The sequence below is a fragment of the Bos grunniens genome, chromosome 13 (assembly GCF_055505025.1).
Source record: "Bos grunniens cultivar Pamir isolate PY7600 chromosome 13, Bosgru_T2T1.0, whole genome shotgun sequence".
NCBI classification, from domain to species: domain Eukaryota; kingdom Metazoa; phylum Chordata; class Mammalia; order Artiodactyla; family Bovidae; genus Bos; species Bos grunniens.
In genome coordinates, this window is record NC_141177.1 from 20,919,238 (window position 1) to 21,061,922 (window position 142,685).

At 46.0% G+C, this 142,685-nt stretch overlaps 4 protein-coding genes and 1 pseudogene across 7 annotated transcripts; all 5 read right to left on the reverse strand.

The window, feature by feature from the left end:
• Positions 1 to 12,873: 12,873 nt before the first annotated feature.
• Positions 12,874 to 13,332, reverse strand: LOC147360394 (large ribosomal subunit protein eL33 pseudogene; annotated as a pseudogene). Its single transcript, XR_015138651.1, has one exon. The product of XR_015138651.1 is annotated as a large ribosomal subunit protein eL33 pseudogene (transcript).
• A 178-nt stretch (positions 13,333 to 13,510) lies between these two features.
• On the reverse strand, positions 13,511 to 57,453 carry LOC147360395 (short palate, lung and nasal epithelium carcinoma-associated protein 2A-like). The gene is made up of 7 exons (XM_086335176.1): positions 57,306 to 57,453; positions 54,569 to 54,713; positions 50,454 to 50,558; positions 22,690 to 22,842; positions 20,302 to 20,383; positions 14,577 to 14,681; positions 13,511 to 13,564 (listed from the first exon to the last, which is right to left on the reverse strand). Exons 1-7 carry the CDS (start codon positions 57,451 to 57,453, stop codon positions 13,511 to 13,513), a joined length of 792 nt encoding a protein of 263 aa, XP_086191302.1.
• LOC147360396 (short palate, lung and nasal epithelium carcinoma-associated protein 2A-like) lies at positions 17,456 to 78,955 on the reverse strand. 3 transcript variants are annotated; one of them, XM_086330891.1, is made up of 9 exons: positions 78,927 to 78,955; positions 77,974 to 78,118; positions 76,598 to 76,760; positions 75,244 to 75,351; positions 73,896 to 74,045; positions 71,718 to 71,811; positions 70,649 to 70,712; positions 69,714 to 69,792; positions 68,940 to 69,122 (listed from the first exon to the last, which is right to left on the reverse strand). In XM_086330891.1, the coding sequence occupies exons 2-8, from the start codon at positions 78,110 to 78,112 to the stop codon at positions 69,755 to 69,757; spliced, it is 756 nt and encodes a 251-aa protein (XP_086187017.1). In that variant the 5' UTR covers positions 78,113 to 78,118; positions 78,927 to 78,955; the 3' UTR covers positions 68,940 to 69,122; positions 69,714 to 69,754. The 3 variants fall into 3 exon arrangements, with proteins under 3 accessions (XP_086187020.1, XP_086187017.1, XP_086187019.1); XM_086330893.1 differs by having other exon boundaries at positions 78,198 to 78,955; XM_086330894.1 differs by lacking the exon at positions 68,940 to 69,122 and adding an exon at positions 17,456 to 17,634 and having other exon boundaries at positions 77,974 to 78,955.
• Positions 78,956 to 98,816: 19,861 nt separating this feature from the next.
• LOC147360397 (short palate, lung and nasal epithelium carcinoma-associated protein 2A) lies at positions 98,817 to 109,383 on the reverse strand. The gene is made up of 9 exons (XM_086330895.1): positions 109,355 to 109,383; positions 108,411 to 108,571; positions 106,516 to 106,648; positions 105,146 to 105,250; positions 104,025 to 104,177; positions 101,587 to 101,668; positions 100,452 to 100,515; positions 99,570 to 99,644; positions 98,817 to 99,002 (listed from the first exon to the last, which is right to left on the reverse strand). Exons 2-8 carry the CDS (start codon positions 108,556 to 108,558, stop codon positions 99,610 to 99,612), a joined length of 720 nt encoding a protein of 239 aa, XP_086187021.1. The 5' UTR covers positions 108,559 to 108,571; positions 109,355 to 109,383; the 3' UTR covers positions 98,817 to 99,002; positions 99,570 to 99,609.
• Positions 109,384 to 130,380: 20,997 nt separating this feature from the next.
• On the reverse strand, positions 130,381 to 140,123 carry LOC147360398 (short palate, lung and nasal epithelium carcinoma-associated protein 2A). The gene is made up of 8 exons (XM_086330896.1): positions 139,969 to 140,123; positions 138,074 to 138,206; positions 136,704 to 136,808; positions 135,584 to 135,736; positions 133,148 to 133,229; positions 132,012 to 132,075; positions 131,130 to 131,204; positions 130,381 to 130,562 (listed from the first exon to the last, which is right to left on the reverse strand). The coding sequence occupies exons 1-7, from the start codon at positions 140,114 to 140,116 to the stop codon at positions 131,170 to 131,172; spliced, it is 720 nt and encodes a 239-aa protein (XP_086187022.1). The 5' UTR covers positions 140,117 to 140,123; the 3' UTR covers positions 130,381 to 130,562; positions 131,130 to 131,169.
• Positions 140,124 to 142,685: the final 2,562 nt, after the last annotated feature.

Genomic DNA, 142,685 nt, shown 5'->3' on the forward strand with positions numbered 1-142,685 from the left:
GCAAGCTGTTACCACCCTTTCTCTAGGGCTTTCCTCTCATGTGGGTCCCAAGACCCTGTCCTGGCTCTAGAATGCTCCAAGCATCTCTGTGGCATCTGATAAGGCCGTCCACTCTCTGATAAGTTGGTGAGGGTCCCATCATTAGAGATGCTTGGTAATTTGACCAGATGATTGCTAATGTCCTGTGTGACTTGATGTGACTGTGAGCCATGATTTGAAATTTCCTTGGTCTTTCGTTTGAAGATCATTGTGGCACATTTGTATGACTCTTGCTCCCAGCTTTCTTTTCTCCCTGAGTCTCGCTGCCCCATGGGGATATGGTTCCCTCAGGCTTCCTGCCTCTTTCCTTTTCTCACTATCCTATCTTCCCAAGACCCACATCCACCTGGCCATGGTCTCCTGGAGTCACACTGGTTGGTGCTGGGTAGTTTCTCATCATGGACCACATCCAGGACAAAGTCAGTTTCTTTTTTGTCTTCTGGGGGCAGCAATGAGTGGCAATCATTAGCCAAAATGCCCATCTCCTAGTAGGGGCAGGTGAGTGCCAGGGCCTGGGCTTGGCACCGCAGGTCAACTTTCCCAACTGGTGCTCAGGACAACTCTGTGAGGAGGTTCAGAAAGCCCCATTTTCTGGTGAGGAAAGAGGTTTATGGAAGGGAGGTGACTGGCCAAGATCTCACAAGGAAAGGGCCCAGCATTTGGGTCCCCAGGGAAGGACATTTCACTCAGATCACCTTGAGGCCAGCTGGTAGGGCAAGAGAGTCCTTGGACTTGAATACCCTGTTTATTCCTTGACCTCTGCTGTCTGAGTTGGTTGTAATGCCTGGTGCATTGGTCCCCTGTCAACCCAGAACATCCGGTCCGGGAAGTGCAAACGCATGCCCACTTGGCATTAGGTTGGGAGCACCCGCTAGTCACCCAGGGTCGTCTCTTCCATTTGCCAACCTGCATCTCAGTAGAAACCTGGAACCCTGTCCTGGATATGAGAGCAGCCAGGAGAATGTAGGGGTATGTCCAGAGGTTTTGGGAGTTAGATTTCCTCACCCTGACTGTGGTCCTACCATCAAAGCACAGGGCAGGTGTCCAAGCTTAAGCCTGGGTCATGGAGAACCCTATCCAGCAGAGCCTTGGGCCTGTCAGCAGATCACCCTCCCAGACTGTCTGTGTCCAGTTCTGCAAATATCTGAGGCCCTTCTTCCCCTGGTTTTGGGCACAGAGCTGAGGGCTGTGCAGAAACCTTGTGCAGAGAATTGTCTCTACTCAGGACACAGCCAAGGGGACTGAGTGTGATATAGTGAGCTCAGACCTGGTGTTGGCCCCAGGCTTCAGCTGGTAAAATAGGTAATCAACCTGTGGTTGGATCCTGGTGGCAAATGGAAATTAAAATGGTACTGAGGTGCTGGTGATCATACCCTGGCTCCAGTGCTGGGCCAGCTGAGTTTGAATCCTCTCCTCCTGTTACTGGCTGTGCAGCCTGGGCAAGGAGCTTCATCTCCCTGAGCCTCAGGTCCCCTGTGTGTGAAATGGGACTAAAGATGGGATTCTCCTCCAGGTGTGTGGTGAGGATGTGGTGGGATAATGTGTATGAAGGGCGAGCTTGAAGTAGGTCCCTGATATGCAGTAACACCAATGATGAAATGATGATGTCAGTTGCTCCTGTTGTCTGGCCACTTCACTCCCCTCCGGTCTATACGTGGTCCCACCCCAGAGGGTTATGGAGAAGACTAGAGAAGATAAAGCACTCAATATGCTTAATGCTTAAGCAACGGCTACTGCATTTCTTACTTTTGTGTGCAGTAGAAACTGAAAGAGATAAAATGGGCTCAGGCATCCATAGACCAATGTCCACAAGTCCTGGCTCCCTTGGGTGATGCTGTACAGCCCTGACAGGTGTGCGTCCTTGTGTGCTTCCTCATAAGCCTATTTCCCTTCTAGGGCTGAGTTAGTGAAGACAGTACCATGGTCTCAAACATGATCTGATCGAATATAGGGATTCGATGCAACTTTCTGGTAAGAAGTTCTCTCAGGCAGCTCCTGAACTTGGGGGGAAGGATTGATGAGTGATGTCTGACACGACTGAAGCGACTTAGCAGCAGCAGCAGCAGCAGCCACAAGTTCAGGAGGGGAGAGTGGAGGCACTGCGTGTGCGCCACTGTGGGACCAGGTCATATTCAAGAGGCCCTTTAGCCAGCGATGGGCACAGCAACACCACACAGTCATGGACAGTGGGACTCTGGGGCCTGCCTGGTGCTGGGAGAAGGAAATGGAGACCCTTATCTAGATTCCAGTCTTGGCCAGTAAATAACCTGCTTTGTGACTCTGAGTAACATGTTCATTTTCTTCCAAGGTCTCCATTGCCTCTAACTGCAAAATGAACAGAGGTTCCCTGCTAGATGGCTGACTCCTCAGGGCTCTGAGAGGTGGTCAGCAACATCTAAGGGATATTTGCTACATTCCCACCTGCCCAGGCACCCTACACTCTTGCTTTGAGCATGGATCCCATCAGCTCCTTGGGCACAATGATAACCGCCCCCTCTCTGAAGCCATAAGGGCCAAAACCACAGGCTTCATGCCCAGACCCTGACACAGAGAGGATTTTCAAAAAATATTTTTTAGAGCTTGCATAAGCATTTCTAATGCTGATTAATTAAAATGTACCCATCCAATAATCCATGTGTTTTATATGTAACAGTACAATAAGCTTGCTCTTAGGTCATCCTTGGGTGTACATCCCAGAAGATTTCCTTGTTGGTGTGACAGCAGGTAAATGTCATAACCTCTCTGAGCCCTGTTTTTTTCCTTTCAACCATGAAAATAAGCACTAGAATATCCTCTACCTTAGGAAGAGCTGCTGGGGGCACTAAATGAGGAAATGTCAGTAGAGAGCCCAACCCAGTCCTGGCTGAGGAAGGTGCTCCATGAATAACAGAGGTCATCGTAATTACTATTACTGCAGTACATAGTAGTGAGTGGTGACCTAAGGCAGCATTCAGGAGCCCTGGAAAATAGGGAGGGAGACAAGGGGCAGTGTGTGCAGTTCTTGAAAGTATGATGAGGCTGTAAGCAAAGCAGAGTGCTCCCACTTACTAGCCTTATGATCTTTCCCTCTTCAGTCAGTTCAGTTCAGTCGCTCAGTCGTGCCTGACTCTTTGTGACCCCATGAATCGCAGCACACCAGGCCTCCCTGTCCATCACCAACTTCTGGAGTTCACTCAGATTCACGTCCATCGAGTCAGTGATGCCATCCAACCATCTCATCCTCTGTCGTCCCCTTCTCCTCCTGCCCCCAATCCCTCCCAGCATCAGAGTCTTTTCCAATGAGTCAACTCTTTGCACGATGTGGCCAAAGTACTGGAGTTTCGGCTTTAGCATCATTCCTTCCAAAGAAATCCCAGGGCTGATCTCCTTCAGAATGGACTGGTTGGATCTCCTTGCAATCCAAGGGACTCTCAAGAGTCTTCTCCAACACCACAGTTCAAAAGCATCAGTTCTTCGGCACTCAGCGTTCTTCACAGTCCAACTCTCACATCCATACATGACCACTGGAAAAACCATAGCCTTGACTAGATGGGCCTTTGTTGGCAAAGTAATGTCTCTGATTTTCAATATGCTATCTAGGTTGGTCATAACTTTCCTTCCAAGGAGTAAGTGTCTTTTAATTTCATGGCTGCAATCACCATCTGCAGTGATTTTGGAGCCCCAAAAAATAAAGTCTGACACTGTTTCCACTGTTTCCCCATCTATTTCCCATGAAGTGATGGGACCGGATGCCATGATCTTCGTTTTCTGAATGTTGAGTTTTAAGCCAACTTTTTCACTCTCCTCTTTCACGTTCATCAAGAGGCTTTTTAGTTCCTCTTCACTTTCTGCCATAAGGGTGGTGTCATCTGCATATCTGAGGTTATTGATATTTCTCCTGGTGATATTGATTCCAGCTTGTGCTTCTTCCAGCCCAGTGTTTCTCATGATGTACTCTGCATATAAGTTAAATAAGCAGGGTGACAATATACAGCCTTGACGTACTCTTTTTCCTATTTGGAACCAGTCTGTTGTTCCATGTCCAGTTCTAACTGTTGCGTCCTGACCTGCATACAAATTTCTCAAGAGGCAGGTCAGGTGGTCTGGTATTCCCACCTCTTTCAGAATTTTCCACAGTTTATTGTTATCCACACAGTCAAAGGCTTTGGCATAGTCAAAGAAAGTCATAGTCTTTCCCTCTTAGAGACTCAGTTTACTCACCTGTGAATAGGGCAAATGGGTGTACTACACCACTGAACTGGTCTGAGGGGTACACAGTTAACATGCATAAATCTGGACACGCGGTCCCTAAAGATTAGCTCTCTTCCTCATCCACCGGAGAGGGAGCCCCACTAGGCAGGGATCTCGTCTGTTTTGTTCCCTGACATGTCCCCTGTGTCATAACAATGCCTTGTGATCGTAGCTGATGAACACATGCTCCCTGATGTGTTGTTGTCACTGTTATTATAACACACAGATCGGGGACCCTGCCCATGGGTGACCCTGAGGGAGAGTACATTGCTCTGTCTCCAAGTACTTTCTGTGCACGTCTGCCTCTCCCCAGACATGGGGCGCTTCTGCTGCATTAAAACCCACCACCCCCCTTCTCTCTGGCCCCACAGGCGACCACAGGTGTGTGTAGTGGCTAATGGTGTGGGGCGGGCTGGCCCAAGATTTCTCTCCTACGTATGTTGCTCCAGCTGGTGGGAATGTAGCAAGTAGCCCCCAGACATTCCTGACCACCTCTCAAAACACCAAGGGGTCAGCTGTGTAGCAGGAGGCCTCTATTCATTTTGCAGTTAGAGGAAATGGAGACCCTGGAGAAAATGAACGTCTTCCTCAGAGTCACAAAACAGGTTATAAACTGAGCCAAGCCTGGAACCCAGATCAGGGTCCCTCCTCCACCCCACAGCACTAGGCAGGTCCCAGAGTCCCAACCTCTGTAAATATATGGTGTCCATGCCCCCATCACTGGCTGGAGGGGCCATTAGAGATGACCTTGTCCTGATATGGTGAACATGCAGTCATTCCACTCTCCCTTCCTGAACTTGGGGCAGACATCACTAATCAATCCAGCCCTCCAAGCCCAGGAGTGCCTGGGAGGGCTTCTCTGCAGAAAGCTCCATCCAGTCCCTACAATTAATGAGGTGTACTTGTACTTGACATCATATTTATTGGAATCTCTAACATGGTCCTGACAGGAAGCTGAGGCTTAGTGAGGAACTGTACCTTGCAAAGCTTATACACCAGTCACCAGGGAACCAGAATTTATAGACACAGGTGTACCGGAGTCTGAGCCCATCTAGGTCACGTGGTCTTTATAGTGCACAAAATAAGAAATCTGGTTTCCATTGATTAAGGATAAAGCATATTGGATGCTTGATCTCCCTTCATCCTCTCCATAACCCTGTGCAGTGGGGTCATGTACAGATGGGACACCTGAGGTGGAGGGGAGTGAAGTGACCGGACACCAGCAATAATTATAACATCATCATCACTGTTGTAACCATGTATTAGGAGCCTACACACATCATCCCTCCACATCCTCAAGGCACACCTGGGAGGAGACTCCCATACTTAGTCTCATTTTGCATACTAGGGACCTGAGGTTCAGGGGGATGCAGTCCCTAGTCCAGGCCATAAGCCAGCAACAGGAAAAGAGGATTAGGAAGCAGTCTGCCCGAATCCAGAACTGAGGTCTGACCACCATCCCCTTGGTACACTTTTAATCTCCATTTTGCCACGGGGATCCAGATACCAGGTTGTTAACCCATTTACAATGAGGCAGCAGAAACCTGGGGCCAACTCCAGGTCTGAGTTCATTACATCACTCTCCACCCCCTCGGTTGCAGTCTTGAGGTGAGAATAAGTCTCTCCACAAGATTTTCCTCACATCCCTCAGCTCTGTGCCCACAACCAGGGGAAGAGGGACCTCAGACAGTGTGGAGGGTGGTCTGTTGATGGATCCAAGGCTCTGCTGGATGTGGTCCTTCATGTCCCAGCACCAGGCTTGGGCACCTGGGCTGCTACCTTCTCCCTACTCTGTGCTCTGATGGTGGGACCATAGTTACGGTGAGGAAGGCTAGCTCCTCAAGCCTCTAGCCCTACTTGTACTTTGTCCTAGCTGAGTTCATCAGGTTCCTACTGAGATGCAGGTGGGGGACTGGTGAAGCTGGACACAGGTGACCCAGAGGTCTCTGCTGGTGCTATAAGCGTGATGCCAAGTGAGCACCCATCTGGGCTTCCTGGACCAAGTGTTCCGGATTGACATGGGCCCAATGCACCAGGTGTAACAACCAACTCAAACAGCAGATGTCGAGGAATAACATATTCAAGTCCAAGGACTCTCCTGCCCCACTAGCTGGCCTCAATGTGACCTGACTTTTCCTGCGGACGCAAATGCTGGTTTTCTGTACTTGTGAGACCTAGGACAGTCACCTCCCTTCCCTTAACTTCAGTATCCTCAACTGGAAAGTGAGGTTTGCCACGCCTACTAGGTGGGTTGACGTGAGCACCAATGGAGAGAGTGCACCTGCAGTGCCAAGGCGTTTGCCTGGGCCACAGTCTCCCTAGACTTTTCAGCCAAGAGGTGAAAATGATGACCTCTAAGCTCTCCTGTGGCTTTGATATTTGTTGTTCCCAGTGTGGTTGTGTGACCCTTGAGTAGGCATCAGATTGGAAGAGGAAGACATGGTCTACAAATGTGTTGCTAGTTTTGGATCCAGGTATCCGCTGCCCTGATTGCCCATACCTTGCTCTTTCTGAAATCTCAATGGAAGGAATGCAACGGACCACACTGGACATGCAAAAATGGCCTTTCATTGCTGGGGGTGGAGGGTGATGAGCATAGGGTGTCCTGACTGTGAGGAGTATCTGAGAGGTGTTCTTTGACTGGGTTCAGTTGTCACTCCTAGGGGATGGTGGCAGCACGGACGGTCCTAGAGGGAGACGGTACAGAGATTCAGTCAAGTTCCTGGGAACCAACCTGGAAGACGACCCCGATGTGAGGCACAGAGAGCCTGGGGCCCTTACTGGCTCCTATGTTCATGAGGCACAGCTGCAGGAGTGTTTCCCCCCAAACCCTGCGAGCTCTGAGGATCAGGGAGGGACTGGCATCTGTGATTTGGGGTCTTTCTCTGGCACCTGGCACTGAGCCCTCCTCACACCCTTACCTTAGCAACAATGGCTAATGTGAAAAGAATGACCAAGGACCTTGATGAGTCATGGTTTGGGGCTCAGCGTTTGATCAGGTTCATGGATCAGACTGAGACACAGGTCATGTCACTATCCATGACCAGTGTCAGAGCTCAGTCAACAATGGAGTCAAAGCTCAGTCTGACTGTTTTAGGCTTAGTCAGTGAGCAGAATCAAGTGCAGTCTGGGTGTGTGATTAAGGGTCAAGACTCGGTCTGTGACCGAAATCAGGGCTCAGTCTGCTACTAGAGACAGAAGAGGAGCCAAGCTATGCTGCTTATCCACAGGCCCCTGTGTGTGTTTCTGGAGGGTCTCATCCTCCGTCAGCCCAGGGCTCAAAGCCTGGCCTTTACCAGCAGGTAGGCATCACAGAGGTTTTCCTCAACTGTTCTATGGATTTTCCAGTTAGAGTTTATAAACTTCCTCTCAAGGAACAAACAGCAGTTCTCAGGCTCCAGCACTGAAAGCTGAATAGAAGTCAGACACCAGTGGCTGAAACTCTCCAGTGGGTCAGACTTGACAGCCATGGGACCTCTTGCATGTCACTTGATCTCTCTGAGCCTCAGTTAGTTCATCTGTAAAATGGGTGTGATAACACTACCCATCCCCACAGGATCATTGCCAGGAGCCAATGAGAGAGTATATGAGAAGAACAGAGCAATCGCCCAAGGAACTGGGTCTGTGGCTATTTTCTAGAACTGCCTCCAGGACCCTAACATTGTTACTCACCCCATTTTGTTGGCCCCAGCCTTGTCAGCCTCAGTCTTTCCAGAGACCCAGGTCAAGGAGAGTCTCCAGGAGCTGGAGGTCAAACCACAGCTCCTCATAAGAAGGGAAAGAGAAGGGGCCATGTTTATTAACAATGCCTACTGGATACCACGCTCTTTCTGCTTTGTTTTTAAATCCACTCATCAGCTTGGCAGTGTTTATAATCTCCTTTCACTTGGGAAGAACCCGAGGCTCAGAGAGGTGGAGCCAGTTGACCCCGAACTCACAGTTGCTAAGAGAATACCCAGGATTTGAGCCCAGATCAGGCCCGTCCTCTTCGTCACATCATTCTGGGCAGCAGGTTCTGCCAGTGTGACAAGGGAGCAGAGTAGAAGCTCTCAGAGACTCACAGAGGCCATCAGGCTGCAAGGGCCCCTCTGGCCACAATTTTCTGACTTGCTCACAAGGACTTGCTCACAATTTTCTGACTTGCTCACAAGGGTCTGCAGCTTCTCCAGGATCCCCTGACCAGACCTGCTGGTGCTGCAGGCTAGAGTGTGGTGCCCTCTCCTGTAAGGCTGCAAAGGGAGTCCCCTCACTACTTTCCCAGGCTGTGACTTAGCCTTGTGGTTCCTAACATAATCCACATCCAGGCTTTCAAAGTAACTGTGGACTCATGGGCACAGCTGAGGGTCACAAGGAGCCAGGGCAAGAGAGTGACACAGAGAGAAAAACGCAGAGAGGGAAGGAAGGAAACAGTTGAGCAGCTGAGGAGGGAGAGGAGAGACAGAGAAGGAAGACGACTGATTAGTACCTGCTGTGAGCATCCTGTTTGCCACCCACAGAGATACTCAGTACTGCGGCCTCAGAACTTCTGGCCATTAGGATTCTAGAACAGTGGAAGCCTAGAAGGTCCAAATCTGAGAGCCAGAGGTCACTAGGACCCTAAAACCTCAGACTACTAGAATCCTAGAACCTTAAAGAATCTAGACTTTTAACATTCCAGAACACTATTCCCTTAGAAACCTTGACCTCTTGAGCCTGAAACTTTATAGAGTGAAATGGGGCCCTGGGAACCATAGAGAAGTGTTTTTGTGCTTTTCACAGTTTTGTGTGTCTACAGTTACCCGAAGGTGCTGTTAAAATGCAAATTAGCAAGCAGGTCTGGGGTAGGACCTAAGAGTCTGCATTTCTAATGAGTGTCCATGGAAGGTCAGTGCTGCTGGTCTGAGGAACACACTTTGAGCAGTGACTCAAGTTCAGTAAATCACAGAACAACATGGAGGACTTTTTAAAATATAAATCCAGATTCCCAGCCTCCTTCCAGAATGACTAATACAGAATATTTGGAATTTGGGGCACATGGTACATATGGTTTTCTTATATGATACATGTGAATCTGAACTATGATGTGTATAGTTTTTGTATTTAAATGAATTAAAATTGTGTTGAATGAAGGAATATGAGTAAAAATCCTACTGCCAGTCCGTGGTTATGGTAAATGTTTCAAGTGTGGGACCATTGATTTCAGCTAATGTCAGGCCCCTGCTCATCTCCCAGGCCAGGCTGAGTGAAGGGGGGCAGGGAGCAACTGACTGTCCCAAGGAAGATGGCCCCTCAGAAAGGAAGGTCCCTAAGAGTACAGCCCAGCCAGGAAAAGTCACCCCTCCCCCCACCAGGCCTGGCTCTGCACCCCCAGGAGTGGACAATTCACCTCGTGGTGCATTACCAGGGACAACAGCTCATTCACGAGGTTGACTGCAAAGTCCACAACCCCACTGAGCAGTCCAATGCCCCTGGATAAGAAAGGAAACTGATAAAGGTCGGTGATCTCCCTGGTGCTATAGGCTAGGCAGGGTCTAGCGGGGCCCAGGCATTTGGACTCACATGCCAGTCTTTCCAAGTGCTGGCCAATCTTTTACTTTGCAGTTCTGTAGGCAAACCTATGGTCAGATCGCTTGTTGAGGCAGGATGCTCTGACCTCTGCTCGTGGCTCAGCCTTGTTGCTTGCCAAGGCCAATCTGCTCCATCCTTCAGCTTCCGGACCATTTCTCCGCTTCCAGCCAGGAGCAGGATCAGCCTTTCTCCTTCCATCCTCTTCCCTGGACTAAACATGTTCTTTCAAGCACACAGTTTAAGATGTAGATTTGGTGGGTTACTGAAGATCAGCAGTTTAAATGGAGAGGATTCAGTTTTCAAATCTCATTTTTCAAATTTCCCAGTGGGTGGATGATGATTTGGGGACACTCTGCAGGACCTGATCTACCCAGCACGGTGAGAGAGATGCCGTGTTGATCATTCCTGCATTCTTCCACCACCACCTTGGCGATATCAGGCTCTTAATCAGTTTCAATGCTGAAACTATACTGGAGGACCAAGTTGAGGGCCAAGACAACAATCTCACCCAACACAGGCCTGCAGGGAAATAGATTCACAGTGAACAGAGGTGGAGAAGTCTCTTCACATTTCCCACTTTAGTCTCTCTCTTGTGTGGACGTTATATGAAATGTCTATGGACAAGGACAGGCCTGGTGTGCTGCGGTCCATGGGGTCACAAAGAGCTGGATAGGACTTTAGTGGCTGAAAAACAAATGGACATTGTGAATACTATCTGTTTTCTTTATGGAATCTACATTCTTACAGTAGGAATTTCTTCTCCTGGCCTCAAGGGTTTGGCTCATGTGACATTTCTATAGATTATCACAGCGATGATTAAAAAAAAAAAAAGAACATTTAAGGTATTTTTCCTGGATTAATCCATTTAATCTCTACAGGAAGACCATTTGAATAAAGTACTATCATTATCTCTGTTTTCAGAATGAAGAAACATGTGGTACAGAGAAGTTAATTAGCTATCTCAAAATCTCATAACTAAAGTGATAAAGTCATAGTGCACTTTAATTAATAAATACTCTTTTACACACCCTCATTTTTCTATCTTGTTGTATTTTCAATGTAACTAAAATACTTAGAAATTGTATTTTCCATATAATTTTCACATGTTTTTCATTAAATACTGTACACTATATGGCCTGTTCTGGTCACTGCTGTTTTAAGAGTATCTTGAGAGGAAAAATGATGTTGGAATAAGTGTTCATGTCTTCTCATTTCTCAAGTTTTATAATTACATGTGTTATTATTTTAAATATGGAGGATTTTTTTAAAAGAGAGACTTGGTTATGGGAAAAGTTTCTTAGAACATTTTAAAGGTGGGGATTCTAGAGCTGCAAAGGCCTCCTTATTTTACAGATTGGGAGACTAAGGTAGCAGGGTGGAAAAGTGCCTGATTTCAGATTGGAGACCTATTGGCCATACCTCACTGTGCCTCCCAAACCTGATTCTAAGGCTACTCACAGGTTCACGACGCCTTCAGCAGTGATGGGGATCCTCACATTAGCCTTGTTTTCAGAAGTTGCTTCGAATATGATATCCAGAATGTGGAGGTTACTGATACTCACCCTATACAAAACCCACAATTCACCCTTGTCGTTCCTCCTGACAGCCATTGCTGGGCTCTTCTCTATGCCAGCCTCGTGCTCAGCATTTGAGCCTCATGGACCTTGCCTGCTTTGGTCTCATGAGAGCCATGCTCAGGGGTTGGATTCTCTCCATTGGATGGCATGGCCGACTGAGGATCAGACAGCTGTGATTTCCCTCAAGACGCTAAGGGTGAATATGTGCCAGAACCAGAATTTTTTTTTTTTTAATTGATATATATAGTTGCTTGACAATGTTATGTAGGTTCAGGTGTGGGGCTACCATGGTGGCTCAGAGGTTAAAGAGTCTGCTTGCAATGCAGGAGACCTGGGTTTAATCCTGGGTTTGGGAAGATCCCTGGAGAAGGAAATGGCAACCCACTCCAGTATTCTTGCCTAGAGAATTCATGGACAGAGGAGCCTGGTGGGCTACAGTCTGTGGGGTGATAAAGGGTCAGATCAAATGAGCAACTAACACTTCCACTTTTCATTAGGTTCAGGTGTACAGCAAAGTGATATATATCTGAATATATATATATATATATATATAGAGAGAGAGAGAGAGAGAGAGAGGTATTTTTATTTCAGATTCTTTACCCTTATAAGTTATTACAAAATATTGAGTATAGTTCCCTGTGCTATATAGTAGTAGGTCCTTGTTGGTTGTCTATTGCGTATATAGTAGAGTATGTATATTTATGCCAAACTCCTAATTTATCCTCCACACTGCTTTCCCTTTTGGTAAACATGAGTTGTTTTTTTTTTTTTTTCTTTTCCTTTTTTTATGTCCATGAGTCTTTTTGTATAAGTTCTTTAGTATCATATTTTAGATTCCATAAATTAGTGCTATCTATGATATTTGTCTTTGTCTGAAATTAAAAGATGCTTACTCCTTGGAAGAAAAGTTATGACCAATCTAGATAGCATATTCAAAAGCAGAGACATTACTTTGCCAACAAAGGTCCATCTAGTCAAGGCTATGGTTTTTCTAGTGGTCATGTATGGATGTGAGAGTTGGACTGTGAAGAAGGCTGAGCGCCGGAGAATTGATGCTTTTGAACTGTGGTGCTGGAGAAGACTCTTGAGAGTCCCTTGGACTGCAAGGAGACCCAACCAGTCCATTCTGAAGGAGATCAGCCCTGGGATTTCTTTGGAGGGAATGATGCTGAAGCTGAAACTCCAGTCCTTTGGCCACATCGTGCGAAGAGTTGACTCATTGGAAAAGACTCTGATGCTGGGAGGGATTGGGGGCAGGAGGAGAAGGGGACGACAGAGGCTGAGATGGCTGGATGGCATCACTGTATCGATGGACATGAGTCTGAGTGAACTCTGGGAGTTGGTGATGGACAGGGAGGCCTGGCGTGCTGCGATTCATGGGGTTGCAAGGAGTCGGACATGACAGAGCGACTGAATGGAACTGACCTAGTTCATTTACTATGATTATCTCTACATCCATCCACTTGTTGCTGCAAATGTTATTATTTCATTCTTTTTTTTTTTAACAGGACAAATCCACACTGTTATTTATTTTCAAGAAGTTTAAATTCTCGAAGGGTACAGCATCACACGAATTCTGTGTCCAATGGCCTTAGCAGGAAGGTTGCTTCGGAATTTGGCACAAACCATGCCACTGTTTCCATGAGCTCGAGTTATCTTTCCCCAGATTACTCTGGTTTTGTTAGGTTTTCCACCAGGAGTTTCTGTGTTGTTCTTTGCTTTGTACTCATAAGCACATCTCTTGCCTAAATAGAATTCAGTTTCATCTCGAGCATATACACCTTCAATTTTCAGGAGAGCAGTGTGTTCCCTTTGGTTCTGTAGACCCCGTTCATAGCCAGCAAAAATGGTCTTGGACCACAGCCTTCCAGACATATTTGTCATTTTAGAAGTCCCATTCCCCGCAGGCCTTCACAGGGTCCAAGATGGTTGAAAGAGCTATTTCATTCTTTTTTATGCAGAGCCAGAATTAGAACCCAGAACTGCTTGATTCCCAAACTTCACGTGTGGGCCACCTACATGGTATGAATTCTAGTTTCCTCTCTCTTGAGGCCATTCAGACTTTTATACTCACTTATATTCAGAGAAGAAAAGTCTTATTCTTGGGGAAGGGGATTTTAGGCACCAGCAAACATGTAGAGGTAAAGGTGAAGAGAACCTTCATCCTGACCCTGATATCACAGAATAGAAAGCCTAAGCCCGTGAGATACCTGGACAGCCCCCGCAGCCCTCTAATTTTCCCAAGCTCTGGTGGAGTTGGCCTCAGACCACTTCTGCTCTGTAAGAATATGCAAGGTTTATTCATCTTCCCTGGTGGCTCAGTTGGTAAAGAATCCGCCTGCAATGTGGGAGACCTGGGGTTGATCCCTGGGTTGGGAAGATCCCCTGGAAGAGGGCATGGCACACCCCTTCAGTACTCTTGCCTGGAGAATCCCCATGGACAGAGGAGGCTGGCAGGCTACAGGCCATGGGTGTGCAAGAAGTCAGACATGATGAGCAACTAAAGCACAGCAGAGCACAGCACTCCAAGAGGAACCTTTTTCCACATGAGTGACTCAACAAACTATGGGCTTCCCTGGTGACTCAGCTGGTAAAGAATCTGCCTGCAATGTGGGAGACAGAGGGGTTTGTGTTAGGAAGATCCTGTGGGGAAGGGAATGGCTAGGCACTGCAGTATTCTGGCCTGGAAAATTCCATGATCTGTATGGTCTGTGGGGTCGTAAATAATTGGACACAACTAGGTGACTTTCAGTTTCACTTTTTGGCCTTTGATATTAAACTTATGTCCCCAAAGAGATGTATTCTCTTTTTTGGGAACAAATATCTCCAAATGAGGCATCAACTCATCCTGTAAGCCTTTAAAAATTCCATAAATGAGATGCAGTTGGGGGACTGGAGGAGACGGACACAGGTGACTCAGAGGTCTCTGCTGGTGCCAAGGGGGCACCCATTTGGGCTTCCTGGACCAGATGTTCCAGGTTGACAGGGCCCAATGCACCAGGGCTAACAACCAACTCCAACAGCAGTAGTCGAGGAATAAACATATCCAAGTCCAAGGAATATCTTGCCCCACCAGCTGGCCTCAATGTGCCCTGACCTTCCCTGCGGATGCGAAGACTGGGCTCCTGTCCTTGTGAGACCTAGGGCAGTCACCGTCCTTCCCTGAACCTCAATATCCTCAACCGGAAAACGAGGTTTTCCATACCTATTAAGTGTGTTGTCGCGAGCACCAATGGTGAAGTGCACCTGCAGCGCCAAGCCATTCGCGCGGGTCACAGTCTCCCTAGACTTTCCAGCAAAGAGGGTAAAATGACGACCTCTACGCTCTCCTGTGGCTTTGATGTCTGTTATGTTTCCAAAGTGGTTGTGTGACTGTCGTGTAGGCATCAGAATGGAGGAGGAAGATATAAGTCTACAAATGTGTTGTCAGGACTCCCTGTGGATTTGAATGGCAGGAGCTGACTCACATTGGCTTCAATAAAAATAAAAATAAGAAGTGAGAAATGTATTTGAACTGAAATTTTTGTGGCAAGGAGGACTTCAGGCATACTTGGATCAAGGCATTATAACAATACATTGTCTCATCCCCTTTGTACAGCTTCTTTTTCTAGTGAACTTTGCCAAAATATTTGTATATAAATACTATCTTGAGGACAAAGCAGACCCAGGCAACATGTGAAGACTTAAAGCCCCCTGTGAATCATAAGATCTAGCTAAGGGTTTTTCATTTCTTTTACATTCTCAAAGCACCAATATTAGTTTGGTTAATATTTTCAATTATTTTTCTCTTCTTATTTAATTCACTCCTGCTGTAATCTTTATTGTACTCTTTCAGTGGTAACTTAGGGCTTAGTTATTCTTCTTTTTCTAATCCCTAAGGTACAGAGGTAGGTTGTTTATTTGGGTTTTTCTTGCTTCTTTATGTAGGCATTTATTGCTACTCTTCCTAATATTTTAATACTAGGGGTATAATGTACAACATGATGACTATAGCTAGCAGTGATGTATGATATATAGAAACTTTGTTAGCAAATTCTAAGAGTTCTCATCACAAGGAAAAATTGTTGTTCTTTTTCCTTTATTTTTTATTGTGTCTATATGAGAACTTGAATGTTAGCTGAACCTATTGTCATAATCACTTCATGGTACACAGAAATCAAACTGTTGGCTTCAACTTATACAGTGATGAATGTCAATTTTTTTCTTACCAAAAATATGGGAAAAAGATGACTAAAAAAGTGTAAACCTTTTTTATGAGAGCTGACACTTCCTGAGCCCTCCGTCTGTATGGGACAATGATGACGAGGTAGCTTGGGTAGACCTACCAGCTGGAAAACATGGTCTGTTTGTTGGGGAGACAATGAGGAGTGGCCCCCACTTACCAGGAGACAGCTCCTGAGCAGAGTCTTAGGGCTGAGGAGGATTGAGAAGCTGGAAGGAGGGAAGGAATGATGACCAGGTGGATGGAACAGCCTGGACAAAGGCTCAGCACTGACCCAAGTGGGCTACTGCTCAAGAGAAGTCCTGAATTGTGAGACCTCCTTGTGTACTGTTCTGGGAGTTGGGATTGTCAGAAAATAAGATGGAGAGGAAAACTCTCATCTCTTTGCTATGGCCAGCAGGGGAAGAACCAGCTCTGACTTCAAATGGAATCCAGTTTTGCCTCCGACAGGCTGTGTTGCCCTGGAGAAGTCATTTCACCTCTCTGAGATTCAGTTGTCATGCCTACTCCAAGAACCATTCACTGCATCACTCAGTAGAAACCAGAATTGAGTGAGATACAGTGTATAAAAATTTAATACAGAATTTCTGAACACCATGTAGCAGGGATTCCAGTGTGAGAGGCTGACATTCATCTTGTGCTCACCAGTGTCAGACTCTGGTAAAGCACTTTCCACTCATTGACTCATTTAATTCTCACATCAACACAACGGGGGAGATTTTGCTGTTAACTCCATTGGGCTGGTTTGAGGACTGGTTCTGAGAGGTTAAGTAAGCTGCCTGAGATCACACAGCTGGCAACGGCAGAGACCAAGTCAAGCTCAGCTCTGTCCAACCTCTCACCTCACGTGTGTCAGCAGCCCCGGCACAGCCTGAACTGATGTCTCTTGGGAGAGCCCGTCCAAGGCCCCTCCAGCTGCCCCAGGGGCTCTAGGACCCCCTGTGGTGACTTGACCTTGTGAGGCATCCTTCAGACAGAAGGCCCTTGAGTGAAGCAGCGCTGGTTCAGGACTCCGTGTGACCCTGGCCTCTCTTAACCAGAGTCTCCCATGAGGACGAGAGCTGGTTTTTCCCTCACAGAATTGCACACAGCACTGAGATGGCTCCTTGGCAACATGGGCAAATGTTCCCTGGTCCTCTTGGCAGGAAAGTCAGATGGCCTCCTGGACAGGAGAGGCGGGGGTCCCTGAGGTGATAGCCTGGGTCCATCTTCTGCAGCGGTGACACGGCTGTGAGTAAAGGGCTCTGTGCTCCAGGCTCCAAGGCAAAGGGGAAACTGAGGACTTGCACTTTGAGAAGGGCCCCGAGAGAAAACTCATCAGTCCTGGGTGGGAGAGATCAAGGCCAGGACAGCGGGACCTGCTGGGGGCTGGGGAGAGGTGGCTGAGTAGTGGAAGGTGGGTCGTCTCCTCTCTGAGCAAGGGATCCCGCACCCATGGGTTTAAAACCTGGTCCTGCCAGTTGTTACCCTGTAACCTCAATATGTCACTTGTCCTTATGAGCCTCAGTTTCCTCATCTGTCCAATGGGGACGAGATTGGTGTCTCCTGCAGAAGGGTCCTATGAGGAGGTCATGAGGTCAGGTGTGCTGGTGAAGGCAGCCCTCCACCATGGAGGTGGTGTTAGCAGAAGCAGAGTGAGGCTGTCTTCATGTGACCTTGGGTCACCTTCTTGCCCATCCTGGGCCTCAGTGTTCCTATTTTTTAAGACACGGAAGAGGGGTTGCATTATGCCCAAATTTCCTTCCAGCTACGGATCCAGGCCTCTGCTGCCCTTATTGCCCATACCTCGCCTTCCCTGAAATCCTAGTGGAAGGAGTGCAATGGGCCACACAGGATGCAGAAATGGCTCTTTATTGCTGGGGGTGGAGGGTGACGAGCATAGTGTGTCCTGATTGTAGGGAGGAGTATCTGAGAGTGTCCTTTGACTGGGCTCAGTTGTCACTCCTGGGGGATGGTGGCATCACTGACCATCTCAGAGGGAGACGGTACAGAGATTCAGCCACGTCCCCGGGGACCAATCTGGAAGGAGACCCTGGTGTGAGACATGGACACCCCAGGGACCTTACCGGCTCATGTGTTCACTGGACACAGTTGCAGGAGTGGTTCCACACAAGCCCTGCGAGCTCTGAGGCTCGGGGAGGGGCTGGCACCTGTGGTTTGGGGTCTCCCTCTGGCGCCTGGCACTGAGCCCTCCTCATCCCCTCACCCTTCCACCCCCTCACCTTAGCAACAATGGCCAATGTGAAAAGACTGAGCAAGGCTCAGAGGAGCCAGGGTTCAGAGCTCAATGTATGATCAGGATCAGGGGTCAGACTGAGATGCAGGTCAGCGCTCTATCCATGACCAGTGGATAGAGGCTCAGTCAGGGCTCAGTCAGCAACTGGAGTGAAAGCTATGTCTGACTGTGTTCTAGGCTCAGTCAGAGAGCAGAATCAAATGCAGTCTGGGTGTGTGTCAAGAGTCAGGACTCGGTCTGTGACCAAGATCAGGGCTCAGTCTGCTAGAGAAGGAAAAGAAGCCAAACTTTGCTTCTGCTTCTCCACAGACCCCTGTGTGTGTGTCCGTGTGTGTGGCGGGGCGGGAGGAGGGGGTTGCTGCTTATCCTCCTTTAGCCCAGGGCCCAGAGCCCGGCCCTCACCAGCAGGCAGGCATCGCAGAGGCTTTCCTCATCTGTGCTCTTTATTTTGCCTCTGGGATTTCATAAAGTTCATCTGAAAGAACAAATAAGTAGCAGGTCTCAGGTTCCAGCACTGGAAGCTGAATAGAAATTAGACACTAAAGGCTGAAACCATCCAGCAGGTCAGACTTGACAGCCATGGGACCTCTCATATGTTACTCTGTCTCTCTGAGCCTCAGTTACTTCATCTGTAAAATGGGTATGATGATATTACGTATCCCTACAGGGTCATTGCAAGGATCCAGTGAGATAGTATATAAGAAGCACAGAGTGATGGCCCAATGAACTGGGTCTGTGGCTATTTTCTAGAAGAACTGCTCCAGGACTCTGACACTGTTACTCACCCCATTTCTGTTGCCCCCCCTCCCCAGCCCCAGTGACCCCAGTGTTGCCAGAGACCCAGGTCAAGAAGAGCTTCCAGGGTTTGGAGGTGAAGCCACAGCTCCTCATAAGAAATAAAAGGTGAGGGGCAGTGTTGATTAACAATGCCTACTGGATATTAAGCTCTTTCTGCTTTTTCTTTAAATCCACTCATCAGCTCGGCATTGTTTACAATCTCCTTTCACTTGGGAGGAACCCAAGGCTCAGAGAGGTGGAGCCAGTTGGCCCCACCACACAGTTGTTAAGAAAATATCCAGGATTTGAACCCAGATCTAGCCTGTCTTCTTTGTCACATCATTCTGGACAGCAGGTTCTGCCAGTGTGACAAAGGAGGGATAGAAGCTCTCAGAGGCCCACAGAGGCCATCAGTCCGCAGGGACACCTCCAGCCACACTTTCCTGACTTGCTCACAACGAAGGGTCCTCAACTTCTCCAGGGTCCCCTGACCAGACCTGCCGGTGCAGCTGGCATAGAGCAGCATGCCCTCCCCTGTAAGGATGCATAGGATGCCCCCTCACCATTTCCCCAAGCTGTGACTTAGTGATGTGGTTCTTAAGATAATCTGCATCCAGGCTTTCAAAGAAACTGCGGACCAGTGGGCACAGCTGAGGGTCACAAGGAGCCAGGGAAAGAGAGAGAGACACAGAAATGCAGGGAGGGAAGGAAAGAAAGAGGTTGGGAGGTGAGATGGGAGAAGGAAGAGGACTGGTTATTATCTGCTGTAAGCACCCTGCCCGCCACCCACAGAGATGCTCAGTACTGGGGGTCTCAGAACTTCTGACCCTTAGGATTCTAGAACAGTGGAAGCCTAGGAGGCCCAAATCTGAGAACCAGAGGACACTAGAATCCTAAAACTTTAGAACATTAGAATCCCAGAGCCTTGAAGAATCTAGACTTTTAACATTCCAGAACCCTATGCCCTTAGAAACCTTGACCTCTGGACTCTGAAACTTAATAGAGTTAAATGGGGCCCTGGGAATGATAGAGAAATGGTTTTGTGTTTTTCACACTTTTGTGCACCTACAGTTCCCTGAAGATGTTGTTAAAATGCAGATTACTGAGCAACAGTTCTGTGGTATGATCTGAGTCTCCGTTTCTCATGAATGTCCATGGGAGGTCAGTGCTGCTGGTCTGAGGAACACACGTTGAGCATGACTCAAGTTCAATAAACTGCAGAACAACATGGAGGACTTTTTTTTTTAATTAAGCCAGATTCCCAGCCCCCTTCCAGAGTTGAGTAATATAGAACCTTTCGAATTTTGGGCACATAGTATATATGGTTTCTTTATATGATGCACATGAATCTGAACTATGGTATGTACAGATTTCTTTTTACTTAAATGAATTAAAATTATGTTTAATGAAGAAAAATATTAGCTAAAAGGCCTACCGGCAGTCCATGGGTATGGTAAATTGTTCAAGTGTGGACCCAGTGATTTCAGCTCATATCAGGCCCCTGATCACCTCCTCCCCAGGCCAGGCTGAGTGAACGGGGCAGGTAGCAACTGATTGCCCCAAGGAAGTTGGCCCCTCAGAAAGGAAGGTGCCCAGAGAGTACAGTCCAGCCAGGGGAAGTCACACCTGCCCCCACCAGGCCTGGATCTGCACCCCAGGAATGGGGGACTCACCTCGTAATGTGTTACCAGGGACAATACTTCATTCACGAGGTTGATTGCAAAGTCCACAATCTCAGTGAGCAGTCCAATGCGCCTGGAGAAGAGAGGAAACTGATGAAGGTCGGTGAAGTTGGCAGAGCACCCAAGCAAGAGCAGTGGGAAGAGAGTGGAAGATGGTGGGGCACCGTGAAGCCGGGTGACTTGGGCCTCTCCCCAGTGGGATCATTACTTAGAACACCATGGTTGACCAGCAGCCCACTCCGATAGCTCATGAGAGTCTCATCACAACCCTGAGACCTCATTGATCCAAACATCCATTCTTCTATTCATCTACCCATTCTTCTATCCATCCATTCTTCCGTCCATCCATTCTTCTATCCACCCATCCATCTACCCATCCTTCCATCCATCCATGCGTCTAGTCATCCATTAATTCATTAACACATATTTAGAGAGCACCAACTCTGTGCTCAAAAGCAAGACTGACTGGTGACATACAGATGAACAAAGCACAAGCAGCTCCTAATGTGGTACCTGAATATTGGGTGGATAAAAGTTTCGTTTGGAGTTTTCTGCAAGAGCTTATGGAAAAACCCAAAAGACTTTTTGGCCTACCCAGTATTAACAGGTTTTCCTAAGGCTGACTCCTTCCCACCTTCAGCTCTCCACATAACTGTCACCTCCTCAGGGCAGCCCTTGTGACTGCTTGCCTAAGGGAGGGCTTTCTGTCATAGCGCCCTGTTTGGTGTTCTGTTCTGCCCAGGGATGATAGCAATCGAACATTTTCCATGTGGGTTCTTTACTGCTGCACTGAATGCTCCCCTGTCTGCTGTTCCTTCCAGAGACTAAGCTCCATGAGAACAAGCACCTTGCCGGCAGTCACCAGTACTTTCTTCTGAGCTCAGGATGGTGCCTGCCTGTATGGAGCAGCTGCTCCACACATTTTTGGCTGAAGGAATAAATGAAGTAAACTTACGATTGAATATTTAATGACAACTTGTGACAAGTAGTGAGAAGGGCAAGAGTAGAATCTTATGAGAGAGAAAGAGAGAAACCTTATTTTAGACCCAAAACGATGAGACAAACATGGAAATGGGATGCGGGAAAGGTGTCCTAGGTGCCTGAGCAACCCGTGCACAGGTCTTGAGTGGAAGGAGTTTGTCTGAGGCTCAGACCAAAAGCTAGCGGGTCCAGGGAAGAGTGGGCAAGATGTGGATCCAAATCAAGTAGAGCCTAGATGACCCTGAGAGGGCCTGAGATTGCATCCAAAGTGGAAAGAAGAGCCCCCTGAGAGTTTGGAGCAGCAGAGTGGAATCCCATTTTACAGACACGGACACTGAGACCCGGAAGGCAGGATGGTTTCCCTGGCTCTACAGGCTACTCAGTGTCCAGTAGGGCTCAGGCATTTGGACTGACATCTCAGTCTTTCCAAGTGCTGATAGGCTGCAGACCTATCCTATCTTTTACTTTGGGGGTCTTTAGGCAAAGCTGTGATCAGACACCTGTTGGGCAGGATGAACTGACCTCTGCTCATGACTCAGCCTTGTTACCTGCTAAGGCCAACTTGCCCCAGCCTTCAACTCCAGACTAGTTCTCTCTCAGCCAGAACCAGGATCAGCCTTTCTCCTTCCACCCTCTTCCTTGGGCTAAACATATTCTTTCAAGCACACAGTTTAAGATGTACATTTGGTAGGTTACTGAAGATCAGTGATTTAAATGGAGATGACACAGTTTTTAAGATGTCATTTTTGAGAATTTTTCAGTAAGTAGAGGATGGTTTGGGGACAATCTGAAATTAAGAGTCCATAGTAGACATTTACTATTCATCTTGCCCTCTCCTAGCTAGAGGCAGGAAGGTGAACACAGTGAATTATTATTATTATTGAGGGCCATTATGTAATATGAAATGGGTCAGTTCTTCAAGTAGACATAAGAATGCTAAATGTGCATGTATCTAATGACAGAGCTTCAAAAAGCATGAAGCTAAAACAGATGAAGCTGAAAGGTGAAATATAGCAATTTACAGGTATATTTGGAGAGGTCAGCACTCCGGTCTCAGTAAGGGGAAGAACAAAGAGACTGAAAGTCAGCATGGATATTATTTTTACTGAGAGCTTAGTATGTGCCAGGCTGTATGGTAAACACTTGGTTTTCTCATTTGGCTAACACAGTAGCCTGTGAGTTATGTATTCTTACCATCCTTCGTTTACCGAAGTGAAAACTGAAGCATCTAGAGGCTAAATTGATTACAAAACCTCAAGTTAGTGGCAAACCTAACTTGATTTGAGAGTCTAACCTCTTTTTTCCATACTCTGCTCCCTCCCAGGTAAGGAATAGGGCTGAAATTATGAGTCCCAACTCTTATGACATCCCCACTCTGCTGAGATGTGTTGACCTGACCTGCCCAGCACGGTGAGTTTGATGCTCTGTTGATCGCTCCTGCATTCTTCCACGACCACCTTGGAGACTTTAGTCTCTTCATGAGTTTCAACGCTGACACTATACTGGAGGACCAAGTTGAGGGCCAAGTCGACAATCTCACCCAATACAGGCCTGCAGGGAAATAGGTTCACAGTGAACAGAGGTGGAGAAGTCTCTTCACATTGGCCACTTTAGTCTCTCTCTTATGTGGACATTATATGGGATGTCTATGAACAAGTACAGCCCTGGTGTGCGGCGGTCCATGGGGTCACAAAGAGTTAGATAGGACTTAGTTGATGAACAACAAATGGACAATGTAAATACTATCTGTTTTTTTTTTTTTTTAATGGAATTTACATTCTTACATTAGGAATTTCTTCTCCTGGCCACAAGGATTTGACTCATGTGAAATTTATATAGAGTATCACACCAATGATTAAAATAAAAATGAGTTAACATTTCCTAAGAAAATACTCGGAGATGACAATGGCACCCCACTCCAGTACTCTTGCCTGGAATATACCATGGATGGAGGAGTCTGGTAGGCTGCAGTCCATGGGGTTGCTAAGAGTCCAACACAGCTGAGCGACTTCATTTTTCACTTTCCTGCATTGGAGAAGGAAATGGCAACCCACTCCAGTGTTCTTGCCTGGAGAATCCCAGGGATGGGGGAGCCTGGTGGGCTGCTGTCTATGGGGTCGCACAGAGTCGGACACGACTGAAGGGACTTAGCAGCAGCAGCAGCAAGAAAATACTACGTTCAGATCAGAATACTACGTTAGGTATTTCCAAAAAGATATTTTACCTGGATTAATACATTTAATCTCTACAGCAATAGCATTTGTAAAAGTACTATCATTATCTCTGTTTTCAGAATGAGGAAACATGTGGTATAGAGAATTTAAGTAACTATCTCAGGATCTCATAACTAATGAATGATGAAGTCATAGTGTACTTTAATTTATAAAGACTCCTACACATCCTCATTTCCTATATCTCTGTATCTTCAAAGTAATTAAAAGACCTAGAAATCATATTTTCCATATAATTTTCACATGCTCTTCATTACATACTGCACACTGCTCCACAGCCCATACTGGTCACTGCCATTTAACGAGAATCTTGAGAGACAAATGATGCTGGGGTAAACTTTGCCAAGAGTTATAAGTGATCATGTCTTCTCAATTCTCAAGTTTTATAATTAGAAAAGTGTTAAGATTTTGGAAATGTATTTCATAGGGGGATTTTAAAAAAAGAGAGATTTGGTTATGGGAAAAGTTTCTTAGAACATTTTAAATGTTAGGATTCTAGACTTGCAAAGACCTCCTTATTTTACAGATTGAGAGACTAAGGTAGTAGGGTGGAAATTGCCTGTTTTCAAATTGGAGATCTATCGGCCATACTGCACTGCATCTCCCAAACGTCAGATTCCAAGACATACTCACAGGTTCACTTTGACTTCAGCAGTGATGGGGATTTTCAAGGTAGCACCTTTGCCATCAGAAGCTGGTTCTAATGTGATATTCAGGATGTGCAGGTTACTGATATTCACCCTGTGCAAAACCCACAATTTACCCTTGTCATTCCTCTTGACAGCCATTGCTGGGCTCTTGTCTATGCCAGTGTTGTGCTGAGCATTTGAGCCTCATAGACCTTGCCTTTGGTCTCATGAGAGTCCTGCTCAGGGATTGGATTCTCTCCGTTGGATGGCATGGCATACTGATGATCAGACAGCTGTGATTTCCCTTAAGACTCCAAGGGTGAATATGTGTCAGAGTCAGAATTTGTTCTTTTTTATTAAATTGATATATAGTTGCTTTACAATGTTATGCTAGGTTCAGGTGTGGGGCTTCCGCGGTGGCTCAGAGGGTAAAGAATCTGCCTGCAATGCAGGAAACCTGGGTTTTATCCCTGGCTTGGGAAGATCCCTGGAGAGGGAAACGGCAACCCACTCCAGTATTCTTGCCTAAAGATTTCATGGACAGAGGAGCCTGGTGGGCTACAGTCTGTGGGGTCACAAAGAGTCAGACATAACTGAGTGACTAAAACTTTCACTTTTCATTAGGTTCAGGCATAGAGCAAAGTACTTCAAATATAGATATATATATATAGATATAGATGTATTTTTATTTCAGATTCTTTTTCCTTATAAGTTATTACAAAATATTGAGTATAGTTCCCTGTGCTATATAGTCAGTCCTTGTTGATTGTCTACTGTATATATAGTAGTGTGTATATATTTATGTCAAACTCCTAATTTAGCCTCCACACTGTTTGCCTTTTGGTAACTGTGAGTGTTTTGTTTTTTTTTTTTCTATTGTCAATGAGTCTTTTTGTATAAGTTCTCTAATATCATATTATAGATTCTATGTATTAGTGGTATCTATGATATTTGTCTTCTCTGTCTGACCTACTTCATTTAGTATGATATCTCTACATCCATTTGGTTATTGATGCAAACAGCATTATTTCATTCCTTTCTTTGCAGAGCTAGAATTAGAACTCGGAACTGCTTGATTCCCAGACTTCATGTGTAAGGCTACCTACATGGTGTGAATTCTAGTTTCCTCTCTGTTGAGGCCATTCAGACTTTTATACTCACTTATATTCAGAGAAGAAAAGTCTTACTCTTTGGGAAAGGGATTTTAGGCACCAGCAAACAGGTAGAGGTAAGGGTGAAGAGAACCTTCATCCTGACCCTGATATCACAGAAGAGAAAGCCTAAGCCCGTGAGATACCTGGACAGCCCCCGCAGCCCTCTAGTTTTCCCAAGCTCTGGTGGAGTTGGCCTCAGACCACTTCTGCTCTGTAAGAATATGCAAGGTTTATTCATCTTCCCTGGTGGCTCAGTTGGTAAAGAATCCACCTGCAATGTGGGAGACCTGGGTTTGATCCCTGGGTTGGGAAGATACCCTGGAAGAAGGCATGGCACATCCCTCCAGTACTCTTGCCTGGAGAATCCCCACGGACAGAGGAGGCTGGCAGGCTACAGGCCATGGGTGTGCAAAAAGTCAGACATGATGAGCAACTAAAGCATTGCAGAGCACAGCATTCTAAGAGGAACCTTTTTCCACATGAGTGACTCAACCAACTATGGGCTTCCTGGTGGCTCAGCTGGTAAAGAATCTGCCTGCAATGTGGGAGACCTGGGTTCAATCCCTGTGTTAGGAAGATCCCCTGGAGAACAGAATGGCAACACACTCCAGTATTCAGGCCTGGAGAGTTCCATGATATGCGTAGTCAATGGGGTTACAAAGAGTTGGATGTGACTGAGAAAATTTGACTGTGTAAATCACAACAAACTGTGGAAAATTCTTCACGAGATGGGAATACCAGACCACCTTACCTGCCTCCTGAGAAATTTGTATGCAGGTCAAGATTAAACAGTTAGAACCAGACATGGAACAACAGACTGGTTCCAAATTGGGAAAGGAGTATGTCAAGACTGTATACTGTCACCCTGCATATTTAACTCATATGCAGAGTACATCATTTGAAACGCTGGGCTGGATGAAGCACAAGCTGGACTCAAGATTGCTGGGAGAAATACCAATAACTTCAGATATGCAGATGAGAGTGCCTTTATGGCAGAAAGTGAAGAAGAACTAAAGAGCTTCTTGATGAAAATGAAAGAAGAGACTGAAAAAGCGGGCTTAAAACTCAATATTCAAAAAACAAAGTTCATGGTAACTGGTCCCATCACTTCATGGTAAATAGAAGGGGAAACCATGGAAACAGTGACAGAGTTCATTTTTTGGTCTCCGAAATCACTGCAGATGGTGACTGCAGCCATGAAATTCAAAGATGCATGCACCTTGGAAGAAAAGCTATCACCAACCTAGACAGCATATCAAAAAGCAGAGACATTACTTTGCTGACAAAGGTCCATCTAGTCAAAGCTGTGGCTTTTCCAGTAGTCATGTATGGGTGTGAGAGTTCAACTATAAAGAAAGCTGAGCACTGAAGAATTGATGGTTTTGTACTGTGGTGTTGGAGAAGACTCTTAAGAGTTCCTTGGACTGCAAGAAGATTAAACCAGTCCATCCTAAAGGAAATCAGTCCTGAATATTCATTGGAAGGGCTGATGCTGAAACTGAAACTCCAATACTTTGGCCACATGAGGCAAAGAACTGACTCCGTGGAAAAGACCCTAAGGCTGATAGATTGAAGGCAGGAGGAAAAGGTGATAACAGAGGATGAAATGGTTGGATGGCATCACTGACTCGATGGACATGAGTTTGAGCAAGTTCCTGGAGTTGGTGATGGACAGGGAAACCCTGGCGTGCTGCAGTTCATGGGGTTGCAAAGATTCGGATACAACTGAGAGACGAAACTGAACTGAGCGACTTCCACCTTCACTTTTTATCTTTGATATTAAACTTATGTCCCCAAAGAGATGTATTCTCTTTTCTGGGAACAAAAATCTCCAAATGAAGCATCAACTCACCCCGTAAGCCTGTACACTACTTCAAAAATTCCAGAAATGAGTTGTTCCAACAGGCTCTTAGCTTCTTCAGTCTTCTCTGGGTCCGCCTCAGCAGTCCTCAATTGCTCCAAGATAGCTGCAAAAGCAATCTCCACTTAGTGTGGTATACAACTTATGAAGCGGCTCCTATGCACCAGGTACTAAATGAGAATATTTGCCTATGTTATTTCACTTAATCTTTGTAACAACTGCATAAACTAGGTATTACTAATATCTTCACTTTCAGTAAGGAAATAAAAGATCAAAAGTTTTGGAAATTGATCAAAGTCACACAGCTAGGAGACCTTGCTCTTTTTATGCCGCCTTCATGCTAATACATACTCATTATTCATCAACAAAGCAATCACCCCACTGAGCAGACAATAGGTGTTGATTACACATCAGCTTCTAGTAGTGAAGCACTAATGAGCTGCTCATACAAACAAAACAAATGTAGAATAAAGTAAGAAATGGAAAATCTAGAATCAAAGAAAATATATGGATTGTCAAACAGGAGTCTAGGAATGACAGCTTTGCATAAGGCCTAGAAAAGGGTTGACTAAAGAAGAGAACAAGAACAGAGAATCCTAATGGACAGAGGAAAGAGGGATTTGATAGAGGAAGTGACATGGCAGATGTGGAATGGCACATTTGAAAAGTATTAAGAAAATATGTGTAGAGAATAATTCAAATGAGAAACAACGAATAAGAAAAGGCTGCAAGAAAAAGTATGTAATCAAAGTACTGCAACGTGGCTCTGCAGTGGACAGTACCTAGTTATAATGATGCAGCGATGGAAACTACATCTGGTCTTATAACTTACTAGGTGACTTTGATGCAGACACCTCTGCTTCTGTGTTCAGAAGCATTGCTGTTTTATCAGCAATGAAATTGGAAAGTGGGTCCCTCCTGTATCTATAAGGTTGCCTAAGCCCTGGCAAGGTTTGAAGGGCAGTCCTTTACAGAGGTTAGCTTCTCCTACAAAGAACATTTAGCAATGTGCCAGTAATGTTTCCAAAAAGTAAAAAGACCAAGGTCTTTCAAGAAATTAGAATGACAAGGAAATATGATTCACTAGTTCAGTTCAATTCAGTCGCTCAGTCGTGTCTGATTCTTTGCGACCCCATGAATTGCAGCACACCAGGCCTCCCTGTCCATCACCAACTCCTGGAGTTCACCCATGGGGTCCCAAAGAGTAGAGCATGATTGAGGGACTAACACTTTCATTTTCATCCCTATGCCTCTTGTCCCCAAAACCTTCTGTAGGCCTTCATGTCGAGTGACATTAACAGGGAAGCCCAGGAGTTATAGGTTTGAAGAAAAATACTTACAAAGTCCTTGCTCCTCTGCATCAGTTCAGTTCAGTCACTCAGTTGAGTCCGACTCTTTGTGACCCCATGAATCACAGCACGCCAGGCCTCCCTGTCCATCACCATCTCCCGGAGCTCACTCAAACTCACGTCCATCGAGTCGGTGATGCCATCCAGCCATCTCATCGTCTGTCATCCCCTTTTCCTCCTGCCCCAAATCCCTCCCAGCATCAGAGTCTTTTCCAATGAGTCAACTCTTGGCATGAGGTAGCCAAAGTACTGGAGTTTCAGCTTTAGCATCATTCCTTCCAAAGAAATCCCAGGGCTGATCTCCTTCAGAATGGACTGGTTGGATCTCCTTGCAGTCCAAGGGACTCTCAAGAGTCTTCTCCAACACCACAGTTCAAAACCATCAATTCTTCAGCACTCAGCTTTCTTCACAGTCCAACTCTCACATCCATACATGACCACTGGAAAAACCATAGCCTTGACTAGATGGACCTTTGTTGGCAAAGTAATGTCTCTGCTTTTGAATATGCTATCTAGGTTGGTCATAACTTTCCTTCCAAGGAGTAAGTGTCTTTTAATTTCATGGTTGCAATCACCATTTGCAGTGATTTTGGAGCCCAAAAAAATAGTCAGCCACTGTTTCCACTGTTTCCCCATCTATTTGCCATGAAGTGATGGGACCAGATGCCATGATCTTCGTTTTCTGAATGTTGAGCTTTAAGCCAACTTTTTCACTCTCCTCTTTCACTTTCATCAAGAGGCTTTTGAGTTCCTCTTCACTTTCCGCCATAAGGGTGGTGTCATCTGCATATCTGAGGTTATTGATATTTCTCCCGGCAATCTTGATTCCAGCTTGTGCTTCTTCCAGCTCAGTGTTTCTCACAATGTACTCTACATATAAGCTAAATAAGCAGGGTGACAATATACAGCCTTGACGTACTCCTTTTCCTATTTGGAACCAGTCTGTTGTTCCATGTCCAGTTCTAACTGTTGCTTCTTGACCTGCATATAGGTTTCTCAAGAGGCAGGTCAGGTGGTCTGGTATTCCCACCTCTTTCAGAATTTTCAACAGTTTATTGTGATCAAGGTAGGTAATTTTAAAGCTACCCAGGCTAGGTAGAAATTCTTTTCCAGTTGGTTAATACAAATTACTAAGTAAATTGGATGACCCAACAGAAGAATATGCTACCAATATAAGTTAAATATTTAACTTACAATACATAAATGGCTAATAAATATGAAAAAAATGAGTGAATGCTTACATAATTATAGAAATGCTGTGATGAATTATAACCTTTCATCTGTGAGATTGGAAAAAATTTCAGTTGTCCAAACCAGTGGTGTCAAGAGAGTAGAAAAAAGATACTCTCACAAATGACTGGAGACACTATTAATATACAGGATTATTTGTCCATATGTGCTGTAAATTAAAATATGCAAGCCTTTTGACCTTTTGAAATGTCACATTGATGATTTTATCCTGTGAATATATTAGCAAAGGTTACCGTGATAGAAGATGTAAAGTGATATTCAGCTAAGTATTTCCTGTTTCTAGAAAAATAGTAAACAAATGAACCAGGAACCAGTTGGTCACCTCTCTCAGTAAAGCACCCATAAGGAGCTGCCCCTGCTGGCAGCCTTTGGTAATACAGGCTTAGTATTTAGGAAACAAGCTCCCAGGTGCCACTGCCCATCCCTGTTGTTGGCTCACTTACAAGTGTACTGTCAAGGTTGTCAAGTCCTTTCTCAAGACCAGATTTCAGCTTCCTCAGACCATCCTTGCCAAGACTGTCAAGAAGAGACGCTGAGGTCCCAGGGAGCAGGCCGCACAAGAGAACACGTTTCCAAAGCTGAAACATCTTGTCCGGACACCTGGACAGTCATGGGAAGAACAGGAGTGAGAATTACCCACAGGGAAATGGCATCATGGATGGGCACTTAGGACTCTGACCCTCAGCAGTCCTTGAAGATAATGTGGTTATCTCCTCTCTTACAGACCAGCAACCCAGGTCAAAAAGCCAGAGAAACTTGCCCAGAGACAACCAACCAACCAGTGAATGAAGGAGCTACTATTTGAAAAGTCTGTTGACTCCAGGTCAGCTCTCTTCACTAGAGGTCCTTTGCACATGCTGGCTTCTCTGCATGGAACATTTCCCTCTTCTTTTCATTTTTAGCTGTATCACTTCTTACTGACTTTCCAGCTTCAGCAGGACATCATGTCCTCTTGAACTCTCCCCAGAGACTAGGTTAGGTGTCACCACTCCACCATCTTGCTGCTTTTATTCACTGTTAAGAGTCCTGGGTCCCTATTAGTGACAACTTGGCTGCCTTTCCCACCAGGCTGTGAATTCCTTAGAGGAGGGATTGTGACTTATTTCACAAGGAGTTGAATTCCCAACTCATAGTAAAAAACTGCCGCTAGTAAGTATAACAAAATAAAGTCTGCCAAACAAAAGTATGAACAAATAAGTGGTATCATATCATGATGCTGCATTCATCATCAATTTGACATTTCTCCTAATTGAATCTATTTCTTGGTTTGCTCCATTCAAAGTTAGCTAATTCAAGTGGCCCCACCCCTCTGCCTCTTGCCCTTAGAGCCTTTGGAAGGGCTTCCCCGGTGCCTCAAGGTAAAGATTGCAATGGATGAGACCCAGATTCCATCTGTGGGTCAGGAAGATCCCCTGGAAAAGGAAATGGCAAACCACTGCAGTATTCTTGCCTGGAGAAATCCATGGACAGAGGAGCCTGATAGGTTACAGTCTATGGGGTCACAAAGAGTCAAACACAACTGAGGGGTTAATTTAATCTCTATGCCTCTTTTCCCAATGCCTTCTGTAGGCCTCCATGTGGAGTGACATTAAGGTGGAGCCCACCATTCATGGTTTGAGGAAAAATACTTACAAAGTCCTTGCTCCCCTGCGCAGTCTCCTGGAATTTTGCTGGGTGCTGAGGGCTCTTTTATATTAATGGCGATGGGGTAGGAGGCTGCCTCCGGAAACAAGCTCTGCGTCCAGAGCCATCCAAGGAGACTCCAGTGAAAATAAGCTCTGTCCAGAGTGAACAGAGAGACTTCCAAAGCAAAAGTCAGCCAGGATGCTTGAATTGGATGGCTATGGAGAGGACTTTGTTCCAAGACTAAGAGCAGGTTCTCATGGAGCCTCCAGATACCAACATGGTGGCCATGTGGGTTGGGGCTGGGGCTAAAACTGTGAATGGATGAATTGGAGAATATTCTGGCAGAAGGATCCATAGTGATCATCTAGCTTAATTTTATCAGCATTTGTAAACTCAGGCTCAGAGAGGGAAAGCAGTCAGCCTGTAAGAGAGGGACAGAGATGGGGCCAGGCTTGCGGCCCATAGTAGCATCAGGGTCAGTGACCAGTGAAGTCGTTCTTCCCAAACCTTCTCTTGTGTCCAAGTGCTCTCCATAACATCCTTCACAGTAGAACCAGCCTCAGGAAAAACATTTGCAACGACAGTTTGCTCAGGACCCACCCTCCCCCATCTGCCCACTCCATTAAATCAGTAGAGTTTCTCCTGAGAGTGAATATGGTCTGCCTCCATATATATGCCCATATATGCAGTATCCCTCTGCACACTTGCCCCCAACCCCTCTACTCTCAATGCAGCTGCCAGAAGTTAAAGCTCTCACCTTAAACTGAAGTCCCCATCATAGCCCCTGTGTCATCTACTCACTGCCACCCCAAACGCGCCTACCTCTCTCTCCATGGCTCTATTGTCTTCCTTCTTTTCCAGAAAAATATCAACATCATTGCTGCCTTGGCCCTCTGCACAGATCATTCCCTCTTTACAGAACTCTCCTCTTGAAGCCAGCGTGAGTTGGGTCCTGCTGTTCAAACTCACAGTAAGTCCTGACTTAACACGTTTATAGATTCACATCAACTCCTCCCTTTAGGTGACGACTCCAGGGTCAACTTACCACACTGGAAATGTAACAGACATCAAAGCCACAGGAGACCTTAGAGTTCAATGTAACCTCCTTGCTGGGAAGATTGGGGTACCCATGGTCCAGAGAAAGAGAAGGACTCAGCCAAGGCTAGACGTGAATTGAACCTCACTTATTTTCCTCTTCCATTTCACGTGTTTTAGTTCTGTTGAAGTTTTCCACCTGGGCAATATATTTTTAAAAGAAAAGATTATCATTACCATCTTTCTAAATTCCATATATATGTGTTAGTATACTGTATTGGTGTTTTTCTTTCTGACTTACTTCACTCTGTATAATAGGCTCCAGTTTCATCCACCTCATTAGAACTGATTCAAATGTATTCTTTTTAATGGCTGAGTAATACTCCATTGTGTATATGTACCACAGCTTTCTTATCCACTTATCTGCTGATGGACATCTAGTTTGTTTCCATGTCCTGGCTATTATAAACAGTGCTGCGATGAACATTGGGGAACACGATTCATGTTGATGTATGGCAAAACCAATATAATATTGTAAAGTAATTAACCTCCAATTAAAATAAATAAATTTATATTAAAAAAGAAAAGATTAAATAGAATTATCAAATAAGTTTGCTTAAGCTGTAGATGCCCAAGCTCCTCTCTAAGTGGAGGTAACTGGACTAGGGTGGCTCAAAGCTACTTTTGACCTTGAGTTCTAAGAGCTGTGATCCTAGCACTATCCTCTGGACCCCACCTTTGCCTGGACACGACTGCACAGCACTAGGTGCTTATCTTGCTTCACCTTGCTTTTTCATCTCATGAGCAACCAGGGGAAAGTGAGGCTCAGAAGGGAAGGATGACTTACTCAGGGTGGAATAGATGGGAAGGGGCAGATCTAGAGAGGGCACCCAGTTCTGCATCCTCTCCCATTGAGATCAGCTGTTCCAACTCTCAGCCTCTGGGAGCAGCGAGTCTCACTCTGGCCCCAGTAAGTCCAGGGTAGTACCTGGCCATTTGCTTGGCACTGCAGGACTACTTTCACCGTTGGTGCTCAAGACAGCTCGCTAAATAGGTTTGGAAAGCTCCATTTTCTAGTTGAGGAAACTGAGGTTCAGGGAAGGAAGGTGACTGGCCGAAGTCTCCCAAGGACAGGAACCAGCATTTGCGATCTCAGGGAAGGACCTTTCTCTCAGATCACATTGAGGCCAACCGGTGGGGCAGGAAAGTCCTTGCACTTGAATACCCTGTTTATTCCTTGACCTCTGCTGTTTGAGTTGGTGGTAATGCCTGGTGCATTGAGCACATGTCAACCTGGAACACTCGGTCCAGGGAGCACAGATGAGTGCCCATATAGCATTAGGCTGGGAGCACCAGTAGAGCTCCAGGTCACTCAGGGTAAGTCTCCTCCGATCACCTACTTGCACCTCAGCAGGAACCTGTAACACTTTGACGTGAACACGGCCAGGTCAAGGTAGGGGTAGGACCAGAGGCGTGGGTAGCTAGTGTTCCTCTTGCTGACTATGGTCCCATCATCCGAGCACAGGGCAGCTGCCTAAGCCTGGAGCCGGGACACAGAGGACCCCATCCATCTGAGCCTTGGACTGGTCAGCAGACTCACCTCCCAGGCTGTCTGTGCCTAGTTCTGCAAACGTCCAGGCCCTTACTCCCCAGGTTGTGGGCACAGAGCTGAGGGCTGTGCAGGAATTTTGTGAAGAGAGTTTTTCCACCTCAGGAACACAGCCCAAGGGGCCGGTGTGATGTAGTGAGTCCAGACCTGGTGTTGGCCCCAGGCTTCAGTTGCCTCTTGTAAAATGCAAGACAACTCCATGTCTAGTGGCAAAATGGAAATTACAATACCCCAACTCTGGGGTTGGGCAGACTGGATTCAAATCTTCCTTTTGCCCATTGCTGGCTGTGTGGTCTGGACAAGGAGCTTCATCTCCCTGAGCTGCAGGTCCCCTAAGTGTGAAATGGGACTAACTATGGGCCTCTCCTCCCAGGGGCGCTGTGAGAAGTGGTGGGGTAATGTGTGTAGGCCCCTGACAGACAGTTGCTACAGTGATGGTGATGATTACAATTGTTGCTGGTGTCTGGTCACCTCACTCCCTTCCACCTAAGCTTTCTCATCTGTTTAATACCCCACTGCACAGGGTCATTGAGAGGCTGTAGTGGGTCGATTAAGCAGCTAATATCCTTAATCAATTGCAACTGCATTCATTATTTTTGTCTTCTGTAAAGATTAAAAAAGCTTGAATGGGCTTAGATCTACAGGGCACCTATATTCACAAATTCTGCCGTGCTTGGGTGCTGATATATAGCCCTTGGCACATATATTTCCTCATTCTGCTCCAGCTTCCCCTCGAGTCCAGTTAGGGAGTCTCAGTAGGATTCTCATTGATTGTAGGGCCTGGATGGAGCTTTCGGCCAAGATGCCCTCCCAGGAAGCCCCTGGGCTTGGAGGGAAGGATTGATTGGATGATGTCTGCCACAAGTTCAGGAGGAGAGAGTGGACACACTGCATGTTTCCCAGTGCAGGATCAAGTCATCTCTAAGGTCCCTGCAGCCAGTGCCGGGTACATCGACAGCACATGTCCAGGGAGGATGGGACCCTAACTTGCCTGGAGCTGGAGGAAGGGAAAGGAGACCCAGATCTGGATTCTAGTCTTGGCTCTGTTAAAAACGTGCTTTGTGAGCCTGAGCAAGACATTAATTTTCTCCCAGGGTCCGTTTCCTCTAGTTACAGAATAAGCAGTGGTTCTCTGCTGGACAGCTGACACTTCAGGGCTCTGAGAGGCGATCAGGAACATCTGGGGCTACCTGCCATACTCCTACCAGATGGCGCACCTGGAGCTCTTGCCTTGCAGGAATCCCAGTAGCTCCTTGGGCACAGAGATAACGGCCTACTCTCTGAGGCCATGAGAACCAGGACCACAGGGCATCATCCCCAGGACCTGACACGCAGATGCTCAACAATTATTTATTACAGCCTGCAGAAGCATTTTTCTTTATTGCTTATTAATAAAGTGTACACATTTAGACATTCATACATTTTGTTTATAATAGCATAGTACACTTGCTCTTAGTCAGCCTTGGGTGTGCATCCCAGACTTTTCCTTTGTTGCTTGTGTGACAGAAGTCAAGTACACTTAACATCTCTGAGCTTTGTTTGTTTTTTAACATGAATCTGGAATAAGAATGTCATCAGTCAGGTCAGTTCAGTCGCTCAGTCGTGTCCGACTCTTTGCGACCCCATGAATCGCAGCACGCCAGGCCTCCCTGTCCATCATCAACTCCCGGAGTTCACCCAGACTCACGTCCATCAAGTCAGTGATGCCATCCAGCCATCTCATCCTCTGTCGTCCCCTTCTCCTTCTGCCCCCAATCCCTCCCAGCATCAGAGTCTTTTCCAATGAGTCAACTCTTCGCATGAGGTGGCCAAAGTACTGGAGTTTCAGCTTTAGCATCATTCCTTCCAAAGAAATCCCAGGGCTGATCTCCTTCAGAATGGACTGGTTGGATCTCCTTGCAGTCCTAATTACCTTAGAAGAGCTGCTCAGGTATCTGAGGAAATGTCAGTAGAGATCACAGCCTATCCTTGGCTAGATAAGGTGCTTCATGAATAATAGAGATCATTGTCATTACTATTACTGCAATAAAGAGTACTGAGTGGTGATCAAATGTAGCATTTAGGTGCCCAGGAAAATAGGGAGAATGACAAGGGGCAGTGTGTGCAGTTCTTGAAAGTATGATGGGTCTTGGTTCAAATCCTAGCTCTGCCTTGTGAGCTCTCCCTCTCATAGACTCAGCTTACTCACCTATAAACTGGGCACAATGGATATACCTACATCACTGAACCGGTCTGAAGCGTACACACATTAGCATGTATAAACCTGGACACCTATCCCTAGAAATGTGTTCTCCTTGCTGTTCCACTGGATTGGGAGCCCCACAGGGCAGTGACCTTTTCTCTTTTGTTCCCCGATGTGTCCCCTGTGTCATAACAATGCCTGTGATCTTAGCTGATGAACACATGTTCTGTGACATGTTATTGTTGCTGTTATTATAACACACAGATCGGGGACCCTGCCCACGGGTGACTTCCCTGGAGAGCCATGCTGCTGTTTTCAAGTACTTTCCAGGCACATCTGCCTCTCCCCAAACACTGGGAAGTTTTGCTGCATTAAGATCCACCCCTCCCTTCTGTCTGGTCCCTCCCTGTTCAGGTGACCACAGGTATGTGTAGTGGCTAAGGGTGTAGGCTTGGCTGCTGAGGTTTCTCCCCTATGCATGTTGCTCCAGCTGGTGGGAATGTAGCCAGTAGCGCCCATTTATTCCTGACCACCTCTCAAAGTGCCAAGGGGTCAGCTGTCTAGTAGGGAACCACTGTTCATTTTGTAATTAGAGGAAACCGAGACCCAGGAGATAATGAAACTCTTATTCAGAGTCACAAAGCAGGTTATAAACTGGGCCAAGCCTGAACCCAGATCAGGGTCCCTCCTCCATACCACAGCACTAGGCAGGTCCCAGAGTCTCAACCTCCATGACCATGTGGTGTCCATGTGCCCTCACAGGTACAGGGACCATTAGATATGACCTGGTCCTGCCCTGGTGAACATGCGGTTGTTCCACTTTCCCTTCCTGAACCATGGCAGGCATCACTAACCAATCTTGCCCTCCAAGCCCAGGACTGCCTGGGAGGGCTTCTCTGCAGAAAGCCCCATTCAGTCCCTACAATCAATGAAGTGTATTTGACACCATAGTTCTTAGAGTCTCTAAAGTGGCCTGGAAGGGAAACTGAGGCTTAGTGAAGAACCGCACCTTCCAAAGACTATACACCAGTCACCATGGGAACCAGAATTTGTAGACAGAGGCCTACTGGAAGTCTGAGCCCATCTAGCTCATGCTGTCTTTATAGCACACAAAATAGGAAATGTGGTTGCCATTGATTAAGCATAAAGCATATGAGATGTTTAATCTCCTCACTTGATTCTCTCCACAACCCTGTGCAATGGGGTCATGTACACATGGGAGACTTGAAGTAGAGGGGAGTGAAGCGATCAGACACAAGGAATAATTATAATATCATCATCACTGCTGTAGCCGTGTATCAGGGGCCTGCCCACATTATCCAAATGCATTTTCTCAGCATACAATGGAGAAGAATACCAAGTGTGTGAGTGCTAAGTGGCTTCAGTCGTGTCCGATTCTGTGTGACCCTAAGGACTGTAGCCTGCCAGGCTCCTCTGTCCATGGGATTCTCCAGGGAAGAATAGTGGAGTGGATTGCCATGCCCCCTTCCAAGGGATCTTCTCAACCCAGGGATCAAACCCAAATCTCTTATGTCTCATGTGCTGGCAGGCAGGTTCTTCACCATTAATGACACCTGGAAAGCCCGGAGAGTCCCATGCTGCTGCTGCTGCTGCTAAGTCACTTCAGTCGTGTCCGACTCCGTGCGACCCCATAGACGGCAGCCCACCAGGCTCCCCTGTCCCTGGGATTCTCCAGGCAAGAACACTGGAGTGGGTTGCCAGTTCCTTCTCCAATGCATGAAAGTGAAAAGTGAAAGTGAAGTGACTCAGTCATGTCCGACTCTTCACGACCCCATGGACTGCAGCCTACCAGGCTCCTCTGCCCATGGGATTGTCCAGGCAAGAGTACTGGAGTGGGGTGCCATTGCTTTCTCTGGGAGAGCCCCATACTAACTCTCATTTCACAGAGAAGGGACCTGAGACTCAGGGAGAGGAGTCCCATGTTCAGTCCACATATCCAGCAACAGGAAATGAGGGGATTCGAACCCAGTCTGCCCGAACCTAGAGCTGAGATCTGAGTACCACTTCTTCTGTATCTTTTTGCCAGGGGGATCCAGGTACCATGTAGTTTTAGCCAATTTACAGTGGGGAAGCTAAAGCCTGGGACCTCCAGCAGATCTGAGGTCACTCCATCACTCTCCAACCACTGGGCTATGATCCTGAGGCCAAAAATTCTCTTCACCAGATTTTCCCACAGCCCACACCTCTGTCCCCACACCAAGGGAAGGAGGATCCCTGATGCTTGCAGAACTGGGCACAGACAGTGGGGATGGTGGTCTGCTGACAGTCCAAAGATCTGCTGGATGGGTCCTCCATGTCCCAACCCCAGGCTTGGGCACCTGGGCTGCCACTTTCTCCCTTCTCTGTGCTCTGAAGTCGGAACCACAGTCAGGATGAGGAAAGCTAGCTCCTCAAGCCTCCAGCCCTGCACCTATTTTGTCTTGGCAGTGTTCATTGGGTTCCTTCAGATGTAGGAAGGTGACCAGAGGAGATGGACCCTGGATGACCTAGAGCTCTCTACCAGTGCTCCCAGCTGATTCCAAGCGGGCATCCATCTGTGCATCCTGGACCGGGTGTTCCGGGTTGACAGGGGCCCAATGCATCAAGTGTAACAACCAACTCAAACAACAGAGGTCAAGGAATAAACAGGATATTCAAGCCTAGGATTCTCTTGCCCCACCGGGCAGCCTCGATGTGATCTGGATGAAAGGTCCATCCCTTTGGAGCAAAATGTTGGGCCCTGTCCTTGTGAGACCTGGGCCACTCACCTCCTTTTCCTGGACCTCAGTATCCTCAATTGGAAAAAGGGGTTTTTCCCTGCCTCCTTAATGGTGAAAGTGGACCCTCAATGCCAAACCCAGGGCCAGCCATTTGTATGCCCCTCCTGGGTGCTGGACTGGGGTCAACAACTGTGACTTACGGTTGCTTCCAAAGGCTGTGAGCTGGAACAGTTGATCTCGATGGGAGAAGATGCAGAACTGGGAGCACTCTCCAGATCTGCCCCTTCCCATCTTTTAACGTTGAGCAATTCATCCTCCCCTTCTGAGCATCACACCCCTCAGCCAAGAAATGAGGACAGTAACACACTCTGTCTGATTCCTGTTGAGCTGAAACAAGATGAAGATGAGAAGCACACAGGGTTGTGAGGGTCTTGTCTAGGCAGAGTCGAAGTTCAAGAGGAAGGCGGGGGTGGGGGGCGGTCACAGCTCTTAGAAATCAAAGTTGAAAGTACCTTTGGGCCACCTATTCCAGTTGTTTCCATTTCTGGCCAGACACTATGGGACCAGACTATTCAGGCACCCCTGACCCTAAGTATCTAGGAAGAGGCTCAGCATCTAAAGTTTAAGCAAACGTATCAGGTGATATTGCTTAATCTTTATGGTAAAAGGCTATTGCCCAAGTAGATAATTTTAAGAAACCTAACATATGTGAAGAGAAAGAGGAAAATAAGTGGGATTCAAGTCTCGAGCAGCCTTAGATGAGTCCTTCTCCTTCTCTGGGCTACAGTCTCCCTAGACTTTTAAGCAAAGAGGTGAAAATGACGACCTCTAAGCTCTCCTGTGCCTTCGATATCTGTTATGTTTCCAATGTGGTCGTGTGACCCTCGAGTAGATGTCAGAATGGAGGAGGAAGACATGAGTCTACACATATGTTGTCAGGACTTCCTGTGGATTTGAATGGCAGGATCCAAGTCAAACTGACTTCAACAAAAATAAAAAATAAGAAGCCAGAATTGTATTTCAATTGGAACATTTCTGGCAAGGAGGGCTTCAGGCACACTTGGATCAAGGCACTAAAGTGATACATTGACTCTTCCCCTTCCTATGGCTTCTTTTTCTAGTGAACTTTGGCATATAATTATGTCTAAATTCTATCTTTGAGGACAAAGCAGAATCAGGAAACATGCGAAGACCTATAGCCCCCTTGTGAGTCATGGGATCTAGCCAAGGATTTTTCAATTTTTTTTTCAAAGGACCAATACTAGTTTTATTAATATTTTGGTTAATATTTTATATTCTTTATGTCTTTTTATTTCATTTACTCCTGCTGTAATCTTTATTGTATTCTTTCAATGGTAACTTTGGGCTTAGTTTATTCTTCTTTTTAGTCCCTTAAGGTATAGTTGTAGGTTGTTCATTTGGGTTTTTCTTGCTTCTTAATGTAGGCATTTATTGCTATTCTTCCCATATTTTAGGTTCTAAATAAATGAGTACTGTGGATGTATTGCATAACTTGATGACTATTGCTAACACTTTATGATATATGTGTGTAACATCACACATCTTTTGTATATCATACATCTGTTATGATCTATGATATACAGGAATGTGGTTAAGAGAGCAAATCCTAAAGAATCTAATCACAAGTAAAAAGTGTTATTCTTTTTCATTATTTTTATTGCATCTACATGAGAAGATGAATATTAGCTTAACCTATTGTCAAAATAATTTCTTAATACACAGAAATAAAACTTGCCTTTAACATATACAGTGATGAATGTCAATTATTTCTCACAAAAATGGAAAAAAGTGTATTAAAAAAGTGTAAACCATAATCATGAAAGCTGAACTTCCTGAACCCTCTGTCTGTATGGGACAATGATGGTGAGGTAGCTTGGGTAGACCTACCAGCTGGAAAACATGGTCTCATTGTTGGGGGAACATTGAGGAGTGGCCCTCACTTACCAGGAGACAGCTCTTGAGCAGAGTCAGAGGGCTGAGGGGGATTGAGAAGCTGGAGGAAGAGAAGGAATGATGACCAGGGGAATGGAACAGCCTGGACAAAGGCTCAGCCCTGACCCAAGTGGGCTACTGCTCAAGAGAAGTCCTGAATTGTGAGACCTCCTTGTGCACTTTTGTGGGAGTTGGGATTGTCACAAAGTATAGACAGAGAGGAAAACTCTCATCCCTTTGCTATGGCCAGTAGGGGGAGAACCAGCTCTGGAGGAGACTGACTTCAAATGAAATCCAGCTTTGCCTCTGACCAGCTGTGTGGCCCTGGGGAAGTCACGTCACCTTTCTGAGACTCAGTTGCCACACCTCCAAAGACCATTCACAGAGTCACTCAGTAGAAATCAGAATTGATATACAGTGTATAAATATTGAATATGGGATTTCTCAACACCATTTGACACTAATTCCAGTGTGTTGAGGCTGACATTCATCTTGTACTCACCAGTGTCAGACTCTGGTTAAGCATTTTACACACATTGACTCATTTAATCATCATGACTGTCAACGGGGAGGTTTTGCTTTTAACTCCATGGGGCAGGTGAGAAAACTGCGGTTCTTGTAAATTGCCTGAGATCCCACAGCTGGCAAAGGGCAGAGGCTAAGTCAAGCTCAGCTCTGTCCAACCTCTAACCTCACGCTGTGTCAGCATCCCCGGCACAGCCTGAACTGAGGTCCTCTTGGAAGAGCTCAGGAAGGCTGGTCCAAGGCCCCCATGTGGCCTCAGGGACTGAAGGGCCCCTTGGGGTTACTTGACCTTGCATGGCATCCTTCAGACAGAAGGCCTTTAAAGAAGCAGCCACTCGTGCAGGCCTCTGTGTGACCCTGGCTTCTCTTAACCTGAGTCTCCCACGAGGACGACAGTGGTTCTTCCCTCACAGAATTGCGCACAGCACTGAGATGGCTCCTTCGCAAAATGGGCAAATGTTCCCTGGGCCTCTTGGCAGGAAAGTGAGACGGGCTCCTGGAGAGCAGAGGCCGGGGTCACTGAAGTGATAGCCTGGGTCAGTCCTCAGCAGAGGTGACACAGCTGTAAGGGGTGCTGTGCCTCCCACTGCAAGGCAAAAGGGAAACTCAGTGCTTACATGTTGAAGAAACAGAAGGGCCACGAGAGGACCTCATCAGTCCTGAGCAGAAGAGACCAAGGACAGGACAGTGGGACCTGCTGAGGCCTGAGGAGAGGTGGCTGAGTGCTGGGAGATGGGGTCACCTCCCTGAGCAATCAGTCCCATAGATGTGGGTTTAAATCCTAGTCCTGCAAGTGGCTACCCTGGAATTACCCTGCTACTCGATGAATCACTTGTCCTCTATGAGCCTCAGTTTCCTAATGTGTACAATGGGAACAAGAGTGGTGTCTCCTGGTAGCAAGGTGCTGTCAGGAAGTCATGAGGTCAGGTGTGCTGGCAAAGACAACTCTCCAGCATGGTGGTGATGGTAGCAGAAGCAGAGTGAGGCTGTCTCTACATGACCTCGGGTCACTTTCTTGCCCATCCTGGTCCTCAGTTTTCATGTTTGTAAGACAAGGAGGTGGGGCTGGATAATCCCCAAACTCCCCTCCAGCGCTGGATTCAGGTCTCTGCTGCCTTGGTTGCCCATACCTCATCTTCCCTGAAATCCCAATGGAAGGAATGCAACGGACCACACAGGAGGTGCAGAAATGGCTTTTTATTGCTGGGGGTGGAGGGTGACGAGCATAGGGTGTCCGGACTGTGAGGAGGAGTATCCGAGAGTGTCCTTTGACTGGGCTCAGTTGTCACTCCTGGGGGATGGTGGCAGCACTGACCGTCCCAGAGGGAGACGGATTCAGTCCCATCCCCGGGAACCAATCTGGAAGGAGACCCCACTGTGATGCATGGACACCCTGGGGCTCTTACCAGCTCCTGTGTTCACCAGACATGGCTGCAGGAGTACTTTCCCCAAACCCTGTGAGCTCTGAGGCTCGGGGAAGGACTGGCACCGGTGGTTTGGGGGTCTCCTTCTGGCACCTGGCACTGACGCCCCCTCATCCCCTCACCCTCCCACCCCCTCACCTCAGCAACAATGGCCGATGTGAAAAGACTGATCAGGGCCCAGAGGGAAAAGGGTACAGGTCTCAGAATATGATAAGGATCATGGATCAGACTGAGATGTAGGTTGAGTCTCTATTTGTGACCAGTGTCAGGGCTCAGTCAACTACTGGAGTCAAAGCTCAGTCTGACTGTTTTGGGCTCAGTCAGGCAGAAGAATCAGGTGCAGTCTGGGTGTGTGATTAAGGGTGAGGACTCAGTCTGTGACCAAGATCTGGGCTCAGTCTGCCACTAGAGAAAGAAGAGAAGCCAAGCTTGTTTCTGCTTCTCTTCTAGCCCCTGTGTGTGTGTGGGGTCTCATCCTCTCTTAGCCCAGGGCGGTGAGCACAGCCCTCATCAGCAGGCGGACATCGCAGTGGTTTTCCTCATCTGTGCTCTTCACTTTCTTTGTTGGGCTTCCTGAAGTTCATCTGAAAGAATTCAGTAGCAGTTCTCAACTCCAGCTCTGGAAAGTTGAATAGAAATCGGACACCAATGACTGACACCCTCCAGCCAGTCAACTGATTGCCATGGATCTCTTGCATGTCACTCCATCTCTCTGTGCTTCTGTTCAGTTCAGTTCAGTTCAGTCACTCAGTCATGTCCAACTCTTTGAGACCCCATGAACTGCAGCACGCCAGGCCTCCCTGTCCATCACCAACTCCCGGAGTTCACTCAAACTCACGTCCATTGAGTTGGTGATGCCATCCAGCCATCTCATCCTCTGTCGTCCCCTTCTCCTCCTGCCCCCAATCCCTCCAAGCATCAGGGTCTTTTCTAATGAGTCAACTCTTCACATGAGGTGGCCAAAGTATTGGAGTTTCAGCTTTAACATCATTCCTTCCAAAGAAATCCCAGGACTGATCTCCTTTAGAATGGACTGGTTGGATCTCCTTGCAGACTCTCAAGAGTCTTCTCTAACACCACAGTTCAAAAGCATCAATTCTTCAGTGCTCAGCTTTCTTTATAGTCCAACTCTCACATCCATACATGACCACTGGAAAAACCATAGCCTTGACTAGACGGACCTTTGTTGGCAAAGTAATGCCTCTGCTTTTGAATATGCTATCTAGGTTGGTCATAACTTTCCTTCCAAGGAGTTAGCGTCTTTTAATTTCATGGCTGCAATCACCATCTGCAGTGATTTTGGAGCCCCCCAAAATAAAGTCTGACACTGTTTCCACTGTTTCCCCATCTATTCCCCATGAAGTGCTTCCGTTAGTTCTTCTGAAAAAATGGGTATGATGCTACTACTCACCCCCACAGGATCATTGCAAGGATCAAATGAAATGGTGTACATGAAGCACAGAGTGATTGCCCAAGGACCAGGGCCTTTGGCTATTTTCTAGAAGAACTGTCTTCAGGTCTCTAACACTGTCATTCACCCAGCTTCTGTTACCCAGAGCCCCAGCAACCCCAACCATGCCAGAAACCCAGGTCAAGGAAAGCCCCCAAGGGCTCAGGTAAAGCCACAGTTCCCCATAAGGAGGGAAAGGGAAGGGACATGTTTCTTAACAATACCTACTGGATATTAGGCTTTTTCTGCTTTTTCTTTAAAACCACTCATCATCTCGGCAGCATTTACAATCTCCTTTCATCTAGGAGGGACCCAAGACTCAGAGAGGCGGAGCCAGTTGATGACTCCACAGTTGCCAAGTAGCCAATCCAGGATTTGAACCCAGATCTGGCCTGTCCTCTTTCTCACATCATTCTGAGCAGTAGGTTCTGCAGACTTGACAAAGGAGGGCAGTAGAAGCTCTCAGAGGACCACAGAGGCCATCAGTCTGCAGGGACCACCCCTAGCCACACTGTCCAGACTTGCTCAGGATGAAGGGTCTGCAGCTTCTACAGGGTCCCCTGACCAGACCTGCCAGTGCTAGAGGCGTAGCATGGCATGCGCCCCGCTGTGAGGCTGCAGAGGGAGCCCCCTCCCTGCTTCCCCAGGCTGTGACTTACCGATGTGGTTCTTAACATACTCTGCATCCAGGCTTTCAAGGAGGCTGTGGATTAGTGGGCACAGCTGAGAGTCACAAGGAGGGAAAGAGAGACACACAGAGAGAAATGGAGAGAGGGAAGGAAGGAAAGAGGTTGGGAGGTGAGGAAGGAGAGGAGAGGTGGGAAAGGAAGAGGACTGGTTATTACCTGCTATGAGCACCCTGCCCGCCACCCACCGAGATGCTCAGTACTGGAGGTCTCAGAACTTCTGACCCTTAGGATTCTAGAACAGTGGAAACCTAGAAGGTCCAAATCTGAGAACCAGAGGACACTAGAATCCTCAAACCTCAGAGTATTAGAATCCGAGAACCTGGAAGAATCTAGGCTTTTAATATTCCAGAACCCTATGCTCTTAGAAACCTTGACCACTGGACTCTGAAACTTTATAGAGTTAAATGGGGCCCTGGGAACCATAGAGAAGTAGTTTTGTGTTTTTCACAATTTTGTGTGCCTACAATTCCCTGAGATATTGTTAAAATGTAAATTACTGAGCAGCAGGTCTGGGGTAGGACCTAAGAGTCTGCTTTTCTAATAAGTGTCCAAGGAAGGTCAGTGATGCTGGTCTGAGGAACACACTTTGAGCGTGTGTTCAATAAATCACAGAAAACATGGAAGACTTTTTTTTTTTTTTTTTTTTAATAAATCTAGATTCTCAGCCCCCTTCCAGAGTGACTAATACAGAATCTTTGGAATTTTGGGCACATGGTATATATGGTATTTTTATATGATACAAATGAATCTGAACTATGGTATGTATATGTTTTGTATTTAAATGTGTTAAATTTGTGTTGAATCAAGAAAAGTATTAGCTAAAAGGCCTGCTGGCAGTTCATGTGTATGGCAAATGGTTCAAGAGTGGGATCCAGTGATTTCAGCTCAGGTCAGGCCCCTGCTCATCTCCTCCCAAGGCCAGGCTAAGTGAAGGGGGGTAGGTAGCAACTCACAGCCCAAATGGAAATTGGCCCTCCAGAAAGGTAGGTGCCCAGAGAGTGCAGCCTACCCAAGGAAAATCACCCCTCCCCGCCACCTGGCCTGGATCTGCACCCCAGGAGTGGGGGACTCACCTCATAGTCCATTACCAGGGACAACACCTCATTCACAAGGTTGACTGCAAAGTTCACAACCTCACTGAGAACCCCAATATGCCTAGAAAAGGGAAGGAATTGATAAAGCTTTGTGAAGTTGGCTGAGCAGCCAAGCGCGAGCAGTGGGAGGAGGCCAGAAGGTGAAGCACCTTGAAGTCAGGTGACTTGAGCCTCTACCCAGGCGCTCGTCACTGAGAACCCCATGGTTGACCAGCAGCCCACACCAATAGCTCACGACAATCCTGAGACCTCATCCATCTATCCATCCATCCAACCATCCTTCCCCCATCCATCCACCTAGTCATCCATTCACTCATCAACACATATTTAGAGAACACCAACTATGTGTCCAGAACCAAGCACAAAGCAACTGTGATGAATTTGTGATAAACAAAGCACAAGCAACTCCTAATGTAGTACCTAGGATATTGGCTAATTATTGGCTTGAAGGTTCATTTGGAGTTTTCTGTAACAGCTTATAAAAAAACCCCAAAGACTTTTTGGCCAACTCAATATTAACACATTTTCCTAAGCCTGGCCCCTTCCCACCTTCCGCTCTCAGCCTAGCTGTCCCCTCCTCAGGGCAGCCCTTGTGACTGCTTGCCTAAGGGGGGCTTTGTGTTATAGCGCCCTGTTAGGTGTGCTGCTCTGCCCAGGGGTGACTGCAACTGAACAGTTTCCTGTGGGCTCTTTACTGCTGGACTGAGTGCCTGTCTGTCTGCCCTTCTTTCCAGAGACTAAGCTCCACAAGAACAAGCTCCTTGCCCTCAGTCACTAGAAAGTTCTCCAGAGTTCAGAATGGTAGCTGTGGCAAGGAGCAGATGCTCAAGACATTTTTGGCTGAAGGAATACATGAAGTAAACATATGATTGAATATATAATGATACCTTGTGACAAGTACTCAGAAGGAGAAGAGTAGAATCTTACGAGAGAGAGGAGGAGGTACCTTGTTTTAGACCCCAAATGATGAGACAAACATGGAAATGGGATGCAGGAAAAGTGTCCCAGGTGCCTGAGGAGCCCATGTACAGGTCATGAGTAGAAGGAGCTTGCCTGAGGCTCAGAGCAAAAGCTAGCACATCTAGGGCAGAGTGGGCAAGGTGTAGACCCAGATCAGGTAGAGCCTAGATGGCCCTGGGAGGGCCTGAGTTTTCACCCATAGTAGAGAGAAGGCCCCAAGAGTGTTTGGAGAAGCAGAGTGGAGTTAGACACTGAGACCAAGAAGGCAGGATGGTTTCCCTGGGACTATAGGCTAGGCAGGGTCCAGCAGGGCTCAGGCATTTGGATTTACATCTCAGTCTTTCCAAGTAATGATAGGCTGCTGCTGCTGTTAAGTCGCTTCAGTCATGTCCGACTCTGTGCGACCCCATAGATGGCAGCCTACCAGGCTCCCCCGTCCCTGGGATTCTTCAGGCAAGAACACTGAAGTGGGTTGCCATTTCCTTCTCCAATGCATGAAAGTGAAAAGTGAAGGTGAAGTCACTCAGTCATGTCCGACTCTTCACGACCCCATGGACTTCAGCCTACCAGGCTCCTCCATCCATGGGATTTTCCAGGCAAGAGTACTGGAGTGGTGTGCCATCACCTTCTCCGACAATAGGCTGCAGAGCCTATCTTTAGTTTGAGGGGTGTCTTAGGCAACCTGTGGTCAGATCCCTTGTTGAGGCAGGATTCACTGATGTCTGCTCATGGTTCTACCTTGTTTTTGCCAAGGCCAACCTTCCCCAGCCTTCAGCTTCCAGATCACTTCTCCTCTCCCAGCCATGACCAGGATCAGCCTTTCTCCTTCCACCCTCTTGCTTGGGCTAAACAAGCTTTTTCAAGCACACAGTTTAAGACATAGATTTGGTGGGTTACCAGAAATAAGTGATTGAAATGGAGAGGATTAAGTTTTCAAGATCTCATTTCAAGAATTTCTCAGTGGTAGAGGATGATTTGGGGACAATCTGAAATTAGAGCCCATGGTAGGCATTTACTACTCTCTTGCCATCTCTTAACTAGAGGCAAGAAGGTAAACACAGTGAATTATTATTATTATTATTATTATTGAGGGACATTATGTAATATGAGAAGGGTCAGTTCTTCGAGTGGACATAACAGTGTTAAATGTGCAGACATCTAACAATGTAACTTCAAAAAAGCATGAAACAAAACACATAAAGTTGAAGGTGAAATACAGCAATTCACAGTCATGGTCGGAGAGATCAACACTCCTGTCTCAGTCAGTATGGATATTATCATTACCTGAGAGCTTAGTATGTTGCAGCCTATATGCTCAACACTCATTTTCTCATTTGGCTAACATAGTAGGCTATGAGTTAGGTATTATTACCATCCTCAGTTTACAGATGTGTAAGCTGAAGCAGCTAGAGGCTAAATTGATTACAAAACCATAAGGGAGTGGCAAAGCTAGCTTGACTCCAGAGTCTTCCTCTTCTTTACATTACTATGCTTCTTCCCAGGTAAGGAATAGGGCTGAAATTTTGGGTCCCAGCCCCTCTGAGGTCCCACAGCTCTACTGAGATGTGTGGACCTGACCTGCTCAGCACGGTGAGTGAGATACTGTGTTGATCATTCCTTCATTCGTCCATGACCACCTGGGAGACACCAGTCTCTTCATCAGTTTCAACATGGACACAAAACTCGAGGACCAAATTGACAATCTCACCCAACACAGGCCTGCAGGGAAATAGATTCACAGTGAATGGAGATGGAGAAGTCCCTTCACATTGCCCACTTTAGTCTCTCTTCTATGTGGACATTATATGGGATCTCTCTGAACAAGGACAGGGAAGCTTGGTGTACTGAAGTCTGTCAAACAGGACTTAATGACTGAACAACACATGGACAATGTCCGTATTTTCTGTATTCTTTGTGGAATCTATATTCTTGAGTTAGGAGTTTCTTCTCCTGGCCACAAGGGTTTGGCTCGTGAAATTTCTATAGTAATCATTTATATACCAATGATTAAAACAAAAATAAGATCTAACATTTCTTGAGAAAAATGCTGCATTAGATATTTCCAAAACAATTGTTTTACCTGAATTAATCCATTTAATCTTGATAGCAATACCATGAGAAGAAAGCACTATTATTATCTCTGTTTTCAGAATGAGGAAACATGTGGTATAGAGAAGTTAAGTCACTATCTCAAGATCTCATAACTAATGAATGATGAAGTCATAGTGCACTTTAATTTATAAAGACTCTTCTACACATCCTCATTTTCCTATCTCTTTGTACCTTCAAAGTAATTAAAATACTTAGAAATTGTATTTCCACATAATTTTCACATGCTCTTCATTACACGCTGTACACTGATTTTTTAAAATATAAATTTATCTATTTTAATTGGAGGCTAATTACTTTACAATATTGTATTGGTTTTGCCATACATCAACATGTATCCGCCACGGGTGTACATGTGTTCCCCATCCTGAACCCCCTTCCCTCTTCCCTCCCCATACCATCCCTCTGGGTCACTAAAGAGACACGTGTACCCCAATGTTCATCACAGCACTGTTTATAATAGCCAGGACATGGAAGCAACCTAGATGTCCATCAGCAGATGAATGGATAAGAAAGCTGTGGTACATATACACAATGGAGTATTACTCAGCCATTAAAAAGAACACATTTGAATCAGTTCTAATGAGGTGGATGAAACTGGAGCCTATTATACAGAGTGAAGTAAGCCAGAAGGAAAAACACCAATACAGTATACTAACGCATATATATGGAATTTAGAAAGATGGTAACGATAACCCTGTATACAAGACAGCAAAAGAGACACTGATGTATAGAACAGTCTTATGGACTCTGTGGGAGAGGGAGAGGGTGGGAAGATTTGGGAGAATGGCACTGAAACATGTGAAACATCATGTATGAAACGAGATGCCAGTCCAGGTTCAATGCACGATGCTGGATGCTTGGGGCTGGTGTACTGGGACGACCCAGAGGGATGGTGTGGGGAGGGAGGAGGGAGGAGGGTTCAGGATGGGGAACACATGTATACTAATTAAATAATTTTCTATTAAAGTAAAAAAAAAAAGAGAATCTTGAGAGACAAAATGATGCTGGAGGAAACTTTGTCAAAGAGTTATAAATGTTCATGTCTCCTCAATTTTCAAATTTTATAATTAGATAAGTGTTTTGACTTTGGAAATATATTTCAAGGAGGATTTTTCAAAAGAGATTTGTTTATGGGCAAAGTTTCTAAGAACATTTTAAGGGTGAGGATTCTAGAGTTACAAAGTCCTCCTTATTTTACAGATGGGGAGACTAAGGCAGAGGCAAAGAAAAGTGCCTGATTCCAGATTGGAGATTCATTGACCATATCGCACTGCATTACCCAAACCGCAGATTCTAAGCCATACTCACAATTTCACGTTGATGTCAGCAGTGATGGGGATCCTCACTTCAGTGTTGTTTCCACAAGTCGCTTCTAATGTGATATCCAGGATGTGCAGGTTACTTATTTTCACCCTGTGCAAAAACCACAATGCACCCTTGTCATTTCTCTTGACTGCCGTTGCTGGGCTCCTCTCTGTGTCAGTGTTGTGCTGAGCATTTGAGCCTCATGGACCTTGTCTGCTTTGGTCTTCATGAGAGCCGTGCTCAGGGGTTGGATTCTCTCCATTGGATGGCATGGCAGACTGAGGATCAGACAGCTGTGATTTTCCTCAAGACTCCAAGGGTGAATATGTGCCAGAGGTGAATTTTCTTTTAAATTGATATATAATTGCTTTACAATGTTGTGCGAGGTTCAGGTGTGGGGCTTCCATGGTGGTTCAGAGGGTAAAGAATCTGCTTGCAATGCAGGAGACCCGGGTTTGATCCCTGATTGGGAAGATCCTCTGGAGAAGGAAATGACAACCCACTCCAGCATTCCTGCCTAGAGAAACATGGGCAGGGGAGCCTGGTGGGCTACAGTCCATGGGGTTGCAAAGAGTCAGACAAGACTGAGTGACTAACATGCTCACTTTTCTTTAAGTTCAGGTGTACAGCAAAGTGATTGAGATGTAGATATATATAGATATAGAGGTATTTTTATTTCAGATTCTTTCCCCTTATAGATTATTACAAAATATCTCAGTATAGTTCCCTGTGCTATATAGTAGGTCCTTGTTAGTTGTCTATTGTATATACAGCAGTATGTGTATATTTATGCCAAACTCATAATTTATCCTCCACCCTGTTTTCTCTTTTGTTAGCCATGAGTTTTTTGTTTTTGTTTTTTTTTTTACTAGAAGTAGTTTATTTTTAATTGGAGGAAAATTACAATATCACATTGGTTTCTAGATTTTTTAAAAAACACATCAATTAATTTCAATCCATTACCTAATGAGGTTACTCTCAATTTCTTCAGCATACCATTTTCTCGATGAACTATAAGCCCTGAAACAGAAACTTTTACAGTAAATCTTTGTCCTGCTCAATTTTTTTAAATTTTATTTTATTTTTAAACTTTACATAATTGTATTAGTTTTGCCAAATATCAAAATGAATCCACCACAGGTATACATGTGTTCCCCATCCTGAACCCTCCTCCCTCCTCCCTCCCCATACCATCCCTCTGGGTCGTCCCATTGCACTAGCCCCAAGCATCCAGTATTGTGCATCGAACCTGGACTGGCATCTCGTTTCATACATGATATTTTACATGTTTCAATGCCATTCTCCCAAATCTTCCCACCCACTCCCTCTCCCATAGAGTCCATAAGACTGTTTTATACATCAGTGTCTCTTTTGCTGTCTCGTACACAGGGTTATTGTTACCATCTTTCCAAATTCCATATATATGCGTTATTATACTGTATTGGTGTTTTTCCTTCTGGCTTACTTCACTCTGTATAATAGGCTCCAGTTTCATCCACCTCATTAGAACTGATTCAAATGTTTTCTTTTTAATGGCTAATACTCCATTGTGTATATGTACCATAGCTTTCTTATCCATTCATCTGCTGATGGACATCTAGGTTGCTTCCATGTCCTGGCTATTATAAACAGTGCTGCGATGAACATTGGGGTACACGTGTCTCTTTCCCTTCTGGTTTCCTCAGTGTGTATGCCCAGCAGTGGGATTGCTGGATCGTAAGGCAGTTCTATTTCCAGTTTTTTAAGGAATCTCCACACTGTTCTCCATAGTGGCTGTACTAGTTTGCATTCCCACCAACAGTGTAAGAGAGTTCCCTTTTCTCCACACCCTCTCCAGCATTTATTATTTGTAGACTTTTGGATCACAGCCATTCTGACTGGCGTGAAATGGTACCTCATAGTGGTTTTGATTTGCATTTCTCTGATAATGAGTGATGTTGAGCATCTTTTCATGTGTTTGTTAGCCCTCTGTATGTCTTCTTTGGAGAAATGTCTGTTTAGTTCTTTGGCCCATTTTTTGATTGGGTCATTTATTTTTCTGGAGTTGAGCTGTAGGAGTTGCTTGTATATTTTTGAGATTAGTTGTTTGTCAGTTGCTTCATTTGCTATTATTTTCTCCCATTCTGAAGGCTGTCTTTTCACCCTGCTAATAGTTTCCTTTGATGTGCAGAAGCTTTTACGGTTAATTAGGTCCCATTTGTTTATTTTTGCTTTTATTTCCAATATTCTTGGAGGTGGGTCATAGAGGATCCTGCTGTGATGTATGTCAGAGAGTGTTTTGCCTATGTTCTCCTCTAGGAGTTTTATAGTTTCTGGTCTTACGTTTAGATCTTTAATCCATTTTGAGTTTATTTTTGTGTATGGTGTTAAAAAGTGTTCCAGTTTCATTCTTTTACAAGTGGTTGACCAGATTTCCCAGCACCACTTGTTAAAGAGATTGTCTTTAATCCATTGTACATTCTTGCCTCCTTTGTCAAAGATAAGGTGTCCATATGTGCGTGGATTTATCTCTGGGCTTTCTATTTTGTTCCATTGATCTATATTTCTGTCTTTGTACCAGTACCATACTGTCTTGATAACTGTGGCTTTGTAGTAGAGCCTGAAGTCAGGTAGGTTGATTCCTCCAGTTCCATTCTTCTTTCTCAAGATAGCTTTGGCTATTCGAGGTTTTTTGTATTTCCATACAAATTGTGAAATTATTTGTTCTAGCTCTGTGAAGAATACTGTTGGTAGCTTGATAGGGATTGCATTGAATCTATAAATTGCTTTGGGTAGTATACTCATTTTCACTATATTGATTCTTCCAATCCATGAACATGGTATGTTTCTCCATCTATTAGTGTCCTCTTTGATTTCTTTCACCAGTGTTTTATAGTTTTCTATATATAGGTCTTTAGTTTCTTTAGGTAGATATATTCCTAGGTATTTTATTCTTTCCGTTGCAATGGTGAATGGAATTTTTTCCTTAATTTCTCTTTCTGTTTTCTCATTATTAGTGTATAGGAATGCAAGGGATTTCTGTGTGTTGATTTTATATCCTGCAACTTTACTATAGTCATTGATTGTGTCTGTTTTGTACAAGTTCTTTTCTATCATATTGTATTTCCAAATATTAGTGGTATCTATGATATTTGTGTTTGTCTGACGTACATCGTTTTGTATGATATCTCTGCTGCTGCTGCTAAGTCGCTTCAGTCGTGTCTGACTCTGTGTGACCCCATAGACAGCAGCCCACCAGGCTCCCCCGTCCCTGGGATTCTCCAGGCAAGAACTCTGGAGTGGGTTTCCATTTCCTCCTCCAATGCATGAAAGTGAAAAGTGAAAGTGAAGTCGCTCAGTCGTGTCTGATTCTTCGAGACCCCACGGACTGCAGCCCACCAGGCCCCTCCATCCATGGGATTTTCCAGAAAAGATGATATCTCTACATCTATCCATTTGTTGCTGCAAATGTTATTTTATTTTTTTTATGCAGAGACAGAATTAGAACCTGGAATGTCTTGACTCCAAACTTCATGTGGGGCTGCCTATGTGGTGTGAATTCTACTTTCTTCTCTCCTGAGACTGTTCAGACATTTATACTCAGCTATATTCAGAGAAGAAAAGTCTTATTCCTTGGGAATGGGACTTTAGGTACCAGAAAACATGTAGAGGTGGGGGTGAAGAGAATCTTCATCCTGACCCTAAATCACAAAAGGAGAACTCCCAAACTCATGAGATCCAAACGGGGCCTGCAGCCCTGACTCTAATTTTCCCATGCTCTAGCAGAGTTGGCCTCAGACCACTTCTGCTCTGCAAGAACAGGGGATCTTCCCAACCCAGGGATCAAACCCAGGTCTCCTGTGTTGCAGGTGGGTTCTTTACCAGCTGAGCCACCAGAGAAACCAAGAATGCTGGAGTAGGTAGCCTATCCCTTCTCCAGTGGATCTTCCTCACCCAGGAATTGAACTGGGGTCTCCTGCATTGCAGGCAGATTCGTAACCAGCTGAGCTACCAGGGAAGCCTTCTGAGAGAACCACGAGGTGTATTCAACTTTCTGTCTTTCATGTTAAACTTGTATCCCCAAAGAGATCTATTCCCTTTCCTGGGAACAAAGATCTCCAAATAAAACATCAACTCACCCAGTAAGTCTGTACACTACTTGAAAAATTCCAGAAATGAGTTGTTCCAATAAGTTCTTAGTTTCCCCAGCCTTCTCCTGGCCCTCCTCAGAAGTATTGGATTCCTGGGGGAGCATGAAATCAGTCTTCAGTTGCTGAAAGATAGCTGCAAAACAGTCTCCATTTAGTGTGGTACACAGCTTAAGAAGCAGCTCCTAGGCACCAGGTACAAAATGAAACAATTTGCCTATGTTATTTCATTTAATCTTTGTAACAAATCCACAAAGTTGGTATTACCAGGCAATGGCAACCCACTCTAGTACTCTTGCCTGGCAAATCCCATGGACGGGGGAGCCTGGTAGGCTGCAGTCCATGGAGTCGCTAGAAGTCGGACATGACTGAGTGACTTCACTTTCGCTTTTCACTTTCATGCGTTGGAGAAGGAAATGGCATCCCACTCCAGTGTTCTTGCCTGGAGGATCCCAGGAAGGGGGAGCCTGGTGGGCTGCCGTCTATGGGGTCACACAGAGTCGGACATGACTGAAGTGACCTAGCAGCAGTTTCAGATGGGGAAATAAAATATCAAAAGTTTAAGAAATGAATCAAACTCACACAGCTAGGAGAGGTTCTTTCTACACTGCCTTCACACTAATATATACTTGTTATACATCAACAGAGCAATCAACCCACTGAACAGGCAATAAGTTTTGATTGCACATCAGGATCTAGCAGTGAAGCACTAACGAGCTGCTCATGCAACAAAATAAACTTAGAAGAGAATAAGAATTGGAAAATCTAGAATCAAATAAAAAATACAGATGTAAATCATGAAAGCGGCAAAGATGAGTCCCTGAATGACAGCTTTGCATGAGGCCTAGAAAGAGATGACGCATACAGGAGAACAAGGGCAGAGTCCTAATGGGCAGAGAAAGAGGGATTTGATAGAGCAAGTGACATGGCAGATGTAGAATGGCACATTTCAAAAGTATTAAGAAAATCTCTGTAGAAAATAATTCACATAAGAAACAACAAGGCAACTAGCTGAAAGAATAAGAAAGAGCTGCTCGAAAATGTAGGTAATCAAAGCACTGCAATGTGGCTTTGCAATGGGCAGTACCTAGTCATAGTGATGCAGGGATGAAAGCTACCTGGTCCTGTAACCTACTAAGTAAGTTTGATGCAGACACTTTGGCTTCTGAGCTCAGTTTTATCGGTAGAAATTGGAAAGTGGGTCCCTCCTGTATCTTTCAGGTTGCCAGGATTCTCTGGTGGCTCAGATGGTAAAGAATCTGCCTCCAGTGGAGATGACCTGGGTTCAGTCCCTGGGTTGGAAAGATCCCTTGGAGAAGGCAATGGCAGTCCAATCCAGTATTCTTGCCTGGAGAAGGCCATGGACAGTAGAGCCTGGCAGGCTATAGGCTATGGGGTCACAAAGAGTTGGATACAACTGAGCGACTATCACACAGTCCCTCTCAACCCCTGGCAAGTTTTGAAGGGCAGTAATTTTCAGAATTTAGCTTCTCATGTAAAGAATGATTAGCAGTGTGCTAGTAATGTTTCCAAAAAGTGAAAAGAAAACCAAGTTCTTTCAAGAAATCAGAATTACTAGGAAATATACACTAGAAAGTTAGGTAATTCTAAAGCTACCTGGTCTAGGTAGGAATCCTTTTGCAATTAGTTAATACAAATTACTAAGAAAATTGAATGACCCAAAAGAAGAATATGCTACAAATATAATTTAAATATTTAAATTGAAATATATAAATGGCTAATAAACTATGAAAAAAATGAGCTAATTCTTTCATAATTAGAGGAATACGGAAATGAACTATAACCTTTCATCTGTGAGCCTGGAAAAAATTTCAGTTGTCCAAACCAGTGCTGTCAAGAGAGTAGAAAAAAAGATACTCTCACAGAGGATTAGAGAAACTATTAACATAGGGGATTATTTGTCAATATGTTCAGTTCAGTTCAGTTCAGTTCAGTTGCTCAGTCATGTCTGACTCTTTGCGACCCCATGGACTGCTGCACGCCAGCCCTCCCTGTCCATCACCAATTCCCTGAGTTTACTCAAACTCATGTCCATTGAGTCAGCGATGCCATCCAACCATCTCATCCTCTGTCATCCCCTTCTCCTTTCGCCGTCAATCTTTCTTAGCATCAGGGTCTTTTCAAATGAGTCAGCTCTTCGCATCAGGTGGCCAAAGTATTGGAGTTGCAGCTTTAACATCAGTCCTTCCAATGAATATTGAGGACTGCTTTCTTTTAGGATGGACTGGTTGGATCTCCTGGGAGACCAAAAGACTCTCAAGAGTCTTCTTCAACACCACAGTTCAAAGCATCAATTCTTTGGCACTCAGCTTTCTTTATAGTCCAACTCTCACAAGAATACATGACTACTGCAAAAACCATAGCCTTGACTAGATGGACCTTTGTTGGCTAAGTAATGTCTGTGCTTTTTAATATGCTGTCTAGGTTGGTCATAACTTTGTACTGTATTTTAAAATTTGCATACCTTTTGAACTTTTGAAATGTCACCTTTAGGAATTTATCCTATGAATATATTAGCAAAGTTTATCATGATATAAGATGTAAAGTGATATTCAGTTAAGTAATGCCTGTTTCTAGGAACCAGTTAGTCACCTCTCTTGGTAAACCACCCATAAGGTGCACTCTTGCTAGCAGCCTTTGCTAATACAGGCTTAGTGTTTAGGAAGCAAGCTCCCAGGTGCCACGTATCATCCCTGTTGTGACTCACTTTCAAGTGTACTGTCAAGGTTGTCAAGTCCTTTCTCAAGACCAGATTTCAGCTTCCTCAGAACATCCTTGCCAAGACTGTCAAGAAGAGATGCTGAGGTCCCGGCGAGCAGGCCGCACAAGAGAACAAGTTTCCAAAGCTGAAACATCTTGTCCAGACACCTGTACAGTCATGGGAGGAACAGGAGTGAGAATTTTCCACAGTGAAACAGGATCTCGGATGAGCACCTATCACTCTTACACTCAACAGTCCTTGAAGATAGACGTGGCTATCTGCTCTCTTACAGATGGGCAGCCCAGGTCAAAAAGCCAGAGAAACTTTCTTGCCCAGAGATAAACAACCAGTGAATGAAGGAGCTGTGATGTGAAAAGTCAGGTCAATTCTCTTCACTGAAGGTCCTTTGCACATGCTGGCTTCTCTGCCTGGAACACTTTCCACTTCTTTTCATTTTTAGCTGAGTCATTTCGTACTGACTTTTCAGCTTCAGAAGGCCGTCATGTCCTCTAGACCCCTCACCAGAGTCTATGACAGGGGGCCCCACTCCACCATCTTGCTGCCTTCATTCACTGTGCAGAGTCCTGGGTACCAATTAGTGACAAATTGCCTGCCTTCCCTACCAGGCTGTGACTTCCTTAGAGGAGGGATTGTGACTTATTTCATGGTTGAAATCCCAATTTACAGTAAAAAACCTGCACCTACAACAGTGTTAATGTTGGTCACTGAGTCGTGTCCAACTCTTTGTGACCCCATGGATTGTATCCTGCCAGGCTCCTCAAACTATAGGATTCTCCAGGCAAGAATACTGGAGTGGGTGGTGTGCCCTCCTTGAGGGGATCTTCCCATCCCAGGGACCGAACCCGCGTCTCTTTTGTCCCCTGCATTGGCAGGCAATTTCTTTACCAAGTACCTAGTACAGTACAACATAGTAAATTTTGCCAAATAAAAGTATGAGCAAATAAGTGTGTACCACATCATGACATTGCATTCCTCATCAATTTGACACTTCTCCTCATTGAATCTATTTCTTAATTTGCTCTATTCAAAATATTAATGAACTCAAGTGGCCCCACCCCTCTGCCTCTTGCCCCCAGAACCTTCTGAAGGGCTTCCCTGGTGGCTCAGACGGTAAGGACTGCAATGCAGGGGAAGAAGATTCAATCCCTGGGTCGGGAAGATCCCCTAGAGAAGGAAATGGCAAATGGCTCCAGTGTTCTTGCCTGGAGAAATTCATGGACAGAGGAGCCTGGTGGGCTACTGGCCATGGGGTTGCAAGGAGTTGATCACAACTGAAAAACTAACACTTTCACTTTCATCCCTATGCCTCTTACCAAACACTTCAGTAGGCCTCCATGTGGGGTGACATTAAGGGGGAGACCCAGCAGTCACGGGTTTGAAGAAAAATACTTACAAAGTCCTTGCTCCTCTGCACAGCCTCCTGGAATTCTGCTGGGTACTGAGGGCCCTCATATTGATGGTGATGGGAAGGCTATCCCCGGAAACGAGCTCTGCATCCAGAGCCATCCAAGAAGACTCCAGTGAAAATAAGCCCTGTCCAGAGTGAACAGAGAGACTTCCAAAACAAAGGTCACCAAGGATGCTTGAATTGGATGGCTATGGAGAGGACTTTGTTCCAAGACTAAGAGCGGTTCTCATGGAGCCTCCAGATACCAACATGGTGGCCATGCTGGTGGGGGGCTGGGGTAAAAACTGAGATGAATTGGAGAATATTCTGGTAGAAGGATCCATAGTGCTCATCCAACTTAATTTTATCAGAGTTTGGAAACTCAGCTCAGAAAGGGAAAGCAGCCAGCCTGTAAGAGAGGGACAGAGATGGGGCTAGACTTGTGGCCCATAGCATCAGGGTCAGTGACCTGTGAGGTCATTTTTCCCAAACCTTCTCTTGTGTCCGAGTACTCTCCATAACATCCCTCATAGTGGAACCAGCTTCAGGAAAAATGTTTGCAATGACAGTTTGCTCAGGACCCGCCCTCCCCATCTGCCCACTCCATTGAGTCAGTAGAGTTTCTCCTGAGGGTGAATATGGTCTGCCTCCGTATATATCCCCATATATGCAGTATCCCTCTGCACACTTGCTCCCAACTCCTCTACTCTCAATGCAGCTGCAAGAAGTTAAAACACTGACCTTAAACCAAAGTCCCCACCATGGCCCCTGTGTCATCTACTCACTGCCACCCCAAACTCATCTGCCTCTTTCTCCGTGGCCCTATTGTCTTCCTTCTTTTCCAGAAAAATACCAACATCATTGCTGCCTTGGCCCTCTGCACAGACCATTCCCTCTTTCCAGAACTCTCCTCCTGAAGCCAGTGTGAGTTGTTTCCTGCCATTCAAACTCACAGTCAGTCCTTATTTAATACATTTGTATACTCACATCACCTCCTGCCTTTAGATGACAACTCCCAGTTCAAATAACCACACTGGAAACATAACAGACATAATCGCCACAGGAAAGCTTAGCATTCAACTTAACCTCCTTGCTGGGATAACTGAGGAGCCCATGGTCCAGAGAAGGAGAAGGATGAATCCACAGCCACACATGAATTGACCCCAACTTATTTTCCTCTTCCATTTCATATCTTTTTCGTTTGTTGAAATTTTCTGCTTGGGTAATCACTTTTTAAAACAAAAGATTAAATAATTTTTAAATAAATTATTTTATTTTAATTGAAAGCTAATTACTTTACAATATTGTGGCGGTTTTTGCCATATTGACATGAATAAGCCACAGGTGTACATGTGTTCCCCCATTCTGAATCCCCTTCCCATTTCCCATCCCATCCCATCCCTCTGGGTTGTCTCAGAGCACTGGCTTTGAGTGCCCTGCTTCATGCATCGAACTGGCACTGGTCATCTATTTCACATATGGTAATATACAGGTTTCAATGCTATTCTCTCAAATCATCCCACCCTCGCCTTCTCCCACAGAGTCCCAAAATCTGTTCTTTACATCTGTATCTATTTTGCTGTATTGCATATAGGATGGTCATTACTATGTTTCTAAATTCCATATACATGCCTTAATATACTGTATTGGTGTTTTTCTTTCTGACTTACTTCACTCTGTATAATAGGCTCCAATTTCATCCACCTCATTAGAACTGACTTAAGTGCATTGTTTTTTATAGCTGAATGATATTCCATTGTGTATATGCACCACAACTTTCTTATCCATTTGTCTGCCGATGGACATCAAGGTTACTTTCACGTCCTAGCTATTGTAAACGGTACTACAATGATTTTGGTGTGCACATGTCATTTTCAATTCTGGTTTCCTCTGTGTATATACCCAGCAGTGGGATTTCTGGGTCATATGGCAGTTCTGTTTCCAGTTTTTCTAAAAAGTTTGTTTAAACAATAGATCCCTGAGTTCCTCCCTAGATACTTAGGGTCAGGAACTCTGGGGTGGCTGGCCAGAATTGGAAGTAACTGGACTAGGGTGGCTCACAGGTACTTTACCTTGTGTTCTAAGAGCTGTGATCCCCACAGCATCCTCCAGAGCCCCACCTCTGCCTAGACATGACTGCACAACCCTAGGGGCTTATCCTGCTTCATCTTGTGTCACCTCATCAGCAACCAGGCAGGGATGTTACTGTCTTCATCTTGACTTTGGGGCGTGAGGCTCAGAAGGGGAGGATGACTTCCTCAAGGCCACACAGATAGGAACGGGCAGAGCTGGCGAGTGCACCCAGTTCTGCATCCTCTCCCACTGAGATCAGCTGTTCTGACTCTCAGTCTCTGGGGGCTGCAGCAAGTCTCACTCTTTGGCCCCAGTATCCAGAATCCAGTAGGTCAAGGGCAGTACCCGGGCCATGGGCTTGGCACTGCAGGTCTCCTTTCACCATTGGTGCTCATGACAACCCCCTAAGGAGATTTGGAAAACCCCATTTTCCAATTCAGGGTACTGATGTTCAGGGAAAGGAGGTGAGTGGCCCAGGTTTCACAAGGACACGAACCCAGCATTTGACTCCCCAAGGAAGGACCTTTGACTCAGATCACACTGAGGTCGGATGGTGGGGCAGGAAAGTCCTTGCACTTGAATGCCCTGTTTATTCCTTGACCTGTGCTGTTTTAGTTGGTTGTAATGCCTGGTGCATTTGGGCGTATGCCAACCTGGAACTCCCAGGCCAGGAAGCACAGACGGGTGCCCACGTGGCAGTAGGCTGGGAGCATTGGTAGCTCCAGGTCAGCCAAGGTCAGTCTTGTCCTTTCACCCACCGGCACCTCAGCAGGAAACTGGAACCCTGTCCTAAGGTGAACGTGGCCAGGACAAAGTAGGGGTAAGATCAGAGGCTTGGGTAGCTAGCGTTCTTCATGCTAACTGTGATCCCGTCATCAGAGCACAGGGCAAGTGCCCAGTTCTGGGGCTGGGACACAGAGGATCCCATCCAGCAGAGCCTTGGACTGGTCAGCAGACTCACCTCCCAGGCTGTCTGTGCCCAGTTCTGCAAACACCTGAGGCCCTGCTTCTCCTTGTTGTGGGCACAGAGCTGAGGGTTGTACAGAAATCTTGAGCAGAGAGTTATCCTGAATCAGGAACACAGCCCAGGGGCCCAAGTGTGATGTAGTGAGTTCAGACCAGGTGTTGGCCCCAGGCTACAGCTGCCTCATTGGAAAATGGTGAGACAACTCCATGCCTAGTGGCAAAATGGAAATTAAAATACCCCAATTCTGAGGTTGGGCAGACTGGGTTAGAACCTTCTTTTTGCCTGTTGTTGGCTGTGTGGCCTGGACAAGGAGTTTCATCTTCTTGAACCTCAGGTCCCCTAAGTGTGAAATGAGACTAACTATGGGCCTCTTCTCCCAGGGGTGCTGTGAGGAAGTGTGGGATATTCTGTGTCTGCCCCGATAGACGGTTATTACAGTGATGTTGATGATTACAATTGTTGCTGGTGTCTGGTCACCTCACTCCCCTCCGCCTCCGGTTTCTCATCTGTTTATGGAAAATATTGAAAGAGATGGGAATACCAGACCACCTGACCTGCCTCTTGAGAAAACCATGCAGGTCAGGAAGCAACAGTTAGAACTGGACATGGAACAACAGACTGGTTCCAAATAGGAAAAGGAGTACATCAAGACTGTATATTGTCACCCTGCTTATTTAACTTATATGCAGAGTACATCATGAGAAACGCTGGGCTGGAGGAAGCACAGGCTGGAATCAAGATTGCCAGGAGAAATATCAATAACCTCAGATATGCAGATGACACTGCCTTATGGCAGAAAGTGAAGAACTAAAAGGCCTCTTGATGAAAGTGAAAGAGGAGAATGAAAAAGTTGGCTTAAAGCTCAACATTCAGAAAACAAAGATCATGGCATTTGGTCCCATCACTTCATGGTAAATAGAAGGGGAAACAGTGGAAACAGTGTCAGACTTTATTTTGGGGGGCTCCAAAATCACTGCAGATGGTGATTGCAGCCATGAAATTAAAAGACGCTTACTCCTTGGAAGGAAAGTTATGACCAACCTAGATAGCATATTAAAAAGCAGAGACATTACTTTGCCAACAAAGGTCCGTCTAGTCAAGGCTATGGTTTTTCCAGTGGTCATGTATAGATGTGAGAGTTGGACTATAAGGAAAGCTGAGCACCGAAGAATTGATGCTTTTGAACTGTGGTGTTGGAGAAGACTCTTGAGAGTCCCTTGGACTGCAAGGAGATCCAACCAGTCCATTCTAAAGGAAATCAGTCCTGAATATTCATTGGAAGGACTGATGCTGAAGCTGAAACTCCAACACTTTGGCCACCTGATGCGAAGAGCTGACTCATTGGAAAAGACCCTGATGCTGGGAAAGATTAAGGGCAGGAGGAGACGGGGATGGCAGAGGATGAGATGCTTGGATGGCATCACTGACTCAATGGACATGGGTTTGGGTAGACTCCTGGAGTTGTTGATGGACAGGGAGGTCTGGCGTGCTGCTATTCATGGGGTCGCAAAAAGTTGGACACGACTGAGCGACTGACCTGAATTGAACTATGACCCCACTGCACAGGGTAATGGAGAGGCTGTAGTGGGTAGATTAAGCAGCCAATATGCTAAACCAATTGCAACTGCATTTCTTATTTTTGGATTCAGTAAAGACTAAATGAGCTTAAATGGTCTTAGATCTACAGTATACCTATTTCACAAACTGTAGCACCCTTATGTGCTGATATATAACCTTTGGCACAGATGATTCCTCATTCTGCCCCAGTTTCCCTTCTGGGGTCAAGTTAGGGAGTCTCAAGTAGGACTCTGATTGTAGGGCCTGGATGGCATGTTGTGCCAAAATGCCTTCCCACGAAGCTCCTGGGCTTGGAGGGAAAGATTGATTAGTGGTGTCTTCCAGAGGTTCTGGAGGAGAGATTGGAGACACTACATGTTTGCCAATGCAGAACCAAGTCATCTCTAAGGTCCCTGCAGCCAGTGATGGGCACATGTTCATGGAGGGTGGGACCCTGGGATCTTTCTCCTCTGGTGCAGGAGAAAGGAGGAGACCCTGATCTCGTTCCAGTATTGGCTCTGTTAATACCTTTCTTTGTGACTCTTACCAAGACATTCACTTTCTTCCAGGATCTCCGTTTCCTCTAACTACAAAATGAACAGTGGTTCTCTGCTAGACCGCTGACACTTCAGGGTTCTGAGAGGGGATCAGGAATACCTGGGGCTACCTGCCACATCCACCAGATGGCGCACTCTTGCTTTGCAGGCATCCCTCCCGCTCCTTGGGCACAGTGATAACTGCCCACTCTCTGAGGCCATGAGGGCCAGGACCACAGGGCATCATCCCCAGGACCTGACACACAGATGCTTAATAATTATTTATTACAGCCTGCAGAAGCATTTTTCTTTAACACTGATTAATTAAAGTGTACACATGGAGAAATTCATGCATTTTATTTATAACAGCACAATAAGCTTGCTCTTAGAGTCAGCCTTGGGTGTGCATCGCAGACTTTTCCCTTGTTGATTGTGTGACAGCAGGCAAATGCCCTAACTTATCTGAGTTTTGCTTTTTTTTTTTTCTTTTAAACATGAAGCCAGAAATGGAATGTCCTAGGATATTCAGTTACTTTAGAAGAGCTGCTCAGGGAACTAACTGAAGGAAATGTCATTAGAGAGCCCAGCCTAACCTTGGCTAGCTAAGGTGATCCATGAATAATAGCGATCATTATCGTTACTATTACTGCAATAAACAGTAGTGAGTGGTGAACAAAGACAGCATTTAGGAGCCCGGGAAAATAGGGAGTGTGACAGGAGGCAGTGTGTGCAGTTCTTGGGACTGGGTTCAAATCCTAGCTCTGCCTCGTGAGCTTTGCCTCTTGTAACTCAGCTGACTCACCTGGAATGTGGGCAGCGTGGGTGTACCTACCTCACTGAATCAGTCTGAAGGGTGCACAAGCTAACGTGTGTAAACCTGGACACACAGTCCCTAGAACCGTGCTCTCCTTGCTCTTCCACTGGACTGGGAGCTCCATGAGGCAGGGATCTCGTCTGTTTTGTTCCCTGACGTGTCCCCTGTGTCGTAACAATGCCTTGTGATCGCAGCTGATGGACACACGCTCCCTGACATGTTGTTGGTGTTCCTATAGCACACAGGTCGGCTGCCCACTGACGACTTCCCTGTGGGAAAGCCACGATGCTCTGTTTTCAAGTACTTCCCATGCACGTCTGCCTCTCCCTACTGGGCACTTCTGCTGTGTCAGGACCCACCCCTCCCTTCTCTCTGGTCCCTCTCTGTTCAGGTGACCACACATATATGTAGTGCTTTAGCGGGTGGGCCTGGCTGGCCCAAAGTCTCTCCCCTATGGGCATTGCTCCAGCTGATGGGAATGTAGCAAGTAGCTCCCATTTGTTCCTGTTCAGTTCAGTTCAGTCGCCCAGTTGTGTCCAGCTCTTTGCAACCCCATGGACTGCAGACGCCAGGCTTCCCTGTCTATCATCAACTCTTGGAACTTACTCACACTCAAGTCCACCGAGTTGGTGATGCTATCCAACCATCTCATCCTATGTCATCCCCTTCTCCTCCTGCTTTCAATCTTCCCCAGCATCAGGGTCTTTTCTAATGAGTCAGTTCTTTGCATCAGGTGGCCAAAGTATTGGAGTTTCAGCTTCAGCATCAGTCCTTCCAATGAGTATTCAGGACTGATTACCTTTAGGATTCACAGGTTGGATCTCCTTGCAGTCCAAGGGACTCTCAAGAGTCTTCTCCAACACCACAGTTCAAAAGCATCAATTCTTCGGTGCTCAGCTTTCTTTATAGTCCAACTCTCACATCCATACATGACTACTCTGAAAATACAGCTTTGACTAGATGAACCTTTATCGGCAATGTAATATCTCTGCTTTTTAATATGCTGTCTAGGTTGGCCATTGGAGAAGGCAATGGCACCCCACTCCAGTACTCTTGCCTGGAAATCCCATGGATGGAGGAGCCTGGTAGGCTGCAGTCCATGGGGTCGCTAAGAGTCGGACAGGACTGAGCGACTTCACTTTCACTTTTCACTTTCACACATTGGAGAAGGAAATGGCAACCCACTCCAGTGTTCTTGCCTGGAGAATCCCAGGGATGGGGGAGCCTGATGGGCTGCCATCTCTGGGGTCGCACAGAGTTGGACACGACTGAAGCGACTTAGCAGCAGCAGCAGGTTGGCCATAACTTTCCTTCCAAGGAGTAAGCGTCTTTTAATTTCATGGCTAAAGTCACTATCTGCAGTAATTTTGGAGCCCTAGAAAATAAAGTCTCTCACTGTTTCCACTGTTTTCCCCTCTATTTGCCATGAAGTGATGGGACCAGATGCCTTGATCTTAGTTTTCTGAATGTTTAATTTTAACCCAGCTTTTCCACTCTCCTCTTTCACTTTCATCAAGAGGCTTTTTAGTTCTTCTTCACTTTCTGCCATAAGGGTGGTGTCATCTGCATATCTGAGGTTATTGATATTTCTCCTGGCAATCTTGATTCCAGCCTGTGCTTCATGCAGCCCAGCATATCACATAATGTACTCTGCATAGAAGTTAAATAAGCAGGATGACAATATATAGTCTTGACATACTCCTTTCCCGATTTGGAACCAATCTGTTTTTCTATGTCCCATTCTTACTGTTGCTTCTTGACATGCATACAGATTTATCAGGAGGCAGGTCTGCTGGTCTGGTATTCCCATCTCTTTAAGAATTTTCCACCATTTCTTGTGATCCACACAATGAAAGGCTTTGGCATAGTCAATAAAGCAGAAGTAGATGTTTTCCTGGAACCCTCTCACTTTTTCGATGATCCAGTGGATCTTGGGGACTTGATCTCTGCTTCCTCTGCTTTCTCTAAATCCATCTTGAACATCTGGAAGTTCCTGGTTCATGTACTGTTGAAGCTTCGCTTGGAGAATTTTGAGCATTACATTGCTAGTGTGTGAGATGAGTGCAATTGTGCGGTAGTTTGAACATTCTTTGGGATTGCCTTTCTTTGGGATTGGAATGAAAACTAACCTTTTCCAGTCCTGTGGCCACTGCCGTGTTTTCCAAATTTAATGGCATAATGAGTACCATACTTTCACAGCATCATCTTTGAGGATTTGAAATAGCTCAACTGGAATTCCATCACCTCTACTAGCTTTTTTCGTAGTGGTGCTTCCTAAGGCTCACTTGACTTCGCATTCCAGGATGTCTGGCTCTAGGTGAGTGATCACACCATTGTGGTTATCTGGGTCATGAAGATCTTTTTTGTATAAGTCTTCTGTATATTCTTGCCACCCACTAAAAATGGGGGGAAAATATTATTTTAAAAAATGCAACCATAATCATGAGAGCTGACCCTTCTTGCCCGCTCTGTCTCTATGGGACAATGATGACAAGGTAGCTTGGGTAGACCTACCAGCTGGAAAAACAGTCTCTTTGTTGGGGCAACATTGAAGAGTGGCTCCCACTTACCGGGAGAGAGCTCCTGAGCAGAGTTGTAGGGCTGAGGAGAATTGAGAAGCTGCACAGAGGCAAGCAATTATGTTCCAGGTGGACAGAATTACCTGGACAAACGCTCAGCACTGACCGAAGAGGGCTACTGCTCAAGAGAAGTCCTGAATTGTGAGACCTCCTTGTGTACAGTTGTGGGAGTTGAGATTGTCACAAAAATTAGACAGAGAGAAAAACTCTCATCCTTTTGCTATGGCCAGCAGGGGAAGAAAAATCTCTGGAGGAAGGCAACTTCACATGAAACTTAGCTTTGCCTCTGACCAGGTGTATGACCCTGGAGAAGTTATTTCACCTCTCCTCTTGGAGATTCACTTGCCACACATTCCCCAAGAACCATTCACTGCATCACTCAGTAAAAATGAGAATCTAATGAGATACAGTGTATAAAGATTTAATACATGGTTTCTCAACACTGTTTGACAGTAATTCCAGAGACTGACTCGTGTAGAGCCTGACTTGTGCTCAGCAGTGTCAGACCCTGGTTAAGCACTTTCCAGTCATTGGCTCATTTAAACCTCACACCAGTGTACTAAGGAAGTTTGGCTGTTCATTCTATTTGGCAGGTGAGAGAACTGTGGTTCTCAGAGTAACTTGCTTGAGATTAAACAGCTAGCAAGGGGTAGAGGCCAAGTAAGTCAAGTTCACCTTTGGCCAACCCTTCACCCTATGCCTTGTCGTTAGCCCCAGCACAGCCTGACCTAAGGTCCGCTCGGCAGAGCTGAGGAGAGCTGGTTGAAGGCCCCGGATATAACCCCAGGGGCTCAAGGGTTCCCTGACGTGAGTTGACCTTGTGAGGCAGCCTTCATCAAGTAGAAAGCCCTTGGGTGAAGTAGCTGCTGGTGCAGGCCTCTGTGTGACCCTGACCTCTCCTCACCTGAGTCCCCAAGGAGGATAACAGTGGTCCTTCTCTTACAGAATGGCACAAAGACTGAGATGGTTCCATGGCACAATGGACAAAGTTTCTCTGGGTCTTTTGTCAGGAAAACCAGATGGTTTTCTGGAAATAAGAAGCCCAGGGACCCTGATGTGACAGCCTGGGTCAATCCTCTGCGCACATGATGCAGCTGTGAGTAATGGGTGCCTTGCTGCCCACTCCAGGGCAAAGGGGAAATTGAAGGCTTCCATGTTAGGGAGGAAGGGCGGACTCAAGAGGACCTCATCAGTCCTGCTCAGAAGAGAGCAGGGCCAGGATGATGGGACCTGCTGGGGGCAGGGGAGAGGTGGCTGAGTACTGAGAACCAGGGTGTCACCTCTCTGAGCAAGTGTTCCCAGGGCCATGGGTTAAAATTCTAGCCCTGCCACTTGCCACCCTGTAACCTCGATGAATCACTTATCTTCTGTGAGCCTCAGTTTCCTCATCTGTACAGTGGGGGCAAGAGCAATGTCTCCTGGCATAAGGGTGCTGTGAGGAGGTCATGTGGTCAGGTGTGCTGAGGAAGGCAGCCCTCCATCATGGCGGTGCTGTAGCGGAAGCAGAGTGAGGCTGTCTCTACATTACCTCAGGTCACTTTCTTGACAATCCTGGGCCTCAGGTTTTCCTTTTGTAAGAGAAGTTGCGGCTGGATAATCCCAAATGTTCCTTCCCTCTTCGGATCCAGGTCTCTGATGCCCTGATTGCCCGTACCTCACCTCCCCCGAAATCCCAATGGAAGGAATGCCATGGGCCACACAGAAGGTGCAGAAATGCCTTTTTATTGCTGGGGGTGGAGGGCGAGTAGCATAGGGTATCCTGACTGTGAGGAGGCGTATCTGAGAGTGTCCTTGACTGGGCTCAGTTGTCACTCCTGGGGGATGGTGGCAGCACCGACCGTCCCAGAGGGAGATGGTACAGAGATTCAGTCAAGTCCCCGGGGACCAATCTGGAAGGAGACCCCAGTGTGAGGCATAGACACCCCGTGGCCCTTACCAACTCCTGCGTTCAGCAGGCACAGTTGCCAGAGTGCTTCCCCACAAACCCTGCAAGCTCTGAGGCTTGGGGGTGGCGGACTGGCACCTGTGGTTTGGGGTCTTTCTCTGGCACCTGGCACTGACCTCTTTTCATCCCCTCACCTTCCCACCCCCTCACCTTCCCACCCCCTCACCTTAGCAACAGTGGCCGATGTGAAAAGACTGATTAGGGCCCAGAGGAGCCAGGGTTCAGGGCTCAATGTATGATCAGGATCAGAGATCAGACTGAGATGCTGGTCGTGTGTCTATCTGTGGCCAGTGTCAGGGCTCAGTCAACAACTTGAGTTAAAGTTCAACCTGACGGCATTCCAGGCTCAGTCAAGGACCAGAATCAAGCACAATCTGGGTATGATTAAGGGTCAGGACTCAGGCTGTGACCAAGATCAGGGCTAAGTCTGCTACTAGAGAAAGAAGAGAAGCCAAGACTCGCTTCTGCTTCTCCACAGGCCCCTGTGGGGAGGTCTCATCCTCCTTTAGCCCAGGGCCCCGAGTCGGATCCTCACCAGCAGGCGGGCATCACTGTGGTTTTTCTCATCTGTTCTCTTCAGTTTACAATTTGTTGTGCGGTTTTCTGAAGTATATCTGAGGGAACAAAATCAGTAGCATTTCTCCAGATCTGGATATAGCTGAATAGAAACTAGATCCCAGTGGCTGCCACCCTCCAGCAGGTCAGACTTGGCAACCAAGGGATCTCTTGCATGTCACTCTGTCTCTCTGAGCCTCAGTTTGTTCATCTGTAAAATGGGTGCACTACCCACTGCACAGTGTTTTTGAAAGAATTCAGTGAGATGCTGTATACGAAGCACAGAGCTATGGCCCAGGTAACTGGGCCTGTGGCTATTTTCTAGAAGGACCACCTCCAGGACCCTGACACTGTTACTTATGCCATTTCTGTTGCCCTACAGCCTCAGCAACCCCAGTCATGCCAGAGACCCAGATCAAGAAAAACCCCAAGGGGCTGGGGGTGAAGCCACAACTCCTGATAAGAAGGGAAAGGGAAGGGGGAGTATTCAGTAGCAATGAGTATGGGATATTAGGCTCTTTCTGTTTTTTCTTTAAATCCGCTCATCAGCTTGGCAGTGTTACAATCTTTCATTTCTGAGGAACCCAAGGATCAGAGAGGTGGAACCAGTTGACCAAGACCCCACAGTTGCTAAGAGCAAATGCAGGATTTGAACTCAGATCTGGCCTGTCCTCTTTCTTGCATCACTCTGTGCAGCTGGTTCTGCAGGTTTAAGAAAGGAGGGCAATAGAAGCCTTCAGTCTGCAGGGACACCATTCCCCCAGCCACACTCTCCTGACTTGCTCAGGACAAAGGATCCTGAACTTCTCCAAGGTCCCCTGACAGTCCTGGCTGTCGAGCAGGCGTAGAGCAGGGCGCCTGCCCCTTGGCAGGCTGCAGAGGGAACCCCCACCGCTTCCCCAGGCTGTGACTTACCGTTGAGGTTATTAACCAAATTCTCATTCAAGGAGCTGATGATGGTGCCAATTCGTGGGCACAGCTGAGGGTCACAGGAAACCAGGGAGAGACACAGCGGGAGATGGAGAGAGGAAGACAGGAATGATGTTGGGATGGAGATCGGGGAGAGAAGAGACACGAGAGAAAGAGGACTGATCATTATCCACTGGAAGCACCCTGCAAACCACCTGCAGAGGTGCTCCCTACTCGGGACCTCAGAACTTCTGACTCTTAGGAAGCTATAATGATGGAAACCTAGAAGACCTAAATCTGAGAGCCAGAGAATGCTAGAGTCCTAAAACTTCAGATTAAAACCTTAAAATCTAGACTTTTAACATTCCAGAATGCTATGCTCTTAGAAACCTTGACCTTTGGAACACTGGAATTCTAAGCAGTCAAATGAGGCCCTGGGAACCATCGAGAAGTGTTTCCAATGATTTTGTGTGTATACCATCCACACGGATCTCGTGAAAATGCAAATTATTGAGTCAGCAGATCTGGGGTAGGACCTGAGAGTCTGTATCTCTAACAAGTGTCCAGATGAGGTCAGTGTTGCTATTCTGAGAACCACAGCTTGAGCAGTGGCCCTCCAGTTTAGTAAGTCACAGAGCCTTCTGGAGGAATTTTTCCCCCATAAACCTTGGTCCCCAGCCAAATTCCAGAGTGACTAATTTAGAATCATTTCTGGCACGTGGTGCATGTGGTTTGCATATGAGGCACAGGAATCTTACAGTATGTGTACTTTTTATATTTAAATAAATTAAATAAAATTGTATTCAATAAAGAAGAACATTGCTAAAAGGCCTCCTGGCAGTACATGGGTATGGTATATGATTCAAGTTGGAACCCAGTGATTTCTGCTAATATCAGATCCCTCCTCCCTTTCTCCCCACATGAGGCTGAGTGAAGGAGGGGAACAGCAGCTGACAGCCCAAAGGAAGTGGGCGCCTCAGAAGGGAAGTTGCCCAAAGAGTACAGCCCACCCAGGGAATGTCACACCTGCTCCCCACCTGGCCTGGCTCTGAGCTGCCAGAAGTGGGGTACTCACCACATACTTCACTATGTAGGTCTCCACCAGATTCACGAGTGTGGTCACAGTCTTTCTGATATTGCTCATCAGTCCAGTGAGGCTGGAGACAGAACTGATAAAGACCAGTGAAGTTGGCAGAGCAGCCAAGGAGGAGTGATGGGAAGGGTGCGGGATGTGGTGGAGCACCTTGAAGTCAGGTGACTTGAGCTTCTACTCAGGGGGATCATCACCTAGAACCACATGACTGACCAGCAGCTCATGAGAGTCCCATCACAAACATGAGACCTCATCCATCCATCTATCCATCCTTCCATTCATTCATTCAGCACATATTTATACAGCAACAACCATATATGCCAGGAACCAAGCCACACTGGGGACACAGGGATAAACAAAGCACAAGCAGCTCCCAGTCTGGTAACTAAATACAAAGTACATGTGGCTAAGGCTGGCTCCTTCCCACCTTCAGCCCCCAGCAAAACTGTCACTTCTTCAGGGCAGCCCTGCATGACTGCTGTGTAAGGGAGGGCTTTGTATCATTACTGTTAAGTGTGCTGCTCTGCCCAGGGATGGTTGCCATCTGACATTTGCCTCGTGTGCTGTTTATTGTTGGACTGAATGCTTGTTTGTCATTCCCTCAAGAGAATAAGCTCCAGGAGAGCAACTTTTTTGCCTGAAATCACGGATACATTCTCCAGAGCTCAGAATGGTGACTGCCTGGCATGGAGGATATGCTCAGCACATTTTTGGCTGAGGGAATAAATGAAGTAAACCTGCAATTAAATATGTAATGACAACTTGCAGAAGGTATTCAGAAGGGCAAGAGCAGATTCTTACAAGAGCGAAGAGGAGGAACATTGTTTTAGACCCTGAGTGATGGGATGTACATTGAAATAGGATCGGGGATAAGTGTAGTTGGCATCCAGAACAGCCTCTGCACAGGTCTCGAGGTGGAAGGAGTTTGTTTGAGTCTCAGAGCAAAAGCCAGTGTGTCTAGGGCAGAGTGGCAAGGGGATAGGCACAGTGAAATGAGGGTGGGTCCAGATCAGGTAGTCTGGATGGTCCTGAGGAGGGCTTGGGATTTTACCCAAAGTGGAGAGAAAAGCCCCCAGAGGGTTTGGAGCAGCAGAGTGGAATGCCATTTTACAGACACGGTCACTGAGACCCAGAAGGCAGGATGATTTCTCTGGTGCTATAGGCGAGGCAGTGTCCAGCAGGGCTCAGGCATTTGGACTTACATCTCAGTTTTTCCAAGTGATGGTAGGCTTCAGGGCCTATTTTTGGTTCTGGGGATCTGTAGGCAACCTGTGATCAGATCCCTTGCTGAGGCAGTATGGACTGACCGGTGCTCATGGCTCAGCCTGGTTCCTTGCCAAGGCCAACCTGCCCCAGCTGTCGGCATCCAGACTATTTCTCCTCACCCAACCATGACCAGGGTCAGCCCTTCTCCCTCCACCTTCTTCCCTGGGCTAAACATGGTCTTTCAAGCACACAATATAAGCTGCAGGTTTGGTGTGTTACCAGAAATCAGTGATTTAAGAGGAGAGGATTCAGTTTTCAAGATCTTATTTTGGGAATTTCCCAGTGTGTGGAGGATGATTTGGGGACAATCTGAAATTACAGCCCATGGTAGGCATTTACTACTCCTCTTGCCCCTCGTAAATAGAGGCAAGAAGGTAAACACAGTGAATTATTATTATTATTGAGGGACATTATATAATATGAGAAGGGTCAGTTCTTCAAATAGACATAGCAATTTAAATGTGCAAGCATCTAACAAGAGAGCTTCAAAAAGCATGAAGCAAAAACAGATAAAGCTGAAAGGTGAAATACACAAATTCACAACACTCCTGTCTCAGTTAGGGGAAGAACTGAGAGACAGAAAGTCAACATGGAAATTATTATTACTGAGAGCATAGTGCCAGGCTGCATGCTAAACCCTGGCATTTTCTCATTTGGTCAACAGAGAAGCCTATGAATTAGGTATTACTACCATCCTCAGTTTAAAAATGAACACTGGAGCTCCTAGAGCTAAAATGATGATAAAAGCATAAGTTAGTGGCAAAGCTAGCTTGTCTCCAGAGTTTCATCTCTTTTTCACCATATTCTGCTCCCTCCCAGATATAGGAATAGGGCTGAAATTAGGGATTCCAACTCCTCTGGGGGTCCCGCTCTGCTGAGATATCTGGGCCTGACCTGTTCACGAAGGGGAGTGATATCTTGGCTGGTGTGTAGGTGCATTCTCCCAGGACCACCATTAAGGTACCAGCTTCATCAATTTTAAAGCTGATACTTCTCTGTAGGACAAAGTTGAGGGTCAAGTCAATGACCGCACCCAACAGAGGCCTGTAGGGAATAAGATGCACAGTTAACAGAGGTGGAGAAATCCTTTCTTGTGGCTCACTTGAGTCCCCTTCTCTGTGGACATTACATGGGGTGTCTATGGACAATGTCAATATTGTCTGCATTCCTTACAGAATCTACATTCTTATATTAGGTTTTTCTTCTCCTGGCCACAAGGGTTTCTCTCATGTGAAATTTCTATGCAGTATTACACTGATGATTAAAATAAATATAATAGTCAACATTTCTTTAGCACAAATTCTGTGTTAGGTATTTCAAACAAAAATATTTTACCTGGATTAATCCATTTAATCATGACAGCAGTACCATGACAGAAAATTACTATCTCTATTTTCAGAATGTGGAAACACAGAATGTGGAAACATTTGGTATAGAGGTTAAGTAACTATCCCCCAAGATCTCATAGCTAATAAATGATGAAATCATAGTGCATTAATTGATAAAGACTCTTCTACACATCTTCATTTTATCTCTTTGTATCTTTAAAGTAATTAAAACACTTAGAAATTATAGTTTCCATATAATTTCATATGCTCTTCATTACATACTGACAATACTATGTGGTCCATACTGGTCACTGTCATTTAAAGAGAATCTTGAGAGACAAAGTGATGCTGCAGGAAACTTTATCAAAGAGTTATAAATGTTTGATCTTCTCAGTTTTCAAGTTTTATAATTAGATAAGCATGATGATTTTGGGCATATATTTCATGGAGGATTTTTTAACAAAAAGCTTAATTATGGCCGGTGTTTCTTAGAACATTTTAAATGTTAAGATTTCAGGTGTGTTTGGCTCTTTGCAAGCCCATGGACCGTAACCCACCAGGCTCCTCTGTCCATGGAATCCTCCAGGAAAGAATACTGGAGTTGGTAGCCACTCCCTTTTCCAGGGGATCCACCCTCTGAGCCACCAGGGAAGCCCAAGAATGCTGGAGTGGGTAGCCATTTCCTTCTCAAGGGGATCCTTCCAACCCAGGGGTTGAACCCAGGTCTTCCACGTTTCAGGCAGATTCTTTACCATACGGAGCCACCAAGGAAGCCCATAGACCTGGAAAGGTCTCCTTCTTTTACAGACTGGGAGACCAAGTCAGAAGCATGGAAAGGTACCTGATGCCAGATTGGAGATCTATTGGCATACCGCACTGCATCTCTCAAACCTCAGATTCTAACCAATACTCACAGGGTCAGGGTGACCTTAGCAGTGATGGAGATACTCAGGTTAATGCTTGTGCCTCCAGGAGTCCCTTGGAATGTGATATTCCCGATGCTGATGCTCCTGATTGTCAACCTGTGCAAAAACCACAATTCACCCTTGTCATTCCTCATGCAGCCATTGCTGAGCTCTTCTCTATGCCAGTCTCATGCTTAGTGTTAGAGCCTGACTGACTTTGCCTGCTTTGATCTTCGTGACAGCCCAGGGTGAATATGTGCCAGAGTCAGAATTTGGTTTCTTAAAAATTAAAGTATAGTTGCTTTACAGTGTTGTGTTAGTTACAGGTGTACAGCAAAGTGATTCAGATGTATATGGATAGATAGATTTGTGTGTGCTAGTCACTCTAGTCATGTCTGACTCTTTGCGACCCTACTGACTGTAGCCCATCAGGCTCCTCTGTCCACCAGGCTCCTCTTGATTCTCCAGGCAAGACTACTTGAGTGGGTTGCCTTTTCCTTCTCCAATAGATGGATGTAGATATAGGTATATATAGGTAGAGATAGAGATACTTTTCATTCCACATTTTTCCCCTTATAGGTGGTTACAAAATATTGAGCATAGTTCCCTGTGTTGTATAGTAGGTCTTTGTTGGTTGTCTACTTCATATACAGCAGTGTATATGTGTTAATGCCGGACTCCTAAGTTATCTCCCATCCTGCTTTCCCTTTTGGTGGCCATAGGTTGTTGTTTTTTGCCCACCAGTCCGTTTCTGTTCTGTGTAAGTTCATAGCATCATCTTTTAGATTCCACATGTAAGTGACATCACTTGATATTTGTCTTTCTCTGAATTCACTTAGTATGATCAGCTCTACATCCTTCCATTTGTTGCTGCCAATGGCATTATTTCATTCTTTTTTAGCAGAGCCAGATTTTGAACCCATAACTGCTTGGCTCCCAGACTTCATGTATGGGGCCACCTATGTGGTGTGAATTCTAGTTTTCTCTGTCCTGAGGTCATTCAAATTTTTACACTCAGCTATATTCAGGGAAGAAAAGTTTTATTCCTTGGAAAAGCAACTTTACACACCAGCAAATAGGTAGAGACGAGAATGAAGGGAACCTTCATCCTGAACCTGAAATCACATGAGAAGAAAGCCTAGACCTTTAATTCCCTTGATAGGTCCTGCAGCCCTGCCTCTAATTTTCCCAAACTCTAGAAGAGCTGGCCTCACACCAGTTGCACTCTCAGGGATGCACAAGGGTTTTTTTTTTGTTTTGTTTTTTTTTTACTTTTCTGTCTTTGATCTTAAACTTACCTCCCCAAAGACATGTATTCTCTTTTGGGACAAAGACCTTCAATGTGAACTCAACATCAACTCACCGTAAACACCTGACAAGTAGCTGACGATTGTTACTATTGTCCTTGTCCAACACGATCTCAGCATCCTGGATCTTCTCGGGAAGTACCTCCTTCACAGCGATCATCTCCAAACATGTGAAATCCTGGAGCAACTCAAAATCAGCCTTCACTTTCTCAAGGACAGCTGCAAAAGCAATCTCCATTTAGTGTGATACACAACTTACGAAGCAGCTCCTGTGTACAGGCGCTAAATGAGACTGTTTGCCTCTGTTATTTCATTCAGTCTTTACAGCTCCATAAAGTTGGTGTTCCTATTATCTGTACTTTCATATGAGGAAATAAAAGATCAAAAGGTTAAGATATGGGCCTCAAGTCCCACAGCTAGGAGACCTTGTTTCTTCTATGCTGGCTTCATACTCATGTATACTCACCATTCATCAACAAAACAATCAATCCACTTTGTAGGCAATAGATATTGATTGAACACCAGCTTCCAATAGTGAAGCTCTAATAAGATACTCAAACAAATGAAATAAATTTGGAATAAACTAAGAAATGGAAAATCTAGAATCAAGGAAAAATTATGGTTCCAACTCATGAAAGTGGCAAATAGGACTCCCTGGAACAGTCTTGCAGCAGGCCAAGAAAGAAGTGACTCATACAGGAGAAGAAGGCCAGCGTGTCCTAAGGGGGGCCCTTCAGGGAAAAAGGGATTTGACAGAGTGATGGTAGATGTAGAATGGCACATTTGGAAAGAATTAAGAATATATGTTTCAAGAGTAAGTCAAATGAGAAACAAGGCAATAGCTAGCTCAAGGGAAAACAAAAGGCTACAGGAAAAGATATGTAATCATAGTAGTGCTACTTGGCTCTGCAACACAGAATCACCTAATGATAATGGTGCAGACAGAGATGGAAACTACATCTGGTCCTGTAACCTACTAGGCGAACTTGATTCAGACCCTCTGTTTCCGAGATCAGTTCTATCAGCAATGAAACTGGAAAGTATATTTTTGAAGGTTGCCTAAGTCCTGGAAAGGTTTAAAAGGCAGTCATTTTCAGAAGTTAGTTTCTCCTATAAAGAATGTTTGTCAGTGTGCTGGTAATGTTTCCAGGAAATGAGAAGGCCAAGTTCTCTTAAGAAATCAGAATTAAAAAGTGATATGACTACCTGGAAAAGTGGGGAGTTTTAAGCCTACTTAGGTTTGGTAGGGATTAATTTCCAATTAGATAATACAAATTATCAAGAAGATTGAATGACCCAACAGAAGAGTATGCTTCAAATATAAATAAAATATTTAATTTAAATAATGTAGATGACAAATAAAAGATGAAAAATTGAATTTTTTCAAAATTAGAGAAACAGGTGCCTCTGGTCATCCCGCTTTCTGACTCACGTTCAGATGCACTGTCATCCGTCTCGAGCTCTTTTCTAAGAGCAGATTGCAGCTCTCTCACAACGTTGTTGTCAAGAAGAGACGCTGACGTCCCAGTGAGCAGGCCACACAAGAGAACAAGTCTCCAAAGTGGAAGCATCTTGTCCTGGACAGTCACAGGAGGAACAGGAGTGAGAGTCACCCACAGGGAAGTGGGATCTTTAATGAGCACCTATCAGTCTTACACTCAGCAGTCCTTGAAGGTACACGTGGCTATCTGCTCTCTGACAGATGGGCAGCCCAGGTCAGGAAGCTAGAGCAGCTTGCACAAAGATACACAACCACTGAGTAGAGGAGGTACTATTTGAAAAGTCACGCTTGACTCCAGGTCAATGCTCTTTACACAGAGGTCATTTGCATTTTCTGGCTTCTCTGCCTGGAACATTTCCCTCTTCTTTGCATTTTTGCATGAGTCACTTCTTCTTGAGTCTCCAGCTTCAGTAAGACATCATATCCTCTACAAAGCCCACTCTAGGCCCCTTCCCGGGGTCTAGGTCAGGGGACCCCCCTCTACCATCTTGTTGCTTTCATTCTCTGATCAGAGTCCTTGGTACAGTTAGTGATGACTTGTCTCCTTTCTCACCAGGCTGTAAACTCCTTAGATATGGACTGTGACTTTGTGAATTCCCAACTGAGAGTAAAAAACCTGCACCTAATACAGTACAACAAAATAAAAGTTTGCAGAATAAAAGTATAAACACATAAACGGGCACCACATCATGACCCCACATTGCTCACCAGTTTGAGACTTCTCCTAATGTAACTGATTTCTTAATTTGCTATACTGACAATATTAGCTAATTCATGTGGCCCTATCCCTCTGCCTCTTGACCCCAGAGCCTTCTGAAGCTCTCCATGTGGGGTCACATTTAGGGGGAAGCCCACCATTCACAGGTTTGGAGGAGAATACTTACAAAATCCTTGCTCCACTGCGCAGTCTCCTGGAATTCTGCTGGGTGCTGATGGCCCTTATATTGTGGTGATGGGTGGGAGGCTGCCCCTGGCAACAGGCCCTGGGTCCAGGGCTATCCAAGGAGACTCCAAAGAAAATAATCCTTGTCTAGAATGAACAGAGAGAGACTTCCAATGCAAAGGTCACCCAGGACGCTTGAATTGAAATGGGTGGATATGGAGAGGACTCTGTGCCAAGATTAAGAGTAGGTTCTCACGGAAATTCCAGCTGCCAAGATAGTGGCCACTGTAGGTGGGGTTTGGGGTAAAGACTGAGAATGGATGAATTGGAGAATGTTGTGATAGGAGGACCCATAGTGATCATCCAGCCTAATTTTGTCATCATTTGGAAACTCAGTTCAAGAGAAGGAGAGCAACCAGCTTGAGGTCACTCAGTAAGACATGGACAGAGATGTGCTAGAATTATGCCCCATGGAGTCAGGTTCAGGGACTAGTGAGGTCATTTTCTCCAACTCTTCTCTGATTTTTGAGTGCTCTCCACCACATCCTTCACAGTGGAGCCAGCCTCAGGGCAGATGTTTGTAATGATGCATTGCTCAATACCATCCTCTGAAATCTGCCTACTCATTTAATTGGCAGAGTCCCCCCCGAGAGACAACAATATCTGCCTGCAAAATACCTTCTTATATGCGGTCTCCCTCTGCACACCTGCCCTCAGTCCCTCTACCCTCAACGCAGCAGCCAGAGGGGTCTCATTCGGTGTAAAACCAAAGTCCCCATCATGGTCCCTGTGTCATCTGCTCACTGCTACTCCAAACCATCTCCCTCTCCTTCCATGGCCCCTACTGTCTTCCTTCTGTTCTAGAAAGATTCAAGCCTCTTTGCTGCCTTGGGACTCTGCATAGACCATTCCATCTTCCAAGAACTCTCCTCCCTGACTGTCACTGGCTCTCGACATCACCTCACAAATTCTGTGACTGTTCACCTGAGGTGGTCCCTCCCTTTCCCCCTGACTCATCTTCTGGTTGGCTTCTTTCACAGGAAATTATCATCATTTGACTTTTTCCTCTTGTTCTCTGCCCTCAGCAACTTGTTACCATCCTTTAGTCTGTGGCTTTCCTCTCACATGGGTCCCCCAAACCTTGACCTGGCCATAGAATGCTCCAAGCCTCTCTGGAGCATCCTATAAAGCCATCTACTCCCTGGGAAGATGGTAAGGGTCCCATTACCAGAAATGCTCAGGATCTTGACCAGATGGCTGCTAAGATCCTGTGTGACTTGATGTAACTGTGAGCCATGATTCTAAACTTCCTCAGTCTCTACTAAACCACTGTTACACATTTGTATGACTCTTCTTCCCAGATTTTTTTTCTCCCTGAGTCTGGCTCAGGGAGAGCTGTGGTTCTGAGCTATGGGAACATGGAGCTATGGTTCCCTCAGGCTTCCTGCCTCTTTCCTTTTCTCAACCTCCCTGCCTCCCAGGACCCCACCTCCACCTGGCCATGGCCTCTTGGAGTCACAGTGGCTGGTGCTGTTTCTCATCATGGACCACACCCAGGACAAAGCCAGCTTCTGGCACTGATATCAGCCTCCTCTCATGGCTGAGCTTTGAGGTGAAATGATCTTCATGCTTGATCCTTGATGGTGAGTCTGGGGCTGGCACACAAGTTTCTACTTTCTAAGGAGCCATGTTCTCATGGCGACTCACTGCTTTAGCGGTTGCTGGCTCTAATTCACATGAAGACAGAACTTCACCATGATCAATGTCCCCATCTGCTAAAGCATTTGGGGGACTCCCTGGTCTAGTGCACACTAAGCTAAATCTACCAAAGTGGAGAGAAACCATGTCTTCCTTCTTTCTGAGGTCCTTTGTTCTCTGCTCCCTACAGTGTGTTTGGAACTCTTGAAGAAGCATATTCATACTTACACATATGAAATTCAACATGCATGCATGCATACCTACGAGACAAGACAGTATCACTAGATTCAAGGAGAAAACACCTAAATTATCCCCCTATTTTAAGGGCACTTTTACAGAATCATGGAGTCCATGTTACCAGAGTTCTGGTGAAAAAGGTCAGTACGCACAAAAGGGGCTATGGGTCTCCACAGATTGCCTGGGTTTGTTTTTGTCCTTAGAGATACAGTTAAGATACAATTCTCTGACAGAGTTCACTAGAAAATGAAGCCATACAAAGAGAATGAGACAATATATCCTTTCAGTGCCTGGATCCAGCTGTGCCTGATGTCCTCTGTGCCCTAGACTTTCCAGTGCAAATACATTTCTCTCTCCCTATCTTTTTTGTCTGAAGTCAGTGTGAATTGGGTTCTGCTGTTCAAACCCATAGTAAGTCCTGGCTCAGCACACTTGTAGACTCACATCTGCTTCCTCCCTTCTGATGACTACTAGAGGGTGACATGACCACAGTGGAAACATAAGACTTCAAAGCCTCAGAAGATCTTAGAATTCATCAGTTTAACCTCTTTGCTGAAAAGTCTTGGGAGCTGTGGCCCAGAGAAGGAGAAAGACTCATCCAAGACTACATCCAAGGGTTCAAAGTGATTTGAACCCCACTTATTTTCCTCTTTCATTTCATCTCTTTTGGTTTTGATGACATTTTCTACTTTGGGCAATAGTCTTGGGGGAAAAATGAAAAAGATTAACCAGAATCACCTAGTAAGTTTCTTTAAATTATAGATGCCTGGGCCCCTCCCTAGGTACTTAGGCTCAGGGGCTCCAGGGGGGCTGACCAGAAATGGAAGTAACTGGACTAGACGGCTCAAAGGTACTTTCTACCTTGAGTTCTATGAGCTGTGACCCCCATGCCATTCTCTGGAACCTCAGCTCTGCCTAGACATGACCCTCACAACCCAATATGCTTATGCGGCTTCATCTTCTTTCCTCTTCTCAGCAACCATGCAGAGGGTGTTACTGCCCCATTTCCCAGCTGAGAAACGTGATGTTCAGGAAGGCAGGATGACTTGTTCAAGGTCACACAGATGGGAAGGGCCAGAGCAGATAGTGACCCAGTTCTGTGCCTTGTCCCATCGAGGTCGGCTGTTCCAGCTCCCATCCTCTGGGGGCAGCAGCGAGTTGCATTCTTTGGCCCAGATGTCCAGCACCCAGAAAGGCCACGGGTGAATGGCTGACCCTGGGCTTGGCCCCGCAGGTCCGCTTTCGCCATTGGTGCTCACGAAAACCCCATGAGGAGACTTGGAGCCCCATTTTCCAGTTGAGGAAACTGAGGCTCAGGGAAGAGAGGTGACTCACACAGGTCTCACATGGACAGGGCCCAGCATTTGAGTCACCAGGGAAAGACCTTTCACCCAGATCACATTGAGGGCAACTGGTTTGGCAAGAGCGTCTTTGGGCTTGAATACCTTGTTTATTCCTCGAACTCTGCTGTTTGATTTGGTTGTAATGCCTGGTGCATTGGGCCTGTGTCAACCTGGAACACCCGGTCCAGGAAGCACAGATGGGCGCCCACTTGACATCAGACTGGGAGCGCCGGCAGAGATCTCTGGGTCATCCAGGGTTTGCTCCTCCGTTCTTCCACCTGCTTCTCAGTAGGAACCTGTAAGCCTGTTCTGGATTATGACTATGGCCAGAGCCGAATAGGGGTAGGGCTGGAGGCTTGGGGAGCTAGTGTTCCTCACGCTGACTGTGATCCCGCCATCAGAGCACAGAGCAGGTGCCTAAGCTTGGAGTTCGGATGTTGAGGAACCCATCCAGCAGAACCTTGGGCCCGTCAGCAGACCACCCTCCCAGACTGTCTGTGTCCAGTTCTGCAAACACTGGGGTCCCTCTTCCCCTGGTTGTGGGCACAGAGCAGAGGGCTGTGCTAAAATCTTGTGAAGAGAGTTTTCCCAACTCAGGAACACAGGCCAAGGGCCTGAGTGTGATGTAGTGAATTCAACCCCGTTTTTGCCCCAGGTTTCACCTTTTAAAATGGGAAAACAACTCTGTGCTTGGATCCTGGCGGCAAAAGGAAATTAAGAGCATGCGGAGGGGGCGGTGCTCATGCCCCGCCTTCAGTGCTAGGCCAGCTGTGTTTGAATCCTCTCTCTTCAGTTGTTACAGGCTGTGCAGCCTGGACAAGGAGCTTCATCTCCCTGAGCCTCAGGTCCCCTGTGTGTGAAACGGGACTAAAGATGGGATTCTCCTCCAGGTGTGTGGTGCGGAGGCGGTGGGATAATGTGCATGAAGGGTGGAGCATGACGTAGGTCCCTGATATGCAGTGACACCAGTGCTGAATGATGATGACAGTTGCTCCTGTTGTCTGGTCACTTCAGTCCCCTCCACCTCAAGTCTCCCATCTACACTTGGCCCTACCCCAGGGGGTTATAGGAAAGATGAAGTGAGAAGATAAAGGATCCAGTATGCTCAATGCTTAATCAGTGGCTAATGCACCTCTTATTTTCGAGTGCTGGATAAGATAAAATGGTCTCAGGTCACCAGTATACCAGTGTCCACAAATTCCAGCTCCCTTGGCTGATGGTGTATCACCTTCCTTGGCAGGTGCGCTTCCTCATAAGCCTCAGTTTCCCTTCTGGGGCTGAGTTAGCAATGACAGTACTATGGTCCCAAATACAATCTGATTGAGTATGGGAGCTCGATGAAGCTTTCTGGTAAGAATTCCTCGCAGGCAGCTCCTGGACTTGGAGGGAAGGATTGATTAGTGATGCCTGCCACAGGTCAGGAGGGGAGCACGGAGGCAGTGTGTCTTTGCCACTGCTCAGTTCAGTTCAGTTCAGTTCAGTTGTTCAGTCGTGTCCGACTCTTTGCGACTCCATGAATCGCCACTGTTGGCCCAGGTCATATCCAAGAGGCCCTTTATCCAGCGATGGGCACACCAACACCACATGTTCATGGAGAGTGGGACTCTGAGACCTGCCTGAACTGGCAGAGGAGAAGGAGACCCCTATTTGGGTTCCAGTCTTGGCTCTGTTGGTAAGCTGCTTTGTGTGATGTTTGTTTTCTCTCAGCATCTCTGTTTCCTCAGCTGCAAAATGAACAGAGGTTTTCTGCTAGACGACTGACCCCTCAGGGCTTTGAGAGGTGTTCAGGAACACCTGGTGGCTACTCGCTACATTCCCACCAGCTGGGGCACCCCACTCTCTTGCCCTGAGCATGAATCCCACCAGCCCCTGGGCACAGTGATTACAACCCATTCTCTCAAGCCATGAGTCAAGACCACCATCTTCATGCCCAGGGCCTGACATAGAGTAGACAGTCAAATATTTATTATAGCATGCAGAAGCGTTTTCCTTTAATGCTGATTAATTAAAATGTATACATTTAGAAACCATGCATTTCCTTATAATAAGACAGAAGCTTTGGCTAGAGTCAGCCTTGGGTGTGCATCCCAGATTTCTCCCTTGTTGGCTGTGTGACAGCAGGCAAGTGACCTAACACCTCAGCATTTTTTTAACTATGAAATTAGAACTAGAGCGTCCTCTAACTTAGAAGAGCTGCTGGGGGGACTAAATAAGGAAATGTCAGAAGAGAGCCCACGGCAGTCCTGGCTGGAGAAGGTGCTCCATGAGTAACAGTGATCTTCATCACTGCTGGTATTGCGATACATAGTAGTGAGGTGACCTAAGCAGCATTAGGAGCCCAGGAAAACGGGGAGGGTGACATGGGGCAGTGCGTGCAGTTCTTAAAAGTGTGATAGGCCTGGGCTCAAGTCATGGCATTGCCACTTACCAGCCTTGTGAGCTTTCCCTCTCAGAGACTCAGCTTACTCACCTGTACTTTACAGGGCACAGTGGGTTCACCCACATCACTGAGCCGGTCTGAAGCGTACACAGTTAGCACGTGTAAGCCTGGACGCGCGCCCCTAAAGATGTGCTTTCTTCCTCTTCCACTGGAGTGGGGGCCCCACGAGGCAGGGATCTTATCTGTTCTGTGCCCTGACATGTCCCCTGTGTCATAACGATGTGATCGTCGCTGATGAACGTGTCTCCTGACATGTTGCATTTGCTGTTATTATAGCACATAGACCAGGGACCCTGCCCATGGGTGACTTCCCTGAGGGAAAGCACATTGCTCTGTTTTCAAGTACTTTCCATGTCTGCCTTTCCACAGACACTGGGACTTCTATTGCATTGAGACCCACCCCTACCTTCTCTCTGGGCCATCCCTGTTCAGATGACCACAGGTATTTGCAGTGGCCAAAGGTGTGGGCCTGACTGGCCCGAGGTTTCTCCCCTACACTTGTTACTTCAACTAGTGGGGATGTAGCCAGTAGTCCTCAGATATTCCTGACCACCTCTCAGAGCCCTGAGGGTTCAGCTGTGTAGGAGGAAATCTTTGTTCATTTTCTCACTAGAGCAAATGGAGACTCTGGAGAAAATAAACATCTTACTCAGAGTCACAAAGCAGGTTATAAACTGAGCCAAGACTGGAACCCAGATCAGGGTCCCTCCTCCATCCCACAGCACTAGGCAGGTCCCAGAGTCCCACCCTCTATGAACGTGTGGTGTCCACATGCCCATCACTGGTTGGAGGGGCCATTAGGGATGACCGGTCGTGCCCTGGCAAGCATGTAGTCATTCCACTCTTCCCTCTGAACTTGTGGCAGACATCACTAATCAATCCTGCCCTCCAAGCCCAGGAGTGCCTGGGAGAGCTTCTCTGCAGAAAGCTCCATCCAGTGTCTACAATCGATGAGGTGTACTTGACACCATAGTTCTTAGAGTCTCTAACATGATCCTGGATGGGAAGATGAGGCTTAGTGAAGCCTACACTTTCCAACAAAGGGAGTCAGAATTTCTAGACACAGGTCTATACACCAGTCAGCAAGGGAGTCAGAATTTGTAGATGCAAGTCTACTGGAAGTCTGAGCCCATCTAGCTCATGTGGTCTTTATAGCACACAAATATAAGAAATGTAGTTGCCTTTGATTAAGCGTAAAGCATATTGGATGCCTGATCTTCTCACCTCATCCTCTCCATAACCCTGTGCAGTGGGGTCATTGCAGATAGGGGATCTGAGGTGGGAGAGAGTGAAGTGACCAGACACCAGCGATAATTACAGTCATCATCACTGTTGTAACCATGTATCAGGGCCTACACACATGATCCCTCCACATCCTCAAGCACACCTGGGAGGACAGTCCCATAGTTAGCTCCATTTCACACTAGGGGACCTGAGGCTAAGGGAGATGAAGTACCACAGCTGGCAACAGGCAAAGAGAAGATTCAAACCCAGTCTGCCTGACCCCAAAGCTGGGTCTGACAACCACGCCCTCGGTATGCATTTTATTTACATTTTGCCACCAGGATCCAGGCACAAGGTTTTACTCATTTACTTACTCACATTTTACAATGGGGCAGCTGAAGCCTGGGCCAACACTGTGTCTGAATTCACTCAGACAGTTCAACTCAGAGAGTTGAACTCAGTCAACTCAGAGAGTTCACACTCTCTCTGGAACCCCTGGGCCATGGTTCTGAGGTGAGAAAAAGTCTCTTCACAAGATTTTGGCACAACCCTCAGCTCTGTGCCCACAACCAGGGAAAGAAGGACCTCTGGTATTTGCAGAACTGGGTACAGACACTGAAGAGGGTGGTCTGCTGACAGGTTCAAAGCTCTGCTGGATGGGGTCCTCCATGTCCCAGGCCCAGGCTTGGGCACCTGGCCTGCCACCATCTCCCTGCTCTGTGCTCTGATGGCGGGACCACAATCAGAGTGAGGAAGGCTAGACTCTCAAGCCTCCAGCCCAGCTCCTACTTTGTCCTGGTGGTGTTCATCCAGACCCTGTGAGATGCAGCTGGGGGACTGGAGGTGATGGACCCTGGATGACCTGGAACTCTCCACCTGTGCTCCCAGCCTGTGCCAAGTGGGCACCCCTCTGGGCTTCCTGGATTGGATGTTCCGGTTGACAGGGGCCCAATGCATCAGGAGTAACAACCAACTCAAACAGAAGTGGTCAAGGAATAAACAAGATATTCAAGTCCATGGACGATCCTGCCCCACCAGCTGGCCTCAATGTGAACGGGGGGAAAGGTCCTTCCCCTTGAGCCCCAATTCTGGATTCCTGTCCTTGTAAGACCTGAGCGAGTCACCTCCCTTCCCTGAAACTCAGTTTCCTCAGTTGGAAAATGAGGTCTTCCAAACCTTATAAGGTTGTGGTGAGCATCAGTGGCAAAAACGGATGAGCAGCGTCAAGCCTAGAGCCATGCATTCACCTGCACCTCCTGAGTGCTGGACACTGGGGCCAACAACAGGGACTTCTGCTGCCCCCAGAGATGGAAGAGCCGACCCCGATGGGAGAGGGTGCAGAAGTGGGTGCACTCTCCAGCTCCGCCCCTTCCCATCATGTGGCCGTCAGCAAGTCATCCTGCCCTTCTGAGCCCCACATTCCTCAGCTGGGAAATGCGGCAGTAGCACCCGCCTCATGGTTGCTGAGAAGATGAAGCAGGATAAGCATGTAGGTTGTGAGGGGCATGTCTAGGCAGAGGTGGGGCTCTAGAGGAAGGAGTGGCATCTCAAGCTCTTAGAACTTAAGGTAGAAAGTACCTTTGGTCCATCCAGTCCAGTTGTTGCCATTTCTGGCCAGACACCCCAGGGCAGCCTGTCTGGGAGCTGGTAACCCCAAGTATCTAAGAAGTGGCTCAGGTATCTATCATTTAAACAGACTTATTAGATAACTTTGTTGATCTTTTTTCTTTTTTTAAAAGCAAAGCTTAACATATGTGAACAGAAGAAGATAAGTGGGGTTAAAGTCACGTGTACTAGTCACGTGTACTTTGAACCCTTCTCTGGGCCATAGTCTCCCTAGACCTTCCAGCAAAGAGGTTAAAATGATGATCTCTAAGCTTTCCTATGGCTTTCATGTCTGTTATGTTTCCAGTGTGGTCGTGTGACCCTTGAGTAAGTTTCAGAATGGAGAAGAAAGATGTGAGTCTATAAATGTGCTAAGTCAGGATCTACTTACTTGGCTCCCGAATAGCAGGATCCAACCCAAACTGACTTCAACAAAAATAAAAAATAGGAAGGGAGAAATGTATTTTAACTGGAAAGTTTAGGGCATGGAGGACTTCAGGCACATTTGGATCAAGGCACTGAAGGAATACATTCTCTCATGCCCTTGGTATAGGTTCTTTTCTAGTGAATTTTGCCAAGTAATTGTGTCTAAATTCTATCTTTGAGGACAAAAGCAGACCCAGGCAATATGTGAAGACCTAAAGCTCCGTTCATGTGTCATGGGATCTAGCTAAGGGCTTTTCAATTTCTTTTACATTTTCAAAGGACCAGCTATTTGTTTGTTAAATATTTTCTATTATTTTTCTCCTCTTCATTTCATTTAGGGGCTTCCCTGATGGCTCAGATAGTAAAGCATCTGCATTTCATTTATTCCTGCTGTAATCTTTATTGTATTCCTTCCTCGATAACTTTGGGCTTAATTTATTCTTCTTTTTCTAGTTCCTTAAGGTATAGAGTTAGGTTGTTTATTTGGGATTTTTATTGCTCCTTAATGTGGTATTTATTGCTATGAACTTCCTTCTTAGAATTGCTTTCCCTGCATCCTGTATGTTTTGATATATAGTGTTTCCATTTTCATTTGTTTTAAGAAACTTTATCTCCTTCTTTATTCTTTTTATTGGTTGTTCAGGAGAATGTTCAGGGCTTCCCTGATAGCTCAGTTGGGAAAGAATCCGCCTGCAATGCAGGAGGCCCAGTTCTTTTCCTGGGTCGGGACGATCCCCTGGAGCAGGGTAAGGCTACCCGCTCCAGTATTCTGGCCTGGAGAATTCCATGGACTGTATAGTCAATGAGGTCACAAAGAGCTGGACACGACTGAGCGACTTTCACTTCACAGGAGAATGTTGTTTAATTTCCACGTGTTTGTGAATTTTCCAGTTTTCCTCTTACTGATTTCTAGTTTCATGCCATTGTTTTCAGAAATTATACTTGATACGATTTCAGTCTTTTTGAATTTGCTCCAAGTTGTTTTGCAGTTTTCCTAGAAAGTGTTCCACGTGTGCTTGAGAAGAAGGTGTATTCTGCTGCTGTTGAATAGAATGTTCTATACTTGTATGCCAGGCCCATTTGGCCTATGTGCTTAATCTCTTAATCATATCAGACTCTTTGTGACCCCATGGACTGTAGCCCGCCAGGCTCCTCTATCCACGGGGATTCTCCAGGCCAGAATACTAGAGTGGGTTGCCATGCCCTTCTCCAGGGGATCTTCCTGACCCAGGAATCAAACTGGGTCTCCTGCATGGCAGGAAGATTCTTTACCAACTGAGTTACCCGGGAAGTCCCCATTTGGCCTATAATGTTGTTCAAATCCTCTGTTTCCTTATAGATTCTCTATCTGAATGATCTACCCCGTTTTGAGAGTGGGATAGTAAAGTCCCTAGCTGCCACCACATTGCTGTTTATTTCTCCTTGTAGCTCTATTTACTTTTGCTTCATATAGTTAGGTGTTCTAATGTTAAGCACACTAACATTTACTATTGCTAAATCTTCCTGGTGTATTGACCCCTTTATCACTTTATAATGAGTCTCTTTGTTTCTTTTTATCATTTTTAATTTAAAGTCTATGTTGTCTGTTTTAAGTATGGCTAACCCTGCTGTTGATTTATTTGTTAACATTTTCTTGAAATGTCTTTTTCTATCCCTTTACACTCAATCTCTGTGGGTACTTAGTGTTAAAGTGAATCTCTGGTGGGCAGTATATTTTTGGACCTTGCCTTTTATTTATTTAGCCATGCTATGTATTTTAATATGATAATTTAATTCGTTCCCATTTAACTTAATTTTTGATTGGTAAGGACTTACCATTGCCGTTTTGTTAATTGTGCTTTTTTGTGGATCCATTGTTTCTTATTTCTTGTCCTGCTGTCTCTTTTTGTGTGTGTTTTAGTATCCTTTTGTTTCAGTATGATTTAAATTCTTTATGTGTTTTTTTATGTAACAACTGCAGGGCTTTCTCCTGTGATTGTTATTGTTCAATGGCTCAGTTGTGTCTGACTCTTTGCGACCCCAGGGACTGCAGACTGCCAGGTGATGATGAAGGACAGGGAAGCCTGGTGTGCTGCAGAATTCTATAACTGGTGAAGCACAAGCTGTCCTTCAGAACCAAAGAAGGGATAAAACTATTCTGAACAAGTAGAAGCTGAGAGAGTTCATTCTTTGTCTGGCAGTTCATAGATCTCCATTTCTTGAGGATCAGTTATTAGAGCTTCTGTAGTTTCCTTTGGTGGTATCATAGTTCACTTCTGTTGTGTGATCCTTGATTCCTTATACTGGAATCGCACATTTGAGTAATCAGGCTCCTCTTCCAGATTTACAGGTTTTCTTTGGCAGAGACAGTTTTTCACCAGTCAGCTCAACTTCGTATTCTGGGTGTGTCTCTGGTGATGTGCTTGGCCAGATGGAACCTGCTATTTCGGTCTATTTGGAGGTGAGGCAATGGTTTGAGCTCTGAGAATGAGGATAGGGGTGTGCCTCTGCCTGAAGACATTTGGATCCAAATGTTGGCTTGAGTCCCTAATTAGGTGAGGCTGTAGAATGAGCTCTGCAGTTGCCTGGATTCTCTGGCCAGACTTATTAGATATTCAGGGACGTGATGTTATATGCAGTACAATATGTTGCAGGACTGGACCCACAACCTCTAGATTTATTCTTTGAAAGCTTGAGTATCCTGAATTCCATGCCATGAAGCAATGAGTTTTGCTTTGCAAACAAGCGAAGTCACTGGCTGTGCTGTCTTCAAGGGCTACAGTACTTAAGACTGTTGAATGGGCTACACAGCTTCCCATGTGCTCTGGTTAAGTTCTGTAGTTGAACAGGTTACAGGCTGCACTCAGCAATTAGCTTTCCTGTGCCAGCACAGTGGGGGAAGTTGCTCTACTGCTGGTAAAGCTTTTTGTTTATTGTTTTAATTGAAACTGACTCACACCCCAAGTTTCCTGGGTGAGTAGTCCTTAGCTTTGCTTTGCGAACTTTGGGCTCTGCCTGCTTTTTTCTTGTTTTGTGCTTGGTAAACATAGTTTCCAATAGTTGCCACCAGCCCTTCTGGTTAGATGAAACCACAAGACATTCTTCTTGGGGGAGGAAGCTGGGACTCCCCTCCCTGACTGTTCATGGACAAACTGAGCTCTAGGGCCAGTAAACTCCTTGTTTGAGGATGTGGGTCAGACAGACTTGCTTCCCACCAAGTTCTCTGCTCAGCGTGCACCCCCAGTTCAGTTCTGCAACTGGGCGAAGGCACTGGTTGTGATTACTACTTGATCGCTGCAGGTATGAACTTGGTCTGCCAGCACATCCATGTGTTGCTTGTTGCAAGCCCCTCCTTCTCTGTCACTGTCAGTATCCCAGTGGTGAGCCCTCTCACAGGCTCCCTGGCAGTCCCTATGCTGTGAGATCATAATCGGGGCATCCCACAAATTGATCACAATGCCGAAGGTGCTCTGATTGCCTCCCAGGGTTCTCTTCTCTCTCTGGAGGCTCAGAGGAAGCCTCTCCTCATGGTGCTGTACTGGCCTAGAGGAGTGACATGTGGAGCTTCTTTCTTACCCTTCTAAGGTGGTCTGTTCTGGTTCTCTGTGTTGAGGGGGATGCTTCAGTTTCACCCTTGTATTCTAGGATCCTCTCTGTGGTGTTTTGTTCTAATAATCATTAGCTATTCTTACCAGGGGAGCAAAGTCAGGAAGGATCTTAGTCTCCATCTTGGTCACAGCACTCCCTTACTTTTCTTACCATCTCTGCCCCACCAGCTTGTGAGGTCCTTGAGGGCTGGCACCTCCCTCTTCTAAGAAACCCCATTACCAAGCAGAGGACCAGATGCAATACAGGCACTAACTGGTGTGGAATGGATGAACGCACTTCTTTTTGACTGTACACAATGAGACTGTATTCTCAGGATAGCTGAATGGGTGGTGAACAGCAAAACGCTAGCAAGGAGATTCCTTGTACCCTGGAGGTGAAGGAAGAGGCGGGATGCCCAAGGAGGAGGGAAGAGGGGGTGCGAGGCTTGATTGCTTCTCTTTCTGGGATTATATGGACAAACCAGCCTGGAACTCAGATAGCCACAGAGTGTACTAACGGCCCCACACAATGCCAGCACCATCTGTGTGCCCCTTGTACACAGGCCCTGCAGGGTTTGAAGAGTTGAATCACTCAGCATGGTGCCAGGCCAGGCTGGGTTCTTCTTACCCAATGTTACAGCAGAATAGAGGAGCCTGAGACTCACAGTAATATCCAGAGTGGCTGTGTAGGGGCTGTGAGTGAGGCCTTGGCAGGCTGAGGGCTTTTCTGCTCAGCTGTGGGTCACTCTGAGCCAGTTGCTTCTCTGCTCTGGATTCTAACGCCTTGCTCAGTGCACGTGGGGTGCATCAGCACCCTTGCCTGCCCGAACACTCTCCAAGGCTGGAAGAGTCTGGGTTAGAGGGACATGCAAAGGGCGGGAGCTTGGTACCCTTGGACAAGAACCAGTTAGGTGTGTCACGGCCACCCGTAGATTAGTGAACTACAAGAAAACATGGACAAGTTAAATAAAATTAGGAAAACAAGACATGAATAAAAGTAGAAGTTCAACCAAGAAATAGCATTCGTAAAAAAAAAAGCAAACAGATCCCACATTGAAACTACAAGGCCTGAACTGAAGAACTCAATGGAAAGTTTCAAAAGTTTTAATCGACTTGACCATACAGAAGATAGAACTATCTACCTGGATGATAGGACATTAGAAACTACCCAGTCAGAAAAGCAAAAACAAAAAGAGTAAAGAAATCCTATGGGAATTTTATGGGACAGGATGAAAAGAAATAATATTCATTATGGGAATTCCAGAAAGAGAAAACAACAAAAAGTATAATTAAAGCAACGATGGCTAAAATCATCCCAAACCTGGGAAGAAATGTACATCCAGATCCATGAGGTCCAAAAAACCCCAAATAGATTGAATCTGAATAGGTCTGCACCAAGACACATCATTATTATCTTCTCAAGAGTCGAAGAAAAAGAAAGAATTGTAAGAGCAGCAAAAGGAAAAAGAGAAGTTGCATACAAGGGGACCCTGTAAGATTATTGGTTGAGTTCTCAACAGAAACTGTTCTGACCAGCAGACAATGGAATGAGATATTCAAAATACTGAAAGAATATAACTATCAACCAAGAATTCTATAGCTGGTGAAGCACAAGCAGTCCTTCAGAAACAAAGAAGGGATAAAGATTTTATGAACAAGTAAAATCAGAGAGAGTTCATTACCATCAGACCTGACTTATAAGAAATGCTAAAGGAAGTTCTTTGAGTAGAATAAAAGTAGGCTAATTAATAGCATCAGAACATTAAAAGTAGCATAAATTTCACTGGTAGTGGTAAGTATATAGTCATAGTTAGATTCCAATATGGCAATATTGGTGCATAACTCACACAAGTTTAATTAAAAGTTAAGAAAAGAAAGAAGAAAGATAGTCATAACTATAATAATCTATTACTAGTTTTATGATATGAAAACATGTACATTGTAAAAATAACCTAAAATGTGAGGAAAAGATGAAGTAAAAGCATAAAATTTATTGATTCTACTGAAGTTGAGTTGTGATCAGTTTAAAATAGGATATTTCAAGCATAAAATGTTTTATGTTATCCTCACAGTAGCTGGAAGAGTTATTACATAAAAATAACAAGAGTTATTACATAAAAACCCTGTAGTTATTACATAAAAGAACACGGAAAGAATTCAAAGCATATGTAAGAGTTATTACATAAAAACCCTGTAGTTATTACATAAAAGAACACGGAAAGAATTCAAAGCATACTGAAACCAAAAGACACTAAAATACACACAGAAAAGATAGCAGGATAAGAAATAAGGAGCATTAAATCTAGAGAGGAGCAGAAAACCATTCACACAATGGGGATAGTAAGTTCTTTCCAATCAATAGTTACTTTCAATGTAAATGGATCAAATTCTCCAATCAAAATACTTAGAATGGCTAAATAAATTTAAAAAACAAGATTCAAAAATGCATTTCCAAGGGAGTGGATCCAGATGGTGGAGGATTAGGACAAATTCTCACCTTTTCCCACAAATTCATCACAATACATCTACATGTGGAACACTTCTTGCAGAAAACTACTGATCTCTGGAGGAAGACCTCAGAGTGAAAAAAGAACAAGAAAATCTCTATATATCTGGGTGGTGGTGGTGGTTTAGTTGCTAAGTCGTGTCCTACTCTTACGACCCCATGGACTGTAGCCTGCCAGGTTCCTCTGTCCATGGGATTCTCCAGGTAAGAATACTGGAGTGGGTTGCCATTTCCTTGTCCAGGGGATCTTCCCAACTCAGGAATCAAACCCGGGTCTCCTACACTGCAGCAGATTCTTCACCAACTGAGCTATGAGAGAAACCCATTATCTGGGTAGGACAAAGCAAAAAAGAAAAAGAAAGAGAAAGGAGTGGGAATGGAACCTGTGCCCCCGGAGGGAGCTGTGAAAGAGGAGAGGTTTCCACACACTGGGAAGTCCCACCATTGGCAGCGAGATCAGCCAGGACAGAGCGGGAGCTTTGAAGCCTCAGAGGAGAACATGGCCACTGGTTTCTGGAGGGTCAGTTGGAAAGAGACCTGCACAGGTGGTTGTCATTGCTGCCAGACTCCCCAGCCTGAGATGCTCCTCTGTCAGCATGGGCGAGGGCTAGCTGCTGAGGTTTGGGCTTCAGAAGTCAGCTTGGAGAATGGACATAGATTAGGCGCCTAGAGACAGCCTGAGGGGACAAGGGTGTGGTTCTCCACAACCAAGGGAGTATGGGAAGAAGGGAAGAAGCCTGGGCCCCAATGAGGCGAGGCCCCATTGTTGGGAGGCCTTGAGGAGGGCGGTGGGATTGCCTCAGGACCTTCTTTCTCCATGAGTGTGCCCCTCAGGTGGCAGGGCACCAGCCACGTGAACTCCGGGGGTGGGTGCAAGCCACTGCTTCCATCTCAGTCTCCAGAGGTGGGTGCGGACTGCTGATGCCATGAGGATCCCATGATTGGGCACCAGCTGCGGCCCCCACCTCCCCAGGCACTCACCCTGTCAAGGGAATAACGGCCAACATATGCTGAGGAAAGAGACAGCAAGCATCCAACCTCCAAACGTCCCTTAGGCCAAGGAAAATTAGGCTCACACAAGCTACACGGGGACACTCCCATATATAAACAGTATGGGAGTGTATATAAACATATTCAAAGTCTTGCAACCTAGAATACTCTACCCAATAAGATTAGCATTTAGAAAAAGAGAGAAATAAATAGTTTCTCAGGGAAGCAAAAACTAAAAGAACACAACAATACTTAACCTATCTGAAAAGAAATATTGAAAGATCTTCTCAAAGTAGAAAAGAAGCAAGAAGGTACAGGAGGTAGGAAATCAAAATCGGAAGTTAAATCACTTTAAAAAGCCAGTATACAGACCAAAAATAAAAATGAAACTATTTGTGAAAGTGAAGATAAACTAAGCTCAAAGTTAACAGAAGAAAGAACCTAATAAAGATCAGAACTGGAGTAAATGAAACAGTGAAGAGAAAAATTATAGAAAATATTAACCAAACTGGTAGTTGGTTCTTTGAAAAGTTAAATGAAGTTGATAAACTCTTGCTAGACTAACCAGGAAAAAAGAGAAATGACACAAATGAACAGAATTACAGGACAGGAAGGGAAGAGGATGACAGAGGATGAGATGGTTGGATGGCATCATCGACTCTATGGACATGAGTTTGAGCAAGCTCTGGGAGCTGGTGAAGGACAGAGAAGCCTGAAGTGCTGGGGTCCATGGGGTCACAAAGAGTTGGACATGACTGAGCGACTGAACTGAACTGAAGGACCTACTGTATAATACAGGGAGCTATACTCAATACTCTGTATGACCTATACGGGAGAAGAATCTAAAAAAGAGTGGGGGTATGTATAAGTGTAACTGATTCACTTTGCTGTACAGCAAAACTAGCACTGTAAATCAATTATACTCCAATACATTAAAAAAAAATTTTAAGCGAAAAAGGAGACATTACAAGAGATTCTATAGAGATTCAAAGAATCCTAAGAGGCTACTATGAACAGCCATAATCTTAACAAACCAGACAACCTGAAAGAAATAGAAAAGTTCTTAGAAACATACAATTTTCCATGACTGAATCAGGGAAGAATAGAAAATGTGAGTAAACTGATTACTAGTAAGGAGATTGAATCAGCAATGAAAACTCTCCCAACTAACAGCCCAGAGCCATATGATTCAGCAATTTTATCAATACTTCTGGAAATACTTCCAAAATAAATGAAATCACAGACTCAGAAAGATCTCTGCACCCCTATGTTTATAGCAGTATACTTGGAAACACTTAAATATACATTGATGGATGAATGGATAAAGAAATTATGGTATATATAATCTATCTATATATATGTATATATATACACACACATATATACACACACACAGAGAGAATATTATTTAGTCATTAAAAATGATGAAATCTTACTTTTTGTGACTACATGGCTGGCTCTTAAAGGCATTATCCTAAATAAAGTAAGTTAGAAAAAGACCTATACTGTGTGATCTCATTTATAATTAGAAACTAAAAACAAAAACAAATTCATAGAAAAAGAAATCAGATGTGATAACCAGAGGTGGAGAGTAGGAGAAGAGGGAATTGGAAGAAGATGGTCAAAAGTACAAACTTACAATTCTGAACATATGAATACTGGGGATGTAATGTACAACATGACAGCTAGAGCTAACAGTGATGCATGATATACAGGAATGTTGCTGACAGCAAATCCTAGGAGTTCTCATCACAATGAAAAAATGTTTTTCTTTTTTTCTGAATTTTTTATTGTACCTATAAGAGAAGATAAATGTTAGCTGAACCTATTGTCATAATCATTTCATAATACAGAGAAATCAAACCAATGCCTTCAATTTATATAGTGATGAATGTCAATTATTTCTCACTAAAAATGGGGGAAAAAAGATTGTTAAAATGTGTAAACCATTATTATGAGAGCTGACACTTCCTGCACCCTCTGTCTGTATGAGACAATGATGACAAGGTAGCTTGGGTAGACCTACCAGCTGGAAAACATGGTCTCTTAGTTGGGGAAACATTGAGGAGTGGCCCCCACCTACCAGGAGACAGCTCCTGAGCAGAGTTGTAGGGCTGAGGATTGAAACAGATGGAGGGAGAGAAGGAGTGATGTTCCAGCTGGTGGAACAGCCTGGACAAAGGCTCAGCACTGACCCAAGTGGGCTACTGCTCAAGAGAAGTTCTGAATTGTGAGACCTCCTTGTGCACTTTTGTGGGAGTTAGTTCAGTTCAGTTGCTCAGTCATGTCTGATTCTGTGACCCCATGAACCGCAGCACGCCAGGCTTTCCTGTCCATCACCAACTGCCGGAGTCTACCCAAACCCATGTCCATTGAGTTGGTGATGCCATCCAACCATCTCATCCTCTGTCATCCTCTTCTCCTCCTTCCCTCAATCTTTCCCAGCATCAGGGTCTTTGCAAATGATTCAGCTCTTCGCATCAGGTGGCCAAAGTATTGGAGTTTTGCTTCAACATCAGACCTTCCAATGAACACCCAGGACTGATCTCCTTTAGGATGGACTGGTTGGATCTCCTTGCAGTTCAAGGGACTCTCAAGAGTCTTCTCCAACACCACACTTCAAAAGCATCAATTCTTCAGTACTCAGCTCTCTTTATAGTCCAACTCTCACATCCAGTATGACCACTGGAAAAACCATAGCCTTGACTAGACGGACCTTTGTGACAAAGTAATGTCTCTGCTTTTTAATATGCTTTCTAGGTTGGTCATAACTTTCCTTCCAAGGAGTAAGCGTCTTTTAATTTCATGGCTGCAATCACCATCCACAGTGATTTTGGAGCCCCCCAAAATAAAGTCTGACACTGTTCCCACTGTTTCCCCATCTATTTGCCATGAAGTGATGGGACCGGATGCCATGATCTTAGTTGGTGGGAGTTAGGATTGTCGCAAAATATAGACTGAGAGGAAAACTCTCATCCCTTTGCTATGGCCAGCAGGGGGAAAACCAGCTCTGGAGAAGGCTGACTTCAAATGGAATCCAGCTTTGCCTCTGACCAGCTGTGTGGCCCTGGAGAAGTCACTTCACCTCTCTGAGACTCAGTTGCCACATCTACTCCAAGAACAATTCACTGCATCACTCAGTAGAAATCAGAATCGAGTGAGATAGAGTGTGTAAAGATTGAATATGGGATTTCTCAACTGTTTGACAGTAATTCCAGTGTGTTGAGGCTGACATTCATCTTGTGCTCACCAGGTCTCAGACTCTGCTTAAGCATTTTCCACACATTGATTCATTCAATCATCACAACAGTGCAACAGGGAGGTTTTCCTGTTAAGTCCATTGGGGAGGTGAGAGAAGTGTGGTTCTAGTAAGTTGCCTGAGATCACACATCGGGACCTGCAGTGGCTGGGGAGAGGTGGCTGAGTACTGGAAGGTGGGACATCACTGCTCTGAGCAAGTGATCCCGTAGCCACGGCTTTAAATACTAGTCCTGCCACTTGCTACCCTGTAACCTCGGTATGTCACTTGTCCTCTATGAGCCTCAGTTTCCTCATCTGTACAATGGGGACAAGAGCAGAAGTGTGCTGTGAGGAGGTCATGTGGTCAGGTGTGCTGGGGAAGGCAGCCCTCCATCATGGTGGTGCTGTAGGGAAGCAGAGTGAGGCTGTCTCTATGACACCTCAGGTCACTTTCTAGCCCATCCTGGGCCTTAGTTTTCCTGCTTGTAAGACAAGGAGGTGAGGCTGGATAATCCCCAAACTCCCTTCCAACTTCGGATCCAGGTCTCTGCTTACCTGGTTGCACATATCCCACATCCCCCAAAATCCCAGTGGAAGAATGCAACGGACCACACAGGAGGTGCTGAAAAGGCTCTTTATTGCTGGGGGTGGAGGGTGATGAGCATAGGGTGTCCTGACTGTGAGCACGAGTGTGTGAGAGTGTCCTTTGACTGGGCTCAGTTGTCACTCCTGGGGGATGGTGGCAGCACCGACCGTCCCAGAGGAAGACGGTACAGAGATTCAGTCACGTCCTGGAACCAGTCTGGAAGGAGACCCTGGTGTGAGGCATGGACACCCCAGGACCCTCACCTGCTCTTGGGTTCACCAGACATGGCTGCAAGAGTACCTTCCCCAAACCCTGGGAGCTCTGAGGCTTGGGGAGGGACTGGCACCTGTGTTTGGGGTCCTTCTCTGGCATCTGGCACTGAGCCCCATTCATCCCCTCACCTTCCCACCTCCCTCACCTTAGCAAAATGGCCAATGTGAAAAGACTGATCAGGGCCCAGAGGAGCCAGGGTTCAGGGCTTAGTGTATGATCAGGATCAGGGATCAGACTGAGATGTGATCTGGTCTCTATCTGTGACCAGTATCAGGGCTCAATCAACAACTGGAGTTAAAGTTCAGTCTGACTGTTCTGGGCTCAGTCAGGGAGAAGCATCAATCACAATCTGTGTGTCTGATTAAGGGTCAGGAGTTGGTCTGTGACCGAGATCAGGGCTCAGTCTACCACTAGAGAAAGAGGAGAAGCCAAGCTTGTTTCTGCTTCTCCACAGGCCCCTGTGGGGGGTCTCATCCTCTCTCAGCCCAGGGCCCTGGGCCCAGCCCTCACCAGCAGGCGGGCATCCCAGCGGTTTCCTCATCTGTGCACTTCAGATTTCCTGTTGGGTGGTGACCTGAGGTTCACCTGAGGGAACACAATTAGTAGCAGTTCTCAGGCTCCAGCACTAGAGAGCTGACTACAAATCAGACACCAGTGACTGCCACCCTCCAGCAGGTCAGACTTGACAGCCACGGGACCTCTTGTGTGTCACTCTATCTCTCTGAGCCTCAGCTAGTTCATCTGTAAAATGGGTATGATGACACTACCCATCCCCACAGGGTCGTTGCAAGGATCCAGTGAGATAATATATAAGAAGCATAGGGCGATGGCCCAATGAACTAGGTCTGTGGCTATTTTCTAGAAGAACTGCCTCCAGGACCCTGATGCTTCACTCATCCCATTTCTGTTGCCCACAGGCCCAGCAACCCCAGCGATGCCAGAGACCCAGGTCCAGGCTGGGGATGAAACCACATCTCCTCATAAGAAGGGAAATGGAAGGGGCGGTGTTTATCATCAATGCCTACTGGATATTAGGCTTTTTCTTTAACTATTCATCAGCTAAGCCGTGTTCATAATCTCCTTTCACCTTGGAGGAACCTGCAGCTCAGAGAGGTGGAGCCAGTTGACCAGGACTGCACAGTTGCTAAGTAGCAGATCCAGATCTGGCCCGTCCTCTTTCTCACATCATTCTGGGCAGCAGGTTCTGCCAGTGGGACAAAGGAGGGCAGTTGAAGCTCTCAAAGACCGACAGAGACCCTCAGTCTGCAGGGACCCCTTCAACCACACTCCTCCAGGGTCCCCTGGCCAGACCTGCTGGTGCTGTAGGCATAGAGTGGCATACCAGCCCCTGTGAGGCTGCAGAGGGAGCTGCTTCCCCAGGCTGTGGCTTACCAATGAGTTTCTTAATACACTCTGTATCCAGGCTTTCAAGGAGTTCACGGATTCGTGGGCACAGCTGAGGGTCACACAGAGCCAGGGTCACACAGAGAGAAATGGAAAGAGGGAAGAAAAGAAAGAGGTGAGGAGGTGAGGAGGGAGAAGAGAGATGGGAGAAGTTAGAGGACTGGTTATTACCTGCTATGAGCACCCTGCCCGCCACCCATGCTCACTACTTGGGGCCTCAGAACTTCTGACCCTTAGGAGTCTGCTGCTGCTGCTAAGTCGCTTCAGTCGTGTCCAACTCTAGAGCCATGAAAACTTAGAAGGCCCATATCTGAGATCCAGAGGACACTAGAATCCTAAAAACCTCAGAACATTAGAATCCCAGTACCTTAAGTATCTAGACTATAAGCATCCCAGATCCCTGTGCTCTTAGAAACTTTGTCCTTTGGACTCTGAAACCTCAAGGGTCAAATGGGGCCCTGGGTACCGTAGAGAAGTGTTTTTCACAATTTTGTGTGTATACAACTCCTCAAGGATCTTGTTAAAATGCATTTATGAGCAGCAGGTCTGGAGTGGGACCTAAGGGTCTGCATTCTAAAAAATGCCCAGGGAAGGTCAGTGCTGCTGGTCTGACACCCACAGTTTGAGCAGCGATCCTCCAGTTCAGTAAATCTCAGGGCCTCCTGGAGGATAAAAAACAACAACAACAACAACAACAACCCAGATTCCTAGCCCCCTTCCAGAGTAAATAATCTAGAATCTTTGGAATTAGGGCACATATACATACAGTTTTGTATATGATACATAGGATCTGACCTATGGTGTATGTAGTTTTGGTATTTAAGTAAATTAAGTAAAGTTGTACTGAAATAAGAAAAATATTAGCTAAAAGGCCTACTGGCAGTCCATGGGTATGGCCAGTGGTCAAGTGTGGGACCCAGTGATTTCAGCTCATGTTGGGCCCTCTTCTCCTCCCCAGGCCAGGCTGAGCGAAGCAGGGTGGGGGAAATGGGTAACAACTGACAACTCAAAGGGAAGTTGGCCCCTCAGAAAGGAAGGTGCCCAGAGAGTACAGCCCACCCATGGAATGTCACAGCTGCCACCACCAGGCCTGACTCTGCAGCCCCAAGAGTGGGGGACTCACCTCGTGCTGCACTACAGAGGACACCAACTGTCTTACAAGGTTGACTCCAAAGTCCACAACATCGTTGAGCAGTCCAGGGCGCCTGGAGAAGAGAGGAAATTGATAAAGGTTGGTGAATGGTAGAGCACCTTGAAGTCAGGTGACTTGAGCCTCTACCCAGGGGGATCATCACTTAGAACTCCATGGTTGACCAGCAGCCCACCCAGTAGCTCATTCGAGTCTCATCACACACCTCATCCTTCCATCCATCTATCCATCCATCCATTCTTTTATCCATCCATCCATCTAGCCATCCATTCATTTATTCCTCAGCACATATTTACAGAATACCAAATGTGCTGGGAACCCAGCCTGACTGGGGCACAGTGATGAACAAAGCACAAGCAGCTCTATTGTGATACCTAAATATTAGAGCCCAAAATGCTCGTTCTGAGTTTCCTGTAACATCTTATGGAGAACCCCAAATAAATTTTTTGGTCAGCCCCATATTAAACAAGCTTCCCTAAGGCTGGCTCCTTCCTACCTCAGCATACCTCTCACCACCTGAGGGCAGCCCTCCCTGACTGCTTGCCTAAGGAAGGACTTTGCAACACTTTGTACTATAGCATTCTGTTAAGCGTGCTGCACTACTCAGGGATCTTTGCCATCTGAAATTCCCCGTGTGAGCCCTTTATTGCTGTACTGAATGCTCTCCTGTCTGCCTTCCCCTCAAGAGACTAAGCTCCACGAGAACAAGCTCCTTGCCTGCAGTCACCAACAAATTCCTCAGAGCTCAGAATGGCGGCTGCCTCACGTGGAGCAGCTGCTCCACACATTTTTGGCCGGAAGAATAAATGAAGTAAACATATGATTGAATATATAATGACAACTTGTGACAGGTATTCAGAAGGGGGAGAGTAGATCTGGAAAGAGAAAATAGGAGGAACCTAGTTTTAGACCCTGAATGATGAGATGTACATAGAGATGGGGTGGGGGATAGGTGTTCTAGGTGCCAGAGCAGCCCATCAGAGATCTTGAGTGGAAGGAGTTTTTCTGAGACTCAGAGCAAAACTAGCGTGTTTAGGGCAGAGTGGCCAAGAGGGAGAGCACAGTGATATGAGGGTGGACCCCGATCAGGCAGAGCCTAGATGGCCCTGGGAAGGCCTGAGATTCCACCCAAAGTGGAGAGAAAGGCCCCCTGAGGGTTTGGAGCAGCAGAGTGGAATGCCATTTCAGAGATACGGTCACTGAGACCCAGAAGGATATGATTTCCTTGGTGCTGGAGGCTGGGCAGTGTCCAGCAGAGCTCAGGCATTTGGACTTACAGTCTTTCCAAGTGATGGTAGGCTGCAGAGCCTATCTTTGGTTTTGGAGGGTTTCTAGGCAATCTATGATCAGACCCCTTCTTAGAGCAGGATGGACTGACCTCTACTCATGGCTCAATCTTGATACCTGCCAAGGCCAACCTGCCCCAGTCTTCAGCTTCCAGACCACTTCTCCTCTCCCTGCCAGGACCAGGATCGGCCTTTTTCTCTCTACCTTCACCCCTGGACTAAGCCTGCTCTTTCAAGCACACAGTTTAAGATCTAGATTTTGTTGGTTACTGGAGAGCAGTGATTTAAATGGAGAGAATTAATTTTTCACCATCTCATTTTGGGAATCTTCCATTGAGTGGAAGATGATTAGGGCAGTCTGAAATTAGAGCCCAAGGCAGAGATTACTCTTCTTGCCCACTCTTAACTAGAGGCAAGAAGGTAAACACAGTATATTATCATTATTATTTTTTGAAGGACAGTATATAATAAGAGAAGGGTCAGTTCTTCAAGTAGATATAACAATGCTAAATGTGCATGCAAAGAGTATCAAAAACCAGGAAGCAAAACAAATAAAGCTGAAAGGTGAAATACACAAATTCATAGAAATGGTTTGAGAGGTTGACACTCCTGTCTTAGTAATGGGAAGAACCAAGTGACAGAAAATCAGGATGGATATTATTATTACTGAAAGCTTAGTATGTGCTTGGCCATATATTCTCTGAGTATGCTAAACACTTGCATTTTCTCATTTGGTCAACATAGTAGCCTATGAGTTAGGTAATGTTGCCAACTTTAGTATACAGATGTGATCCCTGAAGCTTCTATAGGCTAAATTGATTACAAAGACCCACGTGAGTGGCGAAGGAAATGGCAACCCACTCCAGTGTTCTTGCCTGGAGAATCCCAGGGACGGGGGAGCCTGGTGGGCTGCCGTCTATGGGGTCGCACAGAGTCGGACACGACTGAAGCGACTTAGCAGCAGCAAGTGAGTGGCAAAGCTAGCTTGACTCCAGAGCCTGAACTCTCTCCTTTTTTTTTTTTTTTTAACCATACTCTGCTCCTTCCAAGGTTAGAAATAAAGCTGAAATTATGGGTCCCAGCTCCTCTGGAATTCCTTGCTCTGCTGAGATGTGTGGGCCTCACCTGTGTAGCACCGTGAGTGAGATGCTTTCTGGGTTGTTGGGGCATTCTCCCACGACCACCCTGGAGTCACCAGTCTCAGCATCTGTTTCAATGCTGACACTAGTTTGGAGGTCCACATTGAGGTCCAGTTTGACAATCTCACCCAACAGAGGCCTACAGGGAATAAGATTCACAGTGAACAGAGGTGAAGTCTCTTCACATTGCCCACATGAGTCTCTCTCTCTAGATGGCCATTGCATGGGATGTCTATGGATAAAGTCAAGAGTGTGTAAATGTTTTATGGAACCTGCATTCTTACTTTAGGTATTACTTCTCCTGGCCACATGGGTTTGGCTTGTATGAAATTTCTATACAGTATCACACCAATAAATAAAATAAAAATAATAGTTTACATTTCTTGAGCACAAACCCTGTGTTAGTATTTCACAAAACTATTTCACCTCGATTAAGGCTGTTAATCTTGAGCGCAGAACCATGAGAGAGAAACACTATCATTATCTCTACTTTCAGCGTGAGGAAACGTTTGGTATAGAGAGGTTAAGTAACTATTCCAAGATCTCATATGATAGTTAAATGATGAAATCACAGTGCACTTAATTTATAAAGACTCTTCTACACATCTGCATTTTCCTTTCTCTTTCTATTTATAAAGTAATTAAAATACTTGGAAATTATAGTTTCCATATAATTTTCTCATGCCCTTCATTACGACCTGTACACTACTATATGGCCCATACTGGTCACTGCTACTTAAAGAGAATCTTGAGAGGAAAAAATGATGCTAGAGGAAACTTTGCTGAAGTGTTAAAAATGTTCATGTCTTCTCAAATTTTCAACTTTTATCATTAGATTAAGTTTTATGATTTTGGAAATATATTTCCAAAAAAATATATTCCAAAAAATATTCCAAAAAAAAAATGGAGGATTTTTTAAAAAAGATTTCATTCTGGGCAATGTTTCTTAGAACAATTTAAAGGTTAGGATTTAGGAGTTGCAAAGGCCTCCTTATTTTACTGATTGGGAGACCAAGGCAGCAGGGTGGAAAAGTGCCTGATTCCAGATTGGACCTATTGGCCATACCTCACTGCCTCTCCCAACCCTCAGATGCCAAGGCTACTCACAGGCTCACGGTGACGTCAGCGGTGATGGGGATCGACACGTCAGCGCTGTTTTCAGAAGTCGCTTCGAATGTGATATCCGGGACCTGGACGTTCCTGATTCTCACCCTGTGTAAAAACCACAGTTCACACCTGTCACTCCTGCTGACCACCTTTGCTGGGCTCTTCTCTGCCAGCGTTGTGCTGAGTTTTGAGCCTCATGGACCTTGCCTGCTTTGGTCTTCATGAGAGCCCTGCTCAGGGGTTGGATTCTTTCCAACCCCTGGATGGATGGCGCGGCAGACTGAGGCTCAAACGGCTGTGATTTCCCTCACAACGCCAAGAGTGAACGTGAGGCAGAGCCAGAATTTTTTTTTAATTGGCGTATAGTTGCTTTAGAATGTTGTGTTAGTTTCAGGTGGGCAGCAGAGTGATTCAGATAGAGCTACGTATATTTATAGAGGTAATTTTATTTCAGGTTCTTTTCCCTTATAGGTTATTACAAAATACTGAGTATGGTTCCCTGTGCTATATAGTCGGTCCCTGTTGGTTGTTTACTGTATATAGAGTAGTGTGTATATGTTAATGCCTGGAGTAGGAAATGGCAGCCCATTCCAGGATTCTTGCCTGCACAGTCCTGTGGACAGAGGAGCCTGGCGGGCTATGGTCCATAGGGTTGTAAGGAGTTGGACATGACTGAAGCAACTTAGCAAGGTTAATGCCAAACTCCTAATTTCTCCCCCACATTGCTTTCCCTTCTGGTAACCATGAGTTTGTTTTTATGTCCACGAGTCTGTTTTATATAAGATCTTTTGTATCATATTTTAGATTCCACATATAAGTGGTATCATATGGTACTTGTTTTTCCTTTGTCTGACTTACTTCATTTAGTATGATAACCTCTATGTCCATCTTTTTGTTGCTGCAGATAGCCTTATTTCATTCTTTTTATGCAGAGACAGATTTTCAACCCAGAACTGCCTGACTTTAAGACATTATGTGTGGAGCCACCTCTGTGGTGTGAATTCTAGTTTTCTCTCTGCTGAGGCCATTCAGACTTTTATACGCAGCTATATTCAGAGAAGAAAAGTCTTATTCCTTAAAAAAGGAACTTTAGGCATCAGCAAACAGATAGAGGTGAGAGAGAAGAGAACCTTCACCCTGACTCTGAAATCACAGAATGGGAGGGTCCAGACCCATGAGATGCTCACAGGCCCTGCAGCCCTGACTCTAATTTTCCCAGGCTCTGGTAGAGCTTGCCTCAGACTGCTTCTGCTCTGCAAGAACACACAAGGTTTATTCATCTTTCTTTCTTTTATATTAAACTTACCTCCCCAGAGATATGTATTCTCTTTTCTGGGAACAAAGATCTCCAACATGAAGCATCAACTCACCCTGTAAGCCTGTTCACTACTTGAAAAATTCTAGAAATGAGTCCTTCCAACGAATTCTCAGTTTGCTGGGTCTCCTCCACAACATCGTTCAAACACCTGGATTCCAATTCAGTCTTCAAATTCTGAAAGATAACTGCAAAAGCAATCTCCATTTAGCGTAGTATACAACTTAAGAAGCAGCTCCTGGGCAACAGGCACTAAACGAGACTACTTGCCTATGTTATTTCATCTTATAACACCTCCATAAAATAGATATTACTATTATCTGCACTTTCAGATGAGGAAATAAAGGATCAAAAGATTAAGAAATGGACCAAAGTCACACAGCTAGGAGACCTTGTTCCTGGTATGCTACCTTCATGCTAATATATGCTCATCATTTCAACAAAGCAATCAATCCACTATTGAGCAGGCAATAGATATTGATTGCACATCAGCTTCTAGTAGTGAAGATTAAGGAGATGCTCATACAAACAGAATAAACTGAGAATAAAATAAGAAATGGAAAATGTAGAGTCAAAGAAAAAACATGGCTCTAAATTATTAAAGTGGCAAGTAGGAGCCCTGGATAACAGGCCTAGAAAGCAGTGATTCATTCAGGAGCAGGAGGACAGAGTCCTAACAGAGGGTCTTTCAGAGAAAAGAGGGATTTGACAGAGGAAGTGGCATGGCAGATGTAGAATGGCACAGTTGAAAAGAGTTCAGAATATACGTGTAGAAAGGAATTCAAATGAGAAACAGGAAGGCAGCAACGAGCTCAGAAAAAACCACACAAAAGGCTACAGGAAAGGATATGTAATCAGAGTACTCCAGATTGGCTCTGCAATGGACAATATCTACCTAATTATAATGATGGAAACAGAGGCGGAAACTCCGTCTGGTCCTATAGATAATCCAGACACTTCTGCTTCTGAGCTCAGTTTTGTCAGCACTGAAACTGGAAAGCGGGTCCCTCCTATATCTTTGACATTTGCCCAAGCCCTGGCAAGGTTTGAAAGGCTGTCATATGCAGAAATTAGTTTCTCCTATAAAGCATGTTTGTCAGGGTGCTGGGAATGTTTCCAGAAATTGAAAAGAAGGCCAAGTGTTTTCAAGAAATCAGAATTACAAGGAAATGTGATTAATTAGAAAGGTAGGTAATTTTACAGCTATCTAGGCTAGGTAGGAATCCTTTTCCAATTAGTTAATACAAAGTACTAAGTAAATTGAATGGCCCAGCAAAAGAATATGGTATAAATATAAGTAAAATATTTAAGTAATTAGCCATAATTATGAAATTATGAAAAAAATGAATGAATTCTTTCAGAATTAGAGAAAAGTTAACTGACATGAATTCTAACCTTTCATCTGTGAGACTGGCAAAAAATTCAGTTGTTCAAACCAGTGCTGTCAGGGAAGTAGAAAAAAAGGTACTCTCATAGGCTATTGGAGAAAATGTTAGCATCGGGTATTATTATTTGTCAATATCTGCTGTAACTTAAAATATGCATAGTTTTGAACTTTTGAAATGTCACTTTTAAGAATTTATCCTATGAACATATTAGGAAAGTTTACTGTGATAGAAGATGGCATCACCGACTCAATGGACATGAGTTTGTGTAAACTCCGGGAGTTGGTGATGGACAGGGAGGCCTGGCATGCTGCAGTTCACGGGGTCGCAAAGAGTCGGACACGACTGAGCGACTGAACTGAACTGAACTGAAGATGTAAAGTGATATTCAGTTAATCTTTGCTTGTTTCTAGAAAAATAATAAACAATGACCCAGGCACCAATTAGTCATCTCTCTTAGTAAACAACCGATAAAGAGAGGCCCTGCTACAGCCTCTGGTGATATAGGCACAGTATTTAGCAGGAAGCTCCCAGGCGCCACTGACCGTCCCTGTTGTTAACTCACTTTCAATTGTACTGTCAAAGGTACCAAGTCCTCTCTCAAGACCAGATATCAGCCTCCTCAGAACATCGTTGCCACGAATGTCAAGAAGAGATTCTGAGGTCCCAGCGAGCAGGCCGCACAAGAGAACAAGTTTCCAAAGCTGAACCATCTTGTCCTGACACCTGGACAGTCATGGGAGGAACAGGAGTGAGAATTATCCATAGGGAAACGGGATCTTGGATGAGCACCTTTGACTCTTACACTCAGCAGTGCTTGGGTTGTCTCCTCTCTTTCAGATGGGCAAACCAGGTCAGAAAGCTAGAGCAACTCGCCCAGAGATAAACGACTAGTGAATGAAAGAGCTACTATTTGAAAAATGATGCCTGACTCCAGGTCAGAGCTCTTTACCACATGCTGGCTTCTCTGCCTGGAACATTTCTCTCTTCTTTTCATTTTTACCTGAGTCACTTCCTACTGACTCTGCAAATTCAGTAAGATATCATGTCCTCTAGGAAGATCACTCTAGACTCTCCCCAGCGTCTAGGTTAGGGGCCCCCACTCCACCATCTTGCTGCCTTCATTGTCTGACCACATCCTGGGTACCAGTTAGGGAAGACTTGGCTGCCTTTCCCATCAGGCTGTGCACCCCTTAGAGGAGGGATTGTGACTTATATCACTATTGAATTCATTACACATAGTAAAAACCCTGCTCCTCGCTCAACACAACAAAATAAAGTTAGCTGAATAAAAGTATGAACACATAAACGGACACCACATCATGAGTCAGCTTTTCATGTCAGTTTGGCACTTCTCCTAGTTGAATCCATTTTTCAATTGACGCTAGTCAAGATAATTGAGTTAGACCGATCCCTCTGCCTCCAGCCCCCAAAGCCTTCTGAAGGCCTTAGGTGGGGTGACATTAGGTGGAAAGCCCGCCAGTCACAGGTTTGGAGGAAAGTACTTACAGAGTCCTTGCTCCCCTGCACAGCCTCCTGAATTCCGCTGGGTGCTGAGGCCCTTATATCTCCCGATGGCAGTGGGGTGGGAGGCTGCCCCTGGAAACAAGCCCTGCATCCAGAGCCATCCAAGGAGACTCCAATGAAAATAACCCCTGTCCAGAGTGAATAGAGAGAGACTTCCGAAGCAAAGGTCACCCAGGATGATTGAATAGGAATAAGTGGATATGGAGAGGACTTTGTGCCAAGACTAAGAGCATGTTCTTGTGCTGCCAAGAAGGCAGCCATTGTAAGTGGGGGCTGGGATAAAGACCGAGAATGGATGAAGTGGAGAATGTTCTGGTAGAAGGACTTATGGTGATCATCCAGCTTCAGTCCATCAGGATTTGGAAACGCAGGCTCAGAGGGAAATTATGATACTATTCGATCAGTATTTGGAAACCAGCTTGAGGTCCCCCAGTAAGACAGGGATAGATATGGGGCTAGAATTGTGGCCCACAGAGTCAGGGTTGGTGACCAGTGAGGTCATTCTTCCCAAACCTTCTCTTATGTCTGAGTGCTCTCCATAAAATCCCTCACAGTGGAGCCAGCTTTGGAGCAAATGTTTTCAGTTCAGGACCACCCACCGCTGTCTGCCTACTCCATTTAGTCAGTAGAGTTACTCCTGTGAGTGAACAAAATCTGCCTCCATATATACCCTCATGTATGCAGGATTCCTATGCACACTTGCCCCCAACACATCTACTCTCAGTGCAGTGGCCAGAGGTCGAAGCACTCAGCTTCAAAACAACATCCTTATCATGGCCTTGTGGCACTGTTCACTGCCACCCCAGACTCATCTGCCTCTCCTTCCATGGTCTTATTGTCTTCCTTCTGTTCCAGAAAGATGTCCCTTTCTGACTTTGACCTCTACACAAACCATTCCCTTTTCCCAGAACTCGCCTGCTTAGCTGTCCCTGGCTCTCGACATCCCCTCGCAATCTCTGTGACGGCTCACCTGAGGTGGTCCCTCCCCATCTTCCCCGAGCTCAGCTTCTTGCTGGCTTCTGTCACAGCAGATCATTATCATTTGACTTTTCCCCTTGTTCTCTGCCCTCAGCAAGCTGTTACCACCCTTTCCTCTAGGGCTTTCCTCTCATGTGGGTCCCAAGACCCTGTCCTGGCTCTAGAATGCTCCAAGCATCTCTGTAGCATCTTATAAGGCCATCCACTCCCTGATAAGGTGGTGAGGGTCCCATCCTTAGAGATGCTTGGTAATTTGACCAGATGACCGCTAATATCCTGTGTGACTTGATGTGACTGTGAGCCATGATTCAAAATTTCCTTGGTCTCTCAATTGAAGATCATTGTGGCACATTTGTATGACTCTTGCTCCTAGCTTTTTTTTCCTCCCTGAGTCTGGCTGCCCCATGGGTATATGGTTCCCTCAGGCTTCCTGCCTCTTTCCTTTTCTCACCAGCCTGTCCTCCCAAGACCCACATCCACCTGGCCATGGACTCCTGGAGCCACACTGGCTGGCACTGGCCAGTTTTCATCACAGACCACACCCAGAACAAAGCCAGCTTTTTTTGTCCTCTGGGGGCAGCAGTAAGTGGCATTCATCAGCCATGATGCCCAGCTCCCAGTAGGGGCAGGTGAGTGCCAGGGCCTGGGCTTGGCACTGCAGGTCCACTTTCCCAACTGGTGCTCAGGACAACTCCGTGAGGAGGTTCAGAAAGCCCAACTTTCCGGTTGAGGAAACAGAGGTTTAGGGAAAGGAGGTGACTGGCCCAGGTCTCAGGGCCCAGCATTTGGGTCCCCAGGGAAGGACATTTCACACACATCACATTGAGGCCAGCTGGTGGGTCCTTGGACTTGAATACCCTGTTTATTCTTTGACCTCTGCTGTTTGAGTTGGTTGTAATGCCTGGTGCATTGGGCCCCTGTCAACCTGGATCACCTCGTCTGGGAAGTGCAAACGCATGCCCACTTGGCATTAGGTTGGGAGCACCTGCTAGTCACCCAGGGTCATCTCCTCCATTTGCCCACCTGCATCTCAGTAGAAACCTGGAACCCTGTCCTGGACATGATAGCAGCCAGGAGAATGTAGGGGTAGGTCCAGAGGTTTTGGGAGTTAGCTTTCCTCACCCTGACTCTGGTCCCACCATCAAAGCACAGGGCAGGTGCCCAAGCCTAAGCCTGGGTCATGGAGAACCCTATCCAGCAGAGCCTAGGGCCCGTCAACAGACCACCCTCCCAGACTGTCTGTGCCCAGTTCTGCAAATATCTGAGGCCCCTCTTCTCCTGGTTGTGGGCACAGAGCTGAGGGCTGTGCAGAAACCCTGTGCAGAGAGTTGTCCCTGCTCAGGACACAGCCCAGGGGACTGAGTGTGATATAGTGAGCTCAGACCTGGTGTTGGCCCCAGGCTTCAGCTGGTAAAATAGGTAATCAACTTGTGTTTGGATCCTGGTGGCAAATGGAAATTAAAAGGGTACCAAAGGGCTGCTGCTCATACCCCGGCTCTAGTGCTGGGCAAGCTGAGTTTGAATCCTCTCCTCCTGTTACTGGCTGTGCAGCCTGGACAAGGAGCTTCATCTCCCTGAGCCTCAGGTCCCCTGTGTGTGAAATGGGACTAAAGATGGGATTCTCTTCCAGGTGTGTGGTGAGGATGTGGTGGGATAATGTGTATGAAGGGCTGAGCTTGAAGTAGGTACCTGATATGCAGTGACACCAGTGATGAAATGATGATGTCAGTTGCTCCTGTTGTCTGGTCACTTCACTCCCTTCCACCTTAAGTCTCCCATCTATATGTGGTCTAACCCCAGAGGATTATGGAAGAGACTAGGTGAGAAAATAAAGCCCTCAGTACGCTTAATCTTAAGCAATGACTACTGCATTTCTTGGGCTTCCCTGGTAGCTCAGACGGTAAAGCTTCTGCCTGCAATGCAGGGGACCTGGGTTCGATCCCCAGGTCGGGGAGATCCTCTGGAGAAGGAAATGGCAACCCACGCCAGTACTCTTGCCTGGAAAATTCCATGGATGGAGGAGGATGGAGGTTACAGTCCATGGGATCACAAAGAGTCAGACACGACTGAGCAACTTCACTGACTGCATTTCTTATTTTTGTGTGCAATAAAGACTGAATGAGATAAAATAGGCTCAGGTCTCCAGTATACAAGTCTCCACAAATTCTGGCTCCCTTGGGTGATTGTGTATAGCTCTTGGCAGATGTGCTTCCTCTTAAACCTAAGTTTCCCTTCTGGGGCTAAGATAGCAGAGACAGTACTATGGTCTCAAATACGATCTGATTGAATATAGGGATTGGATGGGGCTTTATGTTAAGAAGCCTGCAGGGTGGGAGACCTGGGTTCGATCCCTAGGTCGGGAAGATCTGCTGGAGAAGGAAATGGCAACCCACTCCGGTATTCTTGCCTGGAGAATCCCATGGACGGAGGAGCTTGGTGGGCTACAGTCCACAGGTCGCGAAGAGTCAGACACGACTGAGCGACTTCACTTTCACTTTATGTTAAGAAGCCCTCGTTGGCAGCTCCTGAACTTGGAGGGAAGGATTGATTAGTGATGTCTGCCACAAGTTCAGGAGGGGAGAGTGGAGGCATTGTGTGTCTGCCACTGTCATATGACCTGTGTTGGCCCAGGTCATATCCAAGAGGCCCTTTAGCCAGCAATGGGCACACAAACACCACACGTTCATGGAGGGTGGGACTCTGGGACCTGCCTGGTGCTGGGAGAAGGAGATGAAGACCCTTATCTAGGTTCCAGTCTTGGCCAGTAAATAACCTGCTTTGTGACTTTGAGTAACATGTTCATTTTCTCCAAAGGTCTTAGTTGCTTCTAACTACAAAATGAACAGAGGTTCCCTGCTACATGGCTGACTCCTTGGGGCTCTGAGAGGTGGTCAGGAACATCTAAGGGATACTTGCTACATACCCACTTGCCTGGGCACCCCACACTCTTGTTTTGAGCATGAATTCCACCAACTCCTTGGGCACAGTGATAACCGCCCCCTCTCTGAAGCCATAAGGGCCAAAACCACTGGCTTCATGCCCAGGCTCTGACACAGAGTGGATTTGCAATAAATATTTATTAGAGCTTGCATAAGCATTTTTAATGCTGATTAATTAAAATGTCCCCACCCAGTAATCCGTGCTTTTTATTTGTAATAGTACAATAAGCTTGCTCTTAGGTCATCCTTGGGTGTGCATCCCAGAAGTTTTCCTTGTTGGTGGTGTGACAGCAGATAAATGTCATAACCTCTCTGAGCCCTGTTTTTTTCCTTTCAACCATGAAAACGAGCACTAGAATATCCTCTACCTTAGAAGAGCTGCTGGGGGCACTAAATGAGGAAATGTCAGTGGAGAGCCCAACCCAGCCCTGGCTGAGGAAGTTGGTCCATGAATAACAGAGGTCATCGTAATTACTATTTCTGCAGTACATAGTAGTGAGTGGTGACCTAAGGCAGCATTCAGGAGCCCTGGAAAATAGGGAGGGAGACAAGGGGGAGTGTGCACAGTTCTTGAAAGTATGATGAGGCTGTAAGCAAAGCAGAGTGCTGCCACTTACTAGCCTTATGATCTTTCCCTCTTAGAGACTCAGTTTACTCACCTGTGAATAGGGCAAATGGGTGTACTACACCACTGAACTGGTCTGAAGGGTACACAGTTAACATGCATAAATCTGGACCGCGGTCCCTAAAGATTAGCTCTCTTCCTCATCCACCGGAGAGGGAGCCCCACTAGGCAGGGATCTCGTCTGTTTTGTTCCCTGACATGTCCCCTGTGTCATAACAGTGCCTTGTGATTGTAGCTGATGAACACATGCTCCCTGACGTGTGGTTGTCACTGTTATTATAACACACAGATCAGGGACTCTGCCCATGGGTGACCCTGAGGGAGAGCACGTTGCTCTGTTTCCAAGTACTTTCTATGCACGTCTGCCTCTCCCCAGATACAGGGCACTTCTGCTGCATTAGAACCACTCCCCCCTTCTCTCTGGCCCCACAGGTGACCACAGGTATGTGTATTGGCTAATGGTGTGGGCGGGCTGGCCCAAGATTTCTCTCCTACGTATGTTGCTCCAGCTGGTGGGAATGTAGCAAGTAGCCCCCAGACATTCCTGACCACCTCTCAGAACACCAAGGGGTCAGCTGTGTAGCAGGAGGCCTCTATTCATTTTGTAGTTAGAGGAAATGGAGACCCTAGAGAAAATGAATGTCTTTCTCAGAGTCACAAAACAGGTTATAAACTGAGCCAAGCCTGGAACCCAGATCAGGGTCCCTCCTTCAACCCACAGCACTAGGCAGGTCCCAGAGTCCCAACCTCCATGAACATGTGGTGTCCATGCCCCCATCACCGGCTGGAGGGGCCATTAGAGATGACCTGGTCCTGATCTGGCAAACATGCAGTTGTTCCACTCTCCCCTCTGAACTCGGGGCAGACATCACTAATAAACCCAGCCCTCCAAGCCCAGGAGTGCCTGGCAGGGCTTCTCTGCAGAAAGCTCCATCCAGTCCCTACATTTAATGAGGTGTACTTGATACCATAGTTCTTGGAATCTCTAACATGGTCCTGACAGGAAGCTGAGGCTTAGTGAGGAACTGCGCCTCCCAAAGCTTATACACCAGTCACCAGGGAGCCAGAATTTATAGACACAGGTGTACCGGAGTCTGAGCCCATCTAGGTCATGTGGTCTTTATAGTGCACAAAATAAGAAATCTGGTTTCCATTGATTGAGGATAAAGCATATTGGATGCTTGATCTCCTCCCTTCGTCCTCTCCATAACCCTGTGCAGTGGGGTCATGTACAGATGGGACACCTGAGGTGGAGGGGAGCGAAGTGACCGGACACCAGCAATAATTATAATATCATCATCACTGTTGTAACCATGGATTAGGAGCCTACACACATCATCCCTCCACATCCTGAAGGCACACCTGGGAGGAGAATCCTATACTTAGTCTCATTTTGTACACTAGGGACCTGAGGTTCAGGGAGATGAAGCCTCTTGTCCAGGCCATAAGCCAGCAACAGGAAAAGAGAGGATTAGAAAGCAGTCTGCCCGAATCCAGAACTGAGATCTGACCACCATCCCCTTCAGTTCAGTTCAGTGGCTCAGTCGTGTCCGACTCTTTGCGACCCCATGAATTGAAGCACGCCAGGCCTCCCTGTCCATCACCAACTCCCGGAGTTCAATCAAACTCATGTCCATCAAGTAGGTAATGCCATCCAGCCATCTCATCCTCTGTCGTCCCCTTCTCCTCCTGCCCCCAATCCCTCCCAGTATCAGAGTCTTTTTCAATGAGTCAACTCTTCGCATGAGGTGGCCAAAATATTGGAGTTTCAGCTTTAGCTTCAGTCCTTCCAATGAACATCCAGGACTGATCTCCTTTAGAATGGACTGGTTGGATCTCCCTGTAGTCCAAGGGACTCTCAAGAGTCTTCTCCAACACCACAGTTTAAAAGCATCAATTCTTCGGCGCTCAGCCTTCTTCGCAGTCCAACTCTCACATCCATACATGACCACTGGAAAAACCATAGCCTTGACTAGATGGACCCTTGTTGGCAAAATAATGTCTCTGCTTTTGAATGTGCTATCTAAGTTGGTCATAACTTTCCTTCCAAGGAGTAAGCATCTTTTAATTTCATGGCTGCAATCACCATCTGCAGTGATTTTGGAGCCCAAAAAAATAAAGTCTGACACTGTTTACCCATCTATTTGCCATGAAATGATGGGACCAGATGCCATGATCTTCGTCTTCTGAATGTTGAGCTTTAAGCCAACTTTTTCACTCTCCTCTTTCATTTTCATCAAGAGGCTTTGTAATTCCTCTTCACTTTCTGCCATAGGGTGGTGTCATCTGCATATCTGAGGTTATTGATATTTCTCCCGGCAATCTTGATTCCAGCTTGTGCTTCTTCCAGCCCAGCGTTTCTCATGATGTACTCTGCATATAAGTTAAGTAAGCAGGGTGACCATATACAGCCTTGACGAACTCCTTTTCCTATTTGGAACCAGTCTGTTGTTCCATGTCCAGTTCTAACTGTTGCTTCCTGACCTGCATACAAATTTCTCAAGAGGCAGGTCAGGTGATCTGGTATTCCTATCTCTTTTAGAATTTTCCACAGTTTATTGTGATCCACACAGTCAAAGGCTTTGGCATAGTCAATAAAGCAGAAATAGATGTTTTTCTGGAACTCTCTTGCTTTTTCGATGATCCAGTGGATGTTGGCAATTTGATCTCTGGTTCCTCTGCCTTTTCTATAACCAGCTTGAACATCAGGAAGTTCACGGTTCACGTATTGCTGAAGCCTGGCTTGGAGAATTTTGAGCATCACTTTACTAGCGTGTGAGATGCGTGCAATTGTGAGGTAGTTTGAGCATTCTTTGGTATTGCCTTTCTTTGGGACTGGAATGAAAACTGACTTTTCTAGTCCTGTAGCCACTGCTGAGTTTTCCAAATTTGCTGGCATATTGAGTGCAGCACTTTCACAGCATAATCCTCAGAATTTGGAACAGCTCAACTGGAATTCCATCACCTCCACTAGCTTTGTTCATAGTGATGCTTTCTAAGGCCCACTTGACTTCACATTCCAGGATGTCTGGCTCTAGGTCAGTGATCACACCATCGTGATTATCTGGGTCATGAAGATCTTTTTTGTACAGTTCTTCTGTGTATTCTTGCCACCTCTTCTTAATATCTTCTGCTTCTGTTAGGTCCCTACCATTTCTGTCCTTTATCAAGCCCATCTTTGCATGAAATGTTCCATTGGTATCTCTTATTTTCTTGGAAAGATCTCTAGTCTTTCCCATTCTGTTGTTTTTCTCTATTTCTTTGCATTAATTGCTGAGGAAGGTTTTCTTATCTCTCCTTGCTATTCTTTGGAACTCTGCATTCAGATGCTTATATCTTTCCTTTTCTCCTTTGCTTTTCACTTCTTTTCACAGCTATTTGTAAGGCCTGCACAGACAGCCATTTTGCTTTTTTGCATTTCTTTTCCATGGGGATGGTCTTGATCCCTGCCTCCTGTACAATGTCACGAACCTCCATCCATAGTTCATCAGGCATTGTATCTAACAGATCTAGTCCCTTAAATCTATTTCTCACTTCCACTGTATAATCATAAGTGATTTGATTCAGGTCATACCTGAATGTTCTAGTGGTTTTCCCTACTTTCTTTGATTTAAATTTGAAGTTGGCAATAAGGAGTTCATGATCTGAGCCACAGTCAGCTCCTGGTCTTGTTTTTGCTGACTGTATAGAGCTTCTCCATCTTTGGCTGCAAATAATATAATCAATCTGATTTTGGTGTTGACCATCTGGTGATGTCCATGTGTAGAGTCTTCTCTTGTGTTGTTGGGAGACAGTGTTTGCTATGACCAGTGCATTTTCTTGGCAAAACTCTATTAGACTTTGCCCTGCTTCCTTCTGTATTCCCTTGGTACCCTTTTAATTTCCATTTTGCCACAGGGATCCAGGTACCAGGTCATTTATCCATTTTGCAATGAGGCAGCAGAAGCCTGGGGCCAACTCCAGGTCTGAGTTCATTACATCACTCTCCACCCCCTGGGTTGTAGTCTTGAGGTGAGAACAAGTCTCTCCACAAGATTTTCCTCACATCCCTCAGCTCTGTGCCCACAACCAGGGGAAGAGGGACCTCAGGTGTGTATAAACCAGGCTCAGATAGTGTAGAGGGTGGTCTGCTGATGGATCCAAGGCTCTGCTGGATGTGGTCCTCCATGTCCCAGCACCAGGCTTGGGCACCTGGGCTGCTACCTTCTCCCTACTCTGTGCTCTGATGGTGGGACCATAGTTACGGTGAGGAAGGCTAGCTCCTCAAGCCTCTAGCCCTACTTGTACTTTGTCCTAGCTGAGTTCATCAGGTTCCTACTGAGATGCAGGAGGGAGAACAGAGGATATGGCACAGGTGACCCAGAGGACTCTGCTGGTGCTATAAGCCTGTAGCCAAGTGGGCACCCATCTGGGCTTCCTGGACCAAGTGTTCCGGGTTGACATGGGCCCAATGCACCAGGCATAACAACCAACTCAAACAGCAGCAGTCGAGGAATAAGTAGATATTCAAGTCCAAGGTCTTACCCGCCGCACCAGCTGGCCTCAGTGTGACCTGACCTTCCCTGAGGATGCAAATACTGGGTTCCTGTCCTCATAAAGCCTAGGCTAGTCACCTCTCTTCCCTGAACCTCAGTATGCTCAACTGGAAAACGAGGTTTTCCATACCTACTAAGTGTGTTGTCATGAGCACCAATGCTGAAGTGCACCTGCAGCGCCAAGCCATTCGCGCGGGCCACAGTCTCCCTAGACTTTCCAGCAAAGAGGTGAAAATGACAACCTCTAAGCTCTCCTGTGGCTTTGATGTCTGTTATGTTTCCAATGTGGTTGTGTGATCCTCGAGTAGGCATCAGATTGGAGCAGGAAGACTTGAGTCTACAAATGTGTTTTCAGGACTTCTGGAGGATTTGAATGGCAGGAGCTGACTCACACTGGCTTCAATAAACATAAAAAATAAGAAGCGAGACACATATTTGAACTGGAATTTTTGTGGCAAGGAGGACTTCAGGCATACTTGGATCAAGGCACTATAACGATACATTGTTTTATCCCCTTTGTACAGCTTCTTTTTCTAGTGAGCTTTGCCAAAATATTTGTATATAAATAGTATCTTGAGGACAAAGCAGACCCAGGCAACATATGAAGACCTAAAGCCCCCTTGTGAGTCATGAGATCTAGCTAAGGGTTTTTCATTTCTTTTACATCATCAAAGCACCAATATTAGTTTGGTTAATATTTTCAATTATTTTTCTCTTCTTATTTAATTTATTCCTGCTGTAATCTTTATTGTAGTCCTTCAGTGGTTACTTAGGGCTTAGTTATTCTTCTTTTGCTAATCCTTTAAGGTGCAGAGGTAGATTGTTTATTGGGTTTTTCTTGTTTCTCTATGTAGGCATTTATTGCTATTCTTCCTCACATCTTAGTACTAGGGATATAATGTACAACATGGTAACTATAGCTAGCAGTGATGTATGATATACGGAAACTTTGTTAAGAGAGAAAATTCTAAGAGTTCTGATCACAAGGAAAAACTGTTGTTTTTTTTTATTGTTTCTATATGAGAACTTGAATGTTAACTTAACCTATTGCACAGAATCAAACTGCTGTCTTCAACTTATATAGTGATGAATGTCAAATTTTTCTGACCAAAAAATGGGGAAAAGATTACTAAAAAAAATGTAAACTGTTCTTACGAGAGCTGAAGCTTCCTAAACCCTCTGTCTGTATGGGACAATGATGACAAGATAGCTTGGGTAGAGCTACCAGTTGGAAAACATGGTCTCATTGTTGGGTCAACATTGAGGAGTGGCCCCCACTTACCAGGAGACAGGTCCTGAGCAGAATGTTAGGGCTGAGGAGGCTTGAGAAGCTGGAGGGAGAGAAGGAATAATGACCAGGTAGATGGAACAGCCTGGACAAAGGCTCAGCACTGACCCAAGTGGGCTACTGCTCAAAAGAAGTCCTGAATTGTGAGACCTCCTTGTGTACTATTGTGGGAGTTGGTATTGTCACAAAATATAGACAGAGAGGAAAATTTTCATCCCTTTGCTATGCGAGGAGGGAAAGCGCCAGCTCCGACTTTAAATGGAATCCAGCTTTGCCTCTGACAAGCTATGTGGTCCTAGAGAAGTCACTTCACCTCTCTGAGACTCAGTTGCCACACCTCCTCCAAGAACCATTCACTGCATCACTCAGTAGAAATCAGAATTGAGTGAGATACAGTGTATAAAGATTTAATACAGAATTTTTCAACACTGTTTGACAGTAATTCCAGTGTGTGGAGGCTGACATACATCTTGTGCTCACCAGAGTCAGACTCTGGTAAATCACTTTCCACTCATTGACTCATTTAATTCTCACGTCAACACAATGAGGGAGGCTTTACTGTTAACTCCGCTGGGCTGGATTGAGGACTGTGGTTCTGAGAGGGTAAGTAAATTGGCTGAGATCACACAGCTGGCAACAACAGAGGCCAGGTCATGCTCAGCTCTGTCCAACCTCTCACCTCACGTGTATCAGCAACCCCGGCACAGCCTAAACTGATGTCTCTTGGGAGAGCTGGTCCAAGGGTCCCCCAAGTTGCCCCAGGGGCTCAAGGGCCCCCTGTGGTGACTTGACCTTGTGGGGCATCCTTCAGACAGAAGGCCCTTGAGTGAAGCAGCGCTGGTTCAGGACTCCGTGTGTTCACGACTCTCCCTTGAGGACGACAGTGGTTCTTCCCTCACAGAATTGCACACAGCACTGAGATGGTTCACGGTAATATGGGCAAATGTTCCCCGGCCATCTTGGCAGGAAAATCAGATGGCCTCCTGGACAGGAGAGGCGGGGGTCCCTGAGGTGATAGCCTGGGTCAGTCCTCTGCAGAGGTGACACAGCTGTGAGTAAAGGGCTCTGTGCTCCAGATTCCAGGGCAAAGGGGAAACTGAGGGCTTGCAGTTGAGAAGGGCCACAAGAGAATCCTCATCAGTCCTTGGTGGGAGAGATCAAGGCCAGGAGAGCGGGACCTACTGGGGGCTGGGGAGAGGTGGCTGAATACTGGGAGATGGGACGTCTCCTCTCTGAGCAAGGGATCCCATACCTGTGGGTTTAAAACCTGGTCCTGCCAGTTGTTACCTTGTAACCTCAATATGTCACTTGTCCTTATGAGCCTCAGTTTCCTCATCTGTCCAATGGGGACGACATTGGTGTCTCCTGCAGAAGGGTCCTATGAGGAGGTCATGAGGTCAGGTGTGCTGGTGAAGGCAGCCCTCCAAGATGGCAGCGGTGTTAGCAGAAGCAGAGTGAGGCTGTCTCCACGTGACCTCGAGTCACCTTCTTGCCCATCCTGGGCCTCAGTGTTCCTATTTCTAAGACACGGAAGTGGGGCTGGATAATCCCAAAATTTCCTTCCACCTATGGATCCAGGTCTCCGCTGCCCTGATTGCCCATATCTCACCTTCCCTGAAATCCCAATGGAAGGAATGCAACAGGCCACACAGCAGGTGTAGAAATGGCTTTTTATTGCTGGGAGTGGAGGGTGACGAGCATAGGGTGTCCTGACTGCGAGGAGGAGTATCTGAGAGTGTCCTTTGACTGGGCTCAGTTGTCACTCCTGGGGGATGGTGGCAGCACCAACTCTCCCAGAGGGAGACGGGTCAGAGATTCACTCAGGTCTCTGGGAACCAAATCTGGAAGGAGACCCCAGTGTGAGGCATGGACATCCTGGGCCCTTACCTGCTTCTGCATTCACCAGGTACAGCTGCCACAGTGCTTCCCCCCAACACTGGGAGCTCTCAGGCTTGGGGGTGGGGGACTGACACCTGTGGTTTGGGGTCTTTCTCTGGCACCTGGCACTGACCCCTCCTCACCCCCTTACCCTCCCACTCCCTCACTAACAACAATGGCTGACGTGAAAAGACTGATCTGGGGCCATGATGAGTCAGGGTTTGGGGCTCAGTATATGATCATGATCATGGATCAGACAGATACAGGACAGGTCTCTATCCATGACCAACATCAGGACTCAGTCAACAACTCGAGTGAAAGCTGTGTCTGACTATGTTCTGGGCTGTCAGGGAGCAGAGTCAAGTGAAGTCTGAGTGTGTGATTAAGGGTCAGGACTTGGTCTGTGACTGAGATCAGGGCTCAGGCTGCTACTAGATAAAGAAGAGAAGCCAAGCTTTGCTTCTGCTTCTCCACAGGCCCGTGTGTGTGTGTGTGTGTGTGTGTGTGTGTGTGTGTGTATGGTGGGGGCGAGGGGGCTGTTCATCCTCCCTCAGCCCAGGGCCCAGAGCCCAGACCTCACCAGCAGGCAGGCTTCACAGCTGTTTTCCTCATCTGTTTTATGGGTTTTCCTGTTGGAGTTTATAAACTTCCTCTGAAAGAACAAATTAGTAGCAGTTCTCAGGCTCCAGCACTGGAAAGCTGAATAGAAATCAGACACAAGTGGCTGCCACCCTCCAGGGGGTCTGACTTGACAGTCATGGGACCTCTTGCATGTCACTCCATCTCTGAGCCTCAGTTAGTTCATCTGTAAAATGGGTATGATGGTACTGCCAATACCCACAGGGCCTTCAAGGATCTAATGACATAGCATGTAGGAAGCACAGAGAAATTGCCCAAGGAACTGAACCTGTGGCTATTTTTAGAAGGCCTGTTTCCAGGACCCTGACACTATTACTCACTCCATTTCTGTTGTCCTGCAGCCCCAGCAACCACAGTCTTGCCAGAGACCCAGGTCAAGGAAAGCCCCCAGAGGCTAGAGGTGAAGCCACATCTCCTCATTAGAAGGGAAGGGGAAGGGGTCATGCTTATAAACAGTGCATACTGTTGCAACAATGCAATCTTTCTGCTATTTCTTTAAATCCACTCATCAACTTGGCAGCATTTATAATCTCCTTTCACTTTAGAGGAAACTGAGGCTCAGAGAGGTGGAGGCAGTTGTTCCCCACCCACTCCTGTTAAGTAGCACATCCAGGATTTGAGCCCAGATCAGGCCCTTCTTTCTCACATCATTCTGAGCATCACTTTCTGCCAGCATGACAAAGGAGGGCAGTTGAAGCTCTCAGAGGGCCACAGAGGCCATCAGTCTGCAGGGACCCCTCTGGACATCCTCTCATGACTTCCTCAGGACAAAGGGTCCTCAGCTTCTCCAGGGTCCCCTGACCAGACCTGCCAGTGTTGCAGGCATAGAGCGGCTTGCGCCCTCCCCCCTCCCCCCGCCCCCGTGAGGCTGCAGAGGGAGCCCCCTCCCCGCTTCCCCAGGCTGTGACTTAACAATACGGTTCTTAGCATACTCTGCATCCAGGCTTTCAAGGAGGCTGCGGACTAGTGGGCACACCTGAGGGTCACAAGGAGTGAAAGAGAGAAACACACAAAGAGAAATGGAGAGAGGGAAGGAAGGAAAGAGGTCAGAAGGTGAGGAGGGAGAGGAGAGATGGAGAAGGAAAGAGGACTGGTTATTATCCGCTGTGAGCATCCTGCCTGCCAACCACAGAGATGCTCAATACTGAGGCCTCAGGACTTCTGACCCTTAGGACTCTGGAACAGTGGAAATCTAGAAGGCCCAAATCTGAGAACTAGAAGACACTAGGATCCTAAAACCTCAGAAATTTAGAATCCTAGAACCTTGAAGAATCTAGACTTTTAACATTCCAGAACCCTATACCCTTAGAAACCTTGACCTCTGGATCCTGAAATTGTAGAGTAAAATAGGGCCCTGGGAATCATAAAGAAGTGTTTTGTGTTTTTCACAATTTTGTGTGCCTACAATTCCCTGAGGATGTTGTTAAAATACAAATTACTGAGCAGCTGGTCTGGGTATGATCTGAGTCTCCATTTCCAATGAATGTCCATGGAGGTCAGTGCTGCTGGCCTGAGGGCCACACTTTGAGCATGACTCAAGTTCAGTAAATCACAGAACAGCATGGAGGATTTTGCTTTAATAAAGCCAGATTCCCACCTTCCTTACAGAGTGACTAATATAGAATATTTGGATTTGGGGGCACACTTATATATGGTTTTTATGTGATGCACATGAATCTGAGCTATGGTGTGTATAGTTTTCATATTTAAATGAATTAAAATTGTGTTTAATGAAGAAAAATATTAGCTAAAAGGCCTCCTGGCAGTTCATGGGTATGCTAAATGGTTCAAGTGTGGGACCCAGTGATTTCAGCTCATGTCAGGCCCCTGCTCACCTCCTACCCAGGCCAGGCTGAGTGAACGGGGGAAGGTAGCAACTGACTGCCCCAAAGAAAGCTGTACCATCAGAAAGGAAGGTTCCAGAGTGTACAGCCCACCCAGGGAAAGTCTCATCTGCCCCACCAGGCCTGGCTGCAGCCCCAGGAATGGGTAACTCACCTTGTAGTGCGTTACGAGGGACAACACCTCATTCATGAGGTTGACTGTAGAGTTTACAACCCTGTTGAGCAAACTGGAGAAGAGAGGAAACTGATAAAAACTTGGTGAAATTGGCAGAGCAGCCAAGCAAGAGCAGTGGGAAGCGGGCAGAAGATGGTGGAGCACCGTAAAGCCAGGTGAGTTGAGCTTCTACTCAGGGTGATCATCACTTTGAACCCCATGGTTGACCAGCAGCTCATCCCAATAGCTCATGAGAGTCTCATCACAAACCTGAAACCTCATCCATCTATCCATCCATCCATCCATCCATCCATCCTTCCATCCATCCATCCAGTCATCCATTCATTCATCAACACATATTTAGAGAGCACCAACTACATGACCGGAACCAAGCCTGACTGCGGACGCAGTGATGAGCAAAGCACAAGCAGCTCCTAATGTGGTACCTAAATATAGGGTTGTCTAAAAGGTTCTTTTGGAGTTTTCTGTAACAACTTATGGAAAAACTGAAAAGACTTTTTGGCCAACCCGATGTTAAGCACGTTTCTAAGGCTGGCTCCTTCCCACCTTCAGCTCTCAACGTAACTGTCGCCTCCTTGGGGAAGCCCTCATGACTGCTTGCCTAAGGAAGGGCTTTGTGTCACAGCTCCCTGTTAGGTGTGTTGCTCTGCCCAGGGATGATCGCAGTCGAACATTTTCCTTGTGGGCTCTTTACTGTGGACTGAATGCATGTCTGCCTGCCTTGCCCTCCAGATACCAAGGTCCAGGAGTACCAGCTCCTTCTCCGCAGTCACCAGTAAATCCTCCAGGTTTAAGACTGGTGATTGCCTGTCATAGAGCAGCTGCTCCACACATTTTTGGCTGATGGAACAAATGAAGTAAACATATGATTGAATATATAATGACAACTTGTGACAGGTATACAGAAGGGAGAGAGTAGAATACTAAAAGAGAAAAGAGGAGGAAACTTATTTCAGACCCTAAATGATGAGACAAACATGGAAATGGGATGCAGGAAAGGTGTCCTAGGTGCCTGAGCAGCCCGTGCACAGGTCTTGAGTGGAAGGAGTTTGTCTGAGGCTCAGATAAAAGCTAGTGGGTCGAGGGCAGAGTGGGCAAGATGTGGATCCAGATCAGGTAGAGCCCAGATGGCTCCGGGAGGGCCTGAGATTGTACCCAAGTGGAGAGAAAAGCCCCCAGAAGGTTTGGAGCAGCAGAGTGGAATGCCATTTCACAGATACGGACACCGAGACCTGGAAGACAGAATGGTTTCCCTGGGGCTTTGGGCAAGGCAGGGTCCAGCAGGGCTCAGGCATTTGGACTTACAGCTCAGTCTTCTAAGTGATGGTAGGCTGAAGAGCCTATCTTTGGTTTTGGGGGTCTTTAGTTAACCTGTGGAGAAGGAAATGGCAACCCATTCCAGTGTTCTTGCCTGGAGAATCCCAGGGATAGGGGAACCTGGTGGGCTGCCGTCTATGGGGTCACACAGAGTCAGACACAACTGAAGTGACCTAGCAGCAGCAGCAGTTAACCTATGATCAGATTCCTTGTCGAGGCAGAATGGACTGACCTCTGCTCATGCCTCAAACTTGTACTCTGCCAAGGCCAACCTGCGCCAGCCTTCAGCTTCCAGACAGTTTCTCCTCTCCCATCCAGGTCAGGATCATCCTTTCTCCTTATACCCTCTTCCCTGGGCTAAACATGCTCTATCAAGCACACAGTTTAAGATGTAGATTTGGTGGGTTACCAGAGATCAGCCATTTAAATGGAAAGGATTCAGTTTTCAAGATCTCATTTTGGGAATTTCCAAGCAGGTTGAGTATGGTTTGGGAACAATCTGAAATTAGGGCCCTTGGTAGGCATTTAATGCTCCTCTTGCCATCTCCTAACTAGAAGCAAAAAGGTAAACACAATGAATTATTATTATTATCATTATTATTGTTTAGGGGCATTATGTAATATGCTGCTGCTAAGTCACTTCAGTCGTGTCCGACTCTGTGGGACCCCATAGACGGAAGCCCACCAGGCTCCCCCATCCCTGGGATTCTCCAGGCAAGAACACTGGAGTGGGCTGCTATTTCCTTCTCCAATGCATGAAAGTGAAAAGTGAAAGGGAAGTCGCTCAGTTGTGTCTGACTCCTAGCAACCCCATGGACTGCAGCACGCCAGGCCTCCCTGTCCATCACCAGCTCCCGGAGTTCACCCAGACTCACGTCCATCCAGTCAGTGATGCCATCCAGCCATCTCATCCTTTGTCCTCCCCTTCTCCTCAGTCATGTCCAACTCTTTGCAAGCCCATGGACCACAATCTGCCAAGATCCTCTGTCCATGGAATTCTCCAGCAAGAATACTGGGGTGGGTATCCATGCCCTTCTCCAGGGGATGCACCCTCTGAGCCACCAGGGAAGCCCAAGAATGCTGGAGTGGGTAGCATTTCCTTCTCAAGAGGATCCTCCTGACCCAGGGATTGAACCCAGGTCTTCCATGTTGCGGGCAGATTCTTTACCATCTGGAGCCACCAAGGAAGCTCTTAGACCTGGAAAGGTCTCCTTATTTTACAGATTGGGAGACCAAGTCAGAAGCATGGAAAAGTACCTGATGCCAGATTGGAGATCTATTGGCATACCCCACTGCATCTCTCAAACCTCCGATTCTAACCAATACTCACTCACAAGGTCAGGGTGACCTTAGTGGTGATGGGGATACTCAGGCCAATGCCTCTGCCTTCAGGAGTCCCTTGGAATATGATAATCCTAATGCTGATGCTTTTGATTGTCAACCTGTGCAAAAACCACAATTCACCCCTGTCATTCCTCATAGCAGTCATTGCTGGGCTCTTCTCTATGACAGTCTCATGCTGTCAGTTTGAGACTGACTGACTTTGTCTGCTTTGATTTTCATGAGAACCCAGTTCAGAGGTTGGATTCTCTCCACTGGATGCCATGGCAGGAGACAGCTATAATTCCCTCAAGACTCCAAGGTGAACATGTACCAGAGCCAGAATTTGGTTTCTTAAAAAATTGAACTATAGTTGCTTTACAATGTTGTGTTAGATACAGGTATACAGCAAAGTGGTTCAGATATAGATAGATAGATAGATATGTGTGGGTGCTAGTCATTTCAGTCGTGTCCGACTCTTTGCAACCCCATGGAATGTAACCCACCAGGCTCCTTGGTCTATGGGATTTTCCAATAGATAGATAAAGATACAGGTATACATAGGAAGAGATAGAGATACATTTCATTTCACATTTTTCCACTTATAGGTGGTTACAAAATATTGAGCATACTTCCCTGGGTTATATAGTAGGTCCTTGTTGGTTGTCTACTTCATATACAGCAGTGTATATATGTTAATGCAAAACCCCTAATTTATCTCCCAAACTGCTTTCCCTTTTGGTAGCCATAAGTTGTTTTTTATGTCCACCAGTCTATTTTGTATAAGTTCATTGCAATACATTTTAGATTTCACATGTAAGTGACATCATGTGATATTTGTCTTTCTCTGAATTCACTTAGTATGATTATCTCTACATCCTTCCATTTGTTGCTGCCAATGGCATTATTTCATTGTTTTTTAGCAGAGCCAGATTTTGAACCCATAACTGCTTGGCTCCCAGACTTCATGTATGGGGCCACCTATGTGATGTGAATTCTAGTTTTCTCTGTCCTGAGGTCATTCAAATTTTTACACTCAGCTATATTCAGGGAAGAAAAGTTTTATTCCTTGGAAAAGCGACTTTACACACCAGCAAATATGTAGAGACCAGATGAAGGGAACCTTCATCCTGAACCTGAAATCACATGAGAAGAAAGCCTAGACCTTTAATTCCCTTGATAGGTCCTGCAGCCCTGCCTCTAATTTTCCTAAACTCTAGAAGAGCTGGCCTCACACCAGTTCCACTCTCAGGGATGCACAAGGGGTTTTTTTGTTTTTGTTTTGTTTTGTTTTTAACTTTTCTGTCTTTGTTCTTAAACTTACCTCCCCAAAGATATGTATTCTCTTTTGGAACAAAGAACTCCAATATGAACTCAACATCAACTCACCATTAATACCTGACAAGTAGTTGAAGATTTTTGGTAATGTCCTTGTCCAACAAGATCTCATCTTCCTGGATCTTCTCAGTAACTACTTTCTCCAAACACGTGAAATCCTGGAGTGACTCAAAATCAGCCTTCACTTTCTCAAGGACAGCTGCAAAAGCAATCTCCGTTTAGTGTGATACACAACTTACGAAGCAGCTCCTGTGCACAGGCGCTAAATGAGACTGTTTGCCTCTGTTATTTCATTCAGTCTTTACAACAACTCCATAAAGTAGGTATTACTATTAAATGCACTTTCATATGAGGAAATAAAACATCAAAACATTAAGAAATGGGCCTAAAGTCACACAGCTAGGAGACCTTGTTCCTGCTATGCTACCTTCATACTAATATATACTCAACATTCATCAACAAAACAACCAATCCACTTTGTAAGTAATAGACATGGATTGAACACCAGCTTCTCATTAGATCAAATCAGATCAGATTAGTCGCTCAGTCATGTCCGACTCTTTGCGACCCCATGAATTGTACCACGCCAGGCCTCCCTGTCCATCACCAACTCCCGGAGTTCACCCAGACTCACGTCCATCGAGTCAGTGATGCCATCCAGCCATCTCATCTTCTGTCGTCCCCTTCTCCTCCTGCCCCCAATCCCTCCCAGCATCAGAGTCTTTTCCAATGAGTCAACTCTTCGCATGAGGGGGCCAAAGTACTGGAGTTTCAGCTTTAACATCATTCCTTCCAAAGAAATCGCAGGGCTGATCTCCTTCAGAATGGACTGGTTGGATCTCCTTGCATTCCAAGGGACTCTCAAGAGTCTTCTCCAACACCACAGTTCAAAAGCATCAATTCTTCGGCGCTCAGCCTTCTTCACAGTCCGACTCTCACATCCATATATGATCACTGGAAAAACCATAGCCTTGACTAGATGGACCTTTGTTGGCAAAGTAATGTCTCTGCTTTTCAATATGCTATCTAGGCTGGTCATAACTTTCCTTCCAAGGAGTAAGCGTCTTTTAATTTCATGGCTGCAGTCACCGTCTGCAGTGATTTTGGAGCCCCCCAAAATAAAGTCTGACACTGTTCCCACTGTTTCCCCATCTATTTGCCATGAAGTGATGGGACCGGATGCCATGATCTTAGTTGGTGGGAGTTAGGATTGTCGCAAAATATAGACTGAGAGGAAAACTCTCATCCCTTTGCTATGGCCAGCAGGGGGAAAACCAGCTCTGGAGAAGGCTGACTTCAAATGGAATCCAGCTTTGCCTCTGACCAGCTGTGTGGCCCTGGAGAAGTCACTTCACCTCTCTGAGACTCAGTTGCCACATCTACTCCAAGAACAATTCACTGTATCACTCAGTAGAAATCAGAATCGAGTGAGATAGAGTGTGTAAAGATTGAATATGGGATTTCTCAACACTGTTTGACAGTAATTCCAGTGTGTTGAGGCTGACATTCATCTTGTGCTCACCAGGTCTCAGACTCTGCTTAAGCATTTTCCACACATTGATTCATTCAATCATCACAACAGTGCAACAGGGAGGTTTTCCTGTTAAGTCCATTGGGGAGGTGAGAGAAGTGTGGTTCTAGTAAGTTGCCTGAGATCACACATCGGGACCTGCAGTGGCTGGGGAGAGGTGGCTGAGTACTGGAAGGTGGGACATCACTGCTCTGAGCAAGTGATCCCGTAGCCACGGCTTTAAATACTAGTCCTGCCACTTGCTACCCTGTAACCTCGGTATGTCACTTGTCCTCTATGAGCCTCAGTTTCCTCATCTGTACAATGGGGACAAGAGCAGAAGTGTGCTGTGAGGAGGTCATGTGGTCAGGTGTGCTGGGGAAGGCAGCCCTCCATCATGGTGGTGCTGTAGGGAAGCAGAGTGAGGCTGTCTCTATGACACCTCAGGTCACTTTCTAGCCCATCCTGGGCCTTAGTTTTCCTGCTTGTAAGACAAGGAGGTGAGGCTGGATAATCCCCAAACTCCCTTCCAACTTCGGATCCAGGTCTCTGCTTACCTGGTTGCACATATCCCACATCCCCCAAAATCCCAGTGGAAGAATGCAACGGACCACACAGGAGGTGCTGAAAAGGCTCTTTATTGCTGGGGGTGGAGGGTGACGAGCATAGGGTGTCCTGACTGTGAGCACGAGTGTGTGAGAGTGTCCTTTGACTGGGCTCAGTTGTCACTCCTGGGGGATGGTGGCAGCACCGACCGTCCCAGAGGAAGACGGTACAGAGATTCAGTCACGTCCTGGAACCAGTCTGGAAGGAGACCCTGGTGTGAGGCATGGACACCCCAGGACCCTCACCTGCTCTTGGGTTCACCAGACATGGCTGCAAGAGTACCTTCCCCAAACCCTGGGAGCTCTGAGGCTTGGGGAGGGGCTGGCACCTGTGTTTGGGGTCCTTCTCTGGCACCTGGCACTGAGCCCCATTCATCCCCTCACCTTCCCACCTCCCTCACCTTAGCAAAATGGCCAATGTGAAAAGACTGATCAGGGCCCAGAGGAGCCAGGGTTCAGGGCTTAGTGTATGATCAGGATCAGGGATCAGACTGAGATGTGATCTGGTCTCTATCTGTGACCAGTATCAGGGCTCAATCAACAACTGGAGTTAAAGTTCAGTCTGACTGTTCTGGGCTCAGTCAGGGAGCAGCATCAATCACAATCTGTGTGTCTGATTAAGGGTCAGGAGTTGGTCTGTGACCGAGATCAGGGCTCAGTCTACCACTAGAGAAAGAGGAGAAGCCAAGCTTGTTTCTGCTTCTCCACAGGCCCCTGTGGGGGGTCTCATCCTCTCTCAGCCCAGGGCCCTGGGCCCAGCCCTCACCAGCAGGCGGGCATCCCAGCGGTTTCCTCATCTGTGCACTTCAGATTTCCTGTTGGGTGGTGACCTGAGGTTCACCTGAGGGAACACAATTAGTAGCAGTTCTCAGGCTCCAGCACTAGAGAGCTGACTACAAATCAGACACCAGTGACTGCCACCCTCCAGCAGGTCAGACTTGACAGCCACGGGACCTCTTGTGTGTCACTCTATCTCTCTGAGCCTCAGCTAGTTCATCTGTAAAATGGGTATGATGACACTACCCATCCCCACAGGGTCGTTGCAAGGATCCAGTGAGATAATATATAAGAAGCATAGAGCGATGGCCCAATGAACTAGGTCTGTGGCTATTTTCTAGAAGAACTGCCTCCAGGACCCTGATGCTTCACTCATCCCATTTCTGTTGCCCACAGGCCCAGCAACCCCAGCGATGCCAGAGACCCAGGTCCAGGCTGGGGATGAAACCACATCTCCTCATAAGAAGGGAAATGGAAGGGGCGGTGTTTATCATCAATGCCTACTGGATATTAGGCTTTTTCTTTAACTATTCATCAGCTAAGCCGTGTTCATAATCTCCTTTCACCTTGGAGGAACCTGCAGCTCAGAGAGGTGGAGCCAGTTGACCAGGACTGCACAGTTGCTAAGTAGCAGATCCAGATCTGGCCCGTCCTCTTTCTCACATCATTCTGGGCAGCAGGTTCTGCCAGTGGGACAAAGGAGGGCAGTTGAAGCTCTCAAAGACCGACAGAGACCCTCAGTCTGCAGGGACCCCTTCAACCACACTCCTCCAGGGTCCCCTGGCCAGACCTGCTGGTGCTGTAGGCATAGAGTGGCATACCAGCCCCTGTGAGGCTGCAGAGGGAGCTGCTTCCCCAGGCTGTGGCTTACCAATGAGTTTCTTAATACACTCTGTATCCAGGCTTTCAAGGAGTTCACGGATTCGTGGGCACAGCTGAGGGTCACACAGAGCCAGGGTCACACAGAGAGAAATGGAAAGAGGGAAGAAAAGAAAGAGGTGAGGAGGTGAGGAGGGAGAAGAGAGATGGGAGAAGTTAGAGGACTGGTTATTACCTGCTATGAGCACCCTGCCCGCCACCCATGCTCACTACTTGGGGCCTCAGAACTTCTGACCCTTAGGAGTCTGCTGCTGCTGCCAAGTCGCTTCAGTCGTGTCCAACTCTAGAGCCATGAAAACTTAGAAGGCCCATATCTGAGATCCAGAGGACACTAGAATCCTAAAAACCTCAGAACATTAGAATCCCAGTACCTTAAGTATCTAGACTATAAGCATCCCATATCCCTGTGCTCTTAGAAACTTTGTCCTTTGGACTCTGAAACCTCAAGGGTCAAATGGGGCCCTGGGTACCGTAGAGAAGTGTTTTTCACAATTTTGTGTGTATACAACTCCTCAAGGATCTTGTTAAAATGCATTTATGAGCAGCAGGTCTGGAGTGGGACCTAAGGGTCTGCATTCTAAAAAATGCCCAGGGAAGGTCAGTGCTGCTGGTCTGACACCCACAGTTTGAGCAGCGATCCTTCAGTTCAGTAAATCTCAGGGCCTCCTGGAGGATAAAAAAAAAAAAAGCAACACAACAACCCAGATTCCTAGCCCCCTTCCAGAGTAAATAATCTAGAATCTTTGGAATTTAGGGCACATGGTACATACAGTTTTGTATATGATACATAGGATCTGACCTATGGTGTATGTAGTTTTGGTATTTAAATAAATTAAGTAAAGTTGTACTGAAATAAGAAAAATATTAGCTAAAAGGCCTACTGGCAGTCCATGGATATGGCAAATGGTTCAAGTGTGGGACCCAGTGATTTCAGCTCATGCTGGGCCCTCTTCTCCTCCCCAGGCCAGGCTGAGCGAAGCAGGGTGGGGGGAATGGGTAACAACTGACAACTCAAAGGGAAGTTGGCCCCTCAGAAAGGAAGGTGCCCAGAGAGTACAGCCCACCCATGGAATGTCACAGCTGCCACCACCAGGCCTGACTCTGCAGCCCCAAGAGTGGGGGACTCACCTCGTGCTGCACTACAGAGGACACCAACTGTCTTACAAGGTTGACTCCAAAGTCCACAACATCGTTGAGCAGTCCAGGGCGCCTGGAGAAGAGAGGAAATTGATAAAGGTTGGTGAATGGTAGAGCACCTTGAAGTCAGGTGACTTGAGCCTCTACCCAGGGGGATCATCACTTAGAACTCCATGGTTGACCAGCAGCCCACCCAGTAGCTCATTCGAGTCTCATCACACACCTCATCCTTCCATCCATCTATCCATCCATCCATTCTTTTATCCATCCATCCATCTAGCCATCCATTCATTTATTCCTCAGCACATATTTACAGAATACCAAATGTGCTGGGAACCCAGCCTGACTGGGGCACAGTGATGAACAAAGCACAAGCAGCTCTATTGTGATACCTAAATATTAGAGCCCAAAATGCTCGTTCTGAGTTTCCTGTAACATCTTATGGAGAACCCCAAATAAATTTTTTGGTCAGCCCCATATTAAACAAGCTTCCCTAAGGCTGGCTCCTTCCTACCTCAGCATACCTCTCACCACCTGAGGGCAGCCCTCCCTGACTGCTTGCCTAAGGAAGGACTTTGCAACATTTTGTACTATAGCATTCTGTTAAGCGTGCTGCACTACTCAGGGATCTTTGCCATCTGAAATTCCCCGTGTGAGCCCTTTATTGCTGTACTGAATGCTCTCCTGTCTGCCTTCCCCTCAAGAGACTAAGCTCCACGAGAACAAGCTCCTTGCCTGCAGTCACCAACAAATTCCTCAGAGCTCAGAATGGCGGCTGCCTCACGTGGAGCAGCTGCTCCACACATTTTTGGCCGGAAGAATAAATGAAGTAAACATATGATTGAATATATAATGACAACTTGTGACAGGTATTCAGAAGGGGGAGAGTAGATCTGGAAAGAGAAAATAGGAGGAACCTAGTTTTAGACCCTGAATGATGAGATGTACATAGAGATGGGGTGGGGGATAGGTGTTCTAGGTGCCAGAGCAGCCCATCAGAGATCTTGAGTGGAAGGAGTTTTTCTGAGACTCAGAGCAAAACTAGCGTGTTTAGGGCAGAGTGGCCAAGAGGGAGAGCACAGTGATATGAGGGTGGACCCCGATCAGGCAGAGCCTAGATGGCCCTGGGAAGGCCTGAGATTCCACCCAAAGTGGAGAGAAAGGCCCCCTGAGGGTTTGGAGCAGCAGAGTGGAATGCCATTTCAGAGATACGGTCACTGAGACCCAGAAGGATATGATTTCCTTGGTGCTGGAGGCTGGGCAGTGTCCAGCAGAGCTCAGGCATTTGGACTTACAGTCTTTCCAAGTGATGGTAGGCTGCAGAGCCTATCTTTGGTTTTGGAGGGTTTCTAGGCAATCTATGATCAGACCCCTTCTTAGAGCAGGATGGACTGACCTCTACTCATGGCTCAATCTTGATACCTGCCAAGGCCAACCTGCCCCAGTCTTCAGCTTCCAGACCACTTCTCCTCTCCCTGCCAGGACCAGGATCGGCCTTTTTCTCTCTACCTTCACCCCTGGACTAAGCCTGCTCTTTCAAGCACACAGTTTAAGATCTAGATTTTGTTGGTTACTGGAGAGCAGTGATTTAAATGGAGAGAATTAATTTTTCACCATCTCATTTTGGGAATCTTCCATTGAGTGGAAGATGATTAGGGCAGTCTGAAATTAGAGCCCAAGGCAGAGATTACTCTTCTTGCCCACTCTTAACTAGAGGCAAGAAGGTAAACACAGTATATTATCATTACTATTTTTTGAGGGACAGTATATAATAAGAGAAGGGTCAGTTCTTCAAGTAGATGTAACAATGCTAAATGTGCATGCAAAGAGTATCAAAAACCATGAAGCAAAACAAATAAAGCTGAAAGGTGAAATACACAAATTCATAGAAATGGTTTGAGAGGTTGACACTCCTGTCTTAGTAATGGGAAGAACCAAGTGACAGAAAATCAGGATGGATATTATTATTACTGAAAGCTTAGTATGTGCTTGGCCATATATTCTCTGAGTATGCTAAACACTTGCATTTTCTCATTTGGTCAACATAGTAGCCTATGAGTTAGGTAATGTTGCCAACTTTAGTATACAGATGTGATCCCTGAAGCTTCTATAGGCTAAATTGATTACAAAGACCCACGTGAGTGGCGAAGGAAATGGCAACCCACTCCAGTGTTCTTGCCTGGAGAATCCCAGGGACGAGGGAACCTGGTGGGCTGCCGTCTATGGGGTCGCACAGAGTCGGACACGACTGAAGCGACTTAGCAGCAGCGAGTGGCAAAGCTAGCTTGACTCCAGAGCCTGAACTCTCTCCTTTTTTTTTTTTTTTTTTAACCATACTCTGCTCCTTCCACGGTTAGAAATAAAGCTGAAATTATGGGTCCCAGCTCCTCTGGAATTCCTTGCTCTGCTGAGATGTGTGGGCCTCACCTGTGTAGCACCGTGAGTGAGATGCTTTCTGGGTTGTTGGGGCATTCTCCCACGACCACCCTGGAGTCACCAGTCTCAGCATCTGTTTCAATGCTGACACTAGTTTGGAGGTCCACATTGAGGTCCAGTTTGACAATCTCACCCAACAGAGGCCTACAGGGAATAAGATTCACAGTGAACAGAGGTGAAGTCTCTTCACATTGCCCACATGAGTCTCTCTCTCTAGATGGCCATTGCATGGGATGTCTATGGATAAAGTCAAGAGTGTGTAAATGTTTTATGGAACCTGCATTCTTACTTTAGGTATTACTTCTCCTGGCCACATGGGTTTGGCTTGTATGAAATTTCTATACAGTATCACACCAATAAATAAAATAAAAATAATAGTTTACATTTCTTGAGCACAAACCCTGTGTTAGTATTTCACAAAACTATTTCACCTCGATTAAGGCTGTTAATCTTGAGCGCAGAACCATGAGAGAGAAACACTACCATTATCTCTACTTTCAGCGTGAGGAAACGTTTGGTATAGAGAGGTTAAGTAACTATTCCAAGATCTCATATGATAGTTAAATGATGAAATCACAGTGCACTTAATTTATAAAGACTCTTCTACACATCTGCATTTTCCTTTCTCTTTCTATTTATAAAGTAATTAAAATACTTGGAAATTATAGTTTCCATATAATTTTCTCATGCCCTTCATTACGACCTGTACACTACTATATGGCCCATACTGGTCACTGCTACTTAAAGAGAATCTTGAGAGGAAAAAATGATGCTAGAGGAAACTTTGCTGAAGTGTTAAAAATGTTCATGTCTTCTCAAATTTTCAACTTTTATCATTAGATTAAGTTTTATGATTTTGGAAATATATTTCCAAAAAAATATATTCCAAAATATATTCCAAAAAAAAATGGAGGATTTTTTAAAAAAGATTTCATTCTGGGCAATGTTTCTTAGAACAATTTAAAGGTTAGGATTTAGGAGTTGCAAAGGCCTCCTTATTTTACTGATTGGGAGACCAAGGCAGCAGGGTGGAAAAGTGCCTGATTCCAGATTGGACCTATTGGCCATACCTCACTGCCTCTCCCAACCCTCAGATGCCAAGGCTACTCACAGGCTCACGGTGACGTCAGCGGTGATGGGGATCGACACGTCAGCGCTGTTTTCAGAAGTCGCTTCGAATGTGATATCCGGGACCTGGACGTTCCTGATTCTCACCCTGTGTAAAAACCACAGTTCACACCTGTCACTCCTGCTGACCACCTTTGCTGGGCTCTTCTCTGCCAGCGTTGTGCTGAGTTTTGAGCCTCATGGACCTTGCCTGCTTTGGTCTTCATGAGAGCCCTGCTCAGGGGTTGGATTCTTTCCAACCCCTGGATGGATGGCGTGGCAGACTGAGGCTCAAACGGCTGTGATTTCCCTCACAACGCCAAGAGTGAACGTGAGGCAGAGCCAGAATTTTTTTTTAATTGGCGTATAGTTGCTTTAGAATGTTGTGTTAGTTTCAGGTGGGCAGCAGAGTGATTCAGATAGAGCTACGTATATTTATAGAGGTAATTTTATTTCAGGTTCTTTTCCCTTATAGGTTATTACAAAATACTGAGTATGGTTCCCTGTGCTATATAGTCGGTCCCTGTTGGTTGTTTACTGTATATAGAGTAGTGTGTATATGTTAATGCCTGGAGTAGGAAATGGCAGCCCATTCCAGGATTCTTGCCTGCACAGTCCTGTGGACAGAGGAGCCTGGCGGGCTATGGTCCATAGGGTTGTAAGGAGTTGGACATGACTGAAGCAACTTAGCAAGGTTAATGCCAAACTCCTAATTTCTCCCCCACATTGCTTTCCCTTCTGGTAACCATGAGTTTGTTTTTATGTCCACGAGTCTGTTTTATATAAGATCTTTTGTATCATATTTTAGATTCCACATATAAGTGGTATCATATGGTACTTGTTTTTCCTTTGTCTGACTTACTTCATTTAGTATGATAACCTCTATGTCCATCTTTTTGTTGCTGCAGATAGCCTTATTTCATTCTTTTTATGCAGAGACAGATTTTCAACCCAGAACTGCCTGACTTTAAGACATTATGTGTGGAGCCACCTCTGTGGTGTGAATTCTAGTTTTCTCTCTGCTGAGGCCATTCAGACTTTTATACGCAGCTATATTCAGAGAAGAAAAGTCTTATTCCTTAAAAAAGGAACTTTAGGCATCAGCAAACAGATAGAGGTGAGAGAGAAGAGAACCTTCACCCTGACTCTGAAATCACAGAATGGGAGGGTCCAGACCCATGAGATGCTCACAGGCCCTGCAGCCCTGACTCTAATTTTCCCAGGCTCTGGTAGAGCTTGCCTCAGACTGCTTCTGCTCTGCAAGAACACACAAGGTTTATTCATCTTTCTTTCTTTTATATTAAACTTACCTCCCCAGAGATATGTATTCTCTTTTCTGGGAACAAAGGTCTCCAACATGAAGCATCAACTCACCCTGTAAGCCTGTTCACTACTTGAAAAATTCTAGAAATGAGTCCTTCCAACGAATTCTCAGTTTGCTGGGTCTCCTCCACAACATCGTTCAAACACCTGGATTCCAATTCAGTCTTCAAATTCTGAAAGATAACTGCAAAAGCAATCTCCATTTAGCGTAGTATACAACTTAAGAAGCAGCTCCTGGGCAACAGGCACTAAACGAGACTACTTGCCTATGTTATTTCATCTTATAACACCTCCATAAAATAGATATTACTATTATCTGCACTTTCAGATGAGGAAATAAAGGATCAAAAGATTAAGAAAGGGACCAAAGTCACACAGCTAGGAGACCTTGTTCCTGGTATGCTACCTTCATGCTAATATATGCTCATCATTTCAACAAAGCAATCAATCCACTATTGAGCAGGCAATAGATATTGATTGCACATCAGCTTCTAGTAGTGAAGATTAAGGAGATGCTCATACAAACAGAATAAACTGAGAATAAAATAAGAAATGGAAAATGTAGAGTCAAAGAAAAAACATGGCTCTAAATTATTAAAGTGGCAAGTAGGAGCCCTGGATAACAGGCCTAGAAAGCAGTGATTCATTCAGGAGCAGGAGGACAGAGTCCTAACAGAGGGTCTTTCAGAGAAAAGAGGGATTTGACAGAGGAAGTGGCATGGCAGATGTAGAATGGCACAGTTGAAAAGAGTTCAGAATATACGTGTAGAAAGGAATTCAAATGAGAAACAGGAAGGCAGCAACGAGCTCAGAAAAAACCACACAAAAGGCTACAGGAAAGGATATGTAATCAGAGTACTCCAGATTGGCTCTGCAATGGACAATATCTACCTAATTATAATGATGGAAACAGAGGCGGAAACTCCGTCTGGTCCTATAGATAATCCAGACACTTCTGCTTCTGAGCTCAGTTTTGTCAGCACTGAAACTGGAAAGCGGGTCCCTCCTATATCTTTGACATTTGCCCAAGCCCTGGCAAGGTTTGAAAGGCTGTCATATGCAGAAATTAGTTTCTCCTATAAAGCATGTTTGTCAGGGTGCTGGGAATGTTTCCAGAAATTGAAAAGAAGGCCAAGTTTTTTCAAGAAATCAGAATTACAAGGAAATGTGATTAATTAGAAAGGTAGGTAATTTTACAGCTATCTAGGCTAGGTAGGAATCCTTTTCCAATTAGTTAATACAAAGTACTAAGTAAATTGAATGGCCCAGCAAAAGAATATGGTATAAATATAAGTAAAATATTTAAGTAATTAGCCATAATTATGAAATTATGAAAAAAATGAATGAATTCTTTCAGAATTAGAGAAAAGTTAACTGACATGAATTCTAACCTTTCATCTGTGAGACTGGCAAAAAATTCAGTTGTTCAAACCAGTGCTGTCAGGGAAGTAGAAAAAAAGGTACTCTCATAGGCTATTGGAGAAAATGTTAGCATCGGGTATTATTATTTGTCAATATCTGCTGTAACTTAAAATATGCATAGTTTTGAACTTTTGAAATGTCACTTTTAAGAATTTATCCTATGAACATATTAGGAAAGTTTACTGTGATAGAAGATGGCATCACCGACTCAATGGACATGAGTTTGTGTAAACTCCGGGAGTTGGTGATGGACAGGGAGGCCTGGCATGCTGCAGTTCACGGGGTCGCAAAGAGTCGGACACGACTGAGCGACTGAACTGAACTGAACTGAAGATGTAAAGTGATATTCAGTTAATCTTTGCTTGTTTCTAGAAAAATAATAAACAATGACCCAGGCACCAATTAGTCATCTCTCTTAGTAAACAACCGATAAAGAGAGGCCCTGCTACAGCCTCTGGTGATATAGGCACAGTATTTAGCAGGAAGCTCCCAGGCGCCACTGACCGTCCCTGTTGTTAACTCACTTTCAATTGTACTGTCAAAGGTACCAAGTCCTCTCTCAAGACCAGATATCAGCCTCCTCAGAACATCGTTGCCACGAATGTCAAGAAGAGATTCTGAGGTCCCAGCGAGCAGGCCACACAAGAGAACAAGTTTCCAAAGCTGAACCATCTTGTCCTGACACCTGGACAGTCATGGGAGGAACAGGAGTGAGAATTATCCATAGGGAAACGGGATCTTGGATGAGCACCTTTGACTCTTACACTCAGTGCTTGGGTTGTTTCCTCTCTTTCAGATGGGCAAACCAGGTCAGAAAGCTAGAGCAACTCGCCCAGAGATAAACGACTAGTGAATGAAAGAGCTACTATTTGAAAAATGATGCCTGACTCCAGGTCAGAGCTCTTTACCACATGCTGGCTTCTCTGCCTGGAACATTTCTCTCTTCTTTTCATTTTTACCTGAGTCACTTCCTACTGACTCTGCAAATTCAGTAAGATATCATGTCCTCTAGGAAGATCACTCTAGACTCTCCCCAGCGTCTAGGTTAGGGGCCCCCACTCCACCATCTTGCTGCCTTCATTGTCTGACCACATCCTGGGTACCAGTTAGGGAAGACTTGGCTGCCTTTCCCATCAGGCTGTGCACCCCTTAGAGGAGGGATTGTGACTTATATCACTATTGAATTCATTACACATAGTAAAAACCCTGCTCCTCGCTCAACACAACAAAATAAAGTTAGCTGAATAAAAGTATGAACACATAAACGGACACCACATCATGAGTCAGCTTTTCATGTCAGTTTGGCACTTCTCCTAGTTGAATCCATTTTTCAATTGACGCTAGTCAAGATAATTGAGTTAGACCGATCCCTCTGCCTCCAGCCCCCAAAGCCTTCTGAAGGCCTTAGGTGGGGTGACATTAGGTGGAAAGCCCGCCAGTCACAGGTTTGGAGGAAAGTACTTACAGAGTCCTTGCTCCCCTGCACAGCCTCCTGAATTCCGCTGGGTGCTGAGGCCCTTATATCTCCCGATGGCAGTGGGGTGGGAGGCTGCCCCTGGAAACAAGCCCTGCATCCAGAGCCATCCAAGGAGACTCCAATGAAAATAACCCCTGTCCAGAGTGAATAGAGAGAGACTTCCGAAGCAAAGGTCACCCAGGATGATTGAATAGGAATAAGTGGATATGGAGAGGACTTTGTGCCAAGACTAAGAGCATGTTCTTGTGCTGCCAAGAAGGCAGCCATTGTAAGTGGGGGCTGGGATAAAGACCGAGAATGGATGAAGTGGAGAATGTTCTGGTAGAAGGACTTATGGTGATCATCCAGCTTCAGTCCATCAGGATTTGGAAACGCAGGCTCAGAGGGAAATTATGATACTATTCGATCAGTATTTGGAAACCAGCTTGAGGTCCCCCAGTAAGACAGGGATAGATATGGGGCTAGAATTGTGGCCCACAGAGTCAGGGTTGGTGACCAGTGAGGTCATTCTTCCCAAACCTTCTCTTATGTCTGAGTGCTCTCCATAAAATCCCTCACAGTGGAGCCAGCTTTGGAGCAAATGTTTTCAGTTCAGGACCACCCACCGCTGTCTGCCTACTCCATTTAGTCAGTAGAGTTACTCCTGTGAGTGAACAAAATCTGCCTCCATATATACCCTCATGTATGCAGGATTCCTATGCACACTTGCCCCCAACACATCTACTCTCAGTGCAGTGGCCAGAGGTCGAAGCACTCAGCTTCAAAACAACATCCTTATCATGGCCTTGTGGCACTGTTCACTGCCACCCCAGACTCATCTGCCTCTCCTTCCATGGTCTTATTGTCTTCCTTCTGTTCCAGAAAGATGTCCCTTTCTGACTTTGACCTCTACACAAACCATTCCCTTTTCCCAGAACTCGCCTGCTTAGCTGTCCCTGGCTCTCGACATCCCCTCGCAATCTCTGTGACGGCTCACCTGAGGTGGTCCCTCCCCATCTTCCCCAAGCTCAGCTTCTTGCTGGCTTCTGTCACAGCAGATCATTATCATTTGACTTTTCCCCTTGTTCTCTGCCCTCAGCAAGCTGTTACCACCCTTTCCTCTAGGGCTTTCCTCTCATGTGGGTCCCAAGACCCTGTCCTGGCTCTAGAATGCTCCAAGCATCTCTGTAGCATCTTATAAGGCCATCCACTCCCTGATAAGGTGGTGAGGGTCCCATCCTTAGAGATGCTTGGTAATTTGACCAGATGACCGCTAATATCCTGTGTGACTTGATGTGACTGTGAGCCATGATTCAAAATTTCCTTGGTCTCTCAATTGAAGATCATTGTGGCACATTTGTATGACTCTTGCTCCTAGCTTTTTTTTCCTCCCTGAGTCTGGCTGCCCCATGGGTATATGGTTCCCTCAGGCTTCCTGCCTCTTTCCTTTTCTCACCAGCCTGTCCTCCCAAGACCCACATCTACCTGGCCATGGACTCCTGGAGCCACACTGGCTGGCACTGGCCAGTTTTCATCACAGACCACACCCAGAACAAAGCCAGCTTTTTTTGTCCTCTGGGGGCAGCAGTAAGTGGCATTCATCAGCCATGATGCCCAGCTCCCAGTAGGGGCAGGTGAGTGCCAGGGCCTGGGCTTGGCACTGCAGGTCCACTTTCCCAACTGGTGCTCAGGACAACTCCGTGAGGAGGTTCAGAAAGCCCAACTTTCCGGTTGAGGAAACAGAGGTTTAGGGAAAGGAGGTGACTGGCCCAGGTCTCAGGGCCC

Excerpts from the sequence above, each read along its gene's own strand:
- LOC147360395 (XM_086335176.1), bottom strand. The coding sequence starts at position 57,453 with ATGTTTCAGCTTTGGAAACTTGTTCTCTTGTGCGGCCTGCTCGCCGGG. Across the intron at positions 54,714-57,305 it reads CCTTGACAGTACACTTGAAA|CTATCTTTCAGCAACTGAAG; the intron begins GTGAGTCACAAC and ends ACTGTTTTGCAG. Across the intron at positions 14,682-20,301 it reads CCCTGGTAACACATTACGAG|TCTAGGGAGACTGTGACCCG; the intron begins GTGAGTCCCCCA and ends TTTGCTGGAAAG.
- LOC147360396 (XM_086330894.1), bottom strand. The coding sequence starts at position 78,112 with ATGCTTCCACTTTGGAGACTTGTTCTCTTGTGTGGCCTGCTCACTGGG. Across the intron at positions 76,761-77,973 it reads GGATGACAGTGCATCTGAAC|CTGTCCTTGAGAAAGTGAAG; the intron begins GTGAGTCAGAAA and ends TTGCTTTTGCAG. Across the intron at positions 71,812-73,895 it reads TCACTCCCCTTCGTGAACAG|TTCTGTCTCCAGCCTCACTG; the intron begins GTCAGGCCCAGA and ends GGTCTTTATCAG.
- LOC147360397 (XM_086330895.1), bottom strand. The coding sequence starts at position 108,558 with ATGGTTCAGCTTTGGAAACTTGTTCTCTTGTGCGGCCTGCTCGCTGGG. Across the intron at positions 104,178-105,145 it reads GCTGACGTCACCGTGAGCCT|GCCTCTGTTGGGTGAGATTG; the intron begins GTGAGTAGCCTT and ends TATTCCCTGTAG. Across the intron at positions 101,669-104,024 it reads TCACTCACGGTGCTACACAG|GCGCCCTGGACTGCTCAACG; the intron begins GTGAGGCCCACA and ends TCTCTTCTCCAG.
- LOC147360398 (XM_086330896.1), bottom strand. The coding sequence starts at position 140,116 with ATGGTTCAGCTTTGGAAACTTGTTCTCTTGTGTGGCCTGCTCGCTGGG. Across the intron at positions 135,737-136,703 it reads GCTGACGTCACCGTGAGCCT|GCCTCTGTTGGGTGAGATTG; the intron begins GTGAGTAGCCTT and ends TATTCCCTGTAG. Across the intron at positions 132,076-133,147 it reads CCTCTGTAGTGCAGCACGAG|CTGTGCCCACGAATCCGTGA; the intron begins GTGAGTCCCCCA and ends TGTGACCCTCAG.